Here is a 144,179-nt window from a genome sequence, read left to right on the forward strand (position 1 = left end):
ATGATGCTCCCCTCCCCCTTGCACAAATATGTCAAACTGTAACTGTCTTAAATTGCACTTTTTGTAATATATCAATGTAAACAACTAAGGAGAGTCCTATTAAAGTAATACATCACATTGTTTCTTGGGGTTTTCCACTACTCATCTTACAAGTGTAAGACAAACACCTGGCTTTTCTGTTGATCATGAACTTGCTCTTTCTTTATTTCTTTAAATTGACGTTAACATCTAATGGATGTTACATTACGTGGAGATTTTACATTTGACCATTGTAATCCACCCCTCCATTCATGTAAGAAAGCCGGTATACTTTTGTTACTGTAGTACACATTTGTATCATGCAGAACATAACATAGTGATAGGGGCTCTTCAGAAAGACATAATAAAATTGGGGTGATGCCATCTTTCATCTCAACCTCCCATTTGTGGTCTCAGCCTCCCCAAGCCTCCTCCCACTCCTCCACCTCCTGCTATAGACTCTCACCTCTGCCCCCCTGTTCCCTCCCTGCTCCTGCTTACCCTTGCCCTCTCCCAGAGGATAATCAGTTTTAATTAAAACACTTGAACTCCATAGGTCAGGACGGAGGGGAGAATACAAGCTGGTTGGGATAAAAAAAAAATGCTTAGGCAAATTCCTCCCCTCTCTCTCATTCCTCCACGCCTCTTCCGTGAGGTTAATCACAGCTGCTGCCGTCGAGCCAAAGAACCCCAGGAGCTCTCTGATTGGCTCGTTCTGGACTCCTTTAGTCCCCTCTGCTCTACAGTTTATATTCTTTAAAGTATTGAAGTTGAAATAATTGTATCTCCAAGTGCTTGCCTTGTCATGATGGTGAATTTCCTCAGCGATGTTCTGCATTGGTTTTGCTCTTGTAATCTGGAATTGTCTTTTTGAGAGAAATGTTGATGACATTAATTTGAGTCTTTCTACTTTGACTATCTCCTTATCTGCTCACTTGTTACCGTGTTTTGTTAATATTTGTTGCAATCAATGTAAAGGTGCCTGTGCAGGACAAAATGGTTTAGTGAAGCACATGACAATATGCAACAAGGGAGCTTTCTGAATAGATGATGTTTAAACATAATGGATAACCTCATCCTCTTTACAGCGCAATCTGATGGGTGGGTTGAGGTTTAGCAAAGGGAATGATAATGTTGCTTGTAAAGAACTTTGCAATCACGCAGGACTTCAAATGTTTTGTTTTGTCAAAAAGACTGTTTTTGTTTTCCTCTTTTATAAACTTAGAGTTCATTTCAAGGTTTTAAGCTATAGTTTCACTCGGAATAACAGTGAAGCCCATGTTTTCTGAATATTTTCTGAATATTCTAACAGTTTTATACATTTCCTTTCTTTATGCTGTTTTATGCAAAAAAAAACATACATGCACAATTTCTTTAAGCTTCTAAAAATAGTTTCTCACTCACTTCAGCCCTTGACTTTATTAGCCTGTCCCCAAAGGGAATTGAAAGGGCCATTACAAACCTTTTGTCTCTTGTGGTTCTTACTGTGCACGGTGACAAGATACTGTAACCCAGACTTTGCTGGAATACACCCTATTGGCAAGACTTGCGCTCTGTTTCTGTCAGCTGTAAACTCCATGTCTAACAGCGTAAAGATGTTTGGCTGTGGAGCGTTATAAAAACACGAAAACACGTGCCCTGCGTATGTACAAGAAGTGATAAAACGCCAAACGGGCACATGCTGATGTGTGAACAGGACTTGCTTGTAAACAGGTTTGAATACCGTATCTGCGTGCATATTTACACACACACACGCACACACGCACACACACACACACACACACACACACGTGAATCAGCATGTGAGTTTGGAGACAAGGGAATAGAAATGCAAATGCTCCTCTCTTCAAGTCACTGACATGGCATCCATAGGGAGATGAATATGTGAGGGGGAGATGGGGAAAGGGAGAGATTTAGAGAGGGATGGCGCTGAGTCCCTCTGTGTTCTCTGTGTCTCCCCTGCTCTGACGCACATCGCAACGTGCTTCTCAGGCAGCGGAAATAGATGAGTCTCAGGAGGCTGTGGCGTCCCCAACAAGCCCTCCTCTGTATTCTTATGTTTCTCATTTCACTTTTCCTTTGTTACGTGACTGTGCCAAAAACAGCGAGCTATGCCGCATAATTTCCTTTTTTTTCAATTCCTCTTTTAGCCTGCTCTTCTCTCTGAGTTGATGCTGCTTTCCTGCATAGTCAGGTTGCAAGTCGTGTGAGAGCAGGATGCGCGCTGCGAGACACCATGACTGACCTGATTGCTGAGAGGGAGAGACGGGCAGAAGGAGAAGAGAAGGAGATAAAGGCTGACACAACGAGAGAATACTTTTCAGACATTTCAGAGCTGCCTTTAGTTCCCTTCATTTTTCTGTGCCAAATTAAGTACATTATATACAATGGCACTACACAATACTCACATTATATCATAGCTTAGGCAGAATATGCTCTTGTTTATGTCCAACACTGAGTTGCAGTTGCAAAGCTATTAAATTAACTTTTCTAGACAAAAATCTAACCCGGTTAATGTTACTCAAGGGTTGTTTTAATGCCATGCTCTACCCATAGAATAATGTATGACACACATCCGAGAAAACTAGTGCAGGGCTCCTCTGAAAGAAATACTGTGTTAGACAACACTTTGCCCAGGTTTAGGCCTCAATCAAATTCAAGGCTGTGTTGACCATACGAAGGTAGCCTACATTGCTTTGTCCTTAAGCCAGCTCATAAATATACTAAGTTTTACATTTCAGGTGATCTTGGGGACTTTACCAATAATAAAATCTCAAAGGCAAGAACAAAAGGAAAAATATAAAAAAGCTAAATGAGTGACAACAATTGTTGAATGTCCTTGGGGAAATGTAGCATGTAATATAATTCAGATGTATTTTGTCAAAAAAAAGACTACGGACAATTGTTAGGGTTTACTATTCCAAGTTGCATTTTCTCAGAATCAAGCAAGGCCTGTCTTTTGTCCCAAGAGGAGATGACCCTCATGAGGAAAAAATGACTTTACTTTGGTTATTAAAGACATTATTTGATACTCTTGACTTCAGTGGCGAACCGTGTCTATCACAACTGGACCTTCTGTAGTTACACACACCCCCCGCCGCCTTCGACTATATGTGTGATCTCCTTTTTACATCTCGATGTGTCATTTGAGTTTATTTGCTGTGTGTAGATTCAAAGATTTTGGTTAGCTTGTCCAGGGATGCAAACTTGTCACCTTTCGGCGAAATTCGCCGTTTTGAATCCAAAATAGGTCGTTTGTGTGATTCATGTAGATCTGCAATAAAAATATTTTGTGGTATGGGAGGGGGTCTGGGACCCGGATTAATGTGCGGCCGCGAGCTTTTTTTTATAATTTATAATGAAGCGCGAGCTGTGTGCTCGAGTCTTCCTGCCTGTCGGCTCTGCTCATGATGTATAATAAGGCTCTGCTGCTCGGCGATGATGGTCTAGCTTCAGCAGCTAAATTACCTACGGGTGCGTTCGTTAATATTAACTGTGGTTCGGAGTGACTGTGGCACAGACTGGACCGCTGGTGAACAGCTGTTAGAACGGGCTGTTCAGGTGTTCAGAGCAGAGCTCCCTGTCGGAGCGGCAGAGCGTGATGTGCCCTGAAAAGTTTTTTTTTCCCGTCGCAATATTATCGTTGAACTAGCATACATTGTCACTATCTGCTAACTTTAGCTTTAGCCTTCGTTTTCTAATCGTTTTTTTCATAGGCTATAAACAGAGGTGGTATAAGTATATATCTTGTACTTGATTAAAAGTAGAGGTACTCAGTTCTTGTACTTGAGTAAAAGTAGAAGTACTCAGATCTTTTACTTGAATAAAAGTAGAAGTAGCCTACTGAGATCGTGTAGGCTACTTGAGTAAAAGTAGAAGTACCAGAGTGTAGGAATACTCTGTTACAGTAAAAGTCCTGCATTCCAAATGTTCCTCAAGTAAAAGTAAAAAAGTATTATCATCAAAATATAGTGAAAGTAGCGACAGTAAAAGTAGTCATTTTGCCGATTGGTCCATTTCAAAATAAAATGATATGTTTTATAATGATTGATCATTAAAGTGTTATCAAACTGGTAAAGGTGCAGCTAGTTTGAATGACTATATAGGCCTACTGCAGGGTAGCTTGTGAATTTACTCCAGGTGGAACTAAAGTCTGATTTAAGACTTGATTATATTTCACATCATTCATCCACATCTGTAAAGTAACTAAAGGGATTAAATACATGTAGTGGAGTAAAAGTACACCATTTACCTCTGAACTGTAGTGGAGTAGAAGTACAAAGTAGCAAAACATTGAAATACTTAAGTAAAGTACAAGTATCTCAAAATTGTGCCCAATTATAGTACTTGTTGAGTTTATGAACTTGGTTACTTTACACCAGTGGCTATAAAGATAGAAAGACTAAGCCTTGCACAGAGGCATGAAAATGAATTTTCAAAATGCTCAACAGTGCTGCCAAAATTATAAACTGGCTGCTACACAATTAAAATAAATGCTTTTATATATTTATATTTGATGTGACTCTGGTGTTTCTGTTATTATTAACACTGCTGCTTTAGTTGTTCTGACTGCTAAAATCCTCTGTTGTTCCTAATTTTAAAGCCGATATTCTTTGGGGTCGGGGGGCTCGGATCCTTGTCACCTTTTTCATACCTGATGAGTTTGCATCCCTGTTGTCAATTTGTTTGGTTATCTAGGCACAGCTGTGTGTGACTCCCTCTGGTACACTGGTATGTGTTTTCCTAATGTAGAGAGCATTGATTAATTAATAAACTACACACTGACTCTAGATCCTGACCAAATCCTTTTTTGTTGATCAAATGTTTTTCAAAAATATATTGTATATTATATAACAGCTGCACATCACAGACCGGAGTCTCTGCTACTGTGGACCACGAAGGAGGCGATCATCATCCCCATCCCCAAAGACCTTGCATGGCATGGAAATCTCCACCTCCTGGAACAATTCTACACCCAGCATATGCTCCCTGTGTTGGACAGTAGAGAGGAGGACATTTAAATAAACATACTCTTAAGACCCTCGGACTCTGCGTTGTGTTTTGTATGTGTTCGTATTTAATTGTTGCATGTAATTATTATTATACTGAGTGCCTCTTAGTTATTCCATCTTTTGCTGTAACATGGATCTGTATGTAACTCTATATTTACTTGTTATCTACCACACTTCCTTCTACATCATACACCATCATATACATGGTGTATATAGGATATATATATATATATTTGTATGCATATCTGTAAATTGTATAATTTTATTTTTCGTATTTGGGTTTTCTCTTTTGTCCACTCAAATACACTTGGCCCTTTCTCTTTTCCATGTGGAAAATGGCAGCTGCATATTCTGCTTTTCTCATCTGGCTCCCTGTCTGCTCGTCTACAATGAGACAATTATATAATTAATTACTAATAATAATTTAAACCTGTTATTACCAATATTTCACTAATTCTTCATGTAAACTTAAGAGCACAGCTGTATGTTGAGTATGTCAGCTTTGCTTGGTTCATCTTACTGGGGGGGGGCAGCTACATGGGTGTTGGTGCAGTCCACAATAATTTTGCAGTTGAAGGCAGAATGAATTTATTATTGACTCAGAATGAAGCACAACTTCATGTCATACAATACATTGACTTTATTTGTAATTGTGTAAAAAAATATGAGCATTGATTAGCAAGCAGGACCTGCAGGAACAGAGAATGGTGATGGATGGAGCTGGGAAGAGAGAAGAATAAAGAAAACAGATCAACTTTATTATCGGATATTAAAAATTCAATTTCAAAACAAGTTGCCACTCCTACAGTTTTCTAGTATGTAAAGATGATTTCACATAACCAATGCAAAATATCACACTCAATAAATGTGTGTCTCTGAGGGGTGCATTGTGCCTTTGATGTATATAAATAATATACCATAACCAAATACTATTGCGTACAGTGGAAATCAGGTTGCCAGAGCAGGTCAGTACAGTGTGCATGTTCCTCAGGGTCTCAGCAGTTACAGGTGAGGTAAAGAAAATAAAAGAGAAAAAGGTCAGTAACAACACTTTAAAGTAACAACACTGAATAATTATCTCTTTTAATAATTTTCTCTCAGTAATCACTCAACTACTGTCTTTCCAACAAACAGATTGACTCACTCTCACTATCATCACAATGAAACACGTCCAGAAGAATGTCATGCAAAGCTGCCTGCCTGCCTGCCTTCGACTCTCCCTGAACTGCCTGATCTTTTAATGTTCAATGTTAACCATTTTTGCAGATAGCATTAAGTAGATCGCTGATGCTAATGTGGCGTTAGCCTACCTCCCTGGAGGGGGCGATAGGCTACTCTTCAAATGTTTCACAAAATATTTACCATCATGACTACTCTTACTGTTTAACATTTTGGTTTACTTCATGTTAAGGCTAATACAAATGACAAGGCTAAGACGCTAAGTAATGTAATGTAATGCTAACTAACATGCTCGCTACTAGCTAGGTAGCTAACTTGACTATGTTCCATGCAAAACATGTATATTACCTGATATGTTTGGTCCAACGACTCCTGGTCCTTTCATCAGACGGGAAGCGATAGAACGAGCAAGTGGTATGATCACTTTTGTGATTACAACCTGGTACAAAGCACACAGGCATCTTGTAAAAGTGCATTTATTGGAGCAATCTCTTATATTTATTGGAGGGAATAAATCAGTCTTCTTCTTCTTTGCTTTAATTGAGAGATCTTCTTCTTCTTTGCTTTGCGAGTCGCAACCAGTCTTGGAGCATTATCGCCTATGACATCACTTACGCGACCCAGAATGCATTTGGGATTTGTAGTCTTTCTAGTTGCGTATTTTTCATAGTCTTATATTTCAACAGTTTTACGACAAACTGTGACTTTTTTTTACATGGAAATGATTGTTTAAGATTGACAAACATCATATGTGTAATTGGTGGCACAATTCAAACGGGATCAAAAGATAACTTTTCTCTCTCCATTGACTTCAATGTATAATTTTCCGCTTCCGGGGTCCCATGGAGGCTCCCGGAAGGGCAGGGACTTCGCCTCTCTATAGAATACCTTGGTTGAAGGATATTCTACCCAGAGACCCAGAACAAGATCTGATTGGTTGCTTTCTTTTCTAACACAAAACCACTGAAATGCGTAGTGCATGGTCCGAGAAGGGCAAACAAATCAACGTAACACTGTAATATTACAGATCAACAACACAGATACGATTCTCCTTTATTCATTTTATATACATGTTATTTATATAATTAAATCGATTTTTTGTTTGTTTTATCTGAGTGTTCCAGGGTATTCTCTGAATACCTTGAAGGCCCTGACGGTTCGCCACTGCTTGACTTGCACATAACAGGTACTGAAGTAGCAGCTCTTTCTTAATTCGGCTTCTAGGAATATACAACGTTGATTACTCGTGCATCGGTAAAAGATATTGCAGCCCTAACATTTAGCCATTGTTAAGTTTTAATATAGGAGCTATAAAGACTGTTCTCCAGTCCCTTTAATTGTTTTCATTCATCACAATAACACCGTGGCTTTCTCTCAGCCACTGCTCTTAACTTCCCTCCTTATTTTAATGCTCCTGTAAGACCAATTCCCAAGTCTCTTATGTAGTTCGAAATCCATAATTTTCTTGGCCTCGACGGCTTCTATCTCCCTGAGCTAGTCTTTTTATTGTAAAGAAGAGATGCAATTCAACTCTAGATATTTCTTTTTTTTGTTGCACTGAGCCTGTAGCAAAAATAAGACAAAGGTGGTTGGATTCAGGCCAAACTCATCAGGGATGTATGTGAGTCCAGAGGCAGAGACATTACACTTAGTACTGTCTTAAGGCACTTTTCCTCTATTACGCTGCCATCTTCTCTTCAAATCTGTCACTCTCTCTATCCACATTGCCTTCTTTCTCTCCCATTTTCTCCTTAAAACCCCCTTTCTGTCTTTTTTGTTTCCTTTTTTCCTTTTAGTTTGTCCCTCCTTGTTATTAGCCTTAGAAGATATCTGTCAAACTCTACATTTACTCATACTCAATGTGTTTGTATTTCTCTTTGTTGGCAGTAACATCTCAAGTGACTAAACGCTGTAACAGAAAAATAAAGAGATTGATTAAGGGAGCCTTTAAATTAGGCTTAAATGTTATACCAGCTGTTTATTTGTCTCCTGAAGCCAATGATGACGTTACAGGTGTAAGCTGAGCTAAAAAAAAACTAGGTGTTTAGTATTCTAGCTCAGATTTAGATGATGACTCACTTCAGAGCTTAGTGTGAAGTTTAGACTTGTTTAGACTTGTTCTAATTACCCCTTTTTGTTTTTGTCAGTTAATAAAATGTACAACACACAGCTTTGAACTGTCTTACCTCAGGTCCATCGTCCTAAAAGAAAACACCACCCTACCTACAGTACCTTTTCTTTGACTTGCAACATCCCTATGGATGCACCCATCCAACCTTTTCCGTCCCCATACGTCTGCTTAAAATATGTTAATATCGGGATCCAAAAGCAAATCTGTAAACGTCATTCTGTAGAAATCATTGGAATCATTTTAATTCAAGGCACTGAGGACAGGGATTAACATGGAGATTAAAACTGAGCCAGAAGGATCAGATTTGTGTGTTTTACAGGCAGTTCGCGGTCATAAATCTGCATTATTGTGGGTGATTAAGCAGTACACTCTGGGGCATTTGATTGAAGTTACATATGTTAATGAATATTCTCATTAAGTAACATTTTTGTTATTTATTATAACGATTATATATAGATATAATAATATATTAATTGTTTTTCAAAATTGGCCAATAGCCTTCCCTTTAACCTCTGATTTAAACATACAACACATAGCCTTTCGCAAGATTTTAAGCTTGACTGATCGTTACGAATCAAATATTACATTTCTTTCCTCCTTGAGTGAGAATAAGAGTTTGAATGATACATATGAAGTGACAGACCTTGTACTCATGCATGCACTCATTTATCACAGCATTTAGTGTGTGCACACAGAGATGCTCTCCACCTTGATGCCGGTATGAGAGTGTTTGAGTGCGTCTCCCCAGAGCGTGGGTTTGTTAGTTCAGTCAGCTTACCTGATCACCTGTGGTACCATATATCTCAGCTTCTTAATCTAATTTGACTGCATTCCTCTGCCTCTGCCAACAGCCTCACTGTGATTCCGCTGTCAGGCACAAAGTAATGAAAACACATAAAGCTATCATTCCCTGCCACTGGCTGTGGGGCCGACCTGTACTGTATACACACACACACACACACACACACACACACACACACACACACACACACACACACACACACACACACACACACACACACACACACACACACACACACACACACACACACACACACACACACACACACACACAATTTGAAAATGCTCCAAACGGCCCTAAACTTCACAGGTTTGGTAACAATGCAGCCATCAACACATCTACAGTAAGCGTATTATGGGATGTCATCAAATGCCGTTGGCATGGCATCAGATCATTCAACATCAAGTTAGTTCAAAAGTTTGCAGTTCAAATATTCTGCTGCTTTTCCAAGCCTTTTTACTTTATTTTCTTCTCCTCAGTCATCACACATTCAAGCCCCCTGTTTTCATATATCATTTCAATCTAAATTCTTCACTTTCTTCTTACACATTACATTTCAGCATAGCAATTCAGCGTCAGCTTTTCAGCATAAAGCATTCCCACTAGCAATTTCTTCAGGAATTGCATTCTCTAGTTCACTTTAGTAATGGTTATTTAACAGCAGTCATTGTGCGAAGTTTAACTTTTTAAGCTCTGAGTTAAATTTTTACGAGTTTTATTCATCCGCCTTCCTCTGACATGCTCGTTATTCGTCAAGCTGCCTACCCTTTTTTGGAGTATTAGCCTTATATAAAAATACACACACACACACACACACACACACACACACACACACACACACACACACACACACACACACACACACACACACACACACACACACACACACACACACACACACACACACACACACACACACACACACACACACACACACACACACACACACACACACACACCCATCCACCGACGTCATCCTTATGTGGCCTTGCAGCATAATGTCAGTAATATGATTCTGTCAAAGCGGAGCAGAGGGTGTAACTTACTCTAAATCACTCTGAAAAGAAGTCTGAGAAGCTCAGGAGGAGAGATTGGATTTATTGTAAAGAGATAAAAAAAAGTTACAAGATTGGAAGACTCAAAAAGCCTGCTTGTGAGTGATGGTGGACGATATACATAAAAATGCTCAAGTTGTATGAAAACAAATGCAAAGTTTGCGAGACAGCTCTGACTTCAGAGACAGAAGATAGTCTCATTGTAAATGGCCTTGAGACACCACCATGTCTTTAACTCATCATAAAGATGTTCATTTTATGTATTTCTGCCCTCTTAGAGTTTCCTGAATTTCCCCCTTGGTGTCTTACATCTTAAACTGGCAGTATATTCTTTGCCTTAAACTACATCCACCCTACCTGTTGTGTGTGATAAACAAGAGGAAAGTAAATGTATTTTATTCTCTTTCCAAATCCCTGAAATTTGCTAATTTTGGCTTCCTTTCTTTTTAAGGTACTCCACGTCACCCTCTTTCCTCTCAATCCTGCTCACCTTTTAAGACCCCATTTACACGCAAACGCATACGAAAAGCAAACGAACCGAATACGATATCAAAAAATTATTCCATTCACACAAGACCGCTCGGGAGCGCTGGAGACGCTGTAGTACATATGCTGGGCCTGTAAGTGGCCCTGTACTTCTGCCACAAAATACACCAAAAACAGCTAAGAAGACCCCCGAGCATGGTTGCCCTTCTGTTTATGCCCCGCGGTGCATTTAGCAACATGTAGTTCATCTAATTCTCCATATCCACTTGTTGCTGATGGTTGTGGTAGAGGAGCTGTAGATTTTGCACTAACATCTCTATCATGGTCAGTAGCTCTGACCATGCTACAGCTGCTACAGCCCTCTTCTCCACAGTTAACAAGCTCTTCAAACCCCATGCTGATAACCTCCCTACTTCTACTTCCGCTACTTGCAGCTCATTCCTCCAGTTTTTCGCAGACAAAATGAACGCCATTAACCACTCCTTCTCAGCTCCATCTGACATACAAGCATCTCCCCCAACCTCCACCGCTACCATTTTCCCCCCCATCTCCCTTGACCTCCTGACTCCTCCTCCCCAGCGCCGCCTCTCCCAGTTCAACCTGGTTACCCCACTTGAAATACTCCATCTGATCGGTGCCTCAAATCAGACAACCTGCCTCCCCATCCTCTGCCCCTATCTTGCTAATCTTTTCAACTCCTCGCTGTTCCATGGAACCGTCCCCTCTGCCCGGTCTTGATCCCTCCTCCCTCACTAATTACTGCGCCATCTCCAACCTACCATTCCTCTCAAAAACTCTTGAACGCATTGTAGCCAAACAAATTCACTGCCATCTCCAAACCAACCAGCTTTACGAACCCCTTCAGTCTGGATTTCGTCCTAACCACAGTACAGAAACTGCACTCGTCAAAGTCCTCAATGACCTCCTCACCTCTGCTTACACCGGTTCTCTCAATATTCTCATCCTCCTTGACCTGAGTGCAGCCTTCGGTACCATGAGCCACAACATCCTGCTCACCCGAATCAGGGACATTGGTATTGAAGGTATTGCACTCAGATGGCTCCAGTCCTACCTCACTGAACGATTCCACTTCATCTCCCTCCCCAACCACAGCCTCAGTCACCCAAGGCGTTCCTCAAGGATCAGTACTTGGCCCCCTCCTCTTCATCATTTACATCCTCACCCTCGGTCAGATACTCCACTGCTATGCTGATGACACTCAGATCTACCTCAGCACCAAATCCCTCCATAACCCACCCCTTACCCACATCGATTCCTGTCTGACAGCTATTAAAACTTGGATGCAACATAACCTCCTCAAACTGAACAACAACAAAACAGAACTCCTCCTAATCAGCTCCAAATCCACCCTCAGCAAGGTCACTAACATAACTCTCACCATCGATGGCACCATTGCACCATCCAATCAGGCACGCAACCTTGGCATAATCTTTGACCCCACCCTCTCCCTTGAACCTCACATCCGCCAAACAGTCAAAACCTAATTTTTCCACCTCCGCAATATTGCAAAAATCCTACCCTCTCTCACCCGCCCCGCAGCCAAACGACTAATCCATGCCTTAATTTCCTCCCGCCTTGACTATTGCAACTCACTTCTCTACGGCATTAGCACTACATCCCTCAACAGACTCCAATGGGTTCAAAATGCAGCTGCACGTCTCCTTACGCATACCAAATCATGGCATCACCCCAGTCCTCAAAGACCTCTACTGGCTTCCTGTCTCCCATCACATCAACTACAAAATTCTGGTCCTCACCTACAAAGCACTCCACCATCTGCCCCCCCCTTATCTCACAAACCTTCTCACTCCTTATCAACCCCCACGGTCCCTCAGATCCACCGCAGCCGGACTCCTATCCATTCCCACATCCACACTCTGCAGCTTTGGGGACAGAGCCTTCTCAGTGGCAGCTCCTAGGCTCTGGAATTCCCTCCCCCTAGATCTCTGTTAGTCTGAATCCCTCACAGTCTTTCAGTCCCGCCTCAAAACACATCTTTTCAACTCTGTCTACCCATAAGCCCCCCCCCCCTCTCAATCAACTTCCTCTTGACTGCCTTTTTTTGTTTATTTATTTTACTATATTTACTTGTTTGCCTGTCCTTGTTTGTCTACCCTCCCCTCATACTGTAAAGCATCTTTGATTTGTGAGCTCTATATAAATAAAATGCATTATTATTAATTATTATTACAGCAGTGAGCAGCAGAGGTGGGGAGAGGGAGGTGCGGTTATGGCTTCATCGTTATCAGGAAAATATCGTATATGACGTACACACGGAGCCGTTTGGCCCCCCAGAGTGTTTCGTTTGCAGATCTTTCTACCTTGGGACCCGTTATCGTTTGCGGGGTCCGTTTCCATGTTTCCCTTACGGGCTCGTGTGAACGAACAGGCTATACGAAAGAGAAAAGTAGCGGATACACCGTGTGTAAACAGCACCTAAAACACCCACCACCAGATGTTCCTTTCCACCTGGGCTGACCTGGAGATCTGCCAATTGTTAGCACTCTGAGTTACCATTTGGTTTCATAACACAACCCTCTGAACTATAGGATCTACCATTTACAACCACATTTCACAACATCTCCTGCTGCCATGGCTGTGACACTCTACTTTCTCTCTGACACCAAGATTGAACCTCACGCCTCTGCTCTCCTTTTTATCTGCGGCTGGAAATCTGCCCCCCATCTCAACCTCAATCTGGACAAGAAAGGGCTGTTTTTTCCCCGCCTGGAAAATCCTACTCTCTACAAGACCTTTCTATCACAAGTGACAAGCCTCTTTCCCAGTCTGCCAAAACCTCAACACAAAAACATACTTTCAGTTTAAGGCCAAACTAGAGTATTGTCCTGCATTTTTGCTCTCTTAAAATTTTCTAAAGTTGAACCGTCTTGGACCTACCATTTCTTAATGACATGAAATCCCTTATTTCCCTCCTGAAACCGTCCATTACTTTTTCAAAGTGTGGCATTGAATATTGAGATGAGAGTTTGTTGGGTAAAGAAAGAGAAATTTAAAAATGATACGGGAATGCTTTTTTCAAACTTTGCATTCGTTTTACATTCATCCAAGTTGGGGCTCTATTTTAAGATTATTTGAAATGTTTAGTCTTTTTAATTTGTATTAATCCATTAGCTGTTTAATTTATGTTAAAAAATACGAAAATTGGACATCACAAGTTCCAAGGAAGCCAATGTGGCATGTTTAAATATTTAGTTTTACCTCACCCACAGTTAAAAAGCCTTTACATAAGCATTTTAAAACTACAGAAAGACAAAATCATTAAGGCCAATGGAATCACCACAATCACTGGATCCTGATTCTGTATTATGAACTGATTTAACTAATTGATTATTAGACTAATCATTTGAACATGTATCTCAATGGTAACCAGCATAATTCATGTGCAAATCCATGAGGCAGTGGCGAATGGGTTTCAGACATTTATGCAGTTTTAACAGGTTAAATGCAGCTGAGTCTCTGTAGTTATATAAACAGTATATATGTGTTTTTGTGCCTGAAGTGCATGAGTAATTGTCTGGGGCCCTCTGCATATTAAGCACATGTTTGCACAGATGAATGAGCAACATCTAACAACTTCTATATCAAACTGTCATGGCTGAACCGCAGAGAAACACTCACCCGTCTCTCTCTCCTTTTCTTTCTGCTCCGTCTCTTCCCTGCCCCTATTCCCATATGGATGATACACATGGTCCAACAGCTGATGTACTGTACAGCCTTATGTAGTTTGCTGTTCACTGTGCGCTTCAGGTCCTAGTCTGAGGCAATAGATGTGCAAGAGGGAAATGTGCGCTTTAAAAAAAGAATGGCGAGCAGAAAATCCACTTTCACTGTTGAGCAGGAACTTAAATATGTGTGAAGAAACAGTATTGCTGTTGTTGTGTGTGGAGGATTTGTTTAGATTGATTTCTCAGCGCTGCAACAACATGGTCAGTTAAGCCCTTATTAGTTCTTAAATGCCTAAACTGTCAACGTCTGCCCAGAGGACAGGATGTTTTACTTACACAAATAAATAATTAACTTAAATAGCTTTAGATTTGGAGCCACTAATTAAAAAGACAGTTTTGATGTGTGATACATCTATTAATTAACTTTCTGGGGTTGATAGATTCCATCTTTTCCAGTTCATACAGTTTCTTTTATACATTTATATCAACTAATGGCTTTTATATCCACACGGTGTTCTGTTTATAATATAATTTCATCATGGTATTTCTCTGGAACAAACATTTTTGGTAACACTTTATATTAAGGTACACAAATTAACCATCAACTAGTTGTTAATTAACATGCATATTAGCAGTATATTGGCTCTTTATTAGTCATTATAAAACACTTATTAATAATATAATATAATAATATACTGCTAATATGCATGTCATTTAACAACTAGTTGATGGTTAATTTGTGTCCTTTTAAAAGTGTTACCACATTTTTATGCAGCTGGTTTATTTGATTATTAGGAATAAAGTGTATCAACATTAAGCATTTTAAAATCAGACATACGTTCTTTGATATTTACTGTTAATTAAAACTGGGGATTTTTTACAAGCTTCTCAAGCATCAACATTGGAAATAAAGCAGTAGAATGAGAGAAATAGATTACTAAAGGTCATGGAATGCAGATTTCAGATAAGTGTATGGAAACCTTAGAGCAGCATCCTGCAGATAGTGTGCTAAATGTGACTATTGCTGATGAGGAAAATCACTTGGTGATGACAAATCAGTAAAGACGGGTCCGGGGCTATGCAAATAAAGCCTGTTGAGGCTGCAGGAGGTTCACACATTATTCATCAGCAGGCACACACTTCTAAGTGATCTCTTACTTTAAAAAGCTTCGGTAATTCATGTAAAACTTGTGAGAATTCAAATCTCCACCAACCATCAGGGCTTCTCTCTGATCATCCTCCTTCCCTTTGGGATGGCCTTTATAGGGTCCTTCTTAATCCTCCAGTGAAACTCGGTGCTTCCCTCTTTCCATCCTTCCTTCCCCTTGTCTGTCTATTTTCTTCTGTCCTCCGTTGTCTGCCCCCTCTTGTTTTTCTCTTCCTCTGTGTCACTGGATCTGCAAGCTAACTTATTTAACCTTTTTGAATGTTTTTATATAATTATTTCTTTCATGCCCTAAACTTAAATCAGTTTCTCTGCCTCTTCAACGCTCCCTCCTCTTCCTTTCTCCTACGGCCCGTCTACACTACAGGCATCAACAAATCTTGAAGCTGGGCATGTCTGAATGAATGAATCTCCCACCCCCGACCTACAAAGCAATAGCAATGTTAAAACGAAGTAAACTGGATATAAACTCTCCAAACAGGCGAAAAACCTATCAGTTTCACCCACTGTCTCTGCCACCTCCCTCCATGCCTGGTTCCTCCGGTTTGTATCCCGGTAAATAGTTCTGGTCGTAAAGAACCGGGTGATTTGCTACCGTAATATCTCGTTTGGAATATGAGGAAATGAACTGCGGTCTGTCTCTCCCAGGTTGCACGCGGTTTGATTGGCTGCGCTTGCACTGGCGGGATTTGCATAAACGGGATTTGATTGGCTGATGCCAAGCATCGAGCCTCAAAAGTTGAACATTGTTGAACATTGTTCAACTTTTGATGCCGATAGATGCTCGTTGCAAATCCATGCCATGCTCCCCACAATGCAGTTCGGCGAAGATTCAAAATCTTCTACGTCACCCCATTCAAGTGAATGGGCGAAGCGTTGAAAGCATTTTTCGATGCCTGTAGTGTAGACGGGCCGAGTGTCATTTAAACCACCAGTCAAATGATTTGTCCTTCTTCCCCTGTCTTTCAGCACTTTATCCCCCTTCCATTTCAATTTTTTCTTGGTTAATTTGCTTCTCTTTCGTAGTCTCTCAATCTTTTAAACTTCTTCTCTGCTTGCTGCATTCCCTTTGGAGGTCTTTTATCCCCCAGCTAAAATATATATTCCTCCTTCCAATTCATATGTTTTAATCTATGGCTGGCATCCCTCTCTCTTTCCAAGTCTTTTTTTAGTCTGAAGGATATCTTCCGTCCCTTTACAGTACTTTGTCAACATTTGAGTTATTCTTCTCTTTACATAAATGCTGTGCTTTACAGTATGTGTGTTGTTGTGTGCAGCTGGCTTCTCACACCGCCCCTGACAAGAAATCCATCATCTTCACAATGTCTTTGGACAATATTGAGTTGCGTAACCTTAATGACTTTCTCTGACTTGGAGGGATTTTCCCCCTGAACTGACTTGAGTCTCGCTTTGTGCCCTTTTTATTTTATTTGGTGGGAATATTTATCAGAGACGGTCATGGAAAAGTCTCATCAAGCTTAAAAATGATATTTTGGTACTTTACGAAGGGAGCTACATAAGTGATTAACAGCAACCGATCTCACCAAAATAGATTTAGAACAAATCAAGTCAAAACATATACTTGAATGTGCTTTTGAGGGTTCAGGAGAATTCTAATTGAATAAGATTTCTATATTCACACATTTTAAATGAACAGTTTCTTGTTTAAATAATTTGCGTTAAGGTGAAGGGTTTACAAAACTAGTTGTCACCTAATGTTGTTGAAGAAAAGCAACAGCAAAGTGCATTTTTCACTTCAGAAATAGTTTTTTTCGAGCCCGTCTACACTACAGGCATCAAAAAATCTTGAAGCTGGGCGTGTCTGAGGCTTGGCGATTTTTTGCGAGCAACCAATCACATGAATCTCCCCCGACCCCGACATACGAGGCAATAGCAATGTTAAAACGAAGTAAACTAGATATAAACTCTCCAAACAGGCGAAAAAACTGTCAGTTTCACCCACTGTCTCTGCCACCTCCCTCCATGCCTTGTTCCTCCGGTTTGTATCCCGGTAAATAGTTCCGGTCGTAAAGAACCGGGTGATTTGCTACCGTAATATCTCGTTTGGAATATGAGGAAATGAACTGCGGTCTGTCTCTCCCAGCTTGCACGCGGTTTGATTGGCTGCGCTTGCACTGGCGGGATTTGCATAAACGGGTTTTCATTGGCTGATGCCAAGCATCGAGCCTCAAAAGTTGAACATTGTTCAACTTTTGATGCCGATAGATGCTCGTGATGCTCGCAAAGCCATGCCATGCTCCCCACAATGCAGTTCGGCGAAGATTCAAAATCTTCTACGTCACCCCATTCAAGTGAATGGGCGAAGCGTTGAAAGCATTTTTTGATGCCTGTAGTGTAGACGTACCGTGGCATCTTGCATATACAAATGCACAATAATGCTATAATTTATGAAAAGGATAATACTCTGTAACCATTTTAGTCAAAATATTTGTCTAGAGGATTTTATATGTTGAAAATATAGTCGAATGAGTTTGAGGCTCATTAAGACTTGGGAAACAATCATCCCTGACTCTTCCCCTCCATTATCGCTCAACCGGAGAGATTCATGATGCTGATGTGGCATACAGAGCCATCAGTGGTTTGATATACCTACAGTATTAGTAATTACATGGTTAACATGATTTGCGCATTTAGTACAGCTCATGTTCAGAGTGTGGTGAGAATTGTCTGCGTGTTTTCTGATAAGGAATGGTTGGTTTATTGTTTTAAAAATGTAGTGTTATCTAGCAGTATGTAGTGTCTAACTCCGACCAGCAGAGGGCGAATTCGCTACACTGTGTTCTGGGACATAGAGAAGTCTCGAGTGAATACTTTCAGAGAACGTAAACACACACTTGAGTGAAGTCACGGTGTGTGTGTGTGTGGCGAACTGTGATAATAAGGTACATATTTTTGCTCTTTGCAGGTAAGAACGGAGAGTTGGAATTGTGTAATTGATGGGTGAATATGTTATGTGTGAGTTTATGATCCCGGTTGGATTTTATGTAGTAGTGTTTATGAACATTACTTGTTCAGCAACTGCGTACTGAAAATGGCTAGCCAGTAGTTAGCACTTGTGGCCTAGTTAGCTTGAGCGAGCGTGAGGTGGGAGAGTAGAACAATGAGCCGGTCTAAAGAGCCCGGACTGCTCGTGTATAGTTAATAGATCAATAAATAAATAAGTTAAAAGAGATACATAATTGATATTGAATGTACAAGATGAAACTGGTCTGGAATAGCAATGCAATAGACATGATTATTGTTTGGATGTTGATGCAAATGTTCATTATGTTTCTGTGTTAGTATAGTGAATACGTGCAGAGAACGTAAACACACACTTGAGTGAAGTCACGGTGTGTGTGTGTGGCGAACTGTGATAATAAGATACATATTTTTGCTCTTTGAAGAACAAAATAAAAGACTTTCAAATTAAATGTGTAGTGGAGGGCTACTTCACTCTGTACCACGCTACATATTTTGGTAGCAGAGGATGGTTAGATTCAGCCCCACGCCCAGCCGCATAGAAGCATAGATGGACAAGCAGAGGAGGACCATGGAGGAAGCAAGGGATGAAGTAAGCAGGATACTGCTGACGCTGGAGGAGGGGGAGCTCATTTCCCTGTGTGAGCATCTAAAGTGTAACGCACCTGTTGGGGGGTTTGCCAGCAAAACAAGACGCACCCTCAACAGGTTGGTGGAGACGACGTTAGATGAAATCGAGGAGGATGAAGAGTCCGCAGAGTCGTATCAGCAGTATCTGCAGCATGTGATGTCCTACCTGGCCTCTCTGAAGCCGACACCGGGGGAAACTGAGGCTGAGATTGTAATTCAGGAGACAAGTGAGTTAGAGAAGTTGAAAATGCAGTACCAGAAGTTACAGCAGCAGATGGAAGAGGAAATCGGGGCGTTGGAGGAAAATATCAAGCGGAAGACACAAGCAGCAGGAGGAGACACTGCGCCTGCCAGTGTGACCGCAAAGGTAGAGGACACAAGGACTGCCACCACAGCACCAATCAGACTGCCCGAGGTGAAGCTGAGGCGGGAGTTCCGGATAATTGGACAGATTGGTGAAGCGGGGCAAAAGGACAAATTGTCCCACACAAGCCTCATCAACCAGATCGAGTCTGGACAGCTGAAAGGACATGGAGAAGTGGAGATCATTGAAGCAGTCACACGTGCTTTGAGTCCAGGTCTTCATCTGCGGGAGATGTTGGAAATAAAGCGAGAGCTGACGCTGCACACCCTCAAGACCATACTCAAGGGTCACTACAAAGTGAACTCCTCCTCCGACCTGCTGCATCGCCTGATGAACATGACACAAGATCCAAAGGAGTCAGCGCATAATTTCTTATTCAGAGCAATAGAACTGAAAGAGAAGCTAATGAGAAAAGCCAGTGATGATGATGCAGGTGAGGAAGGTGAGCAGTTTAGCCCAGCGCTAATTCAGAAAAAAATCCTCCGCTCCATAGAGACTGGTCTTTACAGTGATGCGGTTAAGTTCCAGTTCAAGCCATATCTCATTGACCGTACTGTCACAGATGAGGTGTTAATTGAGCGAATCAGTGAGGCTGCAAACTTAGAACAAGAAAGACAAATAAAACTGAGAAAGTCAGTAATAAACAAGCCCCCAAAAGTCAGTGAAGTGCAGGCGGAGGTGTATCCACCTGACGCCTCAGCGGCAGCAGTTGACACTGTTACTCACCGTGAAGCAGGGGGGAAGAGTAAGAAAAGTCAGGGACCCAAGACAGAGACAGACCCAATAGGAGCGCTCAGGGCGGAGGTTCTAGAAATTAAGAAGTTGATGTTACAGACAGTGGAGGCCACACAAGCTAGACCGACAGAGAAAACGTTCACACCCAGCCGTAGTCGGCCCAGGGGTTGTAGGATCAGGTTATGTACCAGTCCCCATCGCCAACACAAACAAATACAGTGTCCCCCTGACTCAGCGCACTGTTGTTGGTCACCTGCAAACAGTCAAAACCGCCTATGCGGCCAGTGTTGAGCAGATAACCGGAGGAGAGGGATTAAAATCACCAACTAACACCGCATCAGTCCCAGGTGACAACTCAAAAAAACATAAACCCGCCTGGTGTGACCCTCCGGTTGACCTTAGTCACTTAAACGAGGAGCAAAAGAGGATCACAAAACAGCTGCTGAGAGAGGAGTGTCACACGTTCGCATACGATGATGACGACATCGGCCCAATCCCCTCACTGAAACTCCAAATCACGCTGCACGACACTACCCCAGTAAGAAAAACGTACATGGCAGTCCCAAAGCCACTACACCAGGAGGTGAAAGAGTATATCCAGGATTTATTGAATCAGGGTTGGATTACTCCTTCACGCTCTCCGTACGCCTCACCGGTCGTGTGCGTACGGAAGAAGGATGGGACTTTAAGACTGTGTTGTGACTACAGAGAACTGAACAAAAAGTCAGTTCCTGATCGCCAGCCCATACCCAGAATCCAAGACATGCTGGACTCCCTCACTGGCAGCTCCTGGTTCTCTGTACTGGACCAGGGGAAGGCCTATCACCAGTGGTCCCTGGACAAGGAGAGCCAGCCCCTGACAGCTTTCATAACCCCCTGGGGTCTGTACCAGTGGGTCCGAATCCCGTTCGGGATGAGTGCGGCGCCCGCGGAATTCCAGAGGAACATGGATTATTGTTTGCGTGGCTTGAGAGATGAAATGTGTTAACCGTATCTGGACGACAATCTGGTCCATAGCTCCAGCTTTGAGGACCACATTGAGCACCTGAGAACTGTGTTACAGAGATATCAGGGGCACAGGGTTAAACTCAGCCCTCGCAAGTGTGAGGTGTTGAAGAGGATGGTGAGATTTCTGGGACGGATGGTGTCTGGACAGGGCTACACTATGGACCCATCTGAGGTGGCTCCAGTCCAAGCCTTAAAGGAGAAAGCGCCTACAAAAGTGAGAGAGCTGAGAAGAGTAATGGGATTCCTCTCATACTACCAAACATACATCCCAAACTTCTCCAGAATAGCCCAGCCTCTCTACCAGCTGCTCTCAACAACACCTGATCAAATGAACAGAGAGAAGGTCAGGGCTACTACCAGGAAGAAAGGGAACCTCCCACCTAACACTCCTATACAATGGACAGATAACCGCCAAAGGACATTGAACTCTCTCATAGACAAGCTGGTAGAGCCTCCCCTTCTGGGGTACCCAGAGATGACCCAACCATTCGTTCTCCACACAGACGCATCCCAGGAGGGATTGGGAGCAGTAGTATATCAGAGACAGAATAGTAAGATGGTAGTTATAGGCTATGGTTCCAGGACTCTAACACCACTGGAAACGATTTATCACATGTACTCGGGAACATTTGAGTTTTTAGCACTAAAATGGGCAATATGTGAATGGTTTCGGTATTATCTTTATCATGCCCCACACTTTGTAGTATATATAGATAACAATCCCTTAACCTATATCCTCTCAACAGCTAAGCTTAATGCTACAGGTCATAGGTGGGTGGGGGAGATGTCCGAGTTTGACTTTTCCATTAAGTATAGGCCGGGAAAGAGTAACGCAGATGCGGATGGCCTATGCCGCATGCCATTAGACATTAATGCGTTCATGACACAGTGTACAGAGGAGGTGGGTCAGGAGGTGTTCAGTGCAGCAGTGCAGGGAGTCAGTGTGCAGGGAGACACCCGCTCGGTCTGGGTAGCAACAGTCCCCATCGAGACACTAGACTTAGTGAGAGATGCGAGTGCACATCCTCGATCCAAGTCCCTGACACCAGAACAGATACGAGACAGTCAGGAGAGAGATCCTGTCATAGGCCAAGTTCTGCATTATAAGAGGGACAATCAGCACCCGTCCAGGAGAGCTCTGAAAGCAGAACCGGCGGACGTCAGAGTATTAATGAGACAGTAGGCAAAGTTGAATGTCAATGAGGAGGGAATTCTCTTTAGGAAAGTAGGAGATAAACAACAGCTTATCCTCCCAAAAGAGCATCGTCAAACAGTATTCCACGAGCTTCATAGAGAAATGGGACACCTCGGGGTCGAGAGAACTTTGAACCTGATCCAAAATCGATTCTATTGGGCTCGTATGTACTCTGACATAGAACAGTTTGCCACCCAAGAGTGTGAGTGTCTCAAGGCAAAGCGACCTCACAAAGCAACCAGGGCTCCCATGACAACCATTGTCACAACACGCCCAGGTGAGCTAGTATGCATTGACTTTTTACACTTAGAGACATGCAAACAGGGGTTTGAGTAAATTTTCATTTTGATCGATCATTTCACTGGTTTCGCCCAAGCCTACGCCACGAAAAACAAATCTGCTAAAACTGTTGTTGACAAGCTATTCAATGAGTTTGCACTCTGCGTCGGATTTCCAGAGAGAATTCACCACGACATGGGGAGAGAGTTTGACAACCAGTTGATGGACCAACTACAGAAGAGCTGTGACGTGCGGGGGTCCCACACAACATGTTACCACCCCCAAGGCAAAGGGAAGTGTGAACGGTTCAATAGAACTATCTTATCAATGCTCCGCGCCCTCACAAGTGAACAGAAGGCTGATTGGAAGAGCTCATTGGCAAAACTGGTGCACGCGTACGACTGCACCCGCAGTGGGGTCACAGGGTTCTCTCCCTACTACTTGCTCTACGGAAAGTCACCTCGTGTGCCAGACCTGCTTTTCAACCTACAGCCCAGAGAGGCAAAAGAGACTTACACTAAATATGTACAGAACTGGCAAAACCGAATGCGACGAGCCTATGAGATCGCATCCAAAACAGCGGCCCGGGAAGCTCTACGGGGCAAGAAAGGCTATGACAAAAGAGCACATGGAGCCGAACTGCAACCTGGTGGACGGGTGCTTGTGCGTAACCTGTCAGAGAGGGGTGGCCCTGGTAAACTGCGGTCCTACTGGGAAACTAAAGTGCATGTGGTGGTGAAGAGAAGGAGCAGTGACAGCCCAGTGTATGGAGTAGCACCAGAGTGAGGAGGTAAGAGTCGCGTATTGCACAGGAACCTCCTACTCCCATGTGACAGTCTGCCCTTGGGGAAACCGGAACCCGCCCCTGCAAAATGAGAGGAAAATACAGACACGGACAAGAACAAGACAACATCAAACCGGCGAACCAGAGGAAGATTCAGACAGCGAAAGCAGTGATGAAGTTGAGTTGGTGTGCTGTTTCCCTTACGACCAATAACTAAGTCAGAGAGCTGCAGAGTTGAATCCAGCTGCAGATTTGAATCCAGAGGCAGAGCCATTTGCACCAGCTCTGACGATGCAAGACGGAGCTCCAGATCTGGAAGATGCAACGGTTGCTCAAGAGGAGACAGAGACTGACAACAGAGGCATCACAGCTGATGGAGATGGTGAGAACGGAACGGCAGAGCCTGGGGAAAGACTACAAGAGTCATCAGAGGAAGATGATCCTGACCCTCCGCCAGCGACCAGCTACCCGCAGCGACACAGACACCGCCCCCGAAAGCTGACCTACAACGCTTTGGGAGAGCCAACGTGGGAGGAAGCGGGAGCCGAGAGTCTGCACGTTGTCAGTATGTCACCAGCCTGCAATTCACCGGTCATATGGCGACCGTGGGCATCACTAGACGTTGAAGTTATGGGTTGAACTCACATTAAACGAACATTACCCTAGTTTGAGGAAAGGGACTCTGAAAAGTAGAATGGGGAAATTATATGGACTGTGAAGAAGAGACAATTCCGGAAGAACATATTGCACTGGTGCTGTACAAAAGAAGAGGCTGGTAACGGACTAAAAGAACTGAGGCCGATATGAGTTCTGTTACATTTGAGAGTTGATCTGATTGGGATCCAGAGTACAGTAACTGATGTTTTGTGGTGTAGATCTAAATGGGTCAGATACTTGGATAAATGGGTACTAATTGAATTGAATGTCAAGTATTACTTTAAAATAAGTAATACCATGTTTTCAGTGTGAAAATTCAATGTGTGAAAAGGTACACTTTGGGTATCTGAAATGTCTGGAGACATTTATTATTGGGGGGGAGAGTGTGGCATACAGAGCCATCAGTGGGTTGATATACCTACAGTATTAGTAATTACTTGGTTAAAATGATTTGCATTTAGTACAGCTCATGTTCAGAGTGTGGTGAGAATTGTCTGTGTGTTTTCTGATAAGGAATGTTGGTTTATTGTTTGAAAAATGTAGTGTTATCTAGCAGTATGTAGTTTCTAACTCCGACCAGCAGAGGGCGAGTTCGCTACACTGTGTTCGTGGACAAAGAGAAGTCTCGCGTGAATACATTCAGAGAACGTAAACACACACTTGAGTGAAGTCACAGTGTGTGTGTGTGTGTGTGTGTGTGTGTGTGTGTGTGTGTGTGTGTGTGTGTGTGTGTGTGTGTGTGGCGAACTGTGATAATAAGGTACATAATTTTGCTCTTTGCAGGTAAGAACGGAGAGTTGGAATTGTGTAATTGATGGGTGAATATGTTATGTGTGAGTTTATGATCCCTGTTGGATTTTATGTAGTAGTGTTTATGAACGTTACTTGTTCAGCAACTGCGTACGGAAAATGGCTAGCCAGTAGTTAGCACTGGTGGCCTAGTTAGCTTGAGCGAGCGTGAGGCGGGAGAGTAGAACAATGAGCCAGTCTAAAGAGCCCGGACTGGTCGTGTTAATCGATAAATAAATAAATAAGTTAAAAGAGATACATAATTGATATTGAATGTACAAGATGAAACTGGTCTGGAATAGCAATGCAATAGACATGATTATTGTTTGGATGTTGATGCAAATGTTCATTATGTTTCTGTGTTAGTATAGTGAATACGTGCAGAGAACGTAAACACACACTTGAATGAAGTCACGGTGTGTGTGTGTGGCGAACTGTGATAATAAGATACATATTTTTGCTCTTTGCAGAACAAAATAAAAGACTTTCAAATTAAATGTGTAGTGGAGGGCTACTTCACTCTGTACCACGCTACACTGACAACCAAAAGGTTAACGTTGTAACATGATTAAAATCAGTCAATGTTTACGTCACATAGTCGTGGCTAATTTACTGTCAAATTAATCTAAAAAAAACAATAATTACGTTCGCAATCAAAGCTCACAGGGTGCTTCTCAGCCGGTGCTGTCAACTCACAGGAACAGGATTTGCATAATGCAGATCCTGACAAGTCACTCACAGTGGATGCCTTTTGAATGAACCATGATGACATGAACAGTGATGATTACAATTATGGACTATTGTTAAGCTTGGCTAGATTTAGTCATTAATTTCTCCTGCCACAACAAGTTGCTCCCGGCCCCCTGCTGATGTTGTCTAATTGGTGATGTGCTGAGTCTGCTCTCACATCTGTTAACAAAGAAGGATTTGACAACTTGCAAACCTGAAACTAACAAATTATTTGCAAGAAGCTAACGAGCTTCTATCCACGTTGGTTGCCTACTCTATGAGTCATCAGTATTCAACACAGAACCTTTTTTTGAATTAAGGGGACAAGAGTTAAGAAGATGAGAGGATAGACATTCATGGATGTCGTTAAAAAAGATGGAAATGTCTGCTTTATTCAGTCTGTTTCATCCGTGGATTTGTATCTCTCTATGATGCAGTGGCTCAGTGAAAATAACATATCCTCCAAGTCTCAGGTGATTTCGCCACCACTGCTCCATCACAGATCATATTTTCCAGCTGTCTAACTGATGATAGTTTTTTTTACCAGTGGATGGTTTTCATCATTATGTCTGTTTCACTGAGAACAAATCAAGTAAGAAAAATGCACACTGAATCTTTCATTTAGGCCGTTTCTCCTTCCTGGATGTATTCTTTCCCCCCCATTATATTCATCATTTTGACATGTTAGGGGCATCAAATCACTTTTTATTTATTATTATAATATTACAATTATTTAAAATATAAATAAACCCTTTCTGCCTTTGTTGTATGTAGTCATTTTCAATAACAGAACGGCACCCCACTCAAATATTTACTCAAATGCAGACAGACATAAGTTATACTTATTTTGTATTAAACAGTTATAACTGTTCATGATTTTATTTTATTAAATCTCATCAATCTTTACCACCCTATTTTCCTATTACCCCTGGACCATCTTATCAATAGCACAAACATCACTTCCAAACAGAACTGTCCATATCTGCCCGCAGCACTTTAGCCATGATGACTTCAGGACAGGGTTATAGAGGCCAGGGGAAAAAAAGGTCCCCATTTACCCATAAACTAAAGGTCCTGCCAAAGCCATTACAGTAATTGCATTTTTTAATGGAGTTGCTTCACTCCCCTATCATGTTTTATCACAGCACTTAACATTATGGCCAGTCTCAGGTCAGGTTTGGGTGAAAGGCTACGACAGAAATGGCAGGCCTGAAAGTCAGTTCTCGGTTGCCGCGGAAAAGTCGTCTTCATACAAGTCATCACAACTTCATGATGGACATTTGCAACTTTTCATTATCACCGGAGAGTCTTTCCATCTGCTTCCAGATAGCCTCCCTCTACCTTAAATACTGCAGTGTTTCACCTAAACGACTACCCCTCCCATTCTGATGAAGCTCTAAAAGACCAGTTCTACAGCAAAGTCACAAAAAATGTCATTGCATTCAGAGCCAACTGATCCACGGAGGAATCCTTCTCCACTGCTCGCACACATCTGGAAAATAACAACACTTTTATCAGAATGCTTCTTTGTTGATTTCAGCTCAGCCTTCAATGCAATCTCCCGGTGAAATTGATTGGTACACTTAGCACCCTGGACTCAAGTAGCACACTGGATATTGGACTTCCTCACAAATGCACCTCAGGCAGTTAAGATTGGCGTTGACTTCTTCTCCACTCTATCGTTGCAGACTGGTGTCCCCCAGGGCTGTGTGCTAAGCCCCTACTGTTAGCCTTTTATTTGTTTTTCTTATATAGCAGAATGGGACTATACCTGCATTTTGTTTCAACACTCTATTTTGAGCAATGAGAATAAAGGGTCTTGGTAAAGATAACTATATGTCATTGCTTGATCGATTATGACACGGTTTCTTTCACATACTTGTATCATATTTTAAATACCAAAGGCTGTAATAAGAAATGTAAGAGCAACACAGGCAAGTTCTTTTTTTGTCTTGAAAATGAATGTTTAAAAAAAGAAATCAGTCGAGATAATTATGAATGTGTGTGTATGTTCAAGTAAGTATCTTCACACACAATTTGCAAAGGCTCAGTTCAATTAGTGGCGAGACCTCAAGGGCTCTCATTTCGCTTCTTTCTTTCTTCGGGAAACGTTTGAGTCCTCAGACTTCCTCGTCTGCTTCCCCTCACTTTTAAACAGTAGCTTACTTTGGCAACTCTGATGAAAGACTAATAAATGTGCTAATTTATGAGCTCTCCTCTCTTTGGAGATTATGAAGGCACCCATTTTATGATGAAACCACTTTGAAATGAAAGTAAAGTTCTAGCAGGAGCATTCACAATGCGACTTTTTCAAAACAGGTGAGGCAGCTACTTTCCCCACAAAGTTTTAGTTTAAATGTCCGCTACTGTATCCTCCACCAAAGGGAAAGGTTACTTTCCTGAGATGGGGCTGTTTTTTATGGATGGATAGATGGATATTCAGCAAGTTAAAGGCGGAGAGAAAGAGGGAAATGAAAAAGCCGTGGTACAAACGCTATAACACAGCAAGCAGCATCTGACCTCAACACTATGAAAGGAAATCTACCGTTTCAGGTTCAAAGAGCTAATGAATATAAATGAAAGGCATCGACAAAAATAAAGCGGCTGTAGATTAAAGATCAGACCCATCTGTAATTGTGATTATGCATGCATCCGCCCCATCGAACAGATGAAAGATATCAATCGATAGCAAGCATCAGCACTTTGTGCCTTTTTCAAAGGCCAATAACCTGTCCTCTTTCCTCTCTCTCTTCTCTCCTTGCAGTCTCAGAAGTTGTTGTGTGTGTGTGCATTTTGTGTGTGTGTAGACGTGAGATGTGTATTTTGGAAAACTTGAACGCATGCATATATATGTAAAAACTGAATGCTATCACGTTTGTGACTTCTCTCGCTGTTTACAATTGACTAGTTTGCATAACACCATCCATGTGTGTGCATAAATAAACATCCTTATTGAACAATTCTGTGTAAATGCAAAAAAGCTTTTCCAATCATTATCATTTTCCATCATGCAATATATTTATCATATTAAGTGGAAAATCTCTCTTGATCTGTGATATCCTGTATAGAAAATGGCATATATATATATATATAAGCAATAGCTCACGACAGGCCGTGGTATATGCTCATCATATCGGGCGGGCCGAACCACGCCCCTTAGCTGTGATATAATGAGCATATACCAAGGCCTGTCGTGAGTTATTGCTTAAATATACCCTTCCAGGTTTTTAAATAATCCCTTTTACGAAGAAGGAAAAACCTTCACTATTTTATATATTTGATTTTTCTTCAGAAAAATTAAATGCATTGAGTACCTTTAGGTTCAGCATTAAGTAAAACGATTGCCTTTTCTCTTCAATAACCATGAGTTTCTCACATATCAGAAGGGGGAACAAGGGAAAGACTGCATTTCACACTTTTACATATGTCTAGATTTGTTTATGTAAGAGAAAAAGAAAGAAACAAATCTGAAATATTATTACAATTAACCTATATTATTACAATGAACATATATCAAACTATTCAACAAAGATGTACTGGTGCTAAAAACATGCTAAATGTATATCTCTTGCTGAGCACAAGTTATGAGACTGAGTCATACGTGTGTGTGTGTGTGTGTGTGTGTGTGTGTGTGTGTGTGTGTGTGTGTGTGTGTGTGTGTGTGTGTGTGTGTGTGTGTGTGTGTGTGTGTGTGTGTGTGTATGTGTGTGTTTTTGCGTTAGTGTGTAACCTCTGTCAGTCTGCCAGCTTTGGAAGGTGCTTATCAGCAGGAGCAGTGATGGGTTAAATACCCCATGTCTTGATACTTTGATCTAACTGCTGACAGAGTTGGAGATGGTTGGGTGGGGTGGAGGGTGACAACACAGGAGATGAAGAGGCAGGGGGAGGTAGATGTGGAGGCTCATGAGAGGGAAGGCTGTGAGAAGAGACGGTGCTTGAGGTGGGGGGAGTGATGAGACTGGATGTTCAACATATAGAAATAACACTAGACAAGGTTTTCATGAAAAGTGACTCATGTTTTCAGTCCTGCAAGACTGTAACCCTCATTACACTTTCTGTCTTCCAGACCACAGATGTGCTTGATGGACACTGGACACAAAGTAGTCCTTATTTAAAATGGCTATGCGCTGTAAATTGGCTCCGCTTTTCTTAAATAAATGGCATATAAACAGGTGTGAGGAAGTGTTTGACACATGGAATTTGGGATACGTCAGACACATATTCAGGACATCACCAATGCACCAATATAATTGCCATTTTTTTGTTGTCAAACCACAAGCTTAGGCATGTCTTATCGGCTTAAATCATGAAGTGGAGCAGCAGTAGGGAAGAGCGCATGAGAAGCTATATTAAATGTTTTATCCTAAATTAAATTCTGTCCACGGGTTTGGTCCCTGACCGGAAATAATCTGTGCTCGGAGGAAATTATCAATCAAAACCTGTCAGTGAAATAAAAACTGTTCCATAAATGGTCACACACTAGCATTCTCGGAGAGAAAGCTACCTTTACCAACGTTAGCTACCTGACCTCTGTCTTTTGATATCCTTTGATATGGTTGGTAAGCTGCTCTGCAAATGACATTATTACTAGGAACTGGAATGTTATTAAGAAAAGTTGCACGTGCGGTCATGTGAACAAAATCATTTTAGTTTTGTATATTTTTATTTTAACAATAATCTTTTTTGACAAACCTCCCAAGCATCTGGGACCTATTAACCTTTTCAAATTGTTTGGGAAAAGACCTTTGATTTCCACAGTTTTCATTTTGCATCTGAAATAACTTTAGATGATCCCAATTATTTTATACTGTGTTTCAAGCTTATACCCCTCCTCCCCTTTCCCCCCCTGCTGTATTCCATGACTTTTGCTTCTGGAAAAGATTCCACAGAGGATCATTAAATATTCATTGGATCTACAAAGAGAAAAAAGTCAGTCAGATCGAGAACAATCGAGACAGAGACACAGAGGAAAATAGGACAAGACAGAAAGGGAAAAGAAATATACGGACTGAGAAGCAGGCAGGCAGACGGATAAAACACCCGACCAAACAAGCCCCAAAACAGATGGTTGCTCCCTGTTCCCTCTGTCCTATCTTGCTCTGTGCTCTCCAACCCCTGTCTTCAAAGCCTCAGCAGGAGGTGACACTCTCGACTCCGCTGCCTAGATTTCAAATAGAAAATCTTCCAAGTCTATTTGCCTTCTGCAGGGATTATACTCAACACACATTATTCACATGCAGCTTGTTTGGACAGGTCCCTCCATTGCGTCTCCATCGCTGTGTGTGTGTGTGTGTGTGTGTGTGTGTGTGTGTGTGTGTGTGTGTGTGTGTGTGTGTCTGCTGATGGATGGGACTGAGGTGGTGTGTCATCAGGAGAACCATTGTGTTTGTCTGTCTGTGTATACCTGTCATGGGGGTTTCATTTCTACCTGTGTGGCCAATTTCATCTGCAACAGTGCTTTATTTGGCATTTTATTCCTCTTATTGACGGCATGTTCTGATTATCTTGGCAGCCACATCAAACAGAACAGTAAAGGTAGACAGTGTTTGTTGTGGATAACAAGGTCCAGGGCACGTCACAGGAAGACGTCGGCATGAGATACATCTTCTTTAATAAGTCACTCTGATATGTCAGCTATGTATTCAGTTGGGAAGGGGAGAGAGAGAGAGATTAGACAAAACATTTTGAGTTGTCTTGATTGTCTGTCTTGATTGTGGGAAATGTTGTGATAGCAGCCGGTGTTGTGCACCCATTCTATCTGACCCGTCGGCGTGCCAGACCTGGCACAACTTGGATTAAAGAGCAGCTGAATGCCAGGCTTAGTATTGACAAAAGGGCAGCACTGTTTGGATTGAAGTTACACTGTTTTCACACAGTGTGCACCACTGACCCTGCCTCGCAGCCATCACTGATTGCCTCTCTAGAGAAAGAACAGGATTTAATGTGACTGAGAATCCGAAGCTTACAAAACCGTGCCCCCCCTTTTTTTAAGTAAGCAAGATTCAAGTTTAAATCTTTATTCTCCAGCCCTCATTTTGCAACATCCATCCCCTAGCGGGTATCTTTAACTTGGCTATTGTGGCAAAGCCAGTTTTCTTTTTTTCTTTTCCTAACTTTATATTGCTCATTTGGTCCATAAAACTTGGGCTCTGCGGCCGGAGTTATTTAAAGCCGGATAGTTCGCAAATAAGGCTTGTTTGAACATTGTTAGCCTTGTAGTGACCATCTCATGCACACACTTCGTCTGGTGTTAAAGTATTCTTCCTGTCTCCAAGGAATAATAATAAAATAATTCTTTATAGATATTGTCTGGAAAGGAGCATTATTGCAGGTTTCACATTTAATGTGTAGTAGGTGTGATGACCACTTTGGGATTGCTTTTTAACACTGGAGAGAGACATACAGAAGTGGTGTTAAGAAAGATACATGGATTCATTGAGTAGGATTCCACTGAGAGCGTGAGAAGCAGGGAGTGTGGTGAGACATGCGTTCCCGCGGCTAGGTCCCTAGGTGGTCATATTTGGTTCTTGAGGCTCTTTAGAAAACATTAGCTGTGATTTCACTTTCTTACCCTTTTTACATACACCAAAAGGTTCATGCCTTGGCAGCTTTTTTTCTTGGTAACAGATTTCGCAGTGCTTTTCCTGTTCCTTATGATCAATGTTTCAAGGTTGGATGCTTTTAAAAGCTAAAAGGCTTCAAAAGGCAAAGTCTGTATGGTTTTGAAGGTGTAAAAAAGTGCTTGCAAAGGGTCTGGCCAAAAATATTTTAAATAAACCACATTTTAAAATTCATATTCGTTTTGTACAATAAAGCGCTTATATAGGTCTTTTGAAAAAATGCTACACTCTATTTCACAGTTAATTGCTGCAATCAGGAGGAATTATGGCTACTAAAACTGGGGTCATGGTCCGGTAAAGATTGACAAACCGAGCTATAGAGCTTGTCAGAGGGCTTCTTCTGAGAATACAAATGTGAAGCTATTGACCTTAGTTCAGCCCGATTGATTTCACTACACTCTCCCACATTTTTCACTGCAGCCTAGGCCACTGTTAACATTCAAAGCTTTGTTTGACATCGTTTGCGTGTGGTTGCTTTTGGGCAGTGACCAGTCGCTTTTTCAGCTCTATCGCAGCCTTTTGATCCGAACCTGCTGCACATCACAGGACATATTTCTTTGGTATTCATTGATGTGTTTATAAAAGGCGTTTTAAAATATAAGACCATTGAATTTGGCCTTTGTGGAGGAAAAACAGCAATCGACTGTGACAAAGAGCATGAAGGAAGGCAACTAAAAAGGCTATTGTGGTGTTTGTTGTTGGAGCAGAGTTTTCTGGAGTGGAGCGCTTCACCTATCACCCACTCCATTTCATGATGCAAGTGTTCGACTGAAGTGTAAAAACTTCAGTCGAACACTTGCATCATGTCTAACAGATTTTGTTTGTTTTTAAGTGACAATGGTCCTATATCTTTTCTGTGCCCGCAGTCTTTTGTCAGGTCAGTCACACTGCACCTGGAAAAGTGAGAGATAACAGAATGGTAGCAAGAGATGACGTAACAAGTAAAGCTCTCCTCCCTCAGTGGAGCTAACTCACCCCCAGCAGTGTGTGTGCTTATTTTGTGGATGTGTCTCTCTTTGTGTGTGTGTGCAAAGTGAAAGCCGGCCAAGGATAAAGGGCTTCACTGTGGCCAAATGCACACTATCCTCTCACATTATTGTCTCTTAGTCAGGTGTGACGGGGGGGAAACAGAAAGAGAACGAGACAAAGAGAGAAGGCTTGAGTGCACAAAAATACATGTCCAACCTCATAATCTAATTTAATATCCAATTTGTAGAGTCACCCACACACTTCCCCCCCTACTCTCCTTCGCCTTCCTTGATCCTTTCGTCCATGCATTTCTCTCCTCTTCCTTTCTCCAACTCCATGCTCTTGCCAACGTTTTGCAAGTGAATAGCAGAGGCAAATTTAGCTTAAAGTACTGCTTACTGGGTGTGTGTGTGTGTGTGTGTGTGTGTGTGTGTGTGTGTGTGTGTGTGTGTGTGTGTGTGTGTGTGTGTGTGTGTGTGTCATGCTGTTTTTTTTACTTTGCCTCACAGTGTACATGTGGCAAACAGGATTACAAACATTGTTGACTGTGAGAGACACTTTTCATGGCTTCTGGTTAAATACTAGTACTGTGTTAAATGGGTGCAAAATTAAAATAAATGTTAAGTTAAATTAGGAAAGTGTCTTGTAAGCCATCTAAAACTTAAACGCAATAACTTTGAGGAATTTCTACCATTTTATACCGTACATACATTGACAAATAAGTCGACCTCCTACAATACTGCCAATCAATAAATACATGTATTCTATCTTTTAACTGTGATTGTAGGTAATCAAGTACAAAGACAATATTGGGCTGTTTTTTTATTTAAATGTGTATTATTCTTAAATGTGTCCCACCAGAATGTGGTACAATGCTAATAATGTTTTTCAAAAATATTTTAGAAACCCTAGGACATGGTGACAGTTCCTAGGGCTGCTTGCTGAACTACTGTAACTGGGGAGCAAACTGCTAACATGCTAGCCTGCTGTAAACATTCTAGCACCAGTCAGTGCCAATAACACCCTGAGCTTCTGTCTTAAGATACATTACTATCCATCCAGATATTATTCTTATACTATAACGTAGGGCTGCTCGATTATGGCACAAATCATAATCTCGATTATTTGCATCAATAATTGTAATTGCGATTATTAAATGCGATTATTCATTGACTTTGAAAACATCCATTTATTTGAGGAAAAAAATGTGAGCAGTATGTTTTTAACAGTTGATTACCCTGAACTTTACGGAGCCCCCTAGGGGACATGAAGAAGAAGAAAAAAAATATAAAAAAAAAAAAAAAGTTTGGCGAGATAACGCAAAACCTTTGCGAGATCTCGCGAAAACCCCTTTGCGAGATCTCGCAATACTTTTGCGAGATCTCGCAAAACTTTTCATTTAGCTTGATGTACTTCCTGGTCAGTTCGGCTGCTACGGCAACACAGAAACCACAACGATGGAGCGGTTCATCGATTTTACTTAGAGCTTGGCCTTAAATATAAAGATATAACATCAGTGCTTGGCAATAGGCACGGGATTCACATAAGTGAAAGACGCCTCAAGAGAACACTCAGAGCGAGGGGACATGCACGTCGCTCTGAGCTGAGTTACTGACAGATTCGAATTTCGCGGATCAATAAGTCATGAACATAACGTTGTAAAAATACAAACAACATGACTTTACAATCATAGCAAGGTAGACAACGAGCTACAGAGTCGTTTTTATCAGAACAGTTCGATACGCGCAGTCATCCGAGCAAAACATCAAGAATTGGTCACAATCTGCAGCTTGAGGAGGGAGAGGAGTGCAAGATCTCGCAAAACATTTTTTTAAATAATTTTTTTTTTTTTCTCCATGTCCCCTAGGGGGCTCCGTAGAACTTTAAAGGTCCCATGTCATGCTTTTCCGGTTATTACCCGTACCCTTGTGTGTTATGAAGGTTTTTATGCATGTAAACGGTCTGCAGAGTCAAAACCCTCAAAGTACACCCTGTAGCGAGTAAAACTCTAACACAGAAAATACCTCCCCAAAACGCCTCGTTGGAGATACATCACTGTCCATTGATTCTTCCGGGTACCGCATGATGTCATGCGTTACCCGGTACCAAATGGACCAATCCGTGGAGCCGTTACGTTACGTCCGCGGAGCCGTTACGTTAAGCCCCCGCCCTTTGGTCCAAATTGACCAATCAACGGACTTCCTCGAACACACACTCAGTGCAGGAAGCTCTGCTGATCTCTCCTCCCTGGCTGCAGGCTGATAACAGACAGTTGGGATCGCGGTGAAATTCTCTCTGCAGACCCATTCTCACAGCGTTTATCAACCTTTTTCTTTCTCAATATCAAGCCACACTTATTGTTTTTACTTAGGCTGTGACTTTGTGTGTGCTCAGGGTGAGTTTGGCTGTGTTTTGCTGTCGCTAAACAAGGAAACCACACCTCCACGGAGCTCAGCGCGATTCACAACGTCCCGACCAATCAGAGCACACTGTGCTCACAGGGAGCTATTGGAGCTACAACGAGCCGTTAAATGCAGAGAGTGAAATTCAGTGAATACACGTGGTTTACAGAGATGCTGTATGAGAAACCAAACTGATTTTGAAAAATTGCACAATATAAATCTATTCTAGTAGACCTCAACGGTGGAATTATGATCAGTAGAAATGGCCATGACATGGGACCTTTAAGTATCATTCAACTGAAAAAAAAACCAATTTTTTTTAATTATTATTTAAAAAGTAACAATAATAATAAAAAAACTATAGTTTTATTTCGATTACGTTGTCTTCGTAATCGTTGCAAGCCATAATTGTAATCGCGATTAAAATACGATTAATTGTGCAGCCCTAGTATAAAGTTGTATAGTCCTTATTCATCCAGGAAAGTAACATAGCTCTGTCATATTGATTTTATAATCAGCAGGGTAGAGAACGGGATGATCACGTCGTATACATACATTAATTGCAGGCCTTTACAGGCGGTCCCAAAGCAACTGCACTGAAAGAGCTTGGGGGGGGGGCAGCAGCTTAAGTGTACTTCGGGGATCTGTCTTGACATTTAAACATCTTGTCACAAGCCGCCGTAATTCATTTTGGTGAAATGTTTCCCTTTTTTATGACTCCTATGCTCCTTTCTTTCAGAATACAATTTAGATCTAGATTTAACCTTAGTTTCTCTTCCCATCAGAGGGAATATCCTGCATAAAAGTGTGCCTCTGCTTCTTTGTTGGCAAACTCTGAAATGTGGCTGAAACAGCAATGCTCAATACTTCGTTTGTTGAGTAAAAGTTGTACTTGTGCTCCCCAGCATAGGCTCAGCTCTTCAGTTTGCTTTGGCTGTGTAACGCCTGGATTTGTTCCTCCTTGTCTGGACTCCCTGTCAGCCCCGAAGTCAGAGGAAGGCGAGGAGCGCCATAAGGCCAGATATTCCACGACTGACTTGAGGAAAAATAAATAATATTTGGGGTACTTTAAGGGCAGTCCCATTATTTTTTGTAACTAAATCCAGTCTCACACTTTTACCTTGTTATGAGTTTATAATTCATATCTCAGCCCACATCTCTATCATCATTACTGAGAAAATGTGTAAGCATTTTTTGTGTAATCCATCACTGCTATGGCCCGATTTGATCTTCTGCTGTCTGGGGAATAACTGTGCCGGAGAGATATGAACTGGAGGTGATAATGTGCAGAGGAATACAGATGGGAAGCATTAGCGGCAAAAGAGCAGTGGCTACTTTTTGTAGTCATTAACGTTACCCTCATCTTTCATTGCCTTTGGCGACTTTCCTTGTAGTCGTAACATCTATATGCGATTGCATCGTAGGACTGTGGAGCGAGATGTGATTCACTATGCACGGGGGTGAAGTCAAATCCATAAAGTAAAGTTCATAGTCAGGCATTGGAAGGGCGCTAGGATTGACTGTCTTGCACACATATCGCTGTGAATGGGTCAGACCTTTTTAATATGAGGCTAAAGGGCACTCTGTACGATTATAGTGCAGATTTAATATTACGTTTGAATAGAGTACACATATATAATTATAAATATTCATACACCTACTCCCATATCAAGGTTTAACCTTTACCGCCATGAAATTCTGTATTTTCTCAGAAGAGAGTATTAAAAGATAGTGACATTTATTTGAAGTCTGATTTATAATATCATACCTTCTTGTTTTTGGCATATTAGATAAGATATTCATTTATTTATTCAGATTCACGTAGTTTCCAGTAATACCAGTATGTTTTGAGTGTACTGCCACTCTTCAGTGCAACATTGAATTAGATTAGATTAGATTCAACTTTATTGTCATTGTGCAAAGTACAGGTACAAGCCAATGAAATGCAGTTAGTATCTAACCAGAAATGCAAGATGTGCTATAAATAAAAACAAGGTGCATATTATAAATACCGACAATACAGGGAGCATTGAATGAGGATAACATCTACAATATACAAATGTAAGTATTGACAGAATATTAACAGAGTGCAAGTGCAGATTGTATGTACAAACAGTAATATTATAAGAAGAAATACAAAATGGTTATATGTACAGTAACACGATTGTGTAAAATAATGTCCATTAAGTACGTTTAATCAGTGCAGTTGAGTGCAGGTGAGTGCAATGATGCTAGTGAGTAATGGAGAGGAGTTCAGCAGAGTCATAGCCTCGAGGAAGAAGCTCTTCCTGTGCCTGGAGGTACGGGAACGGAGGCATCTGTAACGCCTATTGGATTGAAGGAGGGTGAACAGTCTGTTGTTGGGGTGGGAGGCATCCTTGATGATGTTCCTGGATTTGCCCAGACAGCGTTGGGCACAGAATGACTGTACATTTAACTTTTACAACTTGAATTGGATCCACTGACTTCTCATAAACTGTGAGGTGAAGTTGATTGACCTTCTGCAAAGCTGGAAAGGCATCTAATGTATGTGCCGTTTTTAAATGTTCAAACATTTCTAGTCCTGATGCAGAGCTGCAGAAGTCATTTAAAGTCACTCTCATATTCATGCCAGTTTCATAAATCTGGATTTAAAAGTAAACTTTGGAGTTTTAAATGGAGAAAATATAATTTCTTGCCCTTATCTAGAGTTCCATGGCAATGATGTGACACGTGACTTAGCTTCTTCTCATTACTGCACATACGCTCTTACATTGGCACACTCAGAAATAAATTAGCTCAGCCAGGGTTCGATTTTCAGAGGAGACGGAGAAAAGCAAAACAATCGGATGTTCACTTCCAATTCCAGGCTTACAGTTGAGGTAAATCAAAATTATGAAGCGAGTCATGTAGGCATCCTTCACCACGGCAGTCATCACTTATTAAATCATTTGCACTGTTCATGCTATGCCTTAAGATTAACAAATTAAAAAGCTTTTTCCTCTTACTGTGATTCAATTAAAGTCGGCCTACTTTCTAGAGAGCTTATCACTAAAGTTGTTTTTCTTTTTTGAACCAGCAACCATGGATAAAATTACTCGAGACAGCTTTCAATGATGAAGCTAAAGCCACTTTTATTCTCAAAGTGTTCAACTTTTCAAAAGCTGTGAATGTCCTCCAGGCCAAAAGGATCAGTAGCGTATTATCAGAGGCCACGTGTCCTCAAGCCGCCTTTCTTTGAAGTACAGGCTAAACAACTGTTGAAATACCAAGAGGACCACAATGTTGATCCTGAGCATTTTGCACTTTAATAATGCATGTTATTTACTTTTAAGAGACACATTTGGCAAAAGCCTTTGGTATTGAATGTGACCAGACTGACACATAAGTCCGAGCTCCCTTTCCCTTCATTGACACAGTAATGCCTGTGTCCCCGTTTCCCCTAATGCATGTTCCATTTCGGCTTTTGTTTAATAATGAATAGCTCCATTACCAGAGACTCTAGGCTGTTTTGTGTGAAACAACAGAGCCTCCCTGCAGCTAACACTTAGCGAGAATAATTTATAAAATGTCAAAGCCATGATAGAGGTGTCATTTGTCTTTTAGCTATTTATTTTCTCCAACAGAAATGTTGGGAATAAGAGAAAATAAAATATTTCAGTCGTAGCCTTGACAAGTTTAATTAAAAACGTGACATTTAAATGGAGAGGATCTATGCGACACATGCAGCGAACAGACAGAGGAACTGCAGTGTACATTCACAGTTTAGCAGCTTAGTCTCATAGGGATATGTCACTGGACTATTTCTTACCATCAGCTCTCTCAATGCTATTCCATTAGCTCCCTATTGGCACATCCTGGGTTCTATACAGTATGTCTTTTATCTGCGTCTGGTGGGTCTTCTACTTGCTCTAATATCTTTGTGTCAAATAGTGGATCATCCCTAATTGCATTGTCTGACCCCCTGATCAAATGTAATGTATGGAGCTAGCACCATGGAACATATAGCAATGCTGATTGAGACCAAATTATTAATTGATATGATTTTCCTTACAATCAATTCTAGATGTAGTCGACTCTAGTATAACTCTTGAAGCTTTAATCTAATAATATCTTTACATTGGGACACGAGGCAAACTCTTGTTTCCCCTTTGAACGTCAGACACACTTAACACTCATTTACCACCTTAGCCTCTCTATCGTACTGACTTGCTCCTTAAAGGAACACTTTGGGTTTGAACAGGCTGAAGGTGAACACATGGAAGCAGGTATAGTCTGTACGATAGCAAATTTAACTTTGAAACACATTAGATCTTCACGGAATAGTTAAGATAGAGGCTGAAAGAGGCTTACAATGACCCAAGGTCGGCTAGTTTTTCCTTGTTTTCTTATCCACAGTCAAATTGTTATCCTGATGCAGTCCAAATTCCTCTTTAATCAGATGTCTTGTGTATGCTATCAAATCATTTTGTACTCTTTGCCCTTTAAAATGACTCCTGCAATTGCTTTTTTAAGGTTTTGTTGGAATGACAAATGTGACTTTTACCAGCAGAAAAAGCAGATATTTTCAATCATAGCAAGGTCACCCCTGATCTCTGTGATGTACTGATGCCCTTTGTTGGTTTCTTCTCTCTCAGCTCCCAGAATACAGATCAAGGCTGCTCAAAAGTCTGAAAAGAAAATTGAATGCTGTGTAAAAGAAAAAACACAAAAAAACCTAAGAGTCTAAGAGAACTCTTGGATGATTTGTCAGAGCTTTTATTGTCTTGAGAAAACTAATGTTTTTTTGACTTTCTTTTCTCCTAAAAGCCATCATCTTTTATCCACTTCATTTTCAAACCCTCTCTCTAACACAGATAGATAAATGGCATGTAAATACAGTTTGACTAAACACTTTTCTTACAGTTTTATGATGTGTTCAAAATGATCTGTGTGGAACAAAGGCCTGCAATCACATTTTTACTGAAATTCAATCTGTGGAACAAAATGAAAACAGGTCCCACAATCCGTACTTTTGATTGGTTAAATGTTCTCACCGTGTGTTGAATGCTGACAGGCTCACGCAATATGCCGCTGTCTCAGCTTCTTTATATTTCAACTAAGACAAATGGTTTTCACATAGTTCATAAGGGGCTAGTCCTCTTTTACATTACATCATGTCACTTGTTAGACGCTTTTATCCAAAGCAACTTACATACTCAATAATGTGGACAATCCCCACAGGAGCAATTTCCAGTGAAGTGTCTTGCCCAGGGACACAACGACATGCTGACTGCAGTGGGGTTTGAACCTGAGCCACACGCCTCCGCGAAAGGTGATGGTTGCATTCACACCTGTAGTTGTGATTTAAGCACTAAGACGTATGTTAAAGCCAGGTCTAAGAAGGGCTCTCCAGTCCTTCATAGAGTGGTGCAGTGACGAGTCCTAAAACCCGGAAGTGAGTTAGCATTTTACCACTACCGGTTCCCTCGTCTCAGAGTCAATGGGATTTCAGCGTCCTTTGAATCTGTATTTTTGAATATCGATCTTAAGTTGGCATGACGTTGAAGTTGTGCGACCCTGCTGTACTCGGCTGTTGTTCGTTTATAGCATAATGTTAGCATTTTGCTTCTGGCGATTAGATTTATGATTAGAAAATTATAAAAGTAGGGTAGACATGTGGATATTATCCGGCTGAAAAAAGCGTGCATTTATAGAATGGGTTCGTTTTCCACTGACCTTATTTCAATCTATTTTCCAAAATCCTATGAAGAAATCCCATTGCTTCTTTGTCGAGGGGACCCATGCACAGCTTACTTCCTGGTAAATACGTCATCCCTGCACCACTCTATACCACAGTAACCTAAAGTCTTAGCAACTGTTGAAATGGCAGAAAATCAAAAAAGTGACTTCTGGAACTAGGTCTACTGAATTAACTACACTTCCATATGATTTATTTTCTACAGCAATCTGCATTTACTCTGCTTCTTTTCATCCACCTCTCCCTCTGCATGTTTACAATTAATTATCATCGCCTTTCATCCAATCAAAGTACTGGCTCTCTCTCTGTTTCTCTCTTTCTCTCTCTCTCTCTGCGCTCTAGCTGTAGTTAGGAGTTATTAGCCTGCCAAGCCTCTTCTTGTCTCCATTATTTCTTCTGAACTTTAGGTCAGTAGCATATCGGGATACTGTCTTTCATAGTCCCAACTTGCACTTGGTGAATACTTCATGTGGAGGATTTGTCCTTTGTCTATCAAGTTCTGATCATATATCTTTTAAATAACTGTCTTTCCTGCGAATCCCAGTTGTGCCACTACTTTCACTTTTATCATGTAACGTAACTCTATTGACTCTACTGAAAAGCAAAGGCAATTGTACACCAACAACTCCCTTTTGTTTTTAATACATAGGCTACTGGGTATGGAAATCAAATGCATTTAGACCCACTGCTGTACATCAGAGTTACTCTCTGGATGGTTACTTTTGCCCTGTAGATGGGATCAAAGCATCCCACTCCTCCCTTAAAAAGCCCCATTTATTGGCCAATATGTCACTGTTTTGTATGCAAGCAGCCCATAGTTTCTGAATGTCTAAAGTGTCAAGAATGCAGGCAAACTTTGCCAGTGGCACTTTTCACAGTCCCCAACTCCATCAAGCTGATAGCCTTAAAGTTATTTTAGCTTTTTGGAGATTTGATTTATTCCAAACAAGTAATGCATCAGAGATGCCCTTCTAGCAGATTTTCATTGGATTGAAAGGCTACACATTCATATAAAAACAAGGACACACTCCACAGCTCCAAAATAAATGAGGGAAACTTAGTTTGAGTTCGAAAAGGGAAAATAGAAGAAAGTGGACTTTTTGTGACTTCTGTATGTCCTTTAGAACAAATGTCTCTGTTGGCTGTAACAGCAGCGCCTGGGCACTATAGACTCAGGTTCAACGGAGCATAGTTTATTAAGGCTCTTATCGGTACTTTAGGCTCATTGACCTAAACCATTAATCTTACAAATAGGGTAATAAGGTTGGGTTTGGTGGAACTATACTGCAATCCTGTGATGGTTAATAGCACCTCTGCATGAGCATGACTAAAATCTATAAAAGTTATATGGACATGACCGACCAGATGCACATTTGGGGTCTGTTGAGTTGGCACTTTTAACATTGTTTCCAATCTCAAGGCCTGTTTTCACAATTTAAAATCAACAGACACTTTTCCAAATGCCAGTTTTACTGTGCATTTGGATCCCTGAGTTCTTCAGTGGAACTGTGGCGTAATGCGATAACACTCGAGGATCCCAGGTGTTAGTGTGGGAATGAGTGAAACCATTCCTTCACATGCAGCTACTCCCTCAGGTTTCTTCTCTAAATAGGAATGTGACCTTAGCAGCTTTCTCTTGTTAAAAGGGTATAAAAACACGCCTTCAGAGCCTTGAGAAGAAAATTGGCAGAATTCAAGATCCCAATGAAAATGAGGACATACTTGCTGCATTGTATATTGACGGATGTAAATTGTTTACAAACAGCAAATGCACATATTTTCCTGATGAACATACTACATTATTTTTTGCTTTTGATTTCTGTTTTGTTTTTAGCTTTCATGGGGATTTTGGTTTGCGTTTCTACCATTGTGTTATATCATTCCTTACTTACTTACTTCTTCGTGCCTCTTCCTATAAAAGGTTGTTTTTATAGTCCTTCTAAATTAAAGTGAACTGAATGAAATCCTGTTGAATGAAATCTGTCTGATTATCTGATAATGCAGCACTGTTGACTTCCACTCCAAGGAATTGGTCTTTGACAATGCTTTTAGTTCTTCTTCTTTATGCTCTAATCTTTGGTGGTAATTACCCTTCTTGTATAGATAGTCTCTATTTATTCTGCTCTTATCCACATTCCATTGTGCTCTGATTCAACAACCATGCCTCTTCCTTCTGCTTAAGCCCTCTTACACAAAATGTCACAAAACCAAAATGTCTATTTTGGGATATAACAGAGTTTGTTTGGCACAAAATCAAGGACCACAGCCCTGGCTTTGTGCCGTGCTACAAGTGGGTTACCTTTCAGCTGACAGAGACCCCTAATATCCTTAATGTACACAATGTGGAACTTGTATGGATGCAGACCCTTTATCAATTAAAAGAAAAAAAGAAGTGATGTCATGCCAAATTAAAATGAGGGTTTTCCGTTGTATGGATAGTAGGTCTGTCGGTTCCTCATACAGACTGAAATATCTCTACAACAATTGGATTGATTGCTGGGAAATGTTGTATCAGCATTAATGGTTCCCAGAGGTTGAAACCTACCAACTCAAGTGATCCCGTGGCTATTGCTATAGCAGCACCACCAGGCTGTCTGTAGCGGGCGGAGAAAAAAAATCGTGGTGACTTGGTGATCCCCTGACTTTTCATCTATCACCACCAGTATGTTTTAAACTATTTGCACTTATGCAGTAGAATATGTCCAAGTGTAGTCTGTGACTTATCTCTCTCTCCATGAAGTTTAAAACCACTGAGAGATGTTTGAACCCTTAGCAGAGATGCATCAATTAGAACACACAGTAATTGGATAGTTGGCTGTACAGTGCAACTGGCTTGATATTCATTACTCCCAATTTCTTTTTCTGTGTGAGAGCATACTGCATGTGTGTGTGCGTTTGTGTGTGACTCATTAGGCAGCGTTCTAGTGACACTGTTGAGGCAGGGGTCACTTCCTAATCCTCTAGGGTTCATGCAGATGTACAAAGAGAACAGATGACACGGCACACAGGTCCATGTTGTCAGGATAGAGAAGTTAATTAAGGTTACTTTCAGTGCTTAGCAGCCAAAAACTGCAACACGGTTGTAGGTGAACAGTGCCTCACAGGAAACAAAGGAAAGAAGCTAGCTGCCCTCAGCTGCGAACGAAAAGAAGATTTTCGGATGAGGTTAAACTAAATAATTTCGAGCAGCCTTTCAGATACAAAACAGATCTTTCCATTGGCTTCTTTATCTTTCAGGTCACTAATTTAGGTAGAGAAAATATTCACTGGCGACAGTTTTAAACCCCATTGCTGATATATATATATGATATAATATAAAATAACTTTCTTACAAGTGATAGTTTAATTCCTGAGCAGCAAAAACACACCTTGCTCAGTTGAATACAATCGTACGTTTTTCATGCTACAGCTTTGTTTGTTCTGGTTCGATTGATCAAAATTGTCAAATCAAACAATGATTGATCTTGAAAATGATCATTATATCAGCAGTGGCAGTTAAATATGAGCCCCAACACAGCCTCTTAAGGCAGCAGAGTTGGTACAAATATCCAAGCTATGGAATACAAAATAAGTATCTAATTTGAGTCTGGCTCATACTAAATGTTGAAGACCAGTGTAAATATTTGAAGGTTTAGAAGACGTTACATCTTCCGTTATTTACTTTTAACTAAATCACATAAATCGTTTTTAAATAAGATTAAATTAACCATTCCTTTAATTGGCAATTCCCAACAAATATACGCACTGAGCCGAGCATTTCAACTTAAAAAAACTAACTTCTCAGTGCCCTGTGGTGGGCACATTTCGTAATGGCAACACTGTCTAAATGACCTTGAAAATACAGTTACTTATAGGTTAACGTTTGCATGGATGCCTATGAGAAAGCTTTTATTCAGACGTATGCATCATGCTTTAGTACTAATGGAACTATAGAACGAGTAGTGAAAGCTAACAGAAGCTAGTTGAGTGGTGTGGTGAAGTTTAATGGCGGTAAAGTTGTTATTATAGTTGCCTCACAGCAAAGCCTGGCTCGAACAGATTTCCTCTCGCTGCTTATGGGTATACAGAATATGTATGAATCTCTGCGATATTGGTTTCTTTGATGGACTGATGATGTATCAAAGATGCATGTATTCATCTGACAACCATGTGACTGTTTCATTGTTTTTTATGACCTACCATTAGTTCACAGATGTTTTACACATTACAGAGACTAATGTCTTCCAGCCTTTACATTTGCAAGTCCAATCATGAATCTGAGTGCCTACTTGCTCGAACTGCCTCGAACAAATTGCAGCCAAACCCATTGAATTGTGAGATTCAAATGTTCTTGTGATTTACAAGCAACATGAGTAGAAATGTAAATGAGTAATTCATGGGACTTGATCCGGGATACTTAATACCCACTGCCAGTAGCGAGATTCATTTGAATTGACTAATTGGTAGTCTTACTCACTGTTTCAGGGTGCACACAGCGTTGCATCTTTATGATGAGTCATTTGACATTCTCCTCTTTTCTTACACCACCAGTCACAGCTATTTGGATTACAGCAGACAAATACACAGTCTTTAAAAAAACTTATGCCAGTAAAATGAAGTACAACAAAGATCAGGAAACCATACAAAACAGCGTTCTTTTTTTAACACATTCAAACTTTTATTGTACTTTTTTGATAGCCTTTTGTTGCTGTACATATTGATTTTTCGTGACATAACGAAAGCATTATGACAGTACGGTAGTGACTACATGTTTACCGTGATATTGTCAGTGAAAATTGCTAAGGAAACCAAGAAAAGGAAATGAAAGGAAGCAGACACAAGGCCACTGCTTGCTACATAACTGTAATGCAGACAATGTGGTGCCATACATCTTTAATGGAAAGGTTATTTGTTAGTCTTATACCTTGCTCTTAAGTTGGAGATATTGTTAATTAGTTTGCATGTTTTGTTCTTATAAAGGAAATGGGACACCTTAAGTGTATTAGTAACTTTTTGATAATTATAGCTGAGGAGTTTGTCACTACTGCAGAAGACTGAAAAACAGATTCCACTAAAATCACAGTGTGTGACAATGCTTCTGGTTACTGTGGGGAGTGAAAGGGTTTGCTTACTCTGCATGCAGCTCAGATCCAGCCTGAATATGAATGAATTGTAGGTAACCGAGGTTCCGTGTAAAGTGTAGAGCAATGCCTGGTGCAGCAGGAGCAATGGTAATTGTTATGCAGCAGTTATGGAAATGCCGATGTCTGTGATTGCACTGCAAAACAATACTTTGCAAAAAAATATCTTGCTACCTTCAAAGCCTTCATGAAACACATGTCCAACACTTCTAAAACATGTTTCTATTCATATCCAACAACGCAACTAAAGACTAGAATTCTGAAAAAATCGTGCTCATCATGAGGTAGGACACAACTTTGTAGATTCTGATGTTAAAAGATGCTGTGCTGTATTAGCTGAGACACCACTGTTTCTTCTTTTGTCAGCACACATCCTGTTCTATTACGGGTGATTTGAACAGTTTGGATCTCCAAAAGGATGTAGCCATCATTTGGAAAATGTGACAAGAGCTGTTACAAAGTGATTAGTACGCTGCAAAATTGTCTTTGTGAATTTATCTTTGAGTGATAAAAAGAAAATTTGCCAGTGGTTATGTAAGCACACATCCATCACAGTTGATTTAAGTCTTTTGATAGTTAAGAAATGTTGTCCCAGTGCCGTGTCCACTGGCGACTAAATAAACAACACAAATTACTGTCACTGAAAACTCATCCCATATTAATGCCAGAAAATTGGATGTACTTTGTGGTGTAAATGATATGCCAACATAAGACACATTCTCAAGGCTAAACGGTAAGCTAAGGACAAGACTAGTCCTTTTTTAATCCTCATAATTATCAAAATACTGAATTTAAGTTTTTCATTCTTTGGTTGTTGCAATATTAGGCATACATTATAAGACGTGTTCTTTTTTTATATCACATTGTGTTCTTTGGGGAGCAGCGATTCTGTACAGCACTTCATGATTATTCAGAGCTGGACAGTCATTTAGGAATTGTCATCTACGTTTAAATTAAATCAAATCCCATAACGGCAGTGTCCTCTAACATCTGTGCTCTTCACATCAGATTCATCTATATTCGTCATACATTTGGTTAGTCAAATAAATGAAGTGTGTTGTGTATGATTTATAAATCTACATTCTGACTGTTATTTCGATGAAAGTCAGAGCGAGAATATGAGCAAGTGTGTGTCATGTGAAACATAACAAATCACCCACTGCACCTCATTGCTAATACAGGAATATAAAGGTATCAGACATTAAGTAAATCCACCACAAAAACACACAATGTCCTCTTTCCAAAAATAGGTATATAAACCACAACATTCTCTTCCCAAAAATTGAAAATATATGTGTAAATACAAGTATATAAATAAATATATTTTCAAAAAATATAGTGACATCACTAAGTTTTTCTAGCTTGTTTACTGATTAATTGAACCATTTAAGGGCTAATACCATTTCAAATTATTTTTAATATGAATATAATTAGGTTTGGGTCTCACTCGTTCTTCAGCTTCCTGGCCGTCTTCACTATTTCCCAAATTCCTTCTGCCTTTGGGGGGCAGTGTTGGTTCACACCTCATGATGAAGACTTTTCACAAGTGCTTACAACTTCTTTATGGAGGAGGGAATGACTGAGCTGAACGAGAAGAAGAGGCAGGGAAGTGTAGGAGTTTGGAGACAGAAGATATGTTAGGAAGAAGAAAAGAAAGTGAGAGAAGCAGGAACGAGTGCAGATGCAAACAAAACTGTGGGCGTAAAACAGAGGAGGAGTGCTCGTTTGAAAGGATGCTAAATTATCACCACGAGGGTATGATGGTGATGAACAGAATGCAGCACAGAGAAAGTTAAGGATGTTTGGTTAGCATGACTCCTCTCCAACGTAAATTAAGGGTCATGGAACTGTAAGTTACAAGCTTCAGTGTCATCCTTGTTTCATGAATTAAAAGCAGGAATGTGCAGTTAGTTTGTGCGAAGAATCATTTTGCTTTGATGTATACAAATAAATGTCTCCATTGATCTAGGCTAAATATACACTTAAGTGTGGCAGTTAACTTAAGCTTAATGCATTTCCTTCGCACCCTTCAACCCCAGTCTTCCTCAATAGGCGCTATTCCCAGGAATAGTTCCGATGGTTCCTGGGATTTTGCAATCACACCGAAAATATCTGGAACTAGAACTTTTTTTCGGGAACGTTTTCACCCCTTTTCAGTCCCTGCTAGAGAGGTGGTACTTTCCTGGGGAGGAAAAGGTTCCAATTTCTGATTGGCTGGGCGAATTGCAAACCACGCCCCGTAAAACTCAGAAAAGTTTTGTGAAGCCGCCATTTTATTTGCTCGCATTAGCATTATTAGCATTAGCGCAGCGCACCAACGGAAAGAGACTAACTTATGGCAACACAAAATAAAACGTTGGAGTGATGAGGAGGTGTCGACCCGGGACTTCGGGTGGCAGTATACGCCGTAAAGTTGTTTGCGGCCTGCCAGTAAACCCAAAGCAGAAGAAGAAGTGACATCAGCGGCTTCATTTGCGTAATCCTCCCTCAGGGACTTATTCTGGTGTGAACGCGATTAACTAGATAGTTCCGGAACTAAAGAGTTCCAGGGAACTATTCCTGGGAAAAGTACTTGGTGTGAAAGCATCTAATCCCTTCTTTGTCCTCTCATTTTGTTCCCCCCCCGCCCTTATCTTTTCCTCGTCACAGTTTTTCTTCTCTGCTGTCTCACCAGGTAGATGAGGCCCTTGATCAAGTGGAGGCTTTAATGTCAGTGTCATGCTGTGCAGTTGATGTGAAATCAAGCTACTTAGATAAAGCAATTCAATCTAAAATAACTCAATGATTCCTTGAAATGCTTGTCTTCAGAATAGGGTTGAGGAGAATACATTGGAAATAATTTATTATTAATTTCAACAATATTAAAACTTTAAATAACTTAAAGGATCACAACACAAGCAAATGAGTAGGCAAAATAAGAAGGTAAGTAAGTACAGTAAGTGTGCAAGTAAGCCTTATTTCAAAACAGCCCACAGAGCTGCGGCTTATCTGCTATGTTGTAGCCTGGGGCAGATTGATGGTAAAATACATCCTTTCGACAAGATGTTAGACTGTTGTATGACCTCACACCCAAATCCCTCTCTCTAATGTCGACTTCCATGGAGTGAGGAACTGACTCACATTTTCACTTTTTCATAATCTGACCTACTTTTCGAGGCATTCCATGTTAATATTGATAGAGAATTGCATTATGTAGCATCATGTTATTATCCATATTGCAAATGTAAGCACAAAATACTGAACTAGTTTGAAGTGGGCGAGTGTCGGCTACAAGAAAGATGGGTCAGATAGTTCTGAGCATCATTCAGTAGGCCTACTTGGTAATAATTGAATTATAATGTGATCTGTAAGTTTCAGGGCTGTGTGACTTTATATTGCCAGAAATGTATCAATGAAGTCTGATTATACCAAACAGCTTAGAGGTTTTAAACCGAGCTAGCATTATGGCTCGAAGGATTACTGTAGTTTTCGTTATACAACTTTGGTAACAGGCTGAAATATCTACTACTGGATGGATTGCCAGCTACTTTTGTTCAGACATTCATTGTGACGGAGGATACAGTTTAAGGATTTTGGTGATTTCTGACATTTCCTTTTTTATTACCTTGACATTTGGAACAGATATCCCTCTGTGCCCAGAGCTTGAATCTTAGTTTAGTGATTCTCAGACTTCATCTTACACCAACAGCAGGTCATGTTGTTGCTCGCCAAGAGGAACATCTCAACATCTAGAACTCTATAGGTTGTGATAACACATTGTAAAGATATCATTTGTTCTCAAAGGATTCATTCTAATGATGTGGGTTCCCCCTAGCGTCAGGTCAATTATCTAATTATTCAACAACTTTTTTTGTGAATTGGTGGTGGTGTTCCCCGCATGATAAAGTGGTAAGATACTTTATGCTAGTAGCTATGCCAGTTTTGAGGCCCAGCTGTAAAGGTACTTTGTGTAAAATTCAAAAGGTATGTGGTATTAACATTGACATTGTTAGCAATCTGATGTTAGCATTTAGCTGAAAGCGACCTGTGTCTAGCATATCTGTAGACTATAATCTGGTTGGTCTTTATAAATAATACCATTTTCTCCTAACTTTTACTTTAATTGTTCCTTTTTTAGTCATGAATATTGATAGGTTGAGCAAAATAGTTAATAAAACATGTTTTTTGGGGATTAAATAGCTTTAATATTTAGTGCAATGAACTTTGTTCCTCTATTTTAATGTTTCATCAGACAAAAATCTACTCCCAGGCTTACACTCTGCTAGCGTCTTTTGCAGTAGTTAGTGTCTCACTTTTGCTAATTTTCAGTGTCACGAATGGGTCATACATTTTGTATTAGTCAACACAGTTTTACATTACATTAAGGCCATTTTATCAGCATTAGGAAGAAGAAAATAATGGTCATAAAGAAGGTCAGCATAACTGAGGAATGGATCAAAGGTTACATACAGGTTACGTGTGAAGATTGAGAAATGTATTCAGATTGCGACCTTTCTGGTCTGAAAGCTCCCAGGTTGCTGTAATGCAGGAGAAAGGCAACCTTTTGACTCCATCTCACCGTTCATAATGACTTGTCTGTCCGTACGACAATACAAACAAGCAGAGCAACACGACTGGAAGCAAAGGCAGCCTGTGGCTCTCATGGCAATTTTAAACATCAGTCTATATGCGTCATTATGGAAATGACCAGAAATCCAATTTGAGCTAAATGTATGCAACACCTTTGCTGTTACAATTCCAAAAAAATCCAAAACTGTGGCGTCCAACAGATCAAAGTGCTTTTCACCAGAGAAGTAACTTTAAATAGGGCCTCCTGTGCTGCGTTCAGGCGACTGTAATGAAGCCAATCACTTTTAATTTAGCTTCCCTGTGTCAGCTTTGTGATGGTATAATTGGGTTACATAATTAACACTTGCAGGAAAATAAACCCCAGTACTTCTATCGGTATCTTCCAGGAGGATGAGGAGCTAATAGCTGTTGCTGGGGGTCTGATTGGGTTGGTTCTGCGACCGCAGGGGGAGAGAGTGTATCTGCTCGCTGACAGCTCTCCGGCTACGCTGAGAAATGGTATTCAGGGGACTGGAAAAGAAGGGGAAAGGTGGAAAGGAGAGAGGAGCAGATGAGATAGATAAAGGGATGGAGGGAAACAAAGTACCGATGGGATTAGAAGTAAAGGAGAAGAAAGGAAATGACTCCGTCCTAGGTGTAATTGGCATGAAATGTTACTTATAGAAAAAACTGGTTCTAGAATGCTATTGGCATTAATAAGCCCGCTATTCCTTTCTCACAATCATCCTGTCCTTTCCTTCTGCTCTTTATAACTTGAATTATTATTCCATATATTCTCCTAATGATAGGAGGTGATTTTTATATTTGTTCAAGTTTAATCGCCTCATCAGCCAAAAAGTACATTCACAAAAGAAATATGTATTTGTGTCACAAGAGTGTGGCACTGCTAACGAAACAACTGTGAAATCAGTGTACTCATTAGTGAGGAGATGAGCACTTATTAATAATGAAATTGCCGTATGCATGACTGGTGCAGGAAGAAGAAAGGGTTGATGAAATAGAATGCAAGGTCTTCATTAAGCGCAGTGACAGCAAACCTGCTCTGGATCGGCAGGGAGCGGGAGCTCAGGGACGGCCCGCGCTCTGAGGCTACGACATGTAGGGGAATTTACTTTGAAGCTTGCAGAGTCGCGGACTTGCAGCAGTGTTGGACAAACTTTCAGTAGGGAGGGGAGGAGAGAGTGAGGAACAGAGAGAAAGAGAGCAATCAGTCGTCACTCTGACACTGCAGCAGGATCCAGCCAATCAGATTCCAATTAAATTCTCTACTCCTGGGTTATCAAACACAATTTACAGTAATTCACAAGAACAGACCGTAGGGATTCATTTCATCATCACTTCATCAGCATTAAAAAAAAGTTCAAAACATGGCTCCCAGGGTGTTTTCAACTTTTCGCTTCTGACAGTCCTACAACTTGCAAACCTGAAGTTATATCGGCTCCTCGGGTTAAAAGCACTGTGTTTTGAGTATAAGGTAGTGTTCATTCACATTCTGTGGCTGAGATTGAGTTACTATAGCTGTTCATCATGTGTCAGATTTAATCTAATGGATTAAGATGACGGCTATTAAACACCAAACTGTGTGTATTCAGCCTCTTCAGGCTTAAAATCCTGCCAGAAATTTTCTCCCACCTCATTTTTGTCTTACAGACAATTGATTGCTTGCTTTATGTATTCACCGCACTGGGCAGGAACAATTCAGTGGATTTAACTGGTTTGTTGAAAACACATTTTTCATTGCCCTGTTTTTCTAATCCTTTGTCTTTTGGTTTAAAAGTGGAGATTAAAAGTTCATTCTTGACCGTCAAAAAAACATGCAACATACTTACTGTAGATTGGTCTGCTGGTTTGAGTCAGCCCTATACCTGTATTTCAGAGAGTATATGCAATTTACTAATCCTATGTCTTGTTTTTTGTGTTGCCCATAAATATAAAGGCTGTTTCCTGTGGCAAATGCAAGCCATTAAAAGGAGCATCACGTTTACAACAGTAGATTAGCATTTTAGACTGATCTGTTTACAGACAGTGTGAAAAGACAGGGTTGGTGCTTGGAGATAAAGGAGGAAGAACACTATTTCAAACTGGTCAGAAGAAGCGAGAGGGGGATAGATTCAGACGCTGCAAAAGAAAAGGAAGGAGTGAGAGCTGAAAGCAGATGAGTGGATGACATGACAGGAATAAAAGACATCCGGTCGCTTAATGTATCTAGGCAATATTTTCATATTTACCAAAACTGTAAACAGTCATTGAATTTGGTTGACCTAATGGCATTGTACTGGTAAGACAGACATGATATTACCCCAGTGTAAATCCACTGGCTGACACATTGCATGTGTAAGGCTCTCGTCATCTCACGCCAAGACTACTGCAACTCCCTCCTGGCTGGTCTACCATGTGCCATCCGACCTCTGCGGATCATCCAGAATGCAGCGGCTCGTCTGGTCTTCAACCTTCCTAAATGTTCCCACACCATACCGCTCCCTTCACTGGCGTCCAGTAACTGCTAGAATCCACTTCAAGACACTGGTAATTGCGTACCATGCTGTGAATGGATCTGGCCCTTCCTACATCCAGGACATGGTTAAACCATACACCCCAGCACGTGCACTCCGCTCTGCATCAGGCAAACGGCTCGCTGCACCCGCACTGCGAGGGGGACCCAAGTTCCAATCAGCAAAAAAACGTGGGTTTGCTATCCTGGCTCCAAAATGGTGGAATGAGCTCCCCATTGACATCAGGACAGCAGAAAGCTTACACATCTTCCGGCGCAGACTAAAAACTCATCTCTTTCGACTCCACTTGGAGCGATAGAATTACTAACAAAGCACTTAAATACTAACAAAGGGCTGGCTTATCTAAAGCTAATTGAGTAGCACTTGAATTGTTTTGGCTCTATGAAACCTGATGTACTTATATGATTCTGTTTTCTTCAAGTTTATATCTTCTTGGTCGAATGTACTTATTGTAAGTCGCTTTGGATAAAAGCGTCAGCTAAATGTAATGTAAGGTTGTGTTAGTGTTTGCTCACCCCACACCTTCCTCTCAGCGGCTGTCAGGCCTCATTATTGACAGACAAGGAAAGAGAGTTAGTTACTGACATGGTGCCGACCCGCTGTTGTCTCGGCCTGTGTTTGAAGGATTGGAGCAGCATGTCATTAAGCTAGTGCTGGAGGGAGAGAGAGGTTCTCAGCTTGTGCTTCATCTCAACTCGTGCTAACACCATGACTGATTTACACAAACTTTTATGTACCCATTAGCGCTGCAATGTAGCCTGTGTTGGATCGAGCGTTTGCCTGGATGTGTTTGTGTGTGCTTGTGTGTGTTTGTGTTACTGTGTGTGTCGCTTTGTCCTGTGGACGTTGCATTTTCACTTAGCATCTTTCAAAATGATGAGTGTCACCAGTAGGATTCTGGCAGTTATGTAGTCTATCTTCTGCAGACAGTTCGGTGCGTTTTCCCTTTCATTATAAACTGGCCTTGAACCAGGGAATGTATTACTTTATATATCTTTTTTTCTATATTTGATATTCTTATGACAGTGATTGTACAAATTATAAGAAGTCCTATAGGTGGCTGATTATGGAGGACACATCACAATCATGTAGGTGTTATTCACAATATTTTTGGGAAGACTTTGGTGCGTTCAACAAATGTTTACAGAATTATTTTTGGGATAAGTAATGATCATTAATGTGGATATTAAGACTTTGAATGGCACTAACTAACCAGATAAATCCTCTTAAGTAAGTTTACAAATGCTTATTTGTCTCTTCTGTAGCATTACAGTTCATTAACAATGAAAGGTTTTCTAAAATAATTTTAAGGAGAAATTCAAGCGGAACCAACATGTATAAGGTTCATTAAGAAGCTAGTCTCTAAGCTATCTCTAAATTTAGTTTGCAAAAGCCTACTACAATCTGCAACAACACATATGTTTTGAAAGAATTGGAATGATGCATAGCCTATGTCTTTTTATGAAAAAACATCAGTCAAACAAAATGCTCATATTGAACATATTTGCAAACCCCTTTTCACTGATAGCAAATTATGTCAATCATTTCATCTTCCCCGTCTGCCCTGTCCATTTCCTCTAACCATTTCAACCAACAAGAAGTGACTCACTGGCACAGTAATACTAATGCAATGCTGTCAATGCAGCTCAGCCAATCAGAGTCAAGGATGGGAATGATCAGTTATCCAAAGAAGTTTAACACGTATGATCATACAACTACATACACTATTTGTAAATTGCTTTATGTCTCCATATACAAAATGCTTCTGCGTAATGAGAATGAGCTGAAGAGACATTTGCAGTCATGCTAGGAGAAGGGGTGTAAGTGACCTATAATGTTGACAGTGGAACCTTATGCTTCTCTATCTCCCCCTCTACTCCCCCAACAACGCCAAACCCACGAGGGAACAGAAGAAGGAGAACAATTTCTGCAGGAGAAACGAAATCCTGTTTGATGGGGATGATTTTCTTTATGGTTCAGTAAAGAGATATCTGGAGAGTCGCTACAAAAAGGGAAGTGTGAAGTCTTCCAAGTTAGTGTTAATGTGGGCACATGGGTCTGAGAGCCAATGGCACTGCGTAAAGTGGGCTCCCTGGAGAGTGTGGCATTGACAGAAGTATCCAGAGCACCGAGCAGAAGCACAGTCTCTGGCATCAGAGCAATATCCAAGACAAGATTGAGTTTCTCTGGCCGCAAGGGATGAAATAAGCATGGTTTACAGCAGTGTACTGCCCTCTATCATGTCTTTTTTGGGACTCCGATGACCATGTTGTTGAAGCCGTAACTAGGCTCTTTTGGTCAAACTAATGGTAAAGCCATTACAGACTTTTTTGTGAGCTTGTTTTTGCAGGATTTATGTCTAGAACAAACATGATGAACACAGCAAACTTAGTTTCTCTCCACTTTCTTAGAAGCACTTTTTCAAATGTTTGCCATTAAAAGTTTTCCTGCATTGTTGAAAGCTCAGCATACTGGAAATAAAATTGACCTAAGTTATCGTTAAAACTGTAATGCAAAAAAAAGCTGAAAGGAGGAAATGTCATAACCCGAAGCCAAAGTGTGTGTGTGCGTGCAAGTGTGTGTATCCCAGGGCCCTTGGTACAACGCTTCAAGGCTAAAATGTCAATTACTTATGATGAAGAGAAGACGGGAGGGAGGAGAACCTCAGACAAAATGCAGAGCTAAGGTGAAACGTGGTCAAGTAGAAACTGTCGTGGCGCCGCCCGAGGCCCGGATCTGTTCAAGATGTTTCTCTGATAACTCCCTATCAGCACAACTTGCAGAGGAGTTTGGCGTGCGTGTGTGTGTGTGTGTCTCAATTTGTCCAATCGTCCGCAATATAGGCTGTGTTCTTGTTGGAAAAGTATCTAATTTGGTTTCAAATTGCTAAAGCTACTAACTAATAAGTGAACTCTAAGAATCTTAAATGACTTGAATTAATTGTATAAAATAACTGTATTTCTTTCTTTGTTGAACTTGTATCCCCGGTTTGTTAAATGCTGTTGCACCAAACCCCAGACTGCAGTGTCACTGAGAGCATGTGTTCATGCATAACTTATCTGTCAATACTTGTGGTGCGGGCTGAACACTTTCTGTGGGGGGGGGGGGGGGGGGGGGGCTTTATCACCAAACCTCTCCGTCACCTCCCGTTTTCCCTAGTGTTTGCTCCAAGCAAATACCTCTGGATATAATCATAGATAGCATATAACCGATACAATTATCCTGAGAGGGAGCAGAGAAGGGCATGGAATTAATTTTATGTATTTTATTCGTAGAAACAAAAGCCCATAGTCCATTATTGCTGCTAGAAGTCACCTTGATTCTGGCTAATCTGGGTAAAACACCCAGGGGATTGTTTGCTAGGCGAGTTCAGTCTGTTTTACCCATTCAGATAAAAAGGGATTATGAACACAGTAAGATGTACCATTTAAGCAACTGCAGGCAACACTGGACTTTAAGAACTGTTGTTTTGGAAGCGTCAGTGGGTTAAAACTGCAAAGGGCTTACCTCTTTTGGTATTGTGGTTAGTTTTTGCATACAGAAAACCACAAATATATATTGCAATTGTTACTGGAAAAAGATGTCAAAATCAATGAAGTTGGATTTTTCAGATGTATTATCTCAACATTTTTAGCAGCTTTATTTAAATTATTATACAGTACCAGTCAAAAGTTTGGACACACCTTCTCATTCAATGGTTTTTGTTTTGGTCAATTTGTTTCTACTTTGTAGATTAATACTGAAGACATCTAAGCTATGAAAGAACACATGGAATTACAAAAAAGTGTTAAAAAAATCCAGAATATGATTTATATTTTAGATTCTTCAAAGTAGCCCCCTGTTGCCTTGATGACAGTTTTGCACAATCTTGGCTTCTCTGTCATCTCAAAATTAATCTGACACGGTAAATGTTAGGGATGCTCCGATCGCCAATTTTGGGGCCGATCGCCGGAATCAGTATCGGCCGATACCGATCGTTGATCCGATTGAGTGGGCGGGGCCTATGGGGATCTTCCATTTAAAGTGATGTTTAAAACTCAGTTAATGGGGCTCATTCACTGGCGCTTCCACAAACAACAACCAACACAATTATTACATTCAAATGAAGTATATTACTCAAGTTTACATTAACTTTGGATAATAACACTTGAGAAATGAGCGGAAGCGCTCTCTTTTCCTCTCTCCCCCTCTCTCTCTCTCCTGACAGCCTGTCAGTATCTCACGCAGCTCACTGATCCAGTAATGAGTGACCGACAGTGAAGAATAAATATATTTATAACTAGTTCAGCTTGTTCCAGAGGTACAATAGCTAAGTGTGTTAGGTCTAACTCTTAGTGTGTGTTTTGCTCCACTCACCGCTACGTCACAGCGGGCGGAGCTGCAGGATTTCTGCTTCACACACGTTGCAAACCGCTATTTTACTGTCATTTTCGGACACCTTAAAATACTGCCAGACTGGTGAAGCCATTTTGGCGAGCTTGTTTTGCCGCGCACAGAGAAAAGTGTCATGTATTTTACGTCATGATTTTACGCCATGCGATCGGAACCAAACTGCATTGTGGGAGCAAAGCTTGCATTGCTCGCTTCAAAAGTAGAGCAATGTTCTTCTTTTGAAGCTTCGACGGAAGCGTCAGCCAATCAAATCATATGCCAGTACAAGCTCCAGCCAATCAAACCGCGTGCTTGTGTGTCCAGTGCGGCATATTCATGTGATTGGTTGTTGGTCGAGCTTCAGACACGCCCGCCGGCAAGCTTCAACGCACGTCGCCGTGTGTAAGCTCCGTTAGAGAGCCACTGCTTATCGTGGTTGTGAATTTTCATTTCAGTGAATATATCCATTACAGACCCGGCGCCAGGCCCTCCCATTTGACTTTCCTGGCCTGCCCCAATAAACACGTTTTATTTTATTTCGAAAAAATTAAAAAAGTATTTTTATTATAAATAAACTGTGAACTTTAAAGCTACGATGTATGTGATGTCAGATACTAATATAAGAGCAATAAATGAAATACAGGTATGAAATACGATATGACAGTAAAACAAGAATAGAGTTTAAAAGGGGAGTGATTTGTAAAATATCCATAAAGAAATAGTAAATCTGTTTAGAGTTCTGTTTCATATGGGTGTTGATGAGAGGTATCCATAGATCTCTTAATTTTGCTCTCAAAGTTCACCAGATTGATTCTTTTAACTTCAATATGAAAAAAAAAATCTTCCTGGGGGAGCATGCCCCCGGACCCCCCTAGAGGAGGTTAGGTCCACCCACCACTTTAAAAAAATAGCACTTTACCCCTGCTTACACCTATATATGCGGCGAGCTGATCATTGAGCCTTCATTGTAACAGACGTGGGTACACTGTGCGTGTGGGGAGTGTTGCTGTAGGAAATTCCACTGTAGCGCCCAGTACATTAATGGGAAACTCTACATGTTTGAGCAGCCTCTATGAAACGTCAAGCTACCCCACAGCTTTTAGCTGTTATTTTCTTCGATTGCAAGAAACAGTCCAGTTTCTTTCTCTACATTGAAGAGCATTTCAAGCAACTAAAAACTTTTTTATTGAAGGTTATCATTGTCGATTCATGGGGCAAAGCGACAAAAAGCTATTTGATACCTTGATCGGAAAGTATTGCATTTGTCAATCTTGTGTCAGAACATTTTTGATCTGCCGTTTTCAAGTGATGACCATCTTAGGAAGTGTATTGCTTCTTGAGAATGATTGTTCCTTTTTAGATGTAAGTTTTGCTTTACTTACAAAGATAAACATGTTTTTCTCCCCTGACATTTACTCTTTTCATCATCAGCCGTTTGAAATTCTGAGATTAGCCATAGAATCTAGAGCTCAAACGATCAGATGATTAATTAGTTTATCAACGGAACATTTATTGGCGAAAATGTTGACAAATTATTATTTTAAAGTCTATTTATTCCAATGTGAATAGTTTCTTGTTTTCTATGGTGTTATGATGAAATGAAAATCTATTGGACTGTAGTTCGAACAACACATTTGTGACTTTGAATAAATAATGAAAACTGTCCTTTGTGGCATCAAAGAAATCAAATTCTGGCATTTCATCCTGAAGATATCAAATGCAGCATCTGAATCCAACCATTTTGCCAATAACCTCATTTGGTTATAGTCATGCCATTTGAAAATGTTTCATGTTGTGTAATGGAGCTTGTTTCTGTATGGGTGTGTATTGGTGACATTTGTATTTATGATCTTTCATACTGACTTCATGTTAGCCCTGCAGTACCAAGATACGTTGTCCAATATGTATTGACAAGATAAATGAATGACTCCCATCCTTCAGTAACCAAACTGGAGTATCATTCATTCTCCGTTAAGCGAAATGCGCACATTCACATTTTGTACGTCTGTTTAAAGAACAGTTTTACACTGATGGATTTGAATTCCCTACCAGAAAAGATACAAAGTAATGTGACAGGAGAACATTAAATAGGAATGGCAAACTTAACTCATGTCATTTGTTTAAAATAAAATGTTGTTGAAAAGCCTCGGTAATGGAATAACACTTTGCACAAGATGAATCACAATGTTCTCCCCACATCAGTTTGTTAGAACCAATTATTCATTCACAACATCACATTCATTCTGCTCTACTATTCGGTTAGATTACTTTTTTACCGTAAATAAATGTGGTCCATATCTTCCTGGGCTCTACAGACCATATGCGGCAAATTGCCCGGCCGTAAACAGGAGATTTTCTTCGGATGTTTTTTTCCAAATTGGTTTGGTTTAATCAAAAGCAATTTGTTTTCTAAACGCAACTCCACCCCACCAGCGTTTGCCCACTCCCTAGACATTTGGATAGGCTTGTTGGAATGATGCAGTTAAATCATGGCCGAGAGCTGTTCGAAATAAGAGCTTTCTGTTCATCACTTAAAGGAGAACTCTTTCCATTTGTCAACTTTGTCTGTGCAAACAGTACATGTTCCATTTATTTTGCTCTGGAGAATAGCGCTGGTCTATTTATTGTTTCATAAGTTTCACATATTTATCCCATGTTGGTATTTTATTTTGATTTTTCAAATGTCAAATGGCACCTGCAGCTAATTGTATTTGTATTACAAGCATATCTTTTTCAATAGCTCTGAACCTGGACCTGCATCGTTTGCAGCAATTAGCTTGTGAAAATAAGGTGTAAAGGTTGCTACATGACACCTGCTCTTCAGGGTGTCTAATACATATTCCTTCAACATTTCATTTCTTCTGCTTGTTGTCCTAATTTTACGTTGAAGCTGTCGTGAGTAGAATGTAAATGGCTGTGTTATGCCTTTTACTTAACATCTCAACATTAGGAAACGTGCTCCAAAACCAGGCATTTACATCCATAACACTACGTTAAAGACAACTTGAGTTTGATGCAAAAGGAAAAGTCCATGCTTTAAAGATGCCATCGTTTTTTTAGCACTCTACTAATATTTATATGTTTTTTTTAAGTTGATTTGAGTTTACCTTTTTAACTTTTTTTAAATTGGTGTCGGATATTGCTTATACAATTAGAAAGCACTCTGTATTACACATGGAGTCGGTGTTCATAACGTAGAAACACAGGCAGTACCGATGAATTGATTATTTTAAACACACAATTAAATCCCAAACACTTGCTACTTAATACACATTCACTACATTCCTTGAGATCAAAACATTGCATCTAAGAGAATCCAGTTCAAACTGAAATCTATAGCTTTTCTCTCGGCTAATTAATGAGAGAACGAGGCCTGATGTTCTCCCATAATCCTCGGCTGTAATGACGTGATCTATTAAGCGATTTAAGGTCTCCTCAGACAGCCAAAGCTAAAAGCTCAAAGAGAGTCCATTTTATCGATGGAGCTGTTGTTCCATTATCTGTTCCGTCTGAAGACGAAGAGTGTGAGAAAAGGAGAGGGACAGAGGTCAAAGGAGTCAAAGAGTCACGAGTCACATCTTTAGCTGCATTCATTAGGAAATCCTTGTTAGTTTGTAATTTTGTTTATGATGATCTTCCAGACACCAACACACTGAAGATTTTTAACAAACCATCTAGATCTATTCGTCCTCAAAACTTTTGCCACTGACTCTTTACATGTCTAGTGAAATGTAGGGCATTTGACTCACAAAATGCAGCTGCTCATCTGAAAGAGCAATCCCCATGATGCCCCATTTATTATTCATCTGTGTGGGGGGAGAACACAAGAGGATGAGAGGACACGAAACGAGGTCTGAAAGTTTTTAAAAGATGAGCGAAGTGCTGACTTGTGAACAGTGAAACCAACATGAGTACAGATTTGAATACAAACAGGTGGGAGGTGGGAGGGAGGGTTGTACAGTACAGTGTGCCAAAGCCCTTCGTAAGCATTAAGATAGAACTATGGGGCACGCTTTAATTAGCTCAAGAGCCAAGCAAGTGCTTCGAATTAGGGTGAGACTATTTGAGAATAATAATCAGAAATGGGGAAGTCGGTGTGGAATGACAAATTAATGGTGGAAGTCATTATGCCTCATACAGCTAGAGTTTCATAGAGAATTGTTGGATATGTTCTTCACTCAGTCAAGTGGAGTTCAAGTATGTTATTATTTTGGTTGTCCTTTTTTAACAACGAGTACAAAATAGAAGGAAATGAGTGATTCTTGCCTTCGTTAACTACTTCAAAATCGTATCTCATCATTTTTCGTAATCTTGGTGTTTTTCACTTTAACCCTAACCATTTCCTATCATAAATAAAAGGCCCAGAGGATCTCTCATCCTGGTCTCATTTGATTTTGTGCCCAGAGAAATCCATTTGGCTCCCCTCTTATATCTGACACCACCAATTCCTTTCTCTCATCTGTCTCTAAATCACTCTTTCATAAGGAGCGAATGTCACCTAAGTGAGAGATGTCAGACCACTATATTGGTGGACAGCCATGGGTCAATCTAAACCCTGAACGCCTGGCCAAAATTGTGTTCCTCAAATGATGATCACATTATCCAAGCCAGCCTGCTTCTGTACCAAGTTAAAAATACACAATACGCCTTCTTATTATCATGTAATATCCTGCTTTTTCTATCCATCACACACCAAAATGTAGTGATAACGTTTGGGATTTTACGATGAGCTACATGCTGTAGCTTCTAGAGGTTGCTAGGCAACTGGCAAATAATGCAGGAAGTCACTTCAGTAAGTCGTATTTTAATATACTTTATTTGGATATGATGAGAAATATTTTCCCCTTGTTTCTCTTTTTGTATTTATATAAAAACATACAATGTCTGTCTTCCTCTCTGTATGGTTTAATATAGTTTCTGTTTAAAGCCGGGTTCATATCTCCCATTGTGCAGCTGGGTAGACTGATTGGAATTCTCTTTTATGGCGAGCTGTCAGCAGGTTCGGCTTGAGATAGTGACAAGAGGAATGGAGAGGAGCTGGGGATAGTTCTCCTGGGAGGAAGAGACGGGGACCTCTGGCTCCACATGGAGAGAGGAGGGACGGACACTGAGGGCCGGGTGGGGGAGGACATGTTGTCACCAAGTGAGGAAGAGAGAATGAATCAAAGTGAGAGAGAGTGAAAAGTAATGAAACTTTTTACATGACATCTGTGTTCATTTCCTGGAGAGAGCAGAAGGTCAAGAGTCATGTTGTCGGAGATAGAGCTCATTATTGGGCTCTAATGGTGCATTTCCACTGCAGCGGGTAGCCCCGTTTAAGCGTCTTTAATCGTCCTCAAGCGGCCAGGCCAGTTTTTGGTGGCCTTTCCATATAGCGTAGCACCGGCTAGCGGGTACTTTTCCCCTCTTTTTCCGGCCCCATAAAATCGTGGTTCTATCAGGCCAGGGCCAGGGCGGAACTAGTGACGTCAACACTCTCGACTGCTGATTGGTCAGAAAGAATCGTCACAAGATCGCGCGCGAGATCATCCCTAGCATCGCATATATATCTAGCTTGCAGCATTTTTATAAACTCATTTTTGTAAACGGAGGAGCTACAAAAATGGCAACGGGTACTTTTTCCCCCTTTTTTTTTTTGGTGGTCGACCGAGGAGGTGACGACGTTCCTACAGTACATCTCATTGGGGATGATAAAATCCAGCGGGAGCTCGACGGAACAACTCGAAATGTGAAAGTGTTCCAGGATGTCTCTGCACAGATGCCCCGCCTACACTGCGTTGCTACCCCAGGTCCTAAACTGTAATGGAAATGCGCCACCGCCTCGGATGGCCAGCGAGGCAGCCCGAGACCTTAGCGAGGACGCTTAGGGAAGCTTAAACGGGGCTACCCCGCTGCAGTGGAAATGTGCCATAAAAGTCTCAAGCTCTAGTGACAGAATACATACATTTCCTCGACTCCTTTTTAGAGACATTATCGCAGGTCAACAAGTCAATGTGGGTTATTTGTGGCCCCCTTGGAAAATAACACGTAACCGTTACATGCCTTACCAAGCCTGTAGGTAGGAAAGGTTAAGATGAAGCAACTCCAATCACTAGGTTTGGATTAAGGGCAGAATGCAGCCACATATAACAACAACATATAGGTGCCAGGAATTCAACACAGTAACACACGGCCATCAGCTGATCCTCCATGCTTGCTTTTTTCTATCTAATAATGTCACACCAATTTCTAATCTATCACTGAAGGTCAAGTTTGTTTTTCTGTAGGGAAAAGTCTCTGAGATGTCGCTGTGCTCTTTTTGCCACTGTTGTAGACAACATTTTCTGTTACCAGTTTATTATGTTCACTGAGCTACAACTAATACAACACGCCTTCACGAAGGTTGTAGCTTTTTAGTTTTATTTTATGTATAACATATAATCTTTTCTGGACACATTTTGGAGAGGGTTGGGTTTGGCAAGATAAATCATGAAATGAAACCCTGCTTGTTTAAAAGTCATAAAGATAATCCATTTATAAGAAATGAAAGATATATTGTTGCTTATAGCTTCATTATTTCAGTAGCAATGTTTGGAAACGGACTTTCAATTTGCTGCTTTTTGTCAAGTATGATATGTTGGAAAATAACAATACATTAGGAAATTAAAATGGGCATTTATCCCTATTTTCTGTAGTTGCTAAAATGTATACACAACGGTTCATTGAGAATATAAAAAGCAGATCTATTGAAAGTTAAATAACTGTTACTTCCAGACTCAATGTAAGAAACATACTTAGCATATTCTTTGGTTTGGCAGGTAACTGACGAGTACTCCCGCTGACACCTCAGTGATTCCTCTGCAACAACCCTCCTTCAATTTAAGAATATACTTGAAGATAGAAATGCCAACGGGCCTCTATTATAGGTGTTCCTGAAGCTGCCTGACCTTGAATATTTGTCTGGGGCATCAGTCTTGTAGAGAATTTTGATTTCAGCAACTGGTTCGGAGGACTTAGATGCCTATTTTATCCTGAGTGATATGGGAGGATAGTGTTGAAGAGTTCAGTCCTGTCCGAGCTGCTTCATCTGTACTTGCTTCTGTCAGACTGTCTCCTCCTGATGGGAAAGTTTGACAGCATATATACCAGTGAGAGTGTTCTTTCTTGCTCTTTGAATGGCAAACCCCATATGTATTCATTAGGTAACACTAGGATGGGTTACATAGTAAGTAGGCCTACTGTGTAATGACAATAAAAGTAAAAAAAATAAATGAAATGCCTACTCTAAAAGGCATTTATTCACTGTTAGCAACAGGCATTGAGACACTTGGACTACACTGTAACACATTAATAACTGCAACACTATTAATCAAAAAAGATATTTGAAGCGGATGATTATAATATCCATCAATAGAAATCTTGCCAAACTTTTCACCCTAATCGTGGCCAAGAAGTCTTACATTTGCAGCAATATTCCTTATATCCTTTTTCTCTTTGTCTCTCTTTGGATACTCATCTTACACTGTTTGTATTCCTCTCCCTCTCATGCCTGCACCATCAGGTCGGCATCAGGTCGAGAGGCTCAGTGGGGTTTCAGCTGTGTGATGGAAGATACAGTAGGAACGTTTCCCCCACAATTTACCAGTGATGACAGGCCATGTTATCTTCATGCGGCCCCCCCCCCCCCTAGATGCTCACTGCTCTGCTCCCTGAGAAAGCGATTAGGATTATTTAAATGTCAATTTATGTTCTTTGCCTATTATCGCAAACGTGCTTGACAAGGGAAAAGTGTCTTCTCGGAAGCCAATGTAATTTAGGTTGACAAATTAAGTTTTATTTCAGTGCTCTGTGGGAAGTGAGGCCTGGGATTTGTAAGTCCTCTCTTTTTAATGTTCCCACATCTCTCTGTGTTCACATCTGTTTGATCTGAACCTCTAACACAGCATCATCTGAGCTTAATTAAAGGGCATACGGAATGAAACCCACCAAAAATTGCCCTACTTTTTCTCTGACAGTACAAATAATCTAATATAAAAAAATGATTTCTTTGATTTTATGATATTGGTTGGTAAAAAGCAAATATTGATGACTGCTAATTATATAAACGTTATTTTACAGGTTGTTCTTTTAGGTTTCAATTGTAATAGCAATTGATGGGAGTAAACATTTTTGAAAGAATGAATGAAAGTCGCCCCTGAGTATAAGTTGCTCTTATCAAAAACATTTGTCGTTAAAAGAAAAAAAACATATATATAAGTTGCTTCGGTGTATAATTCGCATTTATCCACTAGTCTTCGTCCTCTGTGTCGCTGTTAAACACTTCCGCCAACTCCGGTGGAAGTGTTTAACAGCGACACATAGGTGTGGATGAAGCTCTTATTATAAGTCCATAATCCTCCCGGTTGCCGTGACTTTTTTCTTCTTCAGTGGTACAGCAGTTTTCAGTTATCACGATTGTATATTGTTCCATCTATTGGCCGGAGTTTGAATGCAGTCAGACAACATTCAATATACAGTAAGTTGTTTCGGAGTATAAGTTGCAGGGCAAGCCAGACAGGTAAAAGAAAAATGCGACTTAAAGTCCGGAAAATACGTTAATCAAAATAGGTGTTGGGTGTACAATCAAATCCTACAACTGTGTGACACATGTAGCTTTACATAGGCCTACGTGGCCTTATACCTACAAACTGGTGTTTTGTTATTTAATATTTTCCTCTTTAAAATGGTTAACAACTACACACAATGTTGCTCCTACTTCACTGCAAAGTTCCAAGTTTCCGCATCACAGTTGTGCACATGGGAACGTGATCAGTTTCCAAACTCGGTTTGATGCCACAAAATAATTCTTGATCATAGTAGAAAAGATGAGAGCGTAGAAATGGAAGAGTAAGTGAGATAGGGGGAGAGCGAAATGGAGGAAAAGTGAAAAATGTATTTTATTCTCTGAGCAGTCATTTTTGTGGAAGTTTTTGAGGAGGAAATGTTCGCAGGTGCCTCTGGGTTTCCAGGGTTTTGTGAGTAATGAAGGAACCTCTTCTTTTGGACAGACACGCTGGTTTGCTATCTGTGAGCCTCGAGAGTTCTCTCCCTCTGTGACTACAGAGGCGCTGGGAGGACATTATCACAAGAGAGATTGAAAGAAGGACAAGAAAAAAAAAATGAACCCACGATATTACCTAGGAGACTTTAAAATGGAACCATGATTCTGAGATACAAAAATGTGATTGTGGTTCCATTAATCTCAACAGGAAATACAATAACGTGTAAACGCTGTATACTACATTGGATTAAGTCTTTCCGGTATTGCATTTTGGTGCCTCATGATTTATTTGCATAGCTTGTGCAGGAGAACATCTGCCATTTGAATTATATACATTTTTCACATTAAACCAGATGAATAGCTCTACATGATACATGTCTTTGCTCTATTCCTCGGGCCCAAATCATCTCTTTTAATAGTCTTTCCTCTAATGTTTGGAATATTTCTGTGTGTATACTAGTTGCTGTCGGTGTGTGTTTTATGGATTCTGCTACACTGACTTTACATTCCTGATTTTAGTGCCTATCGCCAGTGTTCACCATCTGTTTCTTCCACAACTCTGCTGGCTTTATGGATGCTGCTTTCCTAAACTGCAGGCTAGATGTTTTTGTATTGATAGACAGCGCATCAAGCTGATTGACGGTTTGGGGATCAATGAACTACACCAACTTGAGGCGTTTGAGTTAGAACTGCCAATACATTTCATTGTCAAAAGTAGGGATGGGTATCGTTAAGGTTAACGGTACTACTAATTTTATCGATCCGGTCTTTTAACTACTCTTATCGGTTCTTTTGGAGAAAAAAAAAAGGTAAACTAACCAAACAAATTGGGAACCAAACTAACATTGCTTTTTATTTAAAAGAAATTATAATATTTCACATCAAAAGAAACAACAATGTTTTAACAAATCGTATTAAATAATCTGATGACAGAATTGTTAACAAAATAAATAACTCAGTTACCTCTAATCACTAACCCATGTTTGTATAATTGAGTTAACTCCGTGTGTTGCTGCTAGCATACATAACACCTGACCTGACGTGGAAACGTTACTCGTGGATGGAGCTACAGAGCTACTAGAAAGACAGTCGAACCCGGTGCTTTTCTCCGTCTGTATGTGGTGCACTTTTGCTAAATGTTTAAACAAATTGCTCGTGTTACCGCCCTTATATGCTAAACTCTTTTTGCACTTTTGGTAACGAGCACTGTCCACATCGAGAGGGTTAAAGTTTAACCACACCTCGGAGCGCGTTCTCTCCGCCATCTCCTCAGTGCGTGTGTGTAAACTGCACCGCCCCCTCGCAAGCAGGTGGGGGACAGAGATCTCTCGTCTGGATTGGTAAAATCGAAAATAGTAAAACTAATCATAGACACATTTTGCAGTCTTTTTGCATATTAGAAACAGAGTTGGCGAAACTAAAACTGCGACATAAAGTTTGTGTAGCAATAATACACATGACAGACATTATTTGACATGTCTCCAGTAGCCTACCGATAAAAAGACCGATAACGTCGGAGCTTAACGGTACAACGGTCTTTAATACTTCATTCCGGGTCCCGTTTAATACCAGGGCTCGGTACCCATCCCTAGTCAAAAGTGTTACAAGTTGCATAGGGAGTGGATTGTAGAGATGTATGCATTCTTGATTGTAGATCCTTTGAAATAGTCTAGAATTAGGTAGAGGATGGTGGAAATATGCAGGTAGTCACTACTTTGGTTGAACTCCACTCGTTTATTGGTAAAAAGGCTTAGTGTTTACAATTATTGTTTCTCTTATTTGAAGTGGGAATTATTCAAAATATCAAACATATTCTACACCCAAAATACTGTGCCATCCCTCTGAGAAAAACCAACCAGTGTGTGTTTAAAGACTTAGCTTGTGTCTTTGAAGGGACCAGACACAAAGCTATAACTGCATTCTGTGAAGTTTAGTTTCTCTCCTGTTTATACTCTCAGACTTTTGCTTCATTTTGGCACTTCATGTTCCTTTTCATCCATTTTCGTCTTCTTAAGCCACTGCTCAAAGAACCAATGATTACAATAAGAAAATACAAGGGGGCTTTTATTGTGAGCATTCATAAGAAATAATACGTTTACCACCCTATTAGCGTAGCCTTTTATTAGCTGCTATTCTTCAAGTGTACTATTACATTTTTTGATGATCAAGTAATCTTTTCAATCAACAATGCTAGCTTCTGAAATGTGAATACTTTTGCCGTTGCATTTGATATTCAAACAGAAGAGACTTAACAAGCGGTTAGAGGAGCTCGGGCTGTGGGAAACTTGGATGACAATCCTTGACTATTTTTCGATATTTCATGGACAACATCATTTGATATACAATGGAAAATAATCATATATTGCAAAGTCAACTCTGGAAAGTGACTTTGGGTTAATACAGCGTTTTCAAATACGCCTTGAGGCAGTTGGACAATATTTAGCATTGTTTCATGACTGAATAACATTAACATACCTTAATCTGTCAGATGGGACAAGTGTGGACTGTGATCGAACAGACCATCTGTGCTTTCACACGCACTCCGTCAAACTGCTTTCAGTTCAAGCAAAGCCCCCTGTCGTTAAGGTGCCGTTAAGTGTGCAACTCATAAATCTGCCAGTGGATTAGTCTATAGCCATGCACAAAGAGTCCACACAATCACTGCCTAACGAGACAGTTGGACTTCATCAAACATCACATCCAGAGACTGCTAGTAGAAAATAACCTTTTCCTAATAATCTCTAAATGTTGACCTGTCTCTTTTCCATTTCCTAATTGGTCATTTATGATTGACAGACAGACCGTTACGTGGAACCAAAGATATATCACATAGTCTTTGTCTGTGGTGAGTCAAGTAATATCTGGTGTAGCAATAATAAACCATAGAGGTTTAAAAGCTAACATTATGCACACCCTTAGGCCTGGGTTTGTTACAAAAGATAAGGAGATTAATCTTTGTCCCAGATCAGTGCAATTTCACAACAGAGCTTCCTTGAAATGGCTGGCGTGAGACAGCAAAAGCCCTCTTTCTGGAAGGAAAAATGGCAGAGTAAGAAGACTACAATGAGGTCACCCTTGAAAGTCAGTCAATTCAGAGGTCTTTTGGAGAGGAAACAAAACCGTAGTGGAGAAAGACAGAGTTTGAGAATGGATAGATAAAAAGAGCGGCATTGGCTTTTCACTCTTTTATGCGACTGAAAAAGAAATGTTCTGGATAGACAATCCATGCCTCTGGTGAAATTATTTGATTGTGTTTCATTTTTAAACCAGACGCTCCTCCCGTCTTCCTCCTCTCATTCTATCTTCTTTTCCGCTGCCTTATTCATGTTCTTCTTCTTCTTCCCTGCGTCTCTTCACTTGGTCTCTTTGTCCCTCTTTCGTCCCTTTCCCCAGTCTCTCTGTTTATCATTTCAAACCATGCCAGTCTTACAGAATTCTTTGTATTCCTCCAGTAATTTCCAAATTCACTCCTTTCATTCTTTTTTCTTCAACTATTCACCCACTCTCAAATCCTTTCTTCTTTTCTGCCCTTTTCTCCACACCAGCCAAAGTCATTTTCTGGGTTGCCGCTCTCATGCATACAAACCACATTAAAATCTCTTCCAATATCTGACCAAGCACCTGGCCCGCACTAAGCTGCAGAGACCAATCCGTTACCTTAGCTGGCCCTAAAGCTGAATTCCCATTCAGCGGCTAAGTATGACCAGCTCCAGGCAATCCCAGCCAACTTCCCCAAGGTGTGAAAGATGGAGAGAACATAGGGGAGTTGGTATGTTTTAGTGCAGACAGGAGAAAAGAGAAAACCTATACAGTATGTGCAAACAAGTGAGTTGTATAATCAGTGTCCTCAAGTTGAGGTCAAGCTGTGTTAGGCGCGCAGTTGGCTCATATCGAGTGCAGGCTGAGCACGCTCGCCCTTGAACAGTAAGACAATGACCTGATTGAGATGCATTGGCAGAAACGGGTTCTTTCACTGAAATGACCAGAGCTGGAACGGAGAATAAGCAGATCTTGGACGGATTATGGCCGGATAATGGAATCATTCAGATTGAAAATGGAAGAGGACAGTTTAGCAATAATCACGTCTTCTATTTGAGTCTCCATCCATCTGCCTTCCTCCATCAGAATCATTTTCTTTCACACACACACACACACACACACACACACACACACACACACACGCACACACACACACACACACACACACACACACACACACACACACACACACACACACACACACACACACACACACACACACACACACACACACACACACACACACACACACACACACACACACACACACACACACACACACACACACACCCACACACACACACACACACTTCTCACTTTAGTGTTTATTATTTTTTGTGAATTCCCGATGTGGCAAAGTGGAACAGAACCCACATAGAAAGCAGTCTCCAATTAGGGTAGCTCTTTTCATGTAGAGACGCCGCGGTGCATATCAAAAGGGAGAGAATGCATGAATAAGGGGGAGTTGCGCTGAGTCGGGGCTCACTGACATCGTGCACATTCTTGCATATGCACACAAGCAGGGATGCACACTAATACACTGAGACACACATGCATGCACATCCCTAAAAACAAAATCCCATCCTAAATGCCCACAGCCTCCCTCACCAATGTCTATTCACCTCCAAGGCTATTGGAATATAAAATCTCTGTATCATTTGCCATTGAGAAGGAATAAAACCTTAAGGGAGCTTTTCCAGATATACTGTACATATTGTCTGCACCAGAGTTTATCTTTGAAAGTGCCCCCTGTAAAGCAGATACCGGTACTTATACCTGGGGTAAAATATAATAATTCCTCTCAGGCGCAGTAAAAAATCAATGCTCTTTTTGTAAACATTTTGATTGTGTGAGACAATGCTGGTTCTCTTGGAAAAACTGATTAAAGCTTTCCAATGTTGCTGGAAATGATAGATCATGCTGATTGGAGATGTAGTACTCAAACCTCCCACTCTTCTTCTGTCAGTTTTTCTGTCTGTAAACTTTAATTCAGAACACAGCATAATGATGAAGTGGAACAAAAAGCAGTAGGTACTAAAAAGGATGTTTATCTTGCGGCATATTTCCTTAAAACTGTTATTAACTTCACATCTTCTTTGTCTGGCCCTTATGTTGAGTTTCTCTGAGTCAGACAAAACCGTCCGTTAAACCTCTACAGGGCTTTGCTACATGGTCGAAATATACTAGCCAGCCAGGAAAAGCAAGGGGGATTATGCTGTATTCACAGCCACAGGGGAAGGAGAGAGAAAAGCAGAGCGAGCCAGCTGGGAAAATACAATCATTCAAAACCTGCCAGAATTATTCTTAGAGGCCTCTTCCCTCTCTAATTCCTCTGGGTTAAGGTGCACTAAGTCACTTAAGATTTCTGGCCGTGTATCATGGAGGCTTTGGATAGTATGGCTTCCCACTGTAACAGAGGCAGATTTACACGTCTGCACCGGGGTCTCCGCTGCCACGTTGGCTCTTTAAATACACCCCTACTGGCTCCCTGTTATATCTCAAACCAAACAGTTAAACATAGTAGTTGAAGGTAGTTGCTTTCCCAGTGTGTATTTTTCTGTCTGTCATTCATCCTCAACAAAAGGACAATCAAAGCCCAGATAGCAATGACCATTTGCAAGTTTGGTAACTCCACCTTTTCTTGTTTTCTTTGTGTCCAGTACATTCTCAAAAGCCATATTTTGTGTTTCCAACACTTTCTCTGGGCTGGTGAGGTGGTGTAAAAGTGCCTATGCCATTATTTCTAATTTACTAAATATAATCCACCCCTTTCCTAGTAGCCTCAATTTGTTATTCTGGAGGACATCGACAAAAAGCTTTTTGGCCTAAAAAAAAAGATATTCTTTAGTATGATATGACACTGCTTGTGTACAAAGTAATGTTTTGGAAATCTATATTATCCTGAATCCAACCCAAATCTAACAATAAAGAGGAAATGCTTTGTCTGCATTTGCTGTAAGTGACAGCCAAAAGTAAATTAAGAAGGCAGCCAATCAGAAAACAGGGAGCTCTTGTAATGAAATAACACTGGATACAAACAGAAAAAAGGCTTGTCTTTTACTGTATACAGTATAAGCCTGTTTCTGGGTGGCTGTTGCTAATTTTTTACAATGAATCACATTTTCAAAGAATCTGCTCTCTCCCAATGAGAGGATGGCACCAACAAAGTCCACCTTAATTCCACTTGGCCTAAACAATCCAGATAATGGAAACCATCAAACACCTAATTGGAAATGCAGTGATATTTTCAAGGTTATTGGCCTGTTGTAGATTCTCAGGAGAATTAGTTATTGATTGTATTAAACCAGTCATGCATGAACCATTGGGAGACATTGAGCTCCTTCACATTATTCAATCATTTATTTGAAAAGAAAAAAGAGCCTTTAATGAGTTATCGATATTAAATGCAATTGGTATTGATTAAGACTCATGCATGAGAAATTCATTTGAGGGTCCCATTGCTGGGTCACTCTACTGGCCCTTGGTGGTTTAATTATAATTGAGTGAGATAAGAATGGAACCATGCAGTCATGACATGTGAAAGGAGCCTGATCATAACAGCACTATAGTTTCAATGCAGCACAATATATGGTTGACATGTTTTGAGACTCGGTACGATAGTTGAGCGGGGAGAGGATCATCGCACCGAGACAACCTTTTTAACTGGGTCACAGCAAGGCAGAAACATACAGGAGAAAATAGAAGTGAGATAAATCTGGATGGGGTATGACGTTATTTTGGAAATAGTCTGCATGTGAGGATAAGAGGTGTGAAGGAAAGGCAGACGCGTCTCACTACATTTGACACGTCTCCCAGCCTCTGGCATCAGATAAGTCACCCTGCTCAGAAGAATATTTAAAAATCTCTGGGCTTATGATAACTCCTGTTGGATCCGCTTAGGTAGACTTGAAAGATGAATGTGGACCATTAAAAAGTGAAGATAGAAGTTGACTCAGCCCATCAGAACACAACAGATGATTACAAATAGTCCATCTTTCAAAGAGCTTTTGTCATTTTTTAATTTTTTTAGAACACTTCATTTCGTAGTCTAATGGTTGGCCTGCATGTTTGCCTTTTGTGGACTTAATAAAGTCTGAGTTTGTATTATTCACTGAATGTTTCAGCTCCAAAGTGACTTTCTCTGGTAAATTACATTTTATTTGTGCACACTATGAACATTTTCTACGATAGACTTCCCTTACTATTTCACGACAAGGAATTTAAAACATGTCCGTATACTGAAAATGTATGTATTTTTGTTCAGGTCCAGTCACTGCTGTGATTGGCATTGAAGAAATTCTCCTGACTTCTGCTATATATCTCTCAAACTCCCTTTTGTGTTGGAAAGGTGCAGTATTAATGAAGTTTGTCAGCAGCTAATTATTTTCTTCTTATTATATAATTTATCAACACATTTTTTGATTAATTGACCAATTATTTCTGTCTCGCTTTATTTGTCTGCAGTAATATTCACACACACACACACACACACACACACACACACACACACACACACACACACACACACACACACACACACACACACACACACACACACACACACACCATTTCTCAGAGGCCTTAATTATTTTTTTGAGGTGAGCTATAGTGTTGTGCATGTTGGCAATTCCTCTTTAGACCAATTACACACATAAAGATCCCCTCTCAATTTCCTCTCGTGTCCTCAAATTAGATCTCCCTCTCTCTCCTCCCACCTTCCGACTCGCTGATTTTAATGAAAAGGGGCTCCAAAGGTCACATACATGTGTATTTGCATAAAGATGTTCTAATGTGTAAAATATTCGCGAATTCCTAGGGGTCTCACCTATAGGTCTTTATTAGAGGCACTAATGGCGCATTTCCACTGCAGCGCGTAGCGCGGTTTAAGCGTGCCGTGCCAAACCCGGCTTGTTTTTTGTTGCGTTTCACTAGGGGTAGTTCCGTTCCTTTTCACAGTTTTTCTGGACTTCCAAAATCGTGGTTCTTTCCAGGCCAACAACCGGGCTGAATATGCTAAACTAGTGACGTGAGTGGCTACAACTACAACACAACTACATTACATGTCACTTGTTACACGCTTTTATCCAAAGCGACTCACATAGTCAATACTGTGGGCAATCCCCACAGGAGCAATTTGGGGTGAAGTGTCTTGCCCAGGGACACAACGACATGCTGACTGCAGTGGGGTTTGAACCTGTGACCTCCTGATCCGAACCCCAACGCTCAACCCACTGTACCACACGCCTCCCAATGAACATATTTTACCTTGATATAATTGTAATACACGTTTAAAAAATGATGCCGAAGTAACAACACACTGATACCGGATAGTAAAAACCCTAACCCTAACCAGGCCTAATTATACCGTACGAGGCCCTGCAGTGGAAATGCGTCATTAGGAAGGCTATTTGTGGCAGATTAATGGACACCCTCTGCTTTTTTGGTGGTCTTTTTGGTTGATATAATTTGTTTTTTGAGTTTTAACGCATCTCTCGTTCTTTGAATGCCTGTCTTTTCATGAATTTAGGACTTCCGGATCATGGCCATCGCTTCCTTTTCAATCTGGAAGGACTTCCTGTCATAAGCCATAGCATCCACGTACATTTCCCCTCTATGGGACAAATAAAGGTACTCTGATTCTGAATTTCAGATTGAAAGGCCTTTCGTCACATAAGTTGTTCCCCGAGTTCTTTGTTGAAGGTGTTTCTTCCCTTTTTCCTTGTAGTCCTTCGGGAGTGGATAGTACTCATAACTATCATTGTTGCATAAACAGTTAACCTCCTTGTACACAGGGATGTTGTTTCGCACACACACACGCAGTCACATGCATAATAAAACCAGCACGCACATTGTGCAGGTCAGAGGAGAGTTCGTTTTCTACCTGTCAAGATAACAGTAACAACTCTATTTAAACTTTGCCAGCCTCGCTGATGTGAAATAATGGCTAATCTCTGCGCTGCCGTGCAAAAAACACACCCAGGGAGGACTGTCAGCAAGGCTCAGCCGGTGTGTGAATGTGTGTGTGCCTTTATGTGTGTGTGTGCGCCGCTGAATATGTGTAAATCACTGGTGGTATTAGAGAGCGTCCTGCAGTGTTTATGTCTGGCTAATAAAATAACTGGAGGCTGCTACCTAGCCCCCCGCAGTGAGTCTCCTCCTCATTCCTTAATCTGTGTCCCCCCTTCCAGTTCACCATGACACGACTCTCCATCAAAACTCACTGACCCATCAGGTGGACATTTGTGCGTAAGACATTATTCTCGTCCATTAGTGTGTTTTCCTTTACATCCAAACACATAAGTCTGTGTGTTTGTGTGAAGTGCTTTTCCCTTTTGACCAATTACATGGAAGTGGCAGGGAGGACATTTTGTACATTTTTCATGTAATTTACGCTGTTTTTATGTAGGTATATGTAGAGTCTAGAGAGTGGATGTTAATACCATCCCAATTTAGAGTTTTTGAATTAAAACATTTTTAATATTGAAACTCTACCTTCTTGTGATCTCAATAGTCATAAAGGAGTACATCAATAATAATCTAAGGGCAAGAACAAAACGTTTCTATCCTCATTGTGTGAAATTAAGACACCATAATACCAAGACAATTACACTTTAACAGCTAATTGAAATTTTATAAATAATATTATTGGTATTATCAAAAATAAAATGGCTTTTTTATATGTATTGAGAGTATGACATTTAATTTGTGTTTATTGGACAGACCAATCCCTCCTGAACTGTGCCATTAGTTTTAATGTTTGATAATCTGATGTAATACTAATCTGTTTGTATATCTTCAGTAACTGACACAGAGTTCATATTTGCTGTAGTGCTTATAAAACAGGGTTTCTAATGTTATGTAATCAACTCTGAATCTGAGGACGTAGCACACCCCTACTTTGTGATTTTGAACATTTCAATCTATGCTTGGAATATATTCACCAGGCACAATTTGAGATAAAACACATTGCACACGGGAACAAAAGCAGGTGCCGTGGTTATAAGGAAAAAACAAGTGAAGATGGTATCAGAGTTCCCTTCTGCAGAACAGCTTGTTCCTCGCCTCTGTTATCTCTCACCATCCTTCATATCAGCTTTGGTCATTCCCTACACAGTAAATCATGTTACATGCTAGATATCACTACTGTACTGCCTTAGCAACTGAACCGAATCCTTTTGTCTCAGCTACTGTACGCCTTCTGTCGTGCTGATTCAATATTTAAATACGTGGTTATATCCATCACAGGTACAATGCTTGTTGCACAGTAACCAGACACACCTCCACTGGGGATTAGCCAGTCACTTTGCATTTTCAAATTGTTAGGTTTGAATTAAACTGGGTTGGTGCCAAAACTTCAAAAATGTTGTATAGCTTGTAAGCTAGACTTCATTATCCAGAATAATGTAGGGGAAGTACACATCTGCTTTACACAGGACACTATCAAATCCTCAAAGATTTTCTGTGTTTAGTGTAGTATTACAACACGGTATACCCAAATGCATCAGTCTCATACTTATTTCATGCTGTGGGCAAACCAAGGTTCGTGAATATTTCAGTGTCCTATTAGGCTCCAAACTTGTATTTGTCAGGTTCTCTGAGTCAGACGGTTTCAGGTTCAAACTTTCTGAGTCGGAGAGTTTCAAGATGCAATTTCCCGTTCCTCTTCGACGTCCCTGGAGCCCTCAATTCTCTTTTTTTTGTATCCACATTCACACCATTTTATGTCTGGGCCTTGAAGGCAGTAAGAACCCACATTTTGACTGAGTAGTGAAGTGACTGGCAGCTACAGCTCTCCCTCCTCTCCTCCTCACTCCCACCTCTCCCTTTATCTTGGAACATGTCTAGTCACTTGTTCTATTCTCTCTTATCTTTGTCCCCCTTTTTTTCTGTTCTCCCTATAACTCTTCTTCACTATCGATTTCTCTTATTCTGTATTATTTTCTATGTGTCCTGTAGACCTTACCATTCTTCTGTCCTCTCTTCAGTGCTTACTCCCTCTGTATAAGATACATGTTCTTTCTCCACTTCTATGCGGCTCCTGCTCTCGGACTGTCCTTCATGGGCAATTTACCAAGAGTGGCCATTCACCTTTCAGCCCTCGAGCTTTCAACACCGGTTTTAACACAAAAATCCCAAAGGTGGAAAAGCTAAAGAGAGCAGAGAGGGAGAGAGAGCAATGAAAGACTCTGTCCAATGAAAGCCCTCAAAAGCTTTAAATCCTTTTTTTGCAGCGTGGACGGGAGAGGTGCAGGTGTATGGGAACACAAAAGGTTATGTGTGTGCACACTCATAGACACAGTTTGTGTTGTTAAAGGTCTGCTCCTGTCTGTTGTAGAACATTATATGATGCATGCACAGATCCTTGGTCCTAACAACCTTGTCAATCAAACCATACTGGGGGCGAGTTCTCTTGTAGTCATTTTGTGAACAGACAAGAAACCTCAGGGATCTTTCTTCTGTAATACCATGCGCAATGCTTCTGGGTACATTATAAGAAATAGTGTTATGTGAACTCTGGAAGGTAAGGTCCAGGCCTGGGCTATTTCAATGCGAGTATATATGATCCAGTTTACAATGTACCCATCTTAAACTGAACTTCATATGCATTCGTGTAGATGGTATATGTTAGGGGTATTCAACTAAAATTCAATGAGGTCCAGTTAGAGAAAATGTCCCCATGCAAAGGTCCGGAACATCAAAATGTCTAACTTGCTTTATGAATTAGTGTGATATATATTGAAGAAGCCTGTAGCTTTATCAACGTCTGCATGTAATCAACAACTGACTGCCAATCAAATAAAGAAAGTACAATTCATAAACAGCAATATGTATTGTCAATTAACATTGAACTATTCAGATATACATAAATACTGTGGATATGTGTAATGCTCCTCTCGGGCTGCATTTAAAAATAAAATAGGAGAAAATAAATAAAATAGCTTTTGAAAATATGTGCATCTTAAAAGTGCTTAATTTTGGATAAATAAAATAAAGTGTAGCAGCAGCTTGAGTTTCCCTTTTTCTTTGTTAACCGTTTCACATCATGACTTAACAGTTTCAGACGGTTGTAGAACAATATCAGTCTTTACACATCATAGCAATTGAACAGTTTTAAAGTTTCTCTTTCTGTCCCTCTTATAGTGCAGTGCCTCACTCACTTTGTTCTGTTCAGTGCGAGAATTGAGCTCGAGCTTGTCCTGCCAGGAGTTTAAATCTGGGCTGAAATTGTGTCAGGGCAATTCTCATACAAACATGGAGGTGCTCATTGGTTAGTCTCGGTTAGCCTGCCCTGGAACCATATTTAGTTTTAATTTTGATCCTGGTGGACTGATCATACTGCTTATTTTTTGTGACCTCAGTTCTGACTTGAGAGTGAATGTTTGGTCAAACACTTTGTGTTTTGTCTCATAGTGGCGTTTTGGCACTTTTAATGAGCGCCACGGTCTCTGAACAAATGAGACACTGGCTCTGTGCTCCCAGTGGGCAGGATGAACATGAATGAGTCCACTCAGGGTTCAAAGCTCTGTTCTCACTGTCCACTTTCCTCTTCTTGGAGAGCGCCATGTGTAATTATTTGTCTCTCCCTGTCTGCCGCTAACACGCCTGTTCACTCTCCTCTCCGCTTCTCTCCCTGTATCGCTAATTATTCTCTTCAATCACTCTCCTCTCCGCTTCTCTCCCTGTATCGCTAATTATTCTCTTTACTCACTTTCCTCTCCGCTTCTCTCTGCCGCTTTCTCATCTCTTCTTCTGTGTTTCTCTCCCTGTATCGCTCACTCGTCTCTTTCGCCCCCTGTCGGCGGCGGTTAAAATAGAATCGCCCCGTCAAAATTGAAATCCCCTATTAATGTATATTGATTATAGGTCCGGGTCCGTATAGGTCGGCGTCTGGGTCTGGATCCGGACCGCGGTCTGCCTGTTGCCGACCCCTGGTATATGTGCTTGACAGAACAGAAGTAATTTTTTACATGGTGAAACACAAAATATATATTAGACAACTTGCAAGACATACGTGCCTAAGGAATTTCAGTTTGTAGTTCAGAGTTGCATGACTATATGTCATGTTCAATTATTCGTAATCCAGTACGCAAATGTCTCCCGATATGCTCAAAGCTTCAGCATGTTTGGTCTGACAAATGCTTGGCAGGATAACTAAACTCGGCTCATGTCAACCTGAGGCTTTCAACACATATTTATGAAGGTACCTGTAGCCTAAGGATACCCACATTATACTGACTTCTCAGACTTTGCTCCCACTTTGTGTACTTAAGCCAACAATCTTATCACAAAACGGTTATATTAGTATCTCAGTATATTTCCAAGACAGCATGGAACAGTGACATCTGTAACTTAGCTTCGAGTCAGAAAAATTAGTTTTGAAACAGTACTCTCTGTTGATCAGTTGCTTTCATTGGGGCTATTTTCAAGATGTAGTTACATTTAAACTGATGTGCGGATGCTGCAGGGAGAGAGCTGTACGGTAAAATCAAAACAAAGAAAGGAAACTATATAACTATGTGAGACAAGATAAGTTGAGACAAGGCAGGGTGACGTAAAAGAGGGAAAGGAGAGACAAGAGTGAAAAGGACAGAACACGAAAGATGAGGGCGAGAAAAGACCAAGGGTGAAGCATGGCAAGGTGATGTTGAGATGAGGCAGACATCTTGCCTTGGTCCACATGCCATGATTGAAAAAGAAAGAAGTTTATATGATTTACAATGATCAAATGCAGAGTTTGAAATTCAAACTGACAGAAAATACAAGATGCTAATACAAACAAATATCTGTTTTTCACCACATATCTGTTCCCCAACTTTGTTAATAACAACTTTTTACTATTATAAATGTTGGCCAATTGTGTTTATAATGTCCTAAGGAGTTTGGAAGTATAACTTATCCCCAAAGATATGGTCCAGTAGAGCAATACGAGTTCAGTTATCATATTTTATTATCACAGCATTACAGAGTTATCAGGTCATTACCAAATGGTGTCCCCATCTGATGACTTTCCTCTTATCTCCCTTCTCTGTCTTTCTCCTATTTCCTGCCCACTGCTGCTTGGATTGATACTAAATGGTGTCGACTCTATTTTGCTAGACAGGTCCTGGCTCTCAGTCTATCTACCTCACACCTGCACCAACACGCATCAATAGCCAATGAGTTTTGACAAAGCGTTTGGGTCATGGTGATTCTGTCTATCTCTAACAATTTGTGTCAAAAAAAACCCTGCGATTCCTGTTACATTTCTAAATTTGTATTATGTGTATCTCTTTATGATATTATTTATTGTGATATACAATAATATACCTTTGTGCATTACATTAATGCACACACAATGTACAACATTATTTTGTATTACAGCTCATTTTTATTCCATATTATTATTCCACTATTTCATTGCAATGTAAAAACTGTTATATTTTTTATTATTTAATATTTTTCTAGTTCTCTTCCTTTGTTTTTAATTCTTGTTTTTAAATTCCTCGTACATGTAAACTTACCTGGTAATAAACCTGTTTCTGAAATAAATCCGTACAATAAAATTGAGATAATATATTCCTTATTACGTAGGTATCCCCTGGCATAAAGAATGAAAATGGCGCCAAACCAGGAAGTGGAGTTTGCATGTTTGTAAATAGTGGCAAATCTTAAACCCATGGATCTTTTTTGATGGACTATATAGTTTTTTCCTAAATCATCACAAAAAGAGAGATATAGGAATGAATTGAGTTGGCAGTTGGATGATGTTCGAGCTTTGTGGATTTAACTCTGGCCAATCAGGCATATCAACATGTGAGATTATACGTTTTTGGTTGGAAATAAGCCAGTTATTGCATGCAAGATTGAGTGGTACCATTTAAACATGGCAGGCTGTAGCTCTGGAACCATTCTTCCAAATGACAGCTGCCTTCTCTCCTTGTTCAGAGGAGTCTGGGCAGCTGTTAATATGTGCAGTTTGGTTGTTGGTATATTGATAAAGCCACAGCTGAGTGGAAACTTGCTGACATTATTTCCAAGGGTGTTTCTTACACAGAGGGGGGCTCTGTGATGAACAGCAATCTTCTAATTGAACAGGTTATGACATTTGGATTGTATACTGGTAAAACGTTATTCAGAAGTATTTGATTTGCTATGAATGCTTCACAATAGGATAACGGTGATTATTCAGAAGTGCTTTATATTTTAGTTATTTGGTTTCTCAAGAGGTTAAGTGGATTTCTCTCAGCAACAACCAGAAAAGACTCTTGTAAATTGTAAGTCGAAGGAACATTTTCAACACTGAAAGTTGATAATGACATGAACAGCCAATAACTGATAAAACCATTGAGTGAGAAACATGGATGAGACACCACATACCGAATATTGAGAACCAAACATTGACAATTTTGGGAAAATCGGAATCAGTTTGAGTATTCAGCAAAGAACAGCAAAATGTTTCAAGATCAATTTTCACTTTTGGTCTATAGAACATCCACTAAGAATCAATTGAACCCTGCAGGAGGAACTCCACCAATCCCACCACAGGGGCTAGATGTTGTTAAGACTTGCCAGCTCTTAAAACTCATAAGTAGAATTTAGACTTATATTGGGCTTGATGATTAAAACTTTTTATTGCATCATGCCAATGCAACATTACCAAAGCCAAAAAGTGTTTTTGTTGATCAGTGTCCTTGAACAGATCTCAAACTGCAAGTTGTGCAAATCTTTCCTCACGGATGCTTCTTTATAATGTCTTGTGCGTGCATGTGAAAGGTCACAGGTTTTTTTCTCAAGCCATGGTAGTAAGCTGTTCCTAAGCATGTTTGGCAGTTACTCAATAACTTAAAAATGGTTGTGAGAGAATTAATTGCTTTCAACATTGCTGTAGTCCAGGATTGACTATTGTATTTTTTGGACAATTGCCTTTAGTCATCTTCTGCATTTTTTTATATGTAGTTTTTTTTTTACCAAGCCAGCCTTTTGTTCCTGAAAGGTACTAAGCAATCGTTTTTGCAGTTGACTCATTTTGTCACTGTACGATGGAGGTGTTGCCAGCATGTCGGCAGGAGACGCCATATTGTGTTATAGATTTTGCCTTGAGGAAAGAATGTGAAACATGAGGTGACTTTACACAAGTGTCCTTGTAAGTCATGGGTTGAGGGTATGGCAGGTGGGGAGGCTCATTCTTCGTGCTGAGCTGTCGTTATCTGAACTAGATGCACCCTGACTGACACAAAGTCTTCCTCCCTCCTCTCACTCTCTTCTATGTCTGTACCTAATGAAGTGTCAACACTAATGATGTTCTTTTCGCTGGTGCTAATTCTCCTGACTTGGTGTGTCACTCCTCAGTGCTCCTCGCAGAGAGGTCACATCAGGTTTACCACTGCAGTAAATTCACCTCAGCAGAGCACGCAGGGTGTGTGCGTGCGGACGTGTGTGTGCCGCCTTCTCTTTTTTGCTCGTTAAGCAGGAAAGTTTTGCAGTGTTTGCTTGTCCGATAGCCCATGCATCAGAGCTGTCCTGCCCTGGTAAATCCTCCCTGTGAAGGCATGGCTTATTTTAGAATATGGGTCAAAAATAAATATTAATATATGAGTAATGTTAAGGGAGATTGCATTTTTAGGACAAGATGAGTTTGACATTTTGTTGCATGGACAGCTGATGATTACATAACAGCTTGCAAGGTACCAAAATGAACAGTTACACGTTTTTACAGCTCTAATAATGCTCGCATTTTTCGCACTGACTATACTGATGCCCCTTTATTCAGGACTGGCATGTCCATCTTAAGATACAGAGGGAACATTCATTATTCAAAAAGCATAACTCCAGACGTCTAAATTGGGTGAGAGAACACCTGCTTTAAGGGAAGATGAACACAGTTAAGCACTTACATTAATGGTAATAGAGTAATAATCCTACAAAAGAAAAACCTGTTCACAAAATCCAGGCATTGTATTACCAATGCAACAGAAGCAGGTAGGATGATTCATGCTGACCCATTCTGCCCCATTCGGATTGACCGCAGACTCAGGTTTAACCTGTGTCACTGAGTGTATCAAGAAGAGTAATAGAAGTCAAAGGCAGCGCTTCATTGACATATAATAGGATAGGCTAGAAACTGCGGTGAGACCATGATTTTGTGCAGGGACACTTACTGCCTGACACTAGGGACTAGGTTTATTTCTTTGCCTGTGCTTTTGGAAGTCCTGATCTAAAGGTGAATGCAACAATGACAAAAACACTCCTCCACTGAATTTCTTTTAATATGGAATTCTTGATTTTAAATTGTGTCACTTTAAGGAAAAATTGAATAACATTATAAAGGCATAATGTGTTTGTAATTTTTCCATGTCATGTTAAACATCTGCTCCTACAAATTCTCACAGAAGGCAATTTAGGCGCTACAAACCTGTGCTTTTCTGTCCACTTATTTTCTTTCCCTCTGTCTTCCAGACGCTTGTTCCAGCCTCCCTCTAATGAAGGTGCTAACAACCTAAATGTCGCTAATGTCTCTGTGCCACCAGACAAGTGATCTGGGCCATTATTGACTTGGCATACACACAGCAATCCCAGTGATGTAAGGAAAAAGTAATTGAATATGAAATAGTCTGCGGAGAGATCGAGAGTGCCTTGGCTCTTAAACAGACATCCATGCTTGTGACACACACACACACACACACACACGCACGCAAGCACGCATGCACGCACACACACACACACACACACACACACACACACACACACACACACACACACACACACACACACACACACACACACACACACACACACACACACACACACACACACACACACACACACACACACACACACACACACACACTCAACGTGGTAATAGAGACAATGTATTTCTAATGGCACCATCCAGACTGAGTCGGTAATTGTGATGTATTAGCATGCTGTTGTTGAGATTAGATTACAGACAACAGGGTATTGCAGTGTTTGAGTGTGAGTGTGTGTGTCACTTTTCCAGCCTCCTGCACTTCTGATTGGCCCCCAGTGAAAGAAATGGTATTGACTCTTTTGCTTTAATTCTAAACCATGATTAATCTCGCGGTTGCATGCTTAGTCACTCCTCAGTTAGGGAGTCTCAGGCCTTCGTATGGAAGGGGCTACAGCGAGCTGCTGTGAACACTCTGGTCTGTTTAGGATCTCTGGCTGAAGGGAAAAGTGTAGGCAACTGTGAGAAGGTTCTTTTAAAATGTCTCTTGAGGATTTGTAAATATTAGAACAATTTAAGTCACTCTTTAGTAAATCAGAACAAACATGATGAATGAGTGTGGAATACAGTATACGGTTTAAACCTGGATTCTCTCACTATTCCAATGGAACAAAATGTGGTTTGACATTCAAAAATGTATGTCAGGACCGTTTGTTGTTTGCAGTCTTGCATTTACCTTTATTACTGCTAAGAAAACTATCAATCAATCTGAAAGAAGTATGTATTTTTATATTTTAAAAAGTCTCATAGATTTAAGGCATCTGGACTACGAGAGACCATCACTAAATCAATAAATAAGCTCAGGAACATTGTTTGTATTCTCAGTAAGCCAACACAAATTGATTGTGCTGTTTGAAATAAAATAACACAATTTGATCTGATAAGTCCACCTTCGGTCTCCTTTGGGGCAGTTGCTGTCGATCTTATGATATCAATGCTGCCTGATTTAGAAATGTGTTATTATTTCTAGTTATTCTCACTGTGCAATACAAGAGCGTGTCTTATTCTGCCTTAAGACAGCAACGAGGGATGAAAGAGAAGTTGACATTATGGTCTGAAAATAATTGCAGCTCTGATCTCAGAGGTGAAAGCACTTTCCAACGCTGTATAATATTTGTCTGTGGATTTCTACAAAGTAGGCTTGAGATGTGATCTTATACTCTTTCTTTCTATTCACCTCTTCTCTCAGTTTTCTTTCCCTTTTTGGCGCTGTGAGAAGTAGTTTCTCCTATTAGGTATCCATCTACCATTCATAATTGGGCTGCCATTAGAGCTGAGGGAAGCAGGTTGTGCTGGCAGTGGGGGAACAGCTTGCTAAAGTGGGTTATTATTGAATAAATGAATTTCATTTTCAGTGACATAAAGTGAAGGCAAGCAGACAGCCACAATGTATGGGGTTTATACAGGCTCACATTCTCTGTATACAGTACACAATATGATAGATGAAGCATAATTCAGTTTGTGAACAACATAATACCACATTCTGTTCGATCTTCGGCTCGCATTACAGGGTTTACAATTTGTACGGGTGCAATATGTGTGTTGAGGTACAGCACACATAAACGTCTCATCTGGATGCACACACTAGCCAAGTAATTGATAGGTATTGTCAAAAATATGCTTTATGAACATTTCTAATACATCATGCTAAAAGGATATGCAATAGTCGTTATCTAAAACCAGGATGTGCACATATTTCACAAACTGGACCCTGAATGATCTAACCAGTACTGAAAATGCTAGATCAGCATTTTTCTTCTTGTTTGTCCCTGGATGAATGGATAGCCTTTCAACTTTGACCAGATAAGTCATCATTTACTATAACACTGTTCATTTGGGCTCTTTTGAATCTCTATCAAGGATCTATATAGCATTCAGACCATTAATATATCAGTAAACTGTTCACAATGTAATTATAGAGTGGAGTATTGTCGCCCTGAGCAGAAAATCAAGTCACTTCCTCTGTGTGTGTTGTAATCAGAGCACTCTGAACTTGTATCCCGTTGGTTACACTGTTTGCATTGTTAGTTACTTGTGACCAGCTCAACCATCACTATATTGAGAGAGCCGTGTGGAGGCATTCTCTCAATCATAAATATAGCCTAAGTGTTGTGTTTAGCATCTTTAACTAGAGATGATCCGATCACGTGATCGGGGATCGGAGCCGATCACGTGATTTTCAAAAGATCGGAATCGGGAGAAAAAAATCGGGGATCGGGATGTTTTTTTTTTTTTTTAAATACTTTTTTTTTTAAATGTTGTGTTCAATGTTACAAAACAAAAATGACCATGTTCAAGTCTTAAAGTCATCCTGAGGCCTTAGTTTTGGTTTCAAATTACACAACATCATGTGTGTTTTGCTTCTTTGGGGCTTCATTGACCTGGTTGCTTATTTCTCTCAAATCTGGCAACAGAGTGGGCATGTCGCAGTGTCTAATTGTAGCAGTAAGCTAACGAGTACTGATAAGCTTTATTTTGTTTTGATCCAATGCTGCACAACTGAACTGATCCAATGCTGCTGTGAAAAAAAGAAGCTATATCCATGTTGGATAGAATATCCAATTTAAATAAAAAAATAACCTTAAGGGACAACTTGAATGCTTTTTTTCTTTTTTTTCTCTTAATGCATTGCATAAAGATCGGATCGGGAAAAATCGGTATTGGCAAATTGTCAAAATCAAATAATCGGAACGGGAGCAAAAAAAGGTGATCGGGACATCCCTATCTTTAACCAATCACAAATCAAGTAAAACACATTTTTATTTATACAACAAGAAAGTGGTATGGAAATCTTCATGAGGCTGTAGTTTGTTTTCCCATTTAATATGTTTTATATTATGTCAGATTGAGATATTGACGCATCACATTACTATGTTCAGAAAAAGTGTAAACTCTATGTTAATGAAGTCACAGGAGGGGGGCTTGGATGCCTAGTGGTGGTTAATTAGTCATATCTTTTTTATTTAAAGCGTAAGAACTTTCACTGTTGTGATTTGTAAATATGAGCTTGCACACACCTTGCTGTGCACATCAAACCTTCAAATCCTGGGTGGTAAAATCATTGATCCGCCTCAGCGCTCAAGAAATACAACACTAATATATAACCGCCTCATTCAGCATGCTAAATTTATCCTGCACCAAATCTAATATTGTTTCCAAAACACACAGTACAACAGTCACATAAAATAGTTATTACACAATAGCACTGGAGATATATTTTCTAAACCATGTGTTGTCATTTTTAAAAAGGTACACAAAGGGAAGGTTCCTAATTGAAACATTGATACCGTTATGATAAATATCTAACTGTCGCAGTATACAATGCTCATTAACTTGCGGTTAGCTGCTACATTTTTACTTTGCTTTATGGTTAGACATCCATAATCCTGCCAAAACAAAGCAGTAACGCTAATTAGACTTTGTGTCTGCTCATGCGTATTGTTGAGATTGTTGTTGTTGACACATAAAATGAGTTGTACAAATAGGAAATCATTCTTTTTTGCACAGCTGATTGGTCTTCTCATCGTCAAGGTTATCGATGCATGCCAGACAATCAATGAGAGGAAATATGAGCATAATTGTTCTACAGTATAACAATCTAGTAAGTTATATTTCTTGTAGAATGGAGTCTACCCTCTATAGAGATAAAATGAAGAAACCCCATTTCATGTTTGCACCTGTCCACCATGCATGCCTGCCGTCTATAAATCTTACTCATAGGCACTTTTATTGAATTAAGTAAAGTCAATATAACATTTATCAATCAACGATAATGTGCTGCATTCTGACATTAAACATTGCCAGACGTCTGTAATTCATTCCGCCATAAGGAGACGCCCAGCAGGGCTTTCTCAGCTTGATGGCTCCATCCTTCTTTTCCTGCCCATCTGTTTTTCACGGATAAATCCTCCCCTGCCAGGCTCCGTCACCATGAGGAATTCATAAAGAGCTGACCCACACATATGGCCACTTCATTCAATGGCCATCATAACTGAGCTGAGCATGAACACGCTGTAGATCTTCAATCTCTGCATCGTGCTGACGTCTGACAGGATGACTCTACTTGTTCTCGGCGTGGACATAAACTACTTGTTTGCAGCCATTCAAATACATCCCACAAATGTAAACTATTACAAACACTGTTTTCCATTTGCAACGGTGTCCTAAATGCAGTTAGACATGGAGCATCTGAATTGGTTGTGTCCATTTGTCAAATAAGGGTAGATAGATACAGTTCTAAAATATCTTTTTTTTTAAATTGATCGAATGATTGATTGCAATGCATTCATATATTGTAAACTCAGTTAGTTAAAAAACACGTAATATTAACTAAAATGACTTTGATGTTTGACATTCACATTTTTAAGACATTCCCAGCGTTGTGTTGTTGAGAGGATAACACAATTGTAGCAACACTTTTTTTAAAAATCTTTCTTTCCGTTAAAAAATAATCTTGCTCGGTTGACACTGTGTAAACTGCAACTTCTCGGGATGATTGGTTGTTCGGAAATTCTGTGTCTTGCGTGTGTCTCTAAAGCTGGTGTGGATGTGATCTTGAATCCATGAGACCTTGAATAACTTCTCTGACTTCTGTGTGTGTTTCTAAGAATTTGATTTATTTTCCGAAAAGGCCAACTTATTGAAATACAGTTCCATGAAGGTCTGTAAATAGCCAAGGACGTCAGAGGACCAAGTGGGCTTTCTTTGTTCTGATGAGTTTTCATCTCCAATCAGAAAACAGGGTTTTATTTATTGGATGGCTGACGGCTGTTGTGTCTTTCAATGACCTCTGACGTTCCTGCAGGTCCTGCAGCAAAAACAAACAAGTCAACTTTAGTATGTCTGTGAGGCTGACTTTGTCCACTTTACTGTATTTTAAACTACCAGCTTGAATGTCTTAAGGATACTTAGTTGCTTCACCACCAAAGACAGAAACAAGGCACTTTGAATTCTACATTCATACTTATATTGCATTTTTGACTGCCCTTTTAATGAGGACTACTGGGAAAATATTGGTTTAAAACAAATAAACTTCATGTTTGGAAATAGCCCTGCAGTATTGAGATGTATTAAGTGTTGCGCTCTTGACTCTACTCTCTTTTTTTTTTGTTGGTGAAACAAGTTATTTTTTATGTTTTTGTTCTGCGCCCACTATCAAAGTGGACCAAAAGCATATTTGGACTTATCCCTATTAAAGCTATAGGTTGAAGGCTCGAGGAAACCCTTAGAATTCTTTAATAGCCTTCTATGATGACAGCAGACGGGGCAGGGGTGGGCGCGGGCTTTCAAAGAGACCACTTAGAGGTTTAGCTGAGCTCTCTAAAAACAGTTTTAGTAGTGATTGTAATTTTGCATCTGTCTTTAGAGTAGAACGCACTGTACTTTGCTTTTTTCTGAACTTTGAATTACATATTTTAAAATGCACAAAAACACAACACTTTCAATCTATAATGTTAAAAAAAACACTGCTTTGAAGGGTTTAGCCAGGCGGTGTAATTTAACATGTCAAATCTTAAAAATGCAGCCTTGATAGCCTTTTATTTTTGTTTGTCTTCTCACCTCCTCCATATTTCTCAACTTTTCTTGCTCTAAATGTTATCATCTGGTTAAAACTCCCTTCCATTCAGACCCTGATGACTTGGTGCGCTCTGGCTGCTTCTCTATGCAGCGAACATAGCCGGCCCCCTTCTGCATGCACAAGATAGTTAGACATCAATTTATGTGTGAATAATTCCCCTCACCCTGAGAATGCTGCTGCAGCAGGAAAGTCACAATTGACCTTGCTGGTGTCACAGCAGCTCAATCACCCTGTCTTAGCTTATTTCCTCTGCTTCCTCCTGCAGCCTGACAAGGAACAGGAACAGAAGCCCCCCCCCAACGAACCTCCTTCCCTCCACCCAGCTAAAATCCTTCACAGCCGTGTCAGTTGCTTGTCATCCCTCCCAATGTGGGTTGAGAAAATTATATTAGTGGTTAAGAGAACGTCACTGTGCGAGGGTGCACCTCTCCTCTCGGTCTGCACATCTGTTTTTCACCGCCACGTAATCCGTCAGTTCTGCGTGGCACAAATCAACCATACTTATGTTCAGGATGCAACAGAGGGCGGTCGGCTGTGATTGATTGATCTGGCCTTAATATGACAGCCATTATGTTCAGGCTGACAGATCAGTATTAAAAGGTTACAATGGATGTAGCAACTACGGAAGCAGCAGGATCTTCTCCTCTTCTTTCCTCTCCTCTTCTCTTCTTTCCCCTCTTCTTCTCTCCTCTCCTCTTTTCTTCTCTTCTCTTATCTTCTCTCCCTTCTTTCCTCTTCTCTTCTTTTTTGTTCACTTCTCTTCTACATGTTGTATCCAGCATCTGACTGATATTGCAGCTGTTTCCAAATGGGCACAGTTTCTGTTGCCTATAAAGACTCTATGAAGACCCCTGTTGCCGGGGGCATTTCATGTTTCAATGATAAGAACTAAGCGTTTATAGTAGACACTTGTGGAGGAATGGACCGGATGTTTTGCAGGTCTTACAGTCACGGTGTTACAGCAGGAACCAGGAGTAACTTCCTCCCCTCTCCTTCCATTTGACTGTGCAGTGACAGAAACACACAAGGGAACCTTACGGTGACTTGACTTCATTTACACCGCTTCCAGCCAATACTTATTGCTGTGTTTAATCTTTCAGCTATGAGAGACATGTCTATCGCTAACTCAGCTTCATCAGTCTCTCTAAGGGGAGGATGCAATGGAGCCGCCTGTGAAGTGCATGCTATGTGTGTGCGCAGGTAGGTGTACGTGTGTGGGTGGGTGGGAAATATATACAGCAAATGCCTAATGGAGGAGAAACCATTTCTGCCAAAGCATTCGAGATAATTGGAAGCCCTCTGTAACTTTATATTTGTATGACATAAAACTGGCACTTTCAAAAAGCAAACGTAAGGATGCGTGGAGCCAAAATCTGTCTGAGAGTATTAAACAGGAGCCCTGCTGCCAAAATATTTATAATCATTTCTACTTTATGGCTTTAATGTGTTGATGAAATATAGAAATATGACAGGGCCATTTTCACTGATGCACAGTACGTGTGGATGTGCACATTATTTACTGCTCCGAGCCACCATGGATACATCATTTAGATACATTCTATGAGATGCTATGTCAAAAATAAACACCAATTGATCATTGCAAAAACAATGCAATCTAAACACTGTTAAGCAAGTATAACATTTAAAGACCTTAAAACATATTAAAACTTGAGCTAGCACTCTTAATGAGGATAACTTTTCCCTTCTGGAGCTAATTGATGTTTTCTTCCTTACCGGTGAGCCTCTCTTTGCTGAAGATTGCGCAACGCACAAACTCAATCAGTTGAAAAACAAATGAAGGACCTTTGATGATCTTTCTACTTGTCTGCAGAGTTTCTAGGGATAGCCACCAGATTTATGAAATAAGAGACATAAAGATTGGAGGCTTACTGAATGTCAATGAGCCTTTTCATTAAAAACACAAGGCTACGTTAAAGTGCATTTATCAAGCATGGCATCCTCAAAGGGAAACGCAGTTTTTATGATCTTAATTCACCGCATTGGGTAACATTACAGGAAGAGCAAATCATTTACATTATTGTGCATGTGTGCAATTTATTCTGCTTGAAGGCAGATGCAGCAGCAGCTGTTTGGAGGACCTCTGAAGTCTTGAGATGAAATGGAAAACATTGGAGAGAAGGAGGGAGTTTTGACAGAACAGGTGGTGGTGAGGGACCACAAAAAGTCCAGGGGACTCCGGGGGAGTGGAGAAAGAGATGAAAAGGCGAGAGACTTCCTCAGTAACTTACAAACACGGAAACGTTTCAGATCTAAGAGAAGATGCAAAATAGCTTGTAGCGAGTCATCGTTAATGAATCAAACTACAAGCAGACATAGCTGTGGAATTCCAGCAGTACATTATATGTTATTAGGGTTAGCTTTTACTGATGTCAAAGTCTTACATTACATTACCCGTCTTACCTGCATACCTTTTGACTTTAACCTCAAAGAATGTATCACTTATTCATATTCAACTATACTGTATGAGGGGTTTTTCAAGAGCAGGCAATGAGTGTTTCTGCTTTTAAGTGCAATGTTCGACAACATAGCAATTGGCTACATTCCCCACAAGGTCAACTGGTGAAATTTAACAAATTCAGAGAATATTTCATAATGCTTTTTAATGTAATGCTGATAAAAAAAACATTAAACACTCTGTAGCACCGTGAGTTTATATAGTCACAGTGGTATCTTGAGCTAACATGGACATTCATTGTAGTTTCCACCTAATATAAGCCTCTTATTTAGCTCTCATTTCTTGGAGCACCAAATACATATTCAATTTTTAGCATAAAGTGTTCTTCTGGGCACTGTGAGATCTGGCAGTTTTAATGCACCAGATTAAAAAAATGAGTTTCTCTTGTTTTCTCTCCCATTGGCTCGGTGTCTTTCTTTTGACTACAAAACTGTCCCCTGGTCCGAGTAAAAGACACATCTGTCCACAGAGGATCTTTTTAAACAGTGTCATTAAGTGCTGCAGTTCCCTGGCTTCTCTAAATGGGTGCTAGCTGGCTGCTACAGTAGCTGGCTGCTAGCTGGCTGCTTCTGGCTGGCTCTGGTGACAGCAGGGACTCTCGAAATAATTGGGATGCCATTAAATTGCCCTCACCAGTTGCTGTTAATAAAGCTCTGTTCGACAAAATACCCCAAAGACATCGTCTATTGGATAATTTATACCTCTGCTCTCACATAAACAAGTTACCGTTAAATAAGTGATGGAGCCCTAATTAGCTTCACAACGTCACTCTTTCTAGCAGTGTTGCTTTGTTTGAGGCTGATGACACACAATGGGGATGAACAGAGAAAGAAAGACAGACTGGACTGACAGAGAAGCCTTCACAGTTAATAAGCGAAACATTATATAATTAATTTGACTCATCAGGGAACTGTAACGAGTTCATACTTTGCGGTTTGTTGACGAGATTACTCCGATACAGCTAAAGGAAATTTCTCAGCGGCTCGTCCCTGAAATTGCTGCCATTCTCACATCCTCATTTTAGCACCACTTGTAAAGCCTGAATAATATGTGTGTCTGTACAAATTGCAAGGGCAGACGCTGTTGCGGAGTAATTACATAACCCTATGAACACAGTAGGGGGAACAAGGAGATGGAATAATCAGACGGATAAAGCTTCAATTATTAGAGTTCATCTAATCTAACATCTGCACCTCTCAGTTTTAGAGACGAATAAAGCATCTTCCTATCAGTGATGAAATGATTGCTCGTCTACATCATTGGGGATTGTCTTTGATGCTTGGGTTTCCTTTCCATTAGACCTTCTGTGCACTGCACTCTTCAATCACATTGGAGTGGAACATGGCCAAATGCCAAATTGAGGATGAGTTATTGCCAGGAAGTGGTGTTTCTTCAATATTGTTTCAACTGTGATTTTTTCACTCAGCTGCAGAGTGATTAAAAGCTCATTGTCTCTGAACTACCATCTGATGGTTTGAGCAACTGCTTTATTTGACGCTTACACGTCTGGTTTTTCATATTATTACAGATTGATAAAACTTAAATAACTAATATTTCTGTCTGTAGCACTTGCTGTTTGATACATCCATGGACAAATGGGATACGGGATTGATTCACAAAAGTGCCGAATGAACTGCTCACAATAACTTCTGCAGTTGCTTGGTGAATTCAAAATGTTGCTGCGTTTGCTTTTTATGTTGGAAGGAAATTGAAATGGGATCAGTAGAGCTTCAACAAACATTTTTTTAAATCTGCCTTATCCATCAATAATCATTTGAGTGTATTGACTAATTGTTCGGACTAGGACATTTCAGCCAACTTTATGGCAACGTTGTCACTTTTCATTTAATCTAAAAATACATTATTTTTCTCAAGCACTCAAAGTAGCCCCTCCTTCTCCAGCTCCCTTCCTTTTCCAGCTTTAAAATAACAACACTTTTAATATACAACAATACACCACAGCAAGTGAGTCATTACACTGGGAACTGATGTCAGTGCACCTGTTCTTCCATTAATTCTACTTTTTTCTTAGCCTTCATAATTATGCTGAATTTGCATTTCCTTGGACATGAATCATATAAGGTGGCCTTATTGTGGTAACAGCCACTGGCCTTCAACATACAGGATAACACACCCTGCAACACACACACATTTACATTAGCCCTTCCTTCATGCATGCATAACACCCACATTCACTTCTCAGTGACCCCTGCTACACACAACAATGCTCACACACTGAGGACTCATTCATTCACTGGCTGGCAAGGGAACCCCCCTTGCCAATGAGAGTTAGGAAATGAGAGAAACTGCACACATTGAATGTGAAACAGTTCTTAAAAATACAATATAATAAGAAAAAGCAAAATGTATGGGTCTGGTTGTGAGTCAGAGAATGTCATTGGGGCCCACAGGGCTTAACACATTATAAAACCTGTCAGGTTATAATAACACTGTTGATCTATTGTACATGGACTTTTCCCCCCCGTTAGGGACACCAGGTCGGCACACATCAACTCTTGTTGTTTTGAATTTCAAAGGAAATAGAATAAGGCACATAGCCATTTGCATAGGGGAGCTGGCCCTGTGATGACTGGGGATAAGGAAAGAAGTAACATTAGTGCTTTATGATCTTTCAAATAAAACAATATCATTGGCATATAATGAATACAGACAATTGAATTAACACTAAATAGGTACAACATATTTGATTAGTTTGATCTGTAACATCTATGTTAATGTTCTTACAACAGCTCAGTCATACTTTTTACCTTAAAGTGTTATACATTTCACTTATTATATTTCAAATATGGTAGACATGCCCATTTACTCAGATTAGAGATCAGGGCAGATTGACCCAATACTCCCCTCCCTTTCACTCATCTGTTCCTATGGCCGACATTTTATTAAATGGTGTTGAACACCAACAGCAATTCAATGACAGCTTTTCAGCTGCACACAATGGCTGCTGGTAAAGAGGAATGAGATGACTAAGCGCTATTCAAGTACATGATACACGACAGGTGCGCTTGCTTGAATGACTCTAAGCATTTCTTTTTATACTGAGTGCATCTCCTTCACTAGTCTTTGAAAAGTCAGAGTAAAGGTTATGTTCTTTCAAATGTATATCAAAGAACATTTGAAAAACACCACTCAACCCCTAGAATCCTTAAAAAGAGAAATCCATGTGATGTTTAACCTAGCAGATGCTCCTCTGAAACCTGAGGTTGTCTGTTGTGGCGGTCGTCCGTGCGTGATTCGTCCGTGCGTTGGTGTACCCATAATTGTGTACCCATAATTGCCCCTGGTTCGATTGCCATCAGTCATGGTAATTGGTCCAAAAGCAAGCAAAGGAATGCACAGATTGCTCTGGAGATTTTCTCCAACAATATTGACTTGACAAATGGCTTTGGTTAGCTGCTGTGCTTGGATTGGCACCGCTCATGTGTTCAGAGAGGTTAATCGTTTCATTCAACTGTTCCATTCAACGCCATTTCAACTGGTGCACTGAATCTTGATAACTTGAGCAGCACAAGAGGAGCATTTTCTCGATGGCTCCTTTGGTAAAACCCTATAAGAAACCACTTACCAACAGCAGGTTCATCTCGAAATCTCTTCCCAAACACCAGCTTCATTGACCCCAACACTTTTTTTTTTAGTTCTGTCCTGCACTAAAGCAAAGCCCCCAAAGAGGTGGTTGTGCACATGTTTGTGTTTGCTGTTTGAAAGGCCAGGGAAACAGCTGCAGGAGCATCAGGGCACTTGTGACAGGGACAGCAGAGCAGGGTGGCAGAGAACATCTGCCTAAGTGCTTTTCAACTCACGAAAAGAGATGAAAGGGGAGGCTAGCATGGGAAGTCAGTGGCTTGTAAAATGTCGATCCAGCGGAGCATGATAAAACAAACCTTTGACACAGGTCTTACACATGGTGCTAACCTTTTAACACATTGCTTTCAAGGTTTTTTCTATGCTTCTTGATGATGTTACATATGTGTCTTATTCACACCAACACAGCCTGATCCTCTTCCTGTTTATCTTGCACAGCAAAAAGGGAAATAGATATTATCACATGAAACAGATGGAGTTTGAGGTGAGGAAGCTATTCATAATTTCTCACACCCCTACCTTCTCTTTTTTCCAGCTCAAACAGCAGAAAAGAACAAAAACAAGAAACCCTCTTTAGCCTTTGTGCCGTTATACAAGGGGATTGGGGTTCACATTTGCATATCTTTGAATATGATTATTACGGTAAATGGCTGATACATGTTGTTTTTTCCTGCTGCAGAGTGGAGCTTTGGTCAAAGCATTTATTTTTCAACCATCTACTGTAATAATAGTTTTTGAAAGCTTTCTGTCCCTTCGTTCCTTTTCCCTGTTTGTAACTGCACACTCCTTGTGCTTTAAAACTGTCCAGTGACACTTCTATTATGCAAAAAAAAAAAAAACTTGTTTACAAGATAATTAACTGTCCTTAACAACTTTCCAGTTCGGCATTTACCGTAGCTTTTTCTTCTTATCTTTCTGTTCTTTTTCTTTGTGGCTTTCAGAAAGACAAAGAAGACCCAAGAGTGATGCAAAGAAAACATTTGAAGGTGAGAGGTGAGTTAACGGGTCATTCATTACTTGGGACATCTTTCCCCCTCAACACAGGCTCATTAATTTAATTACAGAGGCCTCTGCACAATGAAACAATGTGATTGTTTACGTCAGGTGATCGCATGAGGCTTAGGGGAAAATGAAATACCGCCACCTTTCAATCAGATGTAATGGGTCATAACTGTGAAGCTCGAACGTCGCACTGAGGTGATTTACCGCCGACATGGATTAAAGGAACGAGGGAGATTTATTCAGACTTTATTGCACATAAATTATGCGGACCATGTTCTAAATTGTGACACTTTCTCATTATGTCCTTCATCGGTGTTGACTTTTTGGTTGATGAGGAATATTTGTAGGTGACATGTGCACATACTTGTGTCCGTGATGCAGTTATGCCTGTGAACACCTGCATGGATTGTATGTGTATCATGAAGGTGGGGCATCAAGAGCTGTATTTTCCCATTAGCTGTCATCCAGTCCTGTCCTGATTTAGATTAAATGATTACACACTTTAACTGCCCACTCCTCCATCTGCCCGGTGGATTCAATATATTTCCTTTGATTCAAAGCCAAATCAAAATAATTTTATTAAACACATAACTAAGAACAAAATTAAAATGTCTTTTTAATTTTAGGCCATTACTGTTCATTCATCAAATGTACTGCTATGTAGTCACATTGAGTTTCATAAGATGATATAACGGCTACTGGTCCAACATGCTGTAAAACCATCGCCCACAGTCTCCCAACTAATGAGAAACATTACACTTTTCCTCTTCCTAAACTTCCAGCTCACTCAGAAGATGTGTTTTTCATTGAGTGAATGCTTCTTAAAACCTGAAAGTGAATTCAATGCAATTTTAAACATAGAATGGACAGTTTGTCCATGATTGTCCTGGTGATGACAAGTCAGGAAAGGTCAGTTGTATCTAGGGCAGCGGTTCCTAACCTTTTTCAACTCAGGGCCTCTTAAGAATTTACATTTTTTTCGCGGCCCACATTCAGCCATAAACAATACGGAGGCTAAATAAAGTTCTCAGAGTACTTTTTATTTTAATTAGAAAGGAGCTGGCTATCAGTAACAAACAGACATGTATTACACGGTTTAGTTGAATGCTCAATTTTGATTGGTCAATTCAGAACATGTGACAAGTTGTTAATCCAGTAGTACAGACCGCTGTCAAGGACTGTAATGACCGTTGTTAAGGAGGATCAAGAAAGAAAAAAAAGGAAAAGAGGTTCAAATAAAAACAAATCTTAAAAATGAAATGTTTCCACACAAATCATAATGTTTTGCAAATGATTTGGCGGCCCAATTGCAATGCCTTCGCGGACCACTAGGGGGCCGTGGACCACAGGTTGGGAACCGCTGATCTTGGGAGTTCTGCGATATAGCTATTATCCCTTACGGCATTTAATCTAACAGTGTCCACTAAAGAGTGCTCCATGGTTCCATGTCTGTGGCTTTATCTTCTGCATTAATTATCAGAACAAGAATTAGCAGGCGGAAAGGTGGTGAAGGGGAATAGCTGAGGAGAGGAGTTTGGTTTTATAGTGAGGGATCCATTGCTGGATAATTAATCTTGTGGAAGCGCTGGCAGATTGATTAGCCAAAATAGATTGGAGGTGATATGGAACCTGGTTGTTGCAATGAACCATAATGTCTGCATTATTTCATTTAGTTCCGCTTAATGTACTGGGGCTACGGTACCTTCACGTTACCTGGCAGGGGAAATTAATTGAAGTCTCTCCCGCACTCATACATCATAGTTTGAATATGTTATTCTGGGGTGGAACTCACATTTTTTAACTTCAGAGGCAGAAGGAAGCACTTACAGTAAGAGGCTCCAGCCTGACCCTCACACTGTGGGGAAGCAGTACTCCTCATTTTCAGGAGGTTAAACTTCAACTGGGAGCATGCAGGACACATTATTACATGTTTCCTTTATGTGTCTTTGGAAGTTTTAGCTCTGGAAATATAAGTTATATTTCATATTTTTAACAGCTCTGCAGTTTTAAAATGTCTATTGCAAGGTAGTCACTGGTTCCATTCCTTTCTTTGTTATATGAAAAAAACTATTAGCAGACTCATAACTGTGTAGTTACAGTTATGTGTTACATTATTAGTTCGGCATTCAGCAGATTAAGTGCAGATTGATTTGAAAATAATGCACTGCTTGACATTAAAACAATATTAAAGCTAGTTATGCAACAAATAATAACATGGACTTGATTTATCTTGTGATATAATACTCAAGTCTAAAGATTTACAAACTGTAAATGAATATAAACCACTGGATGTACAGAATACTAAAAAACACGCTATTCTTTGCAAATTTTTAAAAATGTGGCAAAGTAAAGGAGGAATGATGTTTTATTTTATATATGTGAACATATAACCCTTTGACTATTAACCCTTAGCCCAGAATCCAATGAATTAAACTTGTGGATCCAACATCACCCTTTACGCTGCGCACCCACATACTTTTTACCAAAGGAGAAGGAAGCCAAACAAGAAGCCAAATCCAACATTCACATTTTCACCTCGATAACATAAGTAAACACTTGTTGTTGGAGCTGTGAATAGGAACACTGAAGTCAGTACGACACACCTACCATTCGCAACACCAAGTCGTAAGAGCTGGCCCTGATTGGCCAGGGTCTGACGCTTTTCTGCCATTACTCAACAAAGTCAAAGCAATAACTCATGACTCCTTTAACAGCCTAACAAACTAAAATCTCATCTGAGCAATAGATGATCTTAAACAACTGTAAAACGAAGTAATGAAGGAAGTCTAATTCATGAGCTCGATTATACAAACGGATGGACATAAAGTGTAACCCGCTTTCTGAAATCACCACTTAACTGTGTTAATTAGATGCAATGAATGCAGTCAAGTGGAAAATGATGAAAACCAACTGTAACCAATTAAAATGGTCATACATCAGGCACACCAGTATAGATACGGTGTGATTTTCCACTGATCTCTCCCAGGAGTCCCCATCCGATGGCCTGGACTTAGTCTTACTATAGTCTTCTGAAGCTTTTTCTTTTCCATACGCACTCACAAATACATGCACATACCATCCCTTTTGCCTCATCTCCCCTGAGTTTATCCGAGCTTGATGATCCCATGTTTTACAGCCTCTACACTAAGCAAAGCCATAATGATCTTATATTTAATATTATCTTCCAGATCAATACAATGTGTTGATGGCCATGGCCCAGTTAGTCCTGATATACCTCCAATCTGGTGAGACACAAAACCCCAGTAGATGATGCATCTCCCTGTGGTACATTCTGCTTCTCAGGGGGACGGCGATGTCACTGCAATGTCATCGCTTGTTATTGCCACTAAGTGGGTTTTTAGAGCATAATAGGCTGCTTTGCTTTCCATGGTCAACCTCTATTGTTATCCAGAAGACTGATGAGAGCTGATAAAGTCGCCGTGACTCGGAGATTAGGTTTTTAACACATTATCCGATTAATCATCATCAAACGGAGGGAAATGTGACTCTTCATTTTAGTATTGATTCAATCTGGTCATTTTAATGTCCAGTCTCATTTCCATTCCATTGTTGATATGGTTTTGAGCAGTTTTTTTTAATAAGCTCAGTGTAACCGCTGTACATGTAACATGTTAATCGATGTTTTAGTGACTTTAAATTCTCCGCTTTATTCATTCCATCAACATTTCATTTGAAACTTTTTTTGACTTTAAGGTTTGATTGCACTTTGCTCAGGTTTATCAGTCATTTTGGTTGCAGCATCAGAATTGACTGAAGCTCCCACAATATATTCACCCCACATCTCCAATGAATCCCCTCGGTTGGGGACCCAGTGGTCAAACCTTTCTGAGGACATATCGAGCACATTATTGATTTTTAGCACTTCACTTCATCTTCATCACATAGCAGTGAGACCTGAGTGTTCCAAACAGACAGCTCTGCCCATCCCCCCATTAATTGTCTCTCTTCCCCTCCTCTCTCTCTCTCTCTCTCTCTCTCTCTCTCTCTCACTCTCTCTCTCTCCCTATCGTCCCTCTGGTCCCTCCATCCAATCCCTCAATCCAACCTCCATCACACCTTCTTATTGTGTGCATGCTATAGCCGATACTCAGGGGAGGGTATCGACGTGAACAACAATGTTTGATGTTTCATTTTGCACACACGCACACACACACACACACACACACACACACACACACACACACACACACACACACACACACACACACACACACACACACACACACACACACACACACACACACACACACACACACACAAGCTGCAGCCAGAGGTCAACAAACAAATACACCAAAATAAATAACAGTGCAGACTCCACTAACAAACAAACATTCCTTTCCAATCTTTATTTTAAAACAATTTTCAAACAAAAGTTTATTTACGCCAATCTAAATAATACATACAGGCAACATGATCAGAAACACAGCACAGCTAGTGTTAGAGAATAACAGTTCTTCGTAGATGTTGTTATTTTGTTATTAGTTGTGAGGTATGCTGTTCTATTGGCTACAACTGAGACCAGAGGTCGCGTTAAGCGAATATTTTCCGTCTATGACTTAACAATGACGGAAAAATCGGAAAGCAGTCCTTCATTTTGACAGATTAGAACAAACTCGGAACGGCGCCAAAGTTTCCCCGGAGCAAGGCTCCGGTGTTATGCCGTGTTATGCATGCCCGCCAAAAAGGAAATAATACCATTTCCAAACCTAACTTTGCCGTACAAATCATTGAAATGTCTGAGTTTTGGCTTTACGCTGTGCGCGCTCCCGCCAGGTGCAGTGGGCATGCATAACATGGCGCTAACAGTTCACGAGCGCTCCCCCCCCCCCTCGTCAGAGTTTGTAAAGGCCTAGGGTAGTACTGGATTTTGACAGACATTTTTCGATCCTATCCGTCAAAATGACGGGCAAAAAAGTCTAGCACAACCTCTGACTGAGACATAGGTGATTTACAAGCAACATTACTTTGAAAAGCACTGGAAGGCTCACAAAATAGTAATCTTTTAGGGAAAAGACCAACAAAAACTAAACAAAAGATAAAAGAATGTGCAAGCTGAAGGAGCGCTGAACAGTGTACAAGCATCATAGTCATCCTAACATAATGTTTGTTCACTTCCCCAGTAGAGTCACAGCAAAGGAACTGCCTGCTGATATTTGTATCTTGCACAAACAAGAACATACAGTATGGGAAATGTGAGATGGTGCAACAGATACCAACAGTACCATCATACTGGATTTATGCACCTTTTGTCTTTCAAACAGCAGCATTTGGAAGAGTCTGACAAATAAGTTGTGATTGAACTTTCGTTCGGATGTTCCCTTAGAGATTTATTTAGAATTGTTCCATCCAAGGCCAAGAAGCTTTTCCCTTGCTGGTAATTGAAAGATATATTAGGAAGTGCTAGATGGATAGTGTCAACAAGGTTTCCAAGTTTAAGAGCCAAAAAGTTCAGATGGATCTGGCAACATAAGGTGAACGAGTCAGTCGTTCCCTGAACGAGTCAGTCGTTCCCTGAAGTGACACAATCTTCATCATTAAGTTCACTTTGGACTTGAATAAAATGAACATTTCAAATGACAAAGTGAGAGAATCAGGCTTCATACAAGGGAGCTGGCAAACCATTTGGTCCTACCGTAATGATTTGAATAATTACGTGCCCGGCACTGCCCGCATACAGCTCTTGTACATGTCATATATAATGTCTATCATTTCAGGGTCGCAGGACTAATGTGAAGGAGCTTATGTGAATGAAGACGGAGACGCAGGTATTTTTAGCAAAAAGACAAAATGTCAGGGGTTTGGACTTGCGTTAATGTGGTGGAAAGACACAGCATTAATGGGTTGCACATCTTTTCCCCCTTAATTTAGATGTCTAAGCAGACAGTTTGTTGCCCATTAGAAACAATTTAGCTGATAGCATTTCAGGGCTCTTTTGCCACTATTTCTACACTTAGTTTAACTCTCTACTGCTTACAATCTTATGCCAAATACAATCTAAAGTGTGCTTTCTTGAATCTTACAGGCTTTTTAAAGGCTTATTTTTGGCTTGTGTTGAATTGTGTTTTGTTGTGAGATTTTACCAGTTTCACAGTGTCAATAAGTTATAAATTATAAATGAGCATTTTACCTCACCCTGGGATTTGGAGCTGATTTTCAGGGCTCTAGTAAAGGTCTCATTTGATCCCCTGGAGTTAAGTCTGATAGGTTTGCCTCAATCAATACAAACCAATCTGAAAAATGAATCACCGGGTTCTGGCAAAAACCAGCACCAGAATTTAAAGGATTTTGAAGTGGGAGTTGGCCAGAATTGGGATATTATAGATACATATTTATATATACCGGTATATATATATATATATATATATATATATATATATATATATATATATATATATATATATATATATATATATATATATATATATATATAGCTCTGACAGGTTTGATATAGCCGAAGGTCATGACAGCCACTCATTGCATTAGTGAAAATAAAAAAGGAATTATTGAAAATAAAAATGAGTGGCAAGGTCAGTGATTCTTTATTGTAGAGGGGAGAATTTATCATGTGCTGTCACCTTGGTAGGTTCTTTGCGAGTCTACTGCACCAAAGGGCATTATCAGCAGCAGAATAAGTGCACGCCCTGGTCCATAGCATCTTAATGTTGCATGCTTCACCGGCACATTCATTCCATAGTCTGAGGCATCTTTGCCCGCAAGGCCACAATAATTTCTCTCAGCACTGGAGGACACAACGTGACTCTTATTTTGCAATCTGTGCTTAAAGAAGCATGAAACATCTCATCAAGAGAAAATGGCTGGCAGTGGCTCGTAAAGTGTTGTCGTTTCCCTCCTCCCTATCATAACTCCAAAACCTTGGAAATATGTTTTCACTCTGTGTGTCACTTTTTGCGGGCAAAAAATGGCTAAGAGGCGTGACAAATCTTAACGCCCCAGTGTCACTGAGGGATTTTGTTCGTGTCCCCTCTTTGCCATAGTTATAAATAACGGTCTGTGTTACTTCACCATTTCCCCATAGATCTAATGAAGATGAGTGAATGGTCGCTTTTTCCCCGTAAATCCCATATTCCATGTCAATGAAATCCATTTATCAATTACTCTCTCTCTCTATCTCTCTCTCTCACTCTCTCTCTCTCTTTCTCGCAACATTGAGCAAAGTTGATGGGATGATCATGGGGCATGTAGCGCATCAAATGCATTTCGGAGCTGCTTTACCCTTTGCATTTCTAGGGCACATCCTCACTGACAGAACATCCTAATATAGGTTCATTGTTTAGTATTCAGTGCTTATACAGAGCATAGTTTGCATACAGTCAGACATCGCAGTATTTTCAAGCCTTTCATTTTAACGATGATACAGTAAACACTGTGCAGTGTGCATGAGATACAGGATACAGATCACAATAAGGACTATATTCAAAGTGCAGGGTGACTTTCAAAGCCTGTACCATACATTTCATTTGACTTAACGGTTCAGGTTTTCCATTATCTCCGACTTACATCGCATGAACTGATGAAAAAAAAAAATCCTATTTGAATTAAGTGTAAGAAATGGTGACAGTCAAATAATTAAAGAATATGATGGGAGTCTTATGGATGAAGATGAAGAACCTCTATTGAAATGATAACATATTTCCAACCAATAACATAGCTAGCCCTTTTTGTCCAACCACGGTATTTCAACCATCCAATCACTCAGGTTTTTCACCTGTGTTGTTCAGCAGAGGGAGGCGGTCAATGCACACTATAACAAGCAACCTTTAAAAAGTAAATGAAAAAGGAAACACACCTTGGTGAATAAATAATGCAGAGCAATGTTTTGCTCGGTTTGCCGCAAAATGATTAACCTAACTGCAGCACAATCCTCAGGAGAGGTTTTCACTATAGTGTTGAGCTACTTATTGCATGCACTGAAATATTTCCGCTATGAGCAAAAAGGAGACGGAGCATGTGTTTATTTCCTGATTTACTTTCCTTCACACTGTCCCCATTCAGGCTGCAGCGTCAGGATGTAGAAGCTGAAGGACAACGAGAGGGATGAGGTTGTTTTTGGTGACAAAGACACGTTGTCAGGCTCCTGGGGTATTGGAAAACGACCTAAGTTAGTGGATGTGTTAGAATGAAGAATTGCTAGAAGCTTTTGTGTAACTTGTTTTTGGGTGCTCTCCAGTTGTTCTCTGGGCTGTCCTTAAAGGATAAGGGATGGAGTGGCTGACCGACTGATTGACTCACTGGGTGACTGACTGTGTTCATGGCAAACCTATTTTAGCAATTTGTTGAAACGGCTTCTTTGGGCAACCAAGAGCGATACTATTTATTTTTACTCTTGATTTGTGCAATTTAATATTCTAACATTTTCAAAAAACAGCCTTGTTTCTAATGCTTTTACCTTCTTAATCTGATTATTTTGGAAGTCCTTTAAGCGGTAGGATATGTAAGAAAAAGAGGAGGAAAAAAACATAAATGGAACATTTAAAAAAAGCATGCATTCCAAATGATTTCATTAAAACAGCCAAATATGTCTCATTCAGGCTGAATGTAGGATTTGAGCCAATTTGGAGCAGATTATGCACAAACTTTAAAGCTATTGAGAATGTTGTAGAAAACCCATAAATTGGCAACATTTTGTTATGTGTTGGTATAAATAATCATGGTCAAGATATTTATATCCACCTTTTCTTTCTGTAAGTCCATCGTTTGCATTTATATCATACTACTATTACTGCAATTGATTGCCCCCCCTTCCTTAGTCAAATATCACTGATTATCTCTCAATTCAAAATAAATTTGGGTGAAATTTTACACAACAATAATATCAGTTGCTTTTACTTCATGTACCATCCCAATCGGTTATATTGAAGGAACAACAAACTCTTAATATTAGGTTTAAATCAAAGGAAACATAGCGTCAACTGACAACACCATGACTGTGTGGCTACGTGACTCGCTAACTTAATACTCTGAGTATTGTTTGTAGCCTTTATTTATCCAAGTCAAAATTCCCATTGAGATCAACAATATCTTTTACAAGGGAGACCTGCCGCACATTGGTTACACATGTAACAGAAATACAACAGACAACAAAAAGGACACATACAACATAAGGACAGGGGTACCATTTACAAACATATTCACAATGACAGGTACCAGGAGTATCAAATATCATTTCATCCAGCTGTTTAACAAGTATAACAACGACCACATGCCTTCTTCTGTGATCCTGTGCCAAAGGGGGTCATTCGGGACGCTTTGGGCCAGCAAAGAAGAAAGAGACAGAGTGACAAAGGAAGAAAGATTAATAGAGGGGAGAGAATAAAGGACACGCATAGAAGGAATATTACTCTCCCTCGTTTTTGGATCCTTTGCAGCTCAAGTCAAGGGTACCTCCTGCACTTTTCAACCGTGCTTCCTAATTTATTATTAAAGCAGTCAGATGAATCTTTAATGCACAGGAAATTAAAGAACATAGTGGAGGAGTACATAGATGAAGGCAGTGATGAAAGAAAGCAAGAGGAACAGAACAAGGCAGAGAAGGCAGAAAAGAAAAAGGAAGTTAATGTGAGAATGAAAGAACAGATAGGGAGAAAGGGTGATGACATTTAGAAAAAAAGAGAGACAGGAATGATAATGGAAAGCAGAGTGAGGGGTGACAAAGACCCAGGTTGTGTGTATGTGTGAAATGGAGGGATAAGGTGCAGATGAAAGGAAGCACCCTGCTGCTACAGCCTGGTTCACACATCCCCAACAAATAATGGGAACAGCTTTCACTGGTGTGTTGCTTGTTCCACACTTTCACGATCAATAGCTATGAATCATAGAATACATTGTGGACTATTTGAATTGATACTGGGGTGTAGGATTGCACTTAAGGCATTTTGGATTACAGTAGCTAATTTGTATTGGTATTTTCTAGGAGTTTTCCAATGGACTACTAGCCCCGCTGTCACTCTCCATGGTTCTGAAAACACGTAACCACGTCCCACTGCCAAGCAACCTAGCAAACACACATTAGGCGCGTTCACACTGGAGTACTTCCCCATACTTTTCCCGTTTATTTCCGTACGTACCTCTTATGTCGCGTTCACACCAAAAAGAGTACTTAGTGCCGGGAACTTTTACCCCCATTTTTAGTGCCTGTTAGAGAGGTGGTACCAACAAATTACCAAAGAAGTACCAATTTGAAGCCGCCATTGTATTTACTGGCATTAGCATTATTATCATTAGCATCAGCCCCGCGCACCAACGGAGAGAGACTAACTTATGGCAACACAAAAAAAAACATGGGAGCGGTGGAGATGAGGAGGTGTCGGCGTTCTGGCGATTTACTCGGAAGGCTTCAGTAGTACTACTGAAGCCAGTCCCCAACTCTGGAGACTTCCGGCCGGGGACTTCGGGTGGCAGTATACACCGTGAAGTTGTTTGCGGCCTGCCAGCAAACCCAAAGCAGAAGAAGACGAAGTGACGTCAGTGGCTTATTTGCGAAATCTTCCCTCAGGGAAAAGTACTCCAGTGTGAACGCGATCGGTACTTAGTGCCCTAAGTACGGCAAAGTAATTGGTGTGAAAGCGGCTATTAGCACCCATGGCAACGACAGGAAACCACTTCATAGCATCCTTCCATGGCAACAACCTTGTAAGACTGGAGCAACGTATACCACTAAGGGAATGTAGACACAGCCTTTATATATAGGCTACAGTCTATTGGTACAACACAGCAACTTTTTAAAACTTAAGCATGCATTTATGTAAAAAGGCATATGTCTAAATCCATTAGACCAGACATCAAACAGACTCAACCCGGCCAGCTCCCTATTACCAAGTCTGTGTAATATCTAATTCAACCAATGTGTAAATACAGCTCTGATGTTTCCATCACAGCTGGCGTTAGACCTTAAGAAAACAAACAACCGAGATTGGAAAAGTCTTCCACACAAAAACTGTCAAATTTGGAATCTTCTGTCCACAAGGGCTTAAGAAAAAAAGAACAGCTATCTTATTTATGACACATTGAAAAAGCTATTTTTGGGCAATATTACGAGAAATATTTATATTTGTCGGATTTGTAGATGTTTAAGAATAAGTTAATTCATTTTTGACTGGAATTGCAGTATGAACATTATTATTAGTATTTTTGACACTGCTATGTTCATTATAATGTATTTGTTCACAAATTTAAATAAATGAAACAAACATAATGACATAATGGAGACATGTGAAATAGGACACCCTGATATGCGATTCAAAACTTGTAGCTGTTATTTGCGTAATGCGGTGCCTACCACTGCACCACCCTTTTTATAAACGGTGTATTTTCACTCGGCGTGAATTCTACTGACACATACAAACTCCTGTTGTGTGCTGCATGTGAATCTCCAGTCAATGTTTGTACCTGATTCGCCGGTTATTTTCTGATGCTGCTAATCCGGCAACACACTGCAATTTTGGTTCCAACAATGGGTGCATCTTGTGTAGCCCACCACCCGCCTGCACTGAGCCGACTGATGCTCACTCAGCACACTTGTGTTCCATCATATTTGAGTCAAACCAGTATACACTTGTTAAAAGCAAACCAAACCCTTTAATTCATATGTTAGATCTTCTTTCCAATTTGAATCTAGCAGCTAACAGGAACACAGTTGTAAACTTATCATGGCATTAATGCATGCAAACAGATTAAAGATTGATGAGTGATTTCATTAGTATTTCAATCCATTACAACTCTTAGCCAATGCAGAAGGCCTTTTACATTATTCTGGTAAGTCTCTTTACAGCCGTCTGAAAGCAGCTGGTGTCTGTGTCATCTGCAGTCTCTAACTGGAGTGATCTTACTCAATGCCAAACCCCCATTAGGCACGGCAGATCTGCTGGAGACATTGTGCAACCAGCACCAGATTGTTCCAAAGTCACCACTGAAACAATATGGACATTAAGGAGGCAACTGTTTCATTCTCATATTGCCACCAATCATGTTTGCATGTAAAACAATGAAATCTAAGTAGACTGCATTACACATTTCATTTATATTGTAAGGCATACTGAATAAATTGTCATTATCTGCTCTTCGATGTATGTTTTAGCTGGTTTGGTCGTAATTCACGTGGCAGGGTCGCTATTCCTGTTATGGGTAGTTTGGGTAAACTAGTTTTGGAGTTTTGATGTTTTTTTTTTAACACAACCACAATTAGAAGTCTCGCTCTACATTCTATTTTGTGACGGATCCAGATAGATGGTTGTGATCTTATGGACATCCTTTGGGAAAATAAAAGCCATAAATACACATAGTCCAAGACAGAGTAGAGGAGAGGGGGTCTGATAGAGCATTGCGGGTAGAAAGAGACGGAAAATAAAGGAAGAAAGGGAAGTAAGGAGGTAGACTGTAAAAGATATGAAGGACGGGGGACCAGCAGGTGACACCTATGGTTTTCCCCTTGAGGCATCAGAAAGGAACACAAAAACCATTAAGTCCTCAGCTGAAACTCTATAAAGAAAGCTACTGTAGAGGAACTTCCATTTCACACTGCCATCATCTAATAGATCAATACTGTGCTGTTTTTATTTTTCTTCATCATGAAATATGATCACAGTCTGTCGCAGCATGTGGCATCCTGGGAGTTCTGTGGAGAGAATCTGGCTCCCACTGCCATGAGCCCATACATCATACATCCCATAAAGTAACATTGTCCCCAAGAAGAGTTCCCTCCAAGGGGCGGTGTCTTCGTAAATAGGCAAGCTTCAAAAGCAACAAGCTAGTACATATTTTGCTCTTACAGCTGTAGGCCCATAAAACCACTCTGTCTACGAGTATATCTTGAGAGGGTGGTCCCAGTAGATAGACCAGTAGTGTCTGAAATATATTATATATGCATCAATGCCAAGAAACTCTAGACTTTCTTGTGAACTTAGTCGAAACTCTCTTTTCTTTAGGTTTACAGAATTGTATACCAGTAGATGGCAGGGAACCCTGAGACATTTTTTTCGTGTTCATCGTGATTAAGAAATACGCCACTCAGCGCAACCTCTTAATGTGTTTTTAATAGTTTTTGGATGATGCTGGTGTGTTACGGCACAGAGGCATATGCTATTTCACTTTTTGACTGCACAGATGATCTTAAAATAAATCATTGGATTGTTCATGGGATTTTCTGTTAATAATTAACAAGCCATAGTCTTTGTTATTTTCATTATTGATGCAGGACACCATTTCTGCTGAATTAAGAAATAATATAATAATTAAATAAATCTTCTTTTTTATAGTTTTACTGAATCATCAATGTGAACTGACTTATCATATATACCTATAACACATCAGAAAAACATTCAATTCGATCACATCAATACTTAGGCTTATGTTAGTCAGGGACAGGAGCCTGTATAAATCAGTAAGTAGTCTCTTTTTTTTAAAAACCTGACCACACTTACTAATGTTGGTTAATTTATCCTTTTGTATTCTGTCAACAGTGCTTCATATTTCCCTGTATCACTGGCCTAAGACAAGTGCAGATCCCCTTTTAAATGTATATACTGTATGTATGACCTCTCACAGGGGGCTCTGTTGGTGGTGTGACAGAGTATGCACTTTCGGCACAGCCTCTACCACCCCTGTGCACCATAAAGTCACAACGTCCTATAGCATGGCCTGTACAAACCCATTGATCTGGATCTACTGAGCAGTGGGGTACAGCAGATGTTTGGGGAGCGGGCTGTAGTAATGGCCTGAGGGACTGCCAGCAAAAGTGTTGTTAAAGTGCATCATTTGTCGATAGGCAAGTTAGCTTTCGCTGTTTTGCTGTGTTTCTTTTGTGCTCCAAATGTTTAGTCAGCAGAGGTGGGAAGTACAAATACTTCGTTACTGTATTTAAGTACATTTATATCAGTACTTTACTCCACTTATTAGCGTGATCATTATTATTTAGAGTCATTGCGTTCCTATTGATTTGAACACGATCTGTGTATCCATCACGTCCTGGTCTTCTCTAAAGAAGAGGGACCAATGGAAACGTTGTCATTTTGCCGTTGTTCAGCATCGACACATTCATTAGCTAACAATGAAATTATTGTTCTATTAATATAAAGGGTGGTCAGTTACTCTTTAAAACAGCTGGTAGTTATGGGTACTTTTTACTTAAGTACATTTCAAAGCCCATACTTCTTTACTTTTACTTGAGTAAAGAAGTTTAGTCAGTACTTCTACTTTTACCAGAGTATTTTTAAACACAAGTATCTGTACTTCTACTTGAGTAAAGGATGTGTGTACTTTTGCCATCTCTGTTAGTCAGTGTTAAGATCTCAATAGGAAAAGTTGAAAAATGTGCACTCAATACTGTGTGTTAAAATTTCAAACGGTGTCCTTGGTGCTCCACTTTTTGCCTTTGGCTCCCTCTCTGAGTCAGTTTCTTTAAATACAGTTTAGAGAGCGGGGAAAGGGTGGGTGGGGTGCTGAGGCTCTGCTGCTGCTGTGCACACAGTGGAGGACACGCTGCTTATTTAAAGTTCTCATTCATAACACTCCGTTCGATGTCTCACTATGGGATGCGCCTCATCGCGGAGCAAACAGAAGCATTAATCTCATTACGCCAATCCTGATTGGCTGGTGATCTTGACGTCAGCGTCAGGGAATCCACCCCCTATAAGTAGCTTGCGCTACGCCGCATGCGTCATTCAAACACCTCTTCTCGCTTCAGAGCACATCTCTATATTGGTAGCCGGGCTAGCTTAACAGTCCACAGACGGAACCAAGCTATCCAAGCTAACTTCGGTCGACGGGCGCTCGCCGGCTACTTCTATATATACTTCTGCAAGAAGACTGTTAATACCAACACACCAGTTAGTATTGCAAATCGACCTCGCCGTTTTCTCCTCGGGAATAAAGGTAAGGTTTTGATTTTTTCAAGCTAGCAACACACGTGTTGCTAGCTTGTCTTCCCTCACTACCGACACCACGGTAGCGAGGACGTTTTTTCTTTTTCTCTCTCACACCAGAGGAGGGGAAGATAAAAAGGGTATTAACACACCAGTTAATATTCTTTGAGAATAAAATTCTACACCGTCGTTTTTTCTCCGGATTAACGACAGTTGGGGAAGTATTTTTTCTCAGCAACGTACCTGTTACGAGCGGGTCCTCTCCACGCCGTCACCACGGCGACCGAGATGGACGCTTCTCTCCCTCACACCAGAGGAGTCAGGGACTCGGAGGCTCGGCTCTGTGGCTGCGGGTTGAAGATATCAGGCACAGACTCACACCAGGTCTGCTCGTCCTGTCTCGGGCTGGAACACGCCCAGGAGGCTATCGACAACCCCGGCTCGTGCGGACATTGTGCCCGCTTCACCATCAAGAGCCTCCGCCGACGGCTAGCACGCCAAGCTAGCTTGTCGGGTCAGGACTCCCTCATGTCCTCTGATTTACCGGACGGAAATCAGGACACGGGGGCGTCCACCACAGAGATGGAGCCCCGCACTGTGTCGGTCTGGGGCTCATCAGTAGTGGCAGCTGCAGAACCGGAGTCCCGCGCCGTGTCAGGCTGGGACTCGGTGGCAGCGAGGGACGTGCGAGCGGAGCCCCGCGCTGTGTCAAGCTGGGGCTCCCAACTGGACCTCACCATGGTCTCGCCCGCGGATGATGTCCCGGAGTTGGACTACATGGAGGACGAAGAGGAGGAAACCTCTGGATTCCTCCTGTCCGACTCTGATAAGCAAGACGATGATGTCTTCGTGTCATCAGCTCAGGCTGCAAAGCCGGGAGCGATGGCTGCTCTCCCGGGCGATAGCACACCAGCTTCGCCCTGTCTGAGTATAGACCTGCAGGCCGTGTGTCAGTGTGCCGCAGCCAGACTAGACATCCCATGGCCCGAAATGGCCAAGGAGACCTACAGGTCCCGTTACGAGGGGAAACATTTGCCCCAAGCAACGAGGACAAAGAGGCAACTCCTGCCGGTCTTCCCGGAGATGTTGGATGAGGTGTCGGTCTCGTGGAGAGACCGGCCCTTCAGCAACAAGGCCCCAATCCAGGGTGCCTCCTCCCCTAGACTGCGACGGTATGGAGAGGCTCGGCCTGCTCCGCATACCGCCGATGGAACCGCTGGTGGCAGCTCACCTCCTCCCGAGGATGGCGACTACACCGAGCAGGAACCCCACGCTGCCGGCAAAGGCGGACCGGTTCCAGTCAACCATGACTGAACGGTCCTACAGGGCCGCAGCATTGTCTGCCAGGGCTTTGAACATTTCCTCGCTGCTAACCGCTTACCAAGCGGAGCTCTGCGAGGATCTATCGAGTAATCCTGGACCGGCAGTAATGGACGAGATAGCCGCGATCACGGACATCTGTCTCCGCGTTCAACGCTGCGCCGTCCAGGCCACGGGAAAGGCAATGGGAATTATGGTGGTGCAGGAAAGAGCTAGATGGCTCAACCTCACCAACCTCCCAGAACCGGGAAAGAGAGGATGTGCTGGACATGCCCATCGTTCCCGAGGGGATTTTCGGATCTGCGCTCGCTTCTATGCAGAAGAGATGCGAGTCCAAGAAGAAGGAAGACGAGGCCCTCCACCTCTGTCTTCCTCGATGGGTCCAGCCGCTGCCTTCACAGCGGCAGTCCCTCGCCCAAGCTACCTCAGCTGCTCGGTTTAAAGTACCGAAACAGCAGAGGTCACGGCCCGCCCCGATTCCCCAGCCCAGGCAGGAGACGAAGGCGAATTGGCCCAGAAAGTCTCCGGTTCCGGCTGCAGCCCAGGCGCAGCCAACCCGGAATTTCGGCCAGCAGGCGAGGAAGAAGAAGCTGGCGGCCTGACAGCCTCCTCTTCTTCCCTCGGTGACGGAGCTGGAAGGTTCCCCAGCTCCAGATGTGTTCCCGCTGCCTCGAGAGATGCCTCAAAGCCATCCTCAAGTGCACCAAAACACATGTCACAATATTGCTCTGTTTTCTCGGATAAAGCATTTTCCGCTGACGCATCCAGGCCTCAGGCTGAGGGCGCAGCTCAGAAAAATGAAAGAGAAAACAATAAAACCAATAAACAGCCCGCCATTTGTTCCCCTTTTGAGAGCAGCTACGGCCTCTCTCAAAAGGCGGACGATGAACGGGTCTGTGAAGGCACCGCCGCCACGCGCATGCGCAGTAACGACTGGGGCTGTGAGGCTACCACCGTCACGTGAAGGCGCAGTGTCGGTGGGGACTGTCAAATCGGGGTACCACCGTGTTCAGACACTAGAGGGCCCCATAACACAACAAATAGAGACTCAGAGGGCAAAAGACGTGACATCTCCGCTGGCTCTAAGGAGCAAACAGTGGAAGATGCTCACAACGTCTGCTTGGGTGTTCAAGACAGTTACACGGGGTTACAGACTCCAATTCGCTGTCACCCCCCCTTGCTTCTCGGGCGTTCTGTATTCACAGGCCCGAGGGGAGTCAGCCCACATTCTAGAAAGAGAGATTCTCTCACTTCTAGAAAAGGAGGCTATATCTATAATACCCGCCGAGCAGAGTCAGAGCGGCTTTTATTCCAAGTATTTCCTCGTTCCCAAACGGGGAGGGAACGGAATTCGGCCAATACTAGATTTGAGGGCTCTGAACAAATATCTAAGAAGATACAAATTCAGGATGCTCACTCACACATCTCTGCTGCGTCTCGTGCGACAAAACGACTGGTTTACATCAGTCAACCTGAAAGATGCGTATTTCCACATCCCAGTATATTACCCACACAGGAAATATCTGAGGTTCGCATTTCAGGGGATCTGTTACGAATACAGAGTACTTCCCTTCGGTCTGTCTCTCAGTCCAAGAGTGTTTGTACGATGTACGGAAGCCGCGATAGCCCCGTTAAGACAACAGGGTATTCGCCTGGCAACCTACCTAGACGACTGGCTGCTTCTCGCACAGTCGGAACAGGAGGCTATTACGCAGACAAATGTCCTCGTAAAGCACCTGCTCAACCTGGGTTTCATAATAAACACAGAAAAGAGCATGTTGTGCCCAGCACAGACTGTACTCTTCCTGGGTTTACACCTGAACTCGGTGCCCAGCCCGCCTGTCAGCGGAAAGAGTGAAAGCTTTCAGAGCTTGCCTCGCTCATTTCCAGCTGCGCAAACATGTTCTTTTCAGATCATGCCTGCGGTTACTGGGGCTCATGGCGTCAGCCATCCTGGTTGTACGGCTGGGACGGTTACACATGAGGGAGTTTCAGCGCTGGGTAGCCGCTCTAAAACTAAACCCCGCGCGTCATGGAGCACGGAGAGTGATGGTTACTGTGAAATGCGTAATGGCACTGCGCCACTGGCTGCACCCGACTTTTCTGGTACGGGGCGTGCCTATGAGTGCTGTCCTTTCACGGAAGGTGGTCACCACAGACGCATGTCTGACAGGCTGGGGAGGTATTTACGAAGGTCGTCCGGTGAGGGGTCTCTGGAGCAGAGACCTCCAGCGGTCGCACATAAATTACCTGGAGCTTTTAGCGGTGTTCCTCACCCTAAAACGCTTTCTGCCTTTTCTCAGAGGACACCATGTCCTTGTGAGGACGGACAATACGACCACAATATCGTATATAAACCGACAAGGGGGTTTGCGCTCTCTCCAGTTACACTGGCACGCAAACTGATCTTGTGGAGCTGCGGCCGTCTCCTCTCTCTGAGAGCGACGCACGTACCAGGTGTGATGAACCTCGGTGCAGACCTGCTGTCCAGAGGTGTACCACTATATGCAGACTGGACTCTACATCCAATGGTTGTGAGCCAGCTGTGGGTGCGTTACGGCCGAGCCGCGGTAGATCTGTTCGCATCAAAAGAAAATGCTCACTGTCAGCTTTTCTTTTCAATGCGCGATCAAAACGCACCATTAGGCGTGGACGCGCTCGCGCACATTTGGCCTCCGGTCCTCCTGCTTCCTCCACTAGGTCTCTTTATGACTGTAAGTGGAGGGTGTTTGAGGACTGGTGCCTTCAAAAAGGGCACACCTCTTTTCAATGCCCTGTGGGAGTGATTTTATCATTTCTACAGGACCTAATTGATAAACACAGAGCTTTCTCCACGATCGAAGTCTACCTGGCTGCTATTGCTGCATGCCATGTGGGTTTTGAGGGTAAGACGGCCGGCCAGCATCCTCTGATCTGCCGTTTTAGGAATGGAGCTCGCAGGCTCCTTCCTGTTTCCAGGTCACTGGTGCCCTTATGGGACTTGACAGTGGTTTTAGATGGGCTCACTCGAGCCCCATTTGAACCCCTGGAAGAAGCTGACATGAAGCACCTGTCACTCAAGACAGTGCTGTTACTGACCCTGGCATCCGCCAAGCGAGTCAGTGACATTCATGCGCTATCTGTACATCCTTCATGCACTCAGTTCGCCCGAGGGTTAACGAGAGTGTTGCTGAAGCCCAACCCTGCCTTTATACCTAAGGTGGTTGGTTCATGTACCCCCTTTGACATTGAGGTATTTCCTCCGCCGCTGTGTCCCTCCGGGGAACAGCAGCCGAATTTGCTATGTCCAGTCCGTGCTTTACGCACTTATATGGACAGATCAAAAGAGTTTCGTCATAATGACCAACTCTTTGTGTCCTGGGCTAACCCTCAGAAGGGCAAGCCTGTTACTAAGCAACGGCTCTCTCACTGGATTGTGGAGGCAATTGCTTTGGCTTACACGAGTCAGGGTCTGCAGGCACCTTCGGGTTTGCGTGCTCATTCGACTCGTGGTCTGGCTACATCCTGGGCTTTGTTCAGGGGTGTTTCCATCCAAGACATTTGTGCAGCAGCGAGCTGGTCCTCGCCGCTCACTTTTGTCCGCTTTTACAGATTAGACGTCTTTGCTCCCAGTGTGGCCCATGCAGTGCTGGGCCCCCTGCTGAGTTAGAGCTCTAACTGTTAAGTTCTGGTTGGTCTTGGTGACTTTTGAGATAAGCTCGTCTGGCAATTCGGGAGCTACAATATCCCATAGTGAGACATCGAACGGAGTGTTATGAATGAGAACTATAGGTTACTTACGTAACCCCAGTTCTCAGAGTAACATGAAGTGAGATGTCTCACCAGACGGCCCTCCTTGCTATGGTGAAGCGAGAAGAGGTGCTTATTTTGAATGACGCATGCGGCGTAGCGCAAGCTACTTATAGGGGGTGGATTCCCTGACGCTGACGTCAAGATCACCAGCCAATCAGGATTGGCGTAATGAGATTAATGCTTCTGTTTGCTCCGCGATGAGGCGCATCCCATAGTGAGACAACTCACTTCATGTTACTCTGAGAACTGGGGTTACGTAAGTAACCTATAGTTTTGCTGTGTTGAAATGGTGGCAGCAGAGGAGAGAGAGACAGAACATGCCTCGCTAGATATTTGCAAATTATTATGAGTTCCTCCAGAGATGATATTTTAGTACCAACTCTTTATCAGTCCAGGGCCTCTATATTTACAGTGCTAGCTCAATATTTTATCAGCAGGCACAAACATTTGTTGACAGACAGCACTGTTATCTTTACAGCTAGCAGTAAAAAGAAGAGAAGATGGGGCTAATTGGAAATGTTCTGGGTCTCATAAGATTCTGTTATCATAATCATAATCATAACCATTATGTTATTGCAGTAAACTTTTAGTTCACTAAGGAGATGGACCAGCCTTTAGAGAAAGCTTATCACATTTTCCTGTGCAGTTCCAAGACATTCATTTAGGAACTTCAGTGCTTTTTTTAGGCATCACATTTGATTAATTTCACATTTTTAATACACATACTATACCTGTATATACTAAAACTGGATTCTGCCTCATGGTTACCTATGTGTCTTATGTGTGTTTTTCATGCCGTGTAAAAATCTTTTGACCTATTATTGAATATATTGGGTTGTATTCATTTTTTTTTTTTTTCTGGAATCATGATTATGTTTGTCTCTTTCGTCTCAAATCTTCGGTAAACATGAACATACTTATTGTTGAACACTCAACGACTCGCAATCCATCTGATACAAAGCGGACTATCATCAAGCCAAGTGTCATTAAGCATTCCACCTGTATTTGACATTTGTCTGAATCATAATTGATTCGGGCATGTTTTTATTTGTGAGATATGGTAAACTGATGAAAATCAAAGGAGCCAGACGCTGAGATGGAGCATCTGCCAATCTGACATTTAGTTGGCTCACTGTCTAACCACCCGTAAAGGTCTGTTTGTTTGCATGTCTGTTTTCCTCCTTTGGCACGTTTGTCTGTACATAGCTGTGTGTGTGTGTGTGTGTGTGTGTGTGTGTGTGTGTGTGTGTGTGTGTGTGTGTGTGTGTGTGTGTGTGTGTGTGTGTGTGTGTGTGTGTGTGTGTGTGTGTGTGTGTGTGTGTGTGTGTGTGTGTGTGTGTGTGTGTGTGTGTGTGTGTGTGTGTGTGTGTGTGTGTGTGTTTGTGTGTGTGTGTGTGTGTGTGTGTGTGCGTGTGTGTGTGTGTTAGAAAATATCAGGGGAAAAGAGCCCTAAGCTCACATACACAAATCTCGTTCTCCCAAAAATCTAGTTAAATGAAGTGATGTATTAAAATGCAAATATATGCTCCGTGGATGAAAAGTGAGAGAAATGTCCTCCAGCCACAAAAGTCTTAAATGAAGGAGACGCAACTATCGGCACTGTGACTCGCATACATTTTGGATGCTGCAACAAAGCTCATTGCTGGCTGTTTCAATTTCAAATGCTCTCAACACCTAGCGATCATTTAATTGAAAGAGAAGACATAATTTCAGCCCAAGTGCTCACACGTTCATTTAATAAAAACATTAATTTATAATCAACCTATAATTGCTGACATGAATACGGTACAGAGGTCCATGCTGTGCTTTAGGCTTGCATATTGTATGTATCTTTGGGCTGAATGTTCATGCTACACTGCTTTTAATTTAAATGTTGCGCAGCAGGGTATGCATTAACACTCATGAGATAATAGCTGAAACCACTAGAATACTGAGCGCTCCTCAGTCAGTCTTAAAATAAACTAAAGTTACTTCACAGAGAACCCAGAGCTGGGAAAGTTAGTGGTTGCTTTGTATAAATAAAACCCATATTCTCTGTAACTCAATCCCCTTACTACTTCTTTCATCCTACATATTTTCCCTCATTTTTTTTTAACTGCTACATGTCTTCTTCTTGGTCTCATTTTGGTTCGTTTATTCCCCATCCTTTGCCTTTCTGTCTCCATCACTCTCGACCACCCTCTCTGGGTTTTTCCTTTTTTCTCTCTCTCCCTTTCATCCCACATTTTTTTTTTTTACCCACCTCACTCTCACAGTGTCTAATGGCGTCTCAGCTCCCTCCAAACAGAGGGTCCATGCCGTTATGGCCTAAACCATAACGAGCACAATTATCGGAGTGGAACAGAGGGAAGCCAATGCTGTTCTGACAGACAGATATTTAAGAGCTATGCTCTGAGGTGTATCTCTGTCAACCCCCAACTAGCCAGCCAGCCAGCCAGCCAGCCATCTCTTTATCTCTCTCTTGCTTAAAAAGACCTCCTTTACCACTACTTTCCTACATTTTTTAAAACCTCTTCAACATGACTGATTTGCCCTATCCTTCCACTCGTCTACCCCCCTGCTCGGTCACTCACTTCTCTCTTTCTCTCCCTGAATCTGTTCTTTCGTAATCCCTGCCTATCATCGCCAGTGCCATTTCAATATCCACTGTTCTGGGCATGGCGATGACATATGAACTCCTCTAATTGTGGAGCTCAGTCTCACACAAAAAAAAAACATAACGAATGGACCTCTCGTCATGCCAATGAGGAGTAATGGACCTTTGATTGCAGGATTAATCTCAATGGCACTGTTGTCCATTGGCTATCTGCAATGTCTCTCATCCATCAGCTGAAAGGAAGGGGGAATGAGATGATAACCTCCCTGATCCCCTGCAATTACTCTCGGTTTCAGGCTGCCCTTCAAGCCCTCTCATTGATCTCTGATAGCTCCCACTACACGTGTGTCCATGACTTTCTATTGCCAATACATCTGCTGATACCGTCCTGCTACAGTATCTGTTCCACCTTCTGTTCTGTATTCCCGTCCTCTTCTCTCTTCCTCTGCACCCACTCCCTCATCTTCAGAACTAATTTGGGCTTGATTTGTTTTTTTATTGTTTATTATTGCTGCTCTATTATAGGTTTAATGGAGAAGATTGACTAATGTAGAAGGGATTTAGGAAGGAAGGGACCTGTTTCACAGATGGTGTAAGAACTAAGTGAGATTCATATGGTTTCTAATGAGCATTGTAGGGAGCCAGCATGCAATATCTAGTCCCACATTAATTGAAGTAAGCCGATTTGAGTTAAATGCTGTGGTATTGGTTTTGGGGTAAACTGTAAACAGAATATCGACCCATTCAAACTTAAAGGTTCCATGTCATGGCAATTTCTACTGATCATAATTCCATTGTTGAGGTATACTAAAATAGATTTATATCGTGCAATTTTCCAAACTCACATTGGTTTCTCATACAGCATCTCTGTATAGTATGTGTATTCACTCTCTGCCCTAAATGGCTTGTTGGAGCTCCTGCCCCGCCCCCCCCCTCCCTATGAGCCCAGTGGCCGTCTGCGAGACACAGCGAAACCCAGCCCGAAACCAGCCCACACATACACACACACACACACACACACACACACACACACACACACACACACACACACACACACACACACACACACACACACACACACACACACACACACACACACACACACACACACACACACACACACCCGCAGCCTGGTTGGGAGTTTGTGTGTGTGCTCACACACCGACTCACAGCCTCGCCGCTTCCCGCCGTCTCAGGGAGGAGAAATCGGCGGTGCTGCAGCTGAGAAAAGATTGAGTGTGTGTGTGTGAGGAAGTCTTAACGTAACGGCTCCGGACGTAACGGCTCCGGACGTAACGTAACGGCTCCACGGATTGGTCCATTTGGATATGGGCACGTCACTGTGCCCAGGAAGAAAAAGAGAAATCTCCAACGAGGCGTTCTGGGGCAGCATAGATAGGTATTTTTCTGTGTTAGAGTTTTACTCGCTACAGGGTGTACTTTGAGGGTTTGTGAATTTGCAGACTGTTTACATGCATAAAAACCTTCATAACACACAAGGGGACGGGTAATAACCGGAGAAGCATGACATGGGACCTTTAACATATGACGTTTAAGTGAAACACACAGAGACATATTAGATACGGAGAGGCAGTTTCTGGCTGTTTAGCAATGAAAAGTCACCAGATAAACCCTCACTTTTGTCTTTGAAGCTGCTGCTTCCTGAGTTAATTTGCCTGAACCAATGGAGGTGATGGGAACTCCTGAGTTTTGTGGATTACCACTACCATTGACCCATTTCAAACATCAACAGATCCATTGTTGATGTTACACTTTTGTTTGTGCAGCTTTCGTTACATCTTTCCTTTTTTTTCTGCTATGAAATCTCACCGGCATGAAGAAATAAAAGCTCTATAACGCAACAAAGAAAACAGTATTAGAAAAAAAGAATGACTTGCAGATATTATGTTAATTATTGACAGGACTTCTTGATCCTCCACTTGTTTTAGAAAAAAAAGAACCACCAATGCCACATTTGAAGCATTGGATGTGTTGGACTGTTAAATCCCTCCTCGCATTTATTTCAATGTTTGTTTCAGTCTAAATAGGGCTTTGTGCAAGCCATTGCACAAAATCACATTAAACATGTTCTGCCCTTTACTAATGAAGAGTCTATTTCTGATTTAATTAAGAGCTAAAGTTTGTTAGCTGAGCAGAGAAGAAGTTACTGGAGCTGATGAGACGCATATAGATGAGACTTTCACTTACTACATGCAAAGGATATTAGATCAACTAATTACACTCGGAGGGAGTTTGCTGGATTTTTTATGTATCTGAAAGCACTACTGTTGTAAAAAACATAGCCGACATTAATGTTTTTGACCTTAATTACTTGAAATGTAAATGTGTAATCATTTGACCTATAGATTAATCAGAAACTGAGCATGGGAGGCTCCTGCCACTCTGTACTCAACTCTTTTTTCCTCCACTTCCCAGCAGATCCCCTTCTTTCTTGCCAAGTTTACCAAAGACCCTCAACTCGACCAAGACTTTGGCTTTTTCATGGAATGACCTGCTTGCTTCCTCTTTTTTTAGGCTATCTTGCCTCTCTTTGAAGTTTCGCTGCCCTCACTTCTTCTGGCTGTTTCGTAAATCCCCGTACCTCCTTTGCCAGCCTCGTCTGGAGCACCCACTCCCTCTTTTGCTTAGTCGGGGTTGCCTGTGGTTTCATTACTCTGGCAACTTCAGTATGATGTCGACCTCCCTCCACCTCCAAGTAAGCCTCTGCTAATAGAGAGACGGAGCGGTGGAGTGACCAGGACCAGGTGGTCCGACCTGGGCCCCAGTGTAACAGCAGGGGGCACTCTTCAGCCTTCACTGCCATTTGTTGCTGTCGCTGCCAGCTTGTGTGTGAATAGAGTGGGCAGAATGAGAACAACAATGCTGCAGTTTTGTGTCTGTTACTGTGATTTGTGTGTGTGTGTGTGTGTGTGTGTGTGTGTGTGTGTGTGTGTGTGTGTGTGTGTGTGTGTGTGTGTGTGTGTGTGTGTGTGTGTGTGTGTGTGTGTGTGTGTGTGTGTGTGTGTGTGTGTGTGTGTGTGTGTGTGTGTGTGTGTGTGTGTGTGTGTGTGTGTGTGTGTGTGTGTGTGAGTGAGTGAGTGAGTGAGTGAGTGAGTGAGTGAGTGAGTGAGTGAGTGAGTGAGTGAGTGAGTGAGTGAGTGAGTGAGTGAGTGAGTGAGTGAGTGAGTGAGTGAGTGAGTGAGTGAGTGAGTGAGTGAGTGAGACTTTGTGTGTGTGTATGACTTGGTGTGTGTGCAGCCATTGTGAATCTCTGTCCTTGCTGTACATGAGAAAACGGCAGGAGCTTAGTCGGGTAAAGCAGAAGATGATGTTGATCTCTCATTAATATGTATGACCGTGTGTGTGTTGGGTGTGTGCTTGTGCTGGGTGTGTATGTCTTCTGTGTGGCTCAGTGATGGAATCTAAGGTCATGTTAGAAACTGCGGTGAAGTCAAGTGTGTGTAAATTGAATGAGGAAATATTTGCTTAGTCCTTATTACACGTTGAGGGATGTTAATGTACTGTAACCGTTTAGGACTTACTGTCTTGCTCATCCAATAAAGAAAAGAGAGTGTGTTTGAGGACACAAAAAATCAAGCCCACACAACGTAGTCTAAACCCCAAACCAGCAGCATATAATGGACTTTTTGTGCAGTCTTTGTTTTTTGTGTTACATAGACATTTCTTAAGTAATTAAAAATAGCAGAGCCTCCTCGTAAGATCTGAGTGGGATTTGGAAATGATTTTGTCATTTTTGAATAACAACACATTTCTTCAGTGAGGTTCTTTGTCGGATTCCAATTCTTTTTTTTTCACTGACTTGAACAGATCCATATACCGAGTCTCCCACTTCAACTTAAATAAGTTAGTACAATACTATTTCTTAAGCTCTGGAGTGAGAGACAGATCCCACTGAACTGTCAGACAGTTTAGAAGATCACATTTCTTGTTGAAGGGATTTCCGAGATGCAGGTCAGATCCTTTTACTGGATGGAAATTTGAGACACTCAAGACTGACTGCTTGGAATTATCTCAGGTTGATCATTTATTATGCGGCTTCTTCATCCTGGAAATGGACTTAGAGGCCCATTTTGACCTACCTTTAGAAAGCCCAAACTGTACAATACGGTAAATGCGATCAATGGAACTACAGTAAGATATGGAATAATTTATAATATACCTGCTGTTCAGAACTATGAGTTAAGTCCTGTCTAAACCCTTACAACATGTCCAGCTTTAAATGTTTATATGTGGGGGCTTTCTCAGAAATTCAAAAGTTTTAAGCTGGCCAACACTTTCTCCTGTTAAAAAACATTTCCTGTAAGATGACAAGTTCCTTTTTATGAGAAATAATAGATGAAAAAAATTCAAATGTCACAGTGGGATATCGTACCTTGACATTAAAGACCTGCTTCCCCTTTGCTTTCTCCGGCATGGAATTCGATACGATATAAAACGAAACTCAAAAGCATGCCTCCCAGCCATTGCGCCTAAATAATAATGTAAGAAAGGCACTCTTCCTTGCTCCTTGCTTTCCTTTTCATCAAGATACCATCTTATCACAGTGCTCTCAGACTTTCCTGATTACACTTTTGATTTTCCTCTCTTGCCTCTTTTGTTGCTTAGGCTGCAAGTCTTCACTCCATTAATTCATGAGATAAATTTGAAGAATGCTTATCAGGTTCATCACGTTTAATGACCTCATCATTACACTAGAAGAGGCTCTAATTGTGGCGGGATCAAGGTGTTTTCCATGTATAACAGTTTAACTGCTCTTATATATAGCTTTTGATTGTGAGTGCCACAGACATACTGTATGAGCCAGTACTGACAGAAAACTATTTATGAACCATCACCTCGATATTGCAGTGACCCATGTACCTTTCTTCTTGAGCTGAAGCATGGTTTCACACAGGGGACTGCATGCTACTTCCGTGCCGGTGCAATAAGGAGGAGCTTATCGCTGGGGAGCCGGTCATCCCACGGTCAAATCCGTCCTTCTTAAGATGTTTGCATAAATTCCATTGCTGCAAAACTCAGATTGGAACACTTAGAGTACAACACCTTTTCAAAGTCATTTTTATAAGATATGTTTTCCATGTGATTTATTTGTCTTGAAAAGAAATAATCCTGGTTTTATGGCACATAAGTGACCATGATACTTTAGCAGCCACTTAAGTGGGGCAGAAAAGTAGAGACTTGGGCATAGCAGTGCTGTGAAATTGATACATCTATATAATAAAAATGATTTCCAACACCACTGCCTCATAGTCATCTGCCAGCTAACTTAATGGATGCTACTTCGTTCTTCATGGTTAATTTTGATTAAGCTGTTGTGAAAAAGCGAATACATTACATTCCCTATCAAGTCACAGCTTTCATCGGCTTTAAGCTGATGCACTTTTTCTCATTTTGGCCATCAAAGGGGCTTTTTTTCCCCCCCAGTCTACTTTGTCTGCCAGTAATGCAATCTGGCATAAACAGGTTCTACTTAAAATTAAGCAAAACCAATACGCATTTAAAGATGACTGTAAACATTCAAAACGAGGCCCGGAATTCTATTGATCATAGTTAGGCCGCTCAATACTGTTGGCTCAGCGTTGGAGCCAGTAATGAATATTCCCACCAGTGGTGACAAGGAGGCCGAGTAGTTAGACACACAAGTCTATACTGGAAAGGTCATAGACTCAATAATTAGAATGAGCAGAGCGAACACCAACAAGCTCACAAACTCGCAAAAGATCCTTAGTCAAAAAAATTCTACAGGCGTACAATAAATGACTTGAGTTAATTAATGGTGAAACTGTTAGACGTTTCTTCTCCATTACGTTTTATTTAACAAGTGAACTGCCCATTTCACCCAAAGTACAGCAATGCAAGAAAAAGCAGGCTAAATAACTTTGTTAGGGGTCACCGTCGCAATAACTGTTTTGACATTGTTAGTTATTTACTTTCCAGACATGAAATCTCACCAACCGGCTCAAGGACGTGATCCTAATGTTGAATCTTCTCAATGTCACTCTATACTACTCCCGGTCTTATTTCTCCTTCTCCTCTGTATCATTCATGATCACACAGAATAGTGTAGCAGATAAAAAACTGCCATGAATAATATGAATAGAAATTCACATATCATTTCTGTGAACCCAAAAAAGTTTACTAAGTGGAGTTTATTTCCCATTTCCTATGCATATAGAGATGACTAAGTTGTGGGGCAATTGATTGACCATAGAGAAATCTTTCTTGTTACTGAACCATGTTTTGTAAAATGGATTTCAACCTGAGTTCTCACCTACCTTCAGCATCCTTCACTATCCTCGAGGTAGCTGTCAACTTACGTACCCATCTTTACACCTAAACTGCTCTGCAGACAGTGAAGTTAAATGCCAGTCACCGCTGTAGGCCATTGTATGTTTGTGTGCGTGGACTTGAGGCCCCTGTGCTTGGCAGGAAAATGCATTATTGATACTGTTTGAGGTATGTAAAGCAAAGCAAGGAACCCCTTTGATCTCTCTTAGACGCAATGTCGCATGCAATGTCTCTCAGATTCACTCGTGTGCACACAGCACTGGGAGGCAAGAGCCACACATTTCTCCTTGATCACTTCTCCCTTTTTTTTTATTTAAGAAATACTGCCCAAGGAACAATTGTTTTGGTATTTGTCTTGCTCTGTCTCTGGGAAAGAGAGAGTAGGAGAATGAGGAGAGAAAAGCCATTATGATTTCTCCGGTAATTGCGGAACGATTGAAAATTGAACTGGGGAATTTGCTGCCAATTAACTGTATATTCATAAGGTAGTCTTATCATACGAATTGAATTTACATGCAGAACTCATTTCCACACAAATTTGAAGTGACTTGGCCTCTACCCATATTCATACAATGCCTTTATAACTTAAACATAAGGTAGCGCTACTGTAATTGCTGCTCTAGATTAAAGTTTCTAGTGCTTGGGTGAAAGAAATGAATGTCCCTGAAGGCAACAGCAGAAGTGAAGAGAATAAACAACAAACACTCCAAACTACTGAGTCGAAATCTCTAACCCTGTTTGACTTAGTTTGTAGTTGGTTTTCTAAAGATTAGGTTAAATTTGGCACTCATGCTCTTTCAAAGACTTAATACCACATGCACTTTATGGCTTAGGAAGGTAGATAACAGGCAACACCTGCGTCCCGTTGTGGCCCCCATGGTTGTGTGTTTGAGACACAGGTATGCCACAGTGAAGAGATCCTTTGTGACAGTCACTTTTAAGTCCTTTTCAAAACCTGGGTGGTTCAATTTACCACCATCGCCCCCCCCCAATCACACACACCCCCACTCTGATAAACTCACACCCACACGGTCACACACACACTCCTCTGATAGGCTGTTGGACAAACCATTGACCTTCACTTTGCAATCTTTGAGGTCGATCAGTAGGCCATTCTTCCATGTAATGTTTACATCTCTGTGGGCTATTTGGCCACAATGGGAGATTGCCTTTGGTCAACAACCTGTGTCCACAATGGTTATTTTCCACGCCGAGGCCCAAGGCGAGAGGCCATCAAAGCAGCAATCACCTTTTCTGCTTATTGAATGGAGAGAGACTGTAGGCTTGAGGGAACCAATCACAGTCAGATTCCTTTTGATAGACACGTCTTTTTTTGCTCTTTGTTTTCACGTCTCCTTCACAGCACGCTCAACATTACATCATCTGTGTGTCTTTTTGTGAATTCATTCATTTAAATATGCGATTGGAGAACAATAAGTGACACAACATTTACATTAAAACAGGTTCCTGTCGGGATTTGAGCCACTGTGCATGCCAATTTTTAAAACATCTGTAATTTAATTGATATAACTAACTCCCACATGCCATTTCATGTAGTTTAATTTGAATATAAGTAATAGGTAATGAATATTTTAATTAATTGTATCCTTAATGATTAACATAATCATTTTGCATGTGAAGCAATTGCACTGTGTCTCAGCATGGGTGTACTTGTTCTTTCTAGTCGATTTAAATTCTCCAGATTACAATTATACTTAGTTTTTTTATGAGACATCTGGGACTAATATCTCAAACTGGAGGTTTTAAAATGCTATTACAAATGTTGGTCAGCGCTGATATTGGAGATTAATATTCCATATATGGAATTTGTATTTCTCAACACAGGCCACAGGGGTCAACTTTTACAGATATCTTTCTATCATTAGCACAAGAAGAATGTGTCAAGACAATTCACTGCCATCATATTCGTTTGGCTCTACTTTAAAGATGGTGAGAAAATCAAAGAATGCTTTGAACTAAGTCATTAGGAGCGGAAACCAAAGGGAACATGTCGGCCTCTGTGATCGAGTATGCTTGAATTAAGGATTCTCTAATCCTCGAGTGTATTTGCTGTTGTCACTAATTAGTTGCTTTAGAAAAAAAAAGAAAAGCAAAAAGCTTGGATAGAAGAACTTTGTCAAATGATTGAGGATTGCAAAATTAAAAAGTATGCATGACAGGCTCTGTGTCTGTCTCTGTGTGTGTGAACTGTATAAGATTAGTGAATGTGTGTGTGAGAGATGACAGTCTGCCTGTAGATCCACAGGGACTGGGAGCAGGTGTACTGCTCCGCCCCTCAGCCGTGCCAGGACTCACCGTGCCAGCCATGTCCGCCTCTCAACACCCCTGCTTCTCCCTCTCCCCCCGCCTCACCTTCTGTCTACCTCTTTCCCTCCACACTTCCTTTCAACCTCCATTCCTCTTTACTTCCCAGTTCACATCCTGCTTTATCTTGTTATTTTTTCCCATCCCACACTCATTCTTCTACTCACCTATCCGAAATGAGCTAAATCCCACGATACCCTTCATAGCCTTTTCCATTTGCAGTTCCGGCCTGCGCCCAAAACCTCACCAAATATAGTCCATGGGCTCTAACCTCCATCTACAAGGAACCATAGTCTTACCATTATTATTGTTCAATTATTCATCATGATATCACAGTCTTAATGCTTTGTAAATCCATGGAGGAAAAGCCTTTTATACTTTTCCTCCATCAGTCGGAAGCCAGAAAGTTGGAATAATGAACTTTAACCCCATATTGAACTGTATTTTTAACTATTCTACATTCCATTTTATTTGATCACTTTGATATATAACCATATATGTAAATAATTCCAAACAAATGTATGTATTCACGTTTTTTGCCAAAAACTAAACTTTACAAAATGCACTTAAAAATATCATCATAGTGTTACATACATTACAACAAAGAGCATGAATAGATCATTAAAGGCCAGCTCCAAAAGTTAACAGCTAATGTTTACTAGCTTTCCTCTGCCCATTTCAACAAGTCATTTCACAATGAAGCATTATGGGGGAAAAGGGGGCATTCTGAGTGCGGTAAGTTTACTGAGTAAATAATTAAAGAAGTCCAGTCCAAGCAGAGAGAGAGATAGTTGATAATAGAAGGGACTTTTGGGACTGATTAACATCATCTCAATCTTAATGAATTAACACATTTGTAATATATTTTATTTTTGAACCAGTTCTCAATACCCTACTATACACTTGGCTCATTTGTTTAGGGTTGATCACCTTTTACTGCTGCTAGAGTAAGGCAACAGTCAGGTTAAATAATTTCATTGCCTAAGTCGATAATTGTCATCTGATATCTGTTGACACTCAAATATTTCTGCTTGATGGAGTTCAGCTTTCGGCCTAGCTTTTTTTGAAACTATATGCATTTTGATTTATATAAACAAATCAGTTGATGCAGTGACCTGGATGCATTAAGCAAATTATGGGGCATCAAAGCATGAGCCTCGATGAAAACACTCCAAAAATATTAGCCCGGTCATGTTTATTCTATTTCCCTTTGCTATTTACATTTAATTTTGTTTTTCATCACTGAATAATACATATTTATAATACACTTGCAATAAAAAAACATTACCTAATGTAAGTGACTTGGCAGCACACACTTCCTTTCCCCCTTTATTAAATATTAAATGCCCAGGCGTACTCTTCCCTCTCTTATTAAATGTCAAACAACAAAAGTGATCATTTTCAGCAGTAGTAGCACTATCTATGTATACAACACTGAGCTGTCATTTAGACACACAACTTTCATGTTTCTTCTCTAACTTCCTTCTGCCATCCAAAGCCCGCCCTTTTAATACCTCCTTTCAAAGCTCCCTGTTGTCTTCCAGCCTCCCCCACATATATTAAAACCCTCCAACAGCCACAGCCACCTGCTTTATAGCCTCACTCCATCTTCACCACATGTCATCAAAGGTACACACACACACAGACACACACGCACGCACGCACGTGCACGCACGCACGCACACACGCACGCACGCACACACACGCTAATTTAGCCTCACAAGCTAGACCCCAGAATCTAATCAAACCTTCCCACCATTCAACCCCTGCTCTGATCGTCTGCACCCTGCTTTCACAGCCACACACACACACACACACACACACACACACACACACACACACACACACACACACACACACACACACACACACACACACACACACACACACACACACACACACACACACACACACACACACACACACACACACACACACACACACACACACACACACACAGAGACAGAGACAGACATACATCATCACCCATTTATGCGGCTTCCACCACATAAAGTCTTCACTTGCAGTTCTTCCTCCTGTTATTTCTCCATCTCAATAGTAATTCCTTATATATTTATTATTATAACTCAATGTTATCCTCCATTTTCTCTCCAGGTCTTCTCTCCTCCTGCCTAGTGTAGTATTGTAGTTGTAGTTGTTATTGTATGTAATTAACTTTCTGACTATTGCTCACCCTGGAGAATGTCTGCCTGTGTGACAATTATTTATGTTTTTTCAAACATACATAATTAGCTTTTCATGCTTCATACTTTGCACTTCAGTTCAAGTAAACATCGTTGTTGATGCACAGTGTCATTACAGTCCCTCTCATTAGATGCATTTTTATTCACCCAGAGCCTTTTAGAGGTCTGTACATTGCTTTTTACTGTACAAAACAGAAAATGGGTTCAGAGGAAGCCCATTTTAGCTCACAGAAAGGGGTTTTATTATGAAGCTCGACTTCATAACTAAAAACCCATTTCACCATGTATCACATTTCTTCCAAATGCTCTTAAAAACCCATGAGACAGATAGTGATTTCAGAAATAGTTTTGAACATTATTTCATTAATACAATCCTTTTATCCACAGCACATTAATTCTACACCTCTATTTCTTTGTCTCACGTCATCAAGTTCTGCGTCACCACTCCACCATTGGTTTACCTAAAAAAAAAGAGAATAATCGTCACTTTGATATTTCTGTCGTACACTTGTAAGTCTTCTGATTCTGGATGACTGCTTTTGCTGCTGTCGTTGTTTTTGTTTGTTCACATTTGAAAGTTTTTGAAAGAATGCTCACTGCACAGAGAGGGAGTCAGCCAACGGGAGGATTAATCTAGCGGCTGACATCTGTGCAGCTCGACTACAGTGTACTGTAGTAGTGGCAACACGAGGCAGGAATCGGAGTTTGCCAATCTTTACGCCTGTCCCCATCTCTGCCCCAGTGCTGCCCACGCATCTGAGTAATTGGTCAAATGCAGGAGATTATATGCATTCACAGAAAAATGGCCTTTAATGTTCGTTCGCATGACCTGTTTGTCTCCTTTGAACAGGGCCTGTAATGTGTAAAATGCGAAATAGCTTGTGCCCAAGGCGTTATACAACGTGTGTGTTCATGTGTGCATGTACTGTCTTTACATGTGCCTCTGAACAAGTGAGCATGTGCATGTAGTGGTTGAACTCTGCATGTGTCCCTTCTTCTGGCATACAGTACAGATGCTCTTTCGATCTGCGTTTGTGTGTCTTTCCTTTCATATGGCTCATGCTGTTGTGGTTACAGAGATGAATAAATGTATGGACACAGTCCCGTGGGCTCTGCTTTATTACTTTTGGTTCATTGTGCAGCATAAACAGTTTGGCAGCTTGATTCCATTTCACTTGGCTCTTTCTGTCCCTATCTGATGTTGAAATGAAAACAACTTCATTTGTTGTTCAGAAGCCAGCCACCATTTTAATATGTTTTACTTGCAAAATAGGACAGCTCCAAGGGTTTGTTCCAATAAAGACAATTCAAAGACTCATATTCTTGTGTGTCTGAAGGGACACAGAACCATAGCCCTCATTGCCTACAAGTATATACTTATTTTCAGTTCAAGCTTGACATGTTAATTGTATCAACCTCCACTAGAGACCATCTTGTGATGGGATCACAACAGCTGCAACGACAAATTAGGCCAGGGGCCAAAAGTTGGGCGGGACAATGGATGATGTTCCACATTTCAATAGTCAGTTGCAAACTAAATGCGATCCAGTAATGACATTTGATGTGAAATTAATGAGTTATAGTTTTCAATTAAGTTTTATAACACACACAAGCAATACAAACATGATCAACTGAACTTATACAATATGCTATTTCATAAGCATAGATTTATTGCTGAGTCATAAAAGGTAAAACCTCTCCCTCAGACATTAAGTATACCACATTTAAACTCCTAATGGGCACTAACAGGCTGTTTGTGTTTCATAACATTGAGTGATTAATTACTGATGCAGGTCCTCCAGGGTCAGGGTGACTGAATCCCATTTAGAGCTGCTTCATCAGCGCTGGGTCAGCAGGTGTTCAGATGTTGATGGGAATGAAGGGAGGAGGTGATGTTGAGGGTAATAACATCACCCTAACTGATTAAAACATTATAGTGTGTTAGAACTGCAATTGATAGGGAGAACTGCTTCATGTCTCAATATGCAAACATATTTTGTTTTCCTTCAGCACGTTACAAACCGGTACGAATGTAAATGAGAGAGGCAGCAAGAGCTGTGTTTGTTCCCAGGCTCAGGCAGAATATCAATTGACCTGGAACGATATTACAATGCAATGCACCGTACCACAGCTCCTACTCAGAGCGGCTCTATACACAATGAGGACATGAGATAAGTCACTGTAGAGTGAGAGGTAAAACCAATATCTTGCAGTGATATTCCTCCCCATTGGTCTTTGGATATTACATGAAGCTGATTTGGTTATTTCAGGCATGGAAATAATACAATATACAATAATTCAAATGTGAAAAAAACACTGGCTTCAGCTTGATTTCTTTTGTCTGCAATGTAGAGAGAGAACAAATGAGCTTTTAATGTTTTCCTTTGGTGCCTTCGCAATCAACTGATTTTTTACTGGTACAGCAGTTAATGTTAAACAAATAATCTTTAATCACTGTTTATACTCCTAGCCCCAAAGTGCAACCAATGTGTGTATGTATGGATATTAAGAATATCTGTCACTGTTTTGATTAAATGATCATATCAAAGTGAATCATATTCTAAGGCCGTGTCTCAATTCAGGGGCTGCATCCTTCGGAGGCTGCATTCGTAGACCGCATACGTCACTTCCGCCGAAAGAAGGATGTCCGCAATTTTTTTTAAAAGACAAGACTCCTCCGAGTGCTGCCCACGAATGCGGCCTTCTTTTCCCGGATTTTGAAGGATACATCTGATGTATGGTTATGGCTAGAAAGGATCCGTCTAATGTAAATATGACGTCACGTTCTCGTTCTAACTCTCGTTGTAATCGGTGCGGCTCGGTTGTAATCGGAAAGGGTCGGGGTGGGCGGGACGCGGGAAGATCGCGGGAAGATCGAGAAGAGACGTCGTTCTAACTCTCGTTGTAATCAGAGCAGTGGTAACCACTCAAAGTCCTCAAGAGATAGGAAACGACAGCAGTGTGGGACCTTATTGCGCGAAATTACTGAGCACACATACCTACAGGATGAGACGTTCATGTGTACAGTGATATCAAGACTAAATGATCTTTTGGAGGACGTAAAGCAACACACCCCACATGACAGTAGTCTTCCTCTCACCTTCACACCCCCCAAACACAAAAGGCAGAAGAGGACCATAACACCTCTCAGTACCAGCCATCGTAGACACCCTTTTTCAGGCCGGGTGGGTCATAAAGCTGAGGTCATGAGATCCAACTACAGAGTGGACAGCTTGAACAAGATTTTAAGAGCTAAGTCCCCAGAGTCTAATGTGGGAGGAGCAGGCAGGGGTACGAAGAGGAGGATAGATGCTTTAGGTAAGAACAAAGTATATTTACTTTTGCGATCTCCTCTATATTCACAAAACACAGCCAATCATCCATTCCAATCCTATGTGACATGGCACAGTTCATTTCACTCCAATAGAAATTGGTATAAAAGAGACCATTAGTCTTCTCATTGTGCTTATTGCTGTGGATAGGTGTTAACTATTGTTGTTGTATTGTATCATATCAAAAGTTGTTTTCATCCAAGGCACCACCGCCAGGTGAATGTTGGAAGCTTGGAGATGAATGGAGCTGTAAAGAGGTGGTAAGTAAAACAACGTTTTTAATCCATTGCATGTGATTGATGTAGTTATAAAAAGTATATCATAAGCTGTCATTACAGTCTAAATATCTAACAGCAAAAGGAGGAGAGTCTGAGGAGGAGAGGAGATGAAGAGAACAGAGGAGAGGAGACAGCAAAAGGAGGAGAGTATGAGGAGAGGAAAACAGGAGAGGAGAGGATAAAGCAAAAGGAGGATAGTCTGAGGAGAAGATGAGGAGAGGAGAACAGAGGAAACAGGGAAAGCAGAGTAAAGAGCAGAGTTGAAAGAGAAGTTGAAAGCAGAGCAAACAGTAGCAGGAGAAGTAGAGCAAATGTAAAAGTAACTTTGAAAAGTATCAGCAAGAAGATCAGAGTTGCATAATGTTATTTTGTTTTATTCGTTACTGTTATATTAATGTTGTATGTTAATTTTTGTACATAGGATAATAAAGATGATCTTAACCTTGAACTCGATTCATGACCTCATTTCATTATTGATGTAATGTTTGTGATAAACTGAAGGATAAAGTGTTCCTTTATGTGTTGAGAAAATTCCCCTCCCTCCTAAGCCAAGTAAGGTGTTTAAAAAGCCTCTTGGATCAGCTGGAAAATGCATCATCACAAAGCTGAAAACAGCTGTTTCACTTTACTTTTGAAAGATACGACAGAGACAAAGCTACACATATATGATGATTTTATAGAATATGATGCATTGCTGCAGATTAAACTACCCAACGGGATATAAAAGAGGTAGACACATCTACAGCAGTAACATGCAACATACATTTTATTGCACCAGGAGCTATCTTGGGACTTTTACTGCAACAACGTTGACTTGCCTGTGAATACAAAATAAACCATAGTGTTGCTGATCTACAGTGTTGTCATTCTTCTTTCAACAGCAAGACCGCTAACAAGTATTTACATACTTAATATAGTTTAGTTTCTCGCCATCTCAAACGTAAACATTCAGCCACGTGACTGCGCTTCCGAGCCGCTCCGATTACAACCGAGCCGCTCCGATTACAACGAGAGTTAGAACGAGAACGTGACGTCATATTTACATTAGACGGATCCTTTCTAGCCATAACCAGCCTACCCGGTCTACGTGGGCTGGACCGTGTAGGCTGCGTCCTCCGAAGGATGCAGCCCCTGAATTGAGACACGGCCTAAAACAGTCAGTAAATATAATCCCAGTAAAACGCCTATAAAATAATTTGGACTCCAAAGAACTCCCAAACAAGATGCATAAAACATTAAAAAAGAATATGGATATTGTACTGTATAGCGTATACACAAGACTAGGAGCCCCCTAGGCCTAGGGGACACGGAGAAGAAAATAAAAATTAATAATGTTTTGCGAGATCTCGCAACACTTTTCATTTCGCTCACTGTACTTCCTGGTCAGTTCGGCGACGGGACATGCCCGTCCCTCTGAGCTGAGTTATTGACAGATTCGAATTTCACGGATCAATAACTCATGAACATAACGTTGTAAAAATACAAACAACATGACTTTACAATCATAGCAAGGTAGACAACGAGCTACAGATTCGTTTTTATCAGAACAGTTCGATACGCGCCGTCATCCGAGCTACACATCAAGATTTGGTCACAATCTGCAGCTGGAGGAGGGAGAGGAGTGCTTAGGGACCGTCTACAAACTGCAACGGGGTTTTGCGAGATCTCGCAAAAGTATTGCGAGATATCGCAAAGGTTTTGCGATATTTATTTTTTTGTTCAAACATTTTTTTTTTCTTCTCCATGACAGCCATGGCCATGCATTAAACAAATCTTGTTTTTCTATAGCTCTTTTGTTATTATTTGATCGCACTGTACCCGTTAAACATTACATACGTAATCAATGATTTAGTTCATGGCGGTGGTATTGACACGGATAAGATGCTAAAAAACATGAAGGAAAAAAAGGAAATAATGCCTTTTAATGTCACATGTTAACAGAGATCCCAAATGTCATACTTCAATACAATTACGTTGAGTAATTCACCTTTAATGGTCGTTTTACAACTTAAAATGTAAACAAAAATAAATAAGCAAGTAAACCTTATTATTAGATCCAGTTCCTCAACTTACTCACCTATTTATTCACCTCATGTCTGATCACTCTACAGAGAAAAGGTGAACGTCTGGTTCGAAGTATGTGTGGAGAAATTGAGTGAATATGTTCTGATAATGTTCATCCCTCCTGTAGAGTTCAGAAAGTGTTACAGTCTATATGCAAAGGAGCATGAAGCTGTTCTTGTGGCTCCGTGGTGGACCAGCACGTTGCTTAGACAATATTTTAGTTCCTACTTTGATTTGTTACCCATCTGTGTGACACATTCACTCAAGACACAGTCCTTTTAAAATAGTTAAGGTCCGATATGACCAGGTAAACAATATTTAAAGAAGATATGTCACGGCGTCTTTTTATAAAGATACGGGTTGCTTCAAATAGCAAATTTGCTTTCTTTCCAACCCCTTTGAACTGAGATAAGAGATTTAAATAATGTGATTGCTGAATTAAGGATTCATTACTTCTCCCTTATATCTTAGTCATGCAGTAATCTTCATGTTGGGGCTCTTTTTAGTGTTTTTTATTTTTCTGTATATTCTTGAATTCTCTTTTCTCTCCTCCCCTTGCTGTCTGCTCTCCTTTAATTTAGAAAAGGTGTCTGAAAAGTGAGTGGGTTGCTGGTGTTAATACTAAAGGAGGAAAATACATCAAACTGTTTATTAAAACTCCCATGAAAGAGTGTAAAATGAGCCTCAGTAGTGAATAAAAAATGGGGTGATATGTTTAATTCAGCGGGGGGGGGGGGGGAAGACGGAGGGATGAGCCGCAGTCATTTTCGAGATGCGCATTTGAAAAACGATTGGCTCTTTTATTGGCTGAAATTAAAAATCCACTTTTTCTCCAAATATAGTAATGTTATCTCTTCTGAATGGTTGTCTTTAACTACTCTGTGGAACGGACCACAATTCAAAATGGAAAGAAGCGGTAGGACGCATTTCTAATGAATGTTCTCCACTGATGCGTTAGATATCTTCATGAATCAAAGCTTGAATTTAAACAGCAGAAACTGAAAGCGTGTGAAATTAAAATGTCCTGGGAAGAAAATAGGCGTGATGGCGTGCACACATGATGATGAGCTGTAATATACTGGAGAGCGAAAAGTCTGGCCTGCCTCTGGTTGTTCAGGGACTTGGACGGTTTAATTGAGGTTGTATTAGGGACCTCTAGGGAGGAATTTAACTTGTCAGGCTAATCATTATAATGCTGGCCTTGGGTCAACGCCCATTTTCGTCCATCCCATCAGAGACAGGGTCGCTCTAGTCAGCAGAGGACTCGCTGCAGTCAGAAAGCAGGCCACAGAGAGAGGCCAATGGTTCTGTTGATTCACTTTTAATTAACTATCCTCTGCTGCTTTGCCATAGTGTACCAACAATATTGCTTTGGGTCATGGGAGAAATCAGTCAGAGGGTCATTGAAAGTGCTATAAAAGTTTTAAAAATGTAATATCCCAAATGGAACGTCTTTGTTTGAGTTCCTGTTAAGGGAACTACATTGTATCATTGTAATTCAACACAAATGTTGTCCTTTCTGTTTCAGTTTGGTTCTGTTGCAAAGTAAATCAGGCTTTTCTTTTGAAGTATGCTTATGTCCCAAGGGCGTGAATAACTTAGTTTTGCTTCTTTGCCTCAAACATGCATACCGTATTTGGAGGAAGTGAAAGCAGTGAATCAGCTTGTTTGCATTTAAATGTGTCTCTTCCACAGCATGTATTCAAAAATAATCTTGCAAGCCTATAAAGTAATTCCATGAGGGTGTAAACTGTAGCATATGCATATGCAGTGTTACAATGTTGGACTCTTGGAATACATATTTATGATAAATAGTAAAGCAGGTACTTGCATGTAGTGACACAGTGACTCACAAAAAAACACCACTTCCTAATAATATATAACAGCACAACCGTTTTTAGCCGTCACGTCTCCCTCAATTTAAAAATAAACACGCTACACTGTCCCTGTCTGTCACATTTAATTCAGAAGTCATGACCCTGATTAGCGAGTGTAGTATAAATAAGGAATCTGGAATATGTTTATGATGAGAGTGACAGCGGGGATTCAGTCAGCAAATCCCGTTTACATTGCAGTAGAGGGGGATGGGATTTGTCACCTACTGACACATTTTGATGGAAGCTGAAAAGCATGAAATTGAAAATAAACCATTGGATATATTGATCTATTTCCATCCTGGAAAATAAAATTCTGTTAAAAATGGAGGCAAAATTCAAGTTAACTGTATTCAGAGTATTTGCATATTAACGTATTGAGTGTTACAAATAGTTTTGCTTTCCAGAAATAATAACCCAAATTGTTGTTTGACCTTAGTCTAATCTTTTGATAACACCACCACCTAATAACTATAATGTAGAACAGGAGGACTATACTGTAACCTCACAAGCACTGATGTTGTTATTTAAAATAAACTACTCCCGCAACAGAATGCATAGTTGTGTAAAAATTTGCCTGTATTCACATCCCCCAACAACAATCTGTGATGTGAACAGTTCAGATATAAACACACATTTTATCAAAAATCAAACCAGAGTTGAATCAAAAAAAGTAGACAACTTTAAAATATACGGTTAAGAATGAATTATTGCTGATGCCAGAGGGAGGGAATCTGGAAATAAAAAGAAAGAGCCAAGCCAAGGGCATCTCTTTTCAATCTAGATGACTGTCCCTGATCCCCGTAATTATGTGTGCATCCCACCATATCACTGAGATCTTAAACTGGGGGCAAATTAAACAGCCCTTTTATTGCTGTTGTGGCCCTCTGTATCGCTGGACTGGGTTAGTCCATTACCTCCTTTTAGCACGGTGTGCAGCTTTACGGAGGTGAACTGAGAGATGCACAATGAGGTCATGATAGATAGACTGTACAGCAGTTTAGTTGTGGGGAAGTGGAAGTTCAGGAAGCAGGTGCGGGTTGGCTGAGGGCCAATCCTTCAATTGAACTGTCCTCATACCTGCTAAAGCAACCTCGAGCAAGATGTTACAGTAAATCCATAAAAAAGTCAAAAGACATGACCGGGGGTTTTCCTCCCACTATTATTTATAATGTGGTCCATTGGCTTTCATATATCCACATACTATTCCTATATAAAGTACTGCTTGGGTTAAAGACAAAAACCAAATCCTGTGTTATGAAAGATATACAAAAGAGTAAATAAAGGAGAAGAGGAAAACACTGTAACCAGCATGTGTGAAAATGATGCTCTTGGTTTGGGTGAAGGTCATCTACAGTAGGTCGCAAACTGCATTGACTATTAAGTGCTTTCTGTGCTAATGATATGCAAGGTGCAAAATGGCAGGCCTACAAAGGACGCATGGGACACAATAGCAGCCGTGGAGATAATTGGAATAGATTTCAGCCACTCTTGTGTCATTGTAGAAGAAGCATGCATGCCACAAATCAAGCTTTTCATTACCGCTATTAAAATCTGTTTTTCAGAAGAATAGAGCAATTTATCTCTTGTGTTACTGAGCATGAAGGATCAGCTTTACTTTTATAGACCTGACTTTATAAATTATAGAGGCTTTATCCAAGGGTGTACAAGAAATAAATCGGAGGATGGCTATACAATGTACATTTTTTTTAATTAACGTCTGTACTACATAATACCATACTCCTATTAAAATGCTATTATAAGTCACCTATAGGCTGATAAAGAGAGTAGTATGTGGCGTGAGTTTGTGTGTATTCATCCTGTAATTTATACTGAATGTCCTGATATATATTAGTAAAAGAAAAACCTCAGAACAGTGTCCTGGAAAGTAATTTGTGCCAAATATGGTTCAATTTATTATTTTTGGGGAGAAAAGCATAATTATGTCTGGTAATCAACAGTCCAACAGGAACCACATTTGCCAGAGGCGCAGCATAATTGATTCATGCACGACTGAATCAATGTTCAGGTTGGAAGCACATTCTCAAAACAGGGCAGAATGTCCTCGAATAATGTCAGTGGAGTGGGTATCTGTATTCTAAATGCGACCAATGGTCTGTTCAATTGTAAAAGGTCATAGGGACTCTAATGAGGTGCCTGCTGGGAAAATAACAAGCCCCTCATGCCTGGAAAAGATACCTCCCAATGTCAGAACAGGTCAGCTGTAGCGGGATGGATGCGCTTCATCCTGGAGATGATGGACACATTTTGAAGAATGGGACTTTTTAGGTTTTCGCCCCTAATCTGAGTAAATATAAAAACCAAAAGCTCTACATAAATAAATGATACATTATTCATTACAGCACATCAGCATTGAAACAAATTATTGTTTGTGAGACCATTTCCACTCTTGCCCTTCTCCACTAAATAGATATTAAATACAAGAGTTTTTCATTATTTTCAGATACAAAAGACACAAATGGAGCAGACCACCTCACATCATGTTAACTGAGGCCGGTTGAGCTTAAATGAATCAGCAGTGTCTATTGGTAACATTAACCCTCTGTCCCCTTGGTTAATCATCAAGCAGTTACTCCTAACTGAGGTAAACACCTTGTTATAACTTATATGTTGTACTGCACAAGTTCATTTTCAAGTTCTTCAATAAAGCACTGGGGAAACTTGTTTACAGTAAAGTAAAGTTAAACCTTTCACAATAATTGATTCTAATTATAAGACTATTTACAAATATGCAAACAATTAATTATAGTAAAGTCAACCATATATGCAAGTACGATTTCCCAGTCCCGCAACATTTGCAGAGTCAGACACAGTGTGGAGTCTTTAAAGCTGTTGAGATGAACCGTGGTTTTATTCCACACATAGGTTTGTTAACTCACTGCTACACAGCCACAATCCCTTCATTTACAATAGTTATCATACAAAAGAACACAATGGCGTCTGTCATGTGTAGGAACAGAGACTGCACACATGGGATGATGTGAGTATTGTGTGCATGCACATGATACTGTAACTGGCAGGGACATGTTGAAACAGAGCGTTGCTGTCAGCGTTCTTCCATGTGCGTATGCATGCTTACGTATGCATGTGTACACATTTGTACACATTCGATTATGATTGCAGTGACGGACATGCAGAGAGGCAAACAGCTACTCAAGCTAAATAGAAGTGAAATCCGAACGGAAGGTGAAAGAGAGGTGGGCTGAAGCGGTCGTCTCCGTTTGCAGGTTTTTGTGATGAATGTGGCATCCGCTGTGTTATTTGATGTCCCTCCGTCACGGTCGACGGATTGTGGGCGAATTGAGCTTTCTGTGTTGTTGACACCACACAACAGCACACGGTGGATTTGATGTTTGCTGACAGTTTGTCACACTGCTGTTACAATGAGCCTTGGCTTTCAAGAGAGGGAAAAGATAAAAAGGTCTTGAAAGAGTCGAAATAGGGTCTTGCCATCGGTTGCATTATGTGTGCCACTGTCTGCGGGGTCTTTGAAGTGACATTTCAGTAGAGAACATATGCAGATCAAAGCTCACTGTACAATATAAATCTATGACAGACACTCTGACTTTATGACTCACAAAACTGTTCAGTCCTTAAAAAACTATGAACCCATTCTGTCCTACAAGAGCAAGCATAATGAACACTATAACAAATACAAATCTGCAGGAGCCATCACCACATCTACACATTTATACCACTTCACAAACACTTAACTTTCATGCCAAATGTGTGCCTACTAATGTTACCAATAAAGGTTGGGAATTTTGTTGGTCAACTCAGACAGCAATATGAAGTCATAGTTCAGTGGTCCCTAACACTTTTAAGATAGAAAAAAGCCCACAAATGAGCAACTGCAGAAATGTAAGAACAACAGACAAATTAAAAACAAGTGTACTCATTTTTTAGAGGCCTGCTAAAAGCAAGTTCACACTCCTAAAAGGCTTATTTGTTCTCAGTTACTGCAGCCATGATGATGTTACTGCGGAAATGTGTTTGCAGAACTGAACCAGGGTTTAGTTGAATGACCCAGTTTCTGGCGAATGACGCTAATTCAGCGTTCAATTTTGGCTAAACTCTGACCTCAGCCAAATTAATGCTGAGCCATAATCTCCTCTGACTATGCTGCCTTTCATTTTCAGTCTCCCTGCAGCCTTTTCCTCAAGGCAATACCAGTTCCGTTATTTTCTAAAGGCGTCAACACCAACAAATATTTAATAATTTTGTCTATGACTTGAGTTTAAATGAAGCTAACATGAAGCTTCAGCAGTCTTAAATGTGCATCCTCCATAGTGTTTCTTTTTAGGGAAGTATCACCTTTCTGATTATTTGCTGAGTTTTAGTAAAAGAAAAAAAAGAAAAAATAGTCACTAGTCATTGTGTTTGTGGGATTCTACTTACTGATGCTCAAACTAAAGGAGGTCGTTTGCCTTTCTTTAGTAACACACATTTGATGATAAGAGTGTTTTTGCAGTCTTTGTTTAATCGGCACAGATGGCTAATGCAGCTACAGTACTGATATTAGCTCTTGCTAACTATCAACATGCTCAGTGTCTGCAGAATGAGTTTGTTTTTGTGTGTGTGTGTATGTACTATAACACAAATTCAAGTTTAAAACACAGCTGGTTCTCTTATTTACCTTCAGACTCTTAGTTTTAGCCTCAGACTGTGTATATTAGGAACAGGTAATAATCTCTTATTTTAAAAGATGTTCTCAAAGGAGTCTGTTAGTTAGGAAGATACCCACCTGGTTTGGTAAATACAGGCTGCTCTTATTATAGTGAAAACAGTAGATTTTGAGCCTTTTCTTTTACTGTGTGGTCATGCTAAAAAGGGATCACAAGGAAGAATAAACATTTACTCAATACACCATATAGACACAGATAAATGTGAGCAGACCCTTTTTCCTGAAAGTTGAGTACGGCTTAAAAAAAGAAATGTTGTTCCGAATGCAACAACGCCTTGACACCTTGTTCTGATATGAACAAAACAGTTTAGAAAATGTGCAATTTAATATCCTCTTCCATTGGCTGATATATCTTAACTGGTATCATGTGATATAACAGCAAACCTTGCAACGTTTTTATCATTGATTATGTGATAGCTGCTAAGATAATAATCGAATGGTAAACCAATATATATGCAAATGCCTCGCAGCATAAAGATGATGCTCCGATATGCATTATTAAAACATTTCTATATACCCACCAAAGCAATAGTCAGAATCCCATGATCACAGTAAAGTTGAATAACTTTAACTCTTTAAGACTCATCAAAGTAAAGCCTCCTTTGAAGTGGATCAAAGAAACATGTAAATGAGATTTGGACTGGAAATTAAGTACAAAGAAAAGTTCTCATACCGTCATAAAAAGTGTAATCATGTCAGACAATCTAACGCCGCAGAATTTAAGTGAACATGTAGGACTTTAGAAAATCACTAAAACCCAAAGTAAAGGTTTTTAAACAAATTATTTAATATCAATTTAACACAATATGTGCATGACATTAGGCCAACACACATGCATTGATGTGAACTGCTTGTTGCAACTTATATTCATTAATTAAGAGGACTTTATAATGGGAATATATTTGAATGGAAACTACAGTTTTGATCAAATATTCATTGCACTGAGAATTGACAAAGCATTGCCGCAGTGAGAGGGAAGGAACACAGCAGGGAGGACTTTCTCCAAACTTTACTTCAACTTCTGCACCAGTGTTACAAGTCAAGGTAAATT

Source organism: Notothenia rossii (assembly GCF_949606895.1).
Source record: "Notothenia rossii genome assembly, chromosome: 9".
In the NCBI taxonomy this organism is placed as follows: domain Eukaryota; kingdom Metazoa; phylum Chordata; class Actinopteri; order Perciformes; family Nototheniidae; genus Notothenia; species Notothenia rossii.